The sequence below is a fragment of the Amphiprion ocellaris genome, chromosome 12, assembly GCF_022539595.1.
Source record: "Amphiprion ocellaris isolate individual 3 ecotype Okinawa chromosome 12, ASM2253959v1, whole genome shotgun sequence".
NCBI classification, from domain to species: Eukaryota; Metazoa; Chordata; class Actinopteri; family Pomacentridae; genus Amphiprion; species Amphiprion ocellaris.
In genome coordinates this window covers 18,780,297-18,902,192 of record NC_072777.1, presented here as the reverse complement: position 1 = coordinate 18,902,192, position 121,896 = coordinate 18,780,297, and the positions used below count along the sequence as shown (strand labels likewise).

Sequence of the window (121,896 nt, the reverse complement as noted above, 5' to 3'; positions counted from 1 at the left end):
TCAATCATTGTTGACTGAGAGAGGTTCTTATTTAGAAGTTTAAGCAAACAGATATGAAGCCACTAAATACTATTTGGCTGAAGGACAGTGGTCTGGGACATGGTAGAACATGACTGAACAGGTTAGAATATAACAGAACATACTTTGTTAATATCATCAATAACAGCTGTCTTGCTTTACCTTGAAGCTGCTGTAACATGCTGAAAGACCATACAAAATCAACATTGCTGATGGAGGCAGCCATGTTTGGAGTCCTGTCTCAGTTCAGTATCAATCAGCCAATCACCTGTTAGCAGGCACGTTCGGGCTGTGCTGGAGGGGGCTGAAGCACTTGCCCCTTTGACCTTGATGCCCAAAGTGCCCTTTTGTCAAAGTTGTTTTTTTAAATTATATTTAATTTTATTTAATTTAGTTTTTTTTATTTGTAAGTGTGTGTGTGTCTAAAAGTCTCTGAGGCCCAAAATAATAAATAAAACAAAAATAAAAATAAAAATAATTCAGAGCTACCCTCGGTCGGTCACATGATCCACGTAGACGTCCCTCACTGCTCTGAGGTGTCCAGACGCCCTGTAGCTCAGCGCTACTAGTCTAGAAACTGGAGACCCGAGGGAGGACTTCAACAACTGATGGTCCTGATGGTGAGGAGGTTTTGCAGCGGTATTCATTTGTGTAAGGTAGGGGTGGGCAATTAATTTTCATACAGGGCCACATGAGAAACTCTGATGGTTGTTAAGGGCCGGACCAGTACACTTAAAAGCTCTGCTCAATATATATCTCAATAAAAACAGTAAATGAAACAATACAATGATCTAATCAAAATGTGGAACACAGAACACAACTATTTAATGAAAGATTTAGTTTTTTCATTCAAACTATGACTGCTGCCTATTGAGTTGTAGATATTTACTATCATAAAGACATACTTAAAATGTGAAACTGATTTTCCAAGTGCTTTAATTACTTTTCAGCACTTTTTTTTTTTTTTTTTTTTTTTACAAACAAAGTAAGTAAGCCATCACTCAGAATTTATTCTAAAACAATATGATCATCAGTTGGCAGAGATTTGAAACTTTCCTTATCATGTCAGTTTTTGTTCATCATGAATGGTATGAGGTGTTGTCAGTTTTTCTAAATCTACATTAAGATGACTGTGAAGTAGGGCTGCCACAAACGACGCGTCGACCAATCGCCTGAGCACGATACGTCATCAAAAGCGGAAGTGAGCGCGCAATGCAACAGAAATCACCGTCCGAGTGGAGCGCGGAACACGCATGGACATCCGCGCTGTATCGTGCATATATAGTATATGCACGATGCGGCGCGGATGTCCGCGCTGTATTGTGCGTATATAATATATGCATATACTATATATGCACGATACAGCGCGGATGTCCATGCGTGTTCCGCTGGTGGATCCACCTCAAAACCCACCAGAAAATCGATTTTCATTAAAACAGATCGACATTAAGTACAAACTCGAATTAATCGATAAAATCGATTTATCGCCCAGCCCTACTGCAGCCTTTCTCACAGGAGTCTCCTACAAACAATCAGCAGTATGGCAGGTCACTAGGGTTGCCACCTTTCAAAAATTAAAATAAAGGACGCCCACCATGGCTCCTCGGTGTCACAAACACAGCTTAAGGCTGTGGGCTGTGGTAGTGCTTCCTCCTCCGGCCCTGCTCTCTCTCTCCTAGGTGTGTGTGGTGAAGCTGGCGGCAGGTGTGCTGCATCTTAATCAGCGGACGAGCTGCAGGTGGGAGCTGAGTGACTGGTCTCTGGGCGTCTCTATAAAAGCAGATGGCACCCGCCATTCGAAGCTGGACCGTTGTCTAATCTCCAGTTAGTGCTGGGAGTAGAACTGTCTTTGCCACCAGCCTGGAATTTCTAATAATTCTTTTTCTGTGTTTAGTAAGCTGATTCCTGCCTGCTGTGTTGCCTGGGTTCCTTTGTCTGCTGGTTTTCCGCTCTGCCATGGTTTCTGCTTTCTTCTCTGGAGGATTTCCACCTGTCGCCAGCTTAACCTGGAACATCGGCCTGCACCTGGAAAGAGGACCTACTCCGGAAAACATCTGCCACGACCAGGTTCAACAGAATCCAACTTACTAATCACATGGTGGACACCTGAAGGGAGAGTTCTGGATGAAGTTTAACCAAAGGACTGCTTCTCAGCTCATCAGCTAAGTCTCCAAGCCCTAGTATCACCAGACTATTTGTTATTAATATGTTGAATTGAATAATAATCGTTCCATATTTAACTTAATGTATTTAATGCATTGCATAAGATATTTTTAGTCTGGGGTTTCAGCTCATTATTACTGGTAGTCTAGGCTGGGTTAGTTTGGTGTTTTCAGTTGTTTCCTTACCTTGGTGTTACCATATGTGGGTTAACTTTAGTTTCAGTTTTTTCCATGTTCATGTAGTTATTCCTCTGTATCACTAGATGGGTTTGTTTTTTAGTTTCGGTAGTAGTTTAGTTTTTCTGTGTTGAAGATTCTAGTTCTGGTTCCTGTATAAGTCTCTTGTTGTGAATAAAGCATTGTTTAAACGTTTACGCTGGTGCTGTTTCATTTCCTGCTCCTGAGCCTCTTTTGAACCTGCCGTAACACTCGGGGCCACGGTTCAGTAAAGTTTGAAAGCTATTCCCAGATTTGGACGTCTGGCATCAATAACTCATTAAATATACTTTGTCAAAACATAAACAATGCCTCTTTTCCATCGTTGTGAGGTAGACGGTGTGCTACAAGCCCAGTTTCATCAAAAGTAGCTGTCTTTCAATTTCAAGCAATAACATTAGTGTCAACAGGAGCCAGTTGAAGGCTGCAGTGATTTTGGTGACACTATAGTGCATAAGAGTGAAGTTATCAAATATTTGTGTCTCTCTTTGCTGTGGTTTTGCAATTTGCAGACCGTACCTGTTCACAGGTGGCTGCTCATAGACACCAATGTTATTTCTGCAGCTTGAAATACAGCTAATTTTGATAAAACTGGGCTTGTAGCACAGTCTACTGTACAGCGAGGGGAAAGAGGCATCATTTATGTTTTGACAATCTATTTCTAATGAATTATTGATGCCAGAAATCCGAATCTGTGAATATCTTCCCAACTTTACCGAATTCGGGTCCACTACCACTCAAGGAGCGGTCCGTTTAATTCTGGGGAAAAAAAGCATTTAGCCATACTTAAAGCTTCAAGTGCTTTATTAACATGAAACTAAGAATTTTGTATTGTTTTTATGATCGCAGGTTCTGTCTGAAAAGAAGTGGCCTCATTTTAAACAGTGAAACCATACTAATATAATGTCATGACCAACCAGTGTACAATACTGGATTCTGTTAAAAACATAAACAACTAATACAGAATACTGTACAAAGAAATTCTGTATATACATTTTTTCCCATCTAAATCTTATCTTAAAACAATTAGTGTATTAACTTATTTATGTGTATGCATGTATTTATTGATTTAGTTGTTTAGTATTAGAATATCAGAGTTCTGAGTGAGGTTTTTCTTTAGATAGGCAAAGTCCATTTATTGATTACATATAGGCCATTAAATAAATGTTTATTAAAAACAAAAAGGCATAAAAAATAAACAACTTAGGCATTTACTGAGTCACTAAAATACTGTAGTCTATGGCCACAGCGTGATTATAAGCATCCTCTGGTAAATTCACAACCAATTCACTGCACTGACTCAAACTAATTCAAGATGTCATACATTAGTTTCATTTTGTCAAGATTCTAGAATTCCTAATAACACACTTTTCAACTATAGGTACAGTAGTCTCTGATGGCTGTCTAGTTATTTTTAATACCTGAATGATGATACATGATGCAATACCAGCTATCAGAGTTTCATCATTTAAAGGTTCGTCAGCACTTAAACCTGCCACACAAACACCAGTTGCTTGAGAGGGGAAAAGCCTCTGAATCTCTGAAAGGCTCATCCGATTCTGTTGCCAGAGCAACGCTCTCCTTCTCTCCTGTCGCCAGCAATCTGCCCGTTCGCTCATTTTTCACTGTCATATCGCGAGATTATATTTTCTTCTAAGCTGCGAACACGAATGCGTTGATTCACATCGCGAGAGTACAGTCTAGAGGAGTTCGGAGAGGCGGTGACCTCATCGTCGTCGCGAGGCGGAGCGAACCACTGCAACTTTGGATGAACTTCTGATTTGAACAAACCAAGAGGCGGTCGGTCGGCAGAGTGCACGGACAGCCACAGAAAGGAGGGCGAAGAGCCATAGAGGGTTTCTGCTGCCAACTCTTCACAGCCGCTTTGTTTTATACAGTTACGGTTTGTGTTTGCCGGTGACTGACCAGCGAAAGCGTTGTTTTTTTCCTCTAGAATAGACAGACAAGGTGGAAAAGATAAAAGGTAAGTGCGCTCTCTACTCTGTTGGTCTGCAATACTGACACACAGGCGATATCAACACCGTTAGTTGTAAGCTTAACTACAGGCGGCTTGCTAATGGTGCATTCTGTATGCTGTCCATTTTAGAATTTAGATGAACGTTCTGACAAAAAATGTATGCAATGCTTCAGGGGGGAAACTACGTTGAAAAGTTTAGCTAGCAGTCAGGTAACGTTGGCGTGTGGTGTGTCACGGCTCGTGCATTTTTCGCCAACATCTGATTTAGTTAGCTGTGTCTTCCCCGCCGGTCTATCAGTCATGTCGCAGCTAAACATTTCGTTTTCTGTAGCTCTGAGCCACCATTCAGTTAACGTTTCGTTCTCTGTGCCTCAACATTACAGACACTACGGTCAGAAATGCAGACATCGAATCACCGTTGTTCTCAAAGAAACAGGAAATATTGCAAAAAGACCATCAGATAAAGGTAATTGTTGTTTGCTTAAGTCCCTGCCTGACTGCTGCATAATTGGGATGACTGGTTTGCAGCCGCTCCACTGGGTTTCCTGTCTTTAACCATCTTTTACTTGCGCACGGTGCAACAATCATAATGACTTCAGTTATCATTGTAAGAGAAATCTCATATTTCTCGCGAGGCAGCTCTTTTCTTGGGAGTGCAGTCATCTTGGTAGTGCATTTTGTTGTCAGGCGTTGCTGTCGTCTAAAGGGGTTGTTTGGGCATGAGCATTACTTCACTAAAGCTCTGCAAAGTGTTGATTGGCATAGAAATCGGTAAAAGGTTGCGATCATTGTGTTTTTTTGTTCTTTTTTTACAGGTAAAGTTTCTAACTTGCTTCTCACACAACCAGGCTTCTAGGTTGTTGACTGTTATTAATCATGCATAATCTATTATTTAAGAGGGTAATGCACACATAGGAACTTGCATGAAACCCAGCGTCAAGTTCTTTCTATCCAGGGCTCTGTCAAGACCAGTCTCATTAATCAAAATGGCCGTCAGTGTAGTAGTCTAGTCAGATTGAATAATGATGTAACAGTGCAACATTTAAGTCATTTAGATGCTATGTAACCTTTGATCATTAGTCGATTCAACCAATGAACAAGTAATATCTTGAGCAAATTCTTGAATGTTTTTGTTTAATTAAGGCAAGTTTTAATGCTCCTTAAAGTTACCATATACTAAGTTTTATACTCCAGGCTTCTGTGTGGGGGTTCTCTCCGCCCTAATTACACTCTAGTAGGGATTTCTTTTGTAAGTGGACCCCCTCTAGATGCTCTCTCTTCTGTTGTTACGGCCATCTCCACCTGTGGAGTCTGCCCTCAGGCTGCCAGCCTCAGCCCTGCAGGGGGCTCACACACACAGGCACATGCACACATACACTCTACTTCCTCCTTTGACAAGTCCGAAATGGACCTGTCAAAGAGATCACATCCCTATTCATTAGGTGACAGGGACGGGTGTAATTTTCAACTTGAAACACAACAGCAGCATTAGAAATATCTCTCTTCCAAGACAGCATTTCAAGTGCTTTGTCCACTTTGCTTTGGCTGCTGCAGCTGCTGCGTCAAAAAAACAAACTCTCGTGTATTAGCAGTTAAGCATGTCATAGCATCAGCCCTCCCTCATCAGTGCTTGTGAATGCCAAGGCTGAGGAGATCTGGAGGCTGTGTCGCATTTACAATATTAAGTAGGCTATTGAAATTGAGTGTGTAGGTGGATGCGCACATGTTCTATCAAACGTAGCTGCTGAATTAAAAGGGAATGGGGGAAAAAAGGGAAGGAAATAAGAATGTCAGGGTTGCTGATGAACAGCTAAAACATGATTGAATGGCTTTGAGATGTTGAGCAGCTGAAACATTGCGACATGTCCCAGAATTAAGCATTTGAGTTGGCTTAAACTTTTCTTCAAAATGGCTTCAATGCTCTCCATTGTAAGCAGAGTAGAGGATCTTGTTTAGCGTTTCAAATGCAGAGTTTCCCAGGACGTTGAATACTGCTTGCAAGCAAAATTTTCAGGTGTAAATTTATATCAGATGCACTATGATCTGGATGTGGTCACTCTTTTAAAAAGCTTATGTGTTGTCTAGAATAAAGACATGAGATATATCTGGGACATGCATGTTTTTTTGCAGTGCACACAGAGGGAAAACTGGCAAATGCAAAGTCAGGACAAAGTGGACATTTAAATCTCGTAACTGGATAGCTTGCACTTTCACTATCTACATACATGCAATGCATCACTGACTGAAGATGATAATGAGGTCTCACTTGTTTACCACCTCCCACAATAGTCTCACTATGCCCCCCTCCTTTACATAGTTGCTCCCTCATCCTCCTCTTCTGTTTCAGTTCTGTTGCTACTTTTTTACTCTGCACCTCCCACGATTCCCTCATCCCTTCTTCCATCTCTGACAGTGTCTTTTCCTCTCCTCTTGCTTTCTTCCTGTTGTGAAAAGTATGCCAAGACTCTCTCACATTCTCATCATTTCTGTTCACATCCCTAGCCTTATCCTTCCATCTTGTTCTTTTCCCATTCCATGAATTTGCATGCCATTCTTTTTTTGGAGGGACCACAGTAATCTTTTCTGTTCTATTTCCAGTTTACAATATGCACTTTTTGTCTTCTTCCCTTTTTGCTCTTTTTGTCTCTTTGCATGTTGATAATGTGAGTTCCCTCTGTTTAAGGTATTTAAATGAGCTGTCTCTTGAGAAATAACAGAGCAAGAAATACTTGTTAACAGTGAATAGATGAGCAGAATTATTTAATAAAAGTACTTGGCTCTAGCAAATCAGTGTTTGTCCTGAATATAAAATTCAAAGGTGGCTTTACCCCTCAAATAGCGTGCAGATTTGTACCATAACCTAAAAATAATAGTACCCATTTCAAGAGGGAATTGTTAAATGCATCACTGCCAACTGTAATTGCAACAGGTGAATCACTCCAGGATAGCTGCAGGATAATCTGCTACCTAATCAGCTCTGCCCATTGTAAGCACAAATCACATTATATACAGGATGTCAAAAGACAGAAAAAAGAAGAAATGTTGGAGGGGAGACAGACACACAAGCTAAGCGAAATGGCTTAAGTGCCCTCTAAAGTTGTGCATTTTTTGTCAACTAATATATAGTTGCTTATAGGGAGATTGATGTTGAGAACAGGAAGATTAAAAACTCAGGGAAAATATACACCTAACGTAATGAGCTGTGGGCTCACAGGTAGACATCCGAACAGACAATGGAAACCTACACACTTGTAATTCTATGCGTTAATTCAACCTACATGGTCTCTAAAACAGTGCTGTCTTGAAGTGCTGACTGTCAGCCAAGCAGCCGACTAATTTATTAGAAACATTTTTGACTTCAATAAAGTACCTTGAATTAACAAGTTGTGATTAACAGTGCATGTGCATTTTACATCCAAAACAACTTCCTAGTCCACTGAGAGGGCACTGCCCCATAAAATGTATCTATGCATTCCATGAATGCTCATGACTGCTGAGCATGCACACTGTTGTCTTTGTAACTCGTCAGCTTGGACAGACATTCTGAGCTAAGCATGGACATCCGCATAAAGGATCTGCATGGACTCTCGCAGACCTGGGGAGATGACAAATTCTAGTTATGTGGACAATAGCGGACCCATGCAGAAAATGTATCATTGCCCTCAGATGGGCTGCATCGAAAAACACCAGAAAACAAAAGCAGCAACTTGACGATCGCTCAATAAGCAATAAAAAGTCCACCGAGAGCTCAGCATTTTCTGGATGTAGCGCACAGATGTTTATGGACTTACTAAATGAATGAATGAATTATACTTTATTATACTGTGCTTTTTACAGCAGAAGATGACTAGAAGCTGAGTTGATTCAATAGATTTACAGGATTTTAGTCATGGTATTCACGTTTTATTTTTAATCTAGTATCAAACCAATAGATAGGCTAGATAAGACGGGATTAAAAACATTCCTTCTTAAAATAACTTGTATTTTCACTGATTAACTTTAAATTTATGTTTCTAGTCAAGCAAGACATTTACCATAATTGTAGCATGTTTTGGTAAACCTTACAGTGAAGGTGGCAATTAATAAATTAAATAAATAAAGTCTAATGACTCTTCATTACAAAGGTTCTGATCAGTTAAGAGTAGGCGCAATTTAAATATTGATAGCTATTTATAGACTGTGTGGGCTAAAACACACAGGAGACCTAATTCTCCTTTACAGTAATTCACTACATGCTTAACAATTAGAAAGGCAATATTATTAAGATCCATGTATACGACACAGGAGTGATGTTAGAATAGGCCATAGGACACTAACTTCAGCTTGTCCTTAAAATTTTAAAATATACACATCCTGATTCTCTGCTTTCTTTTTAATTTAGTATTGAGTTGCACTATGGATGTGATTTTAAAAAGTCAGCATATGCAAGTTGAGACCAGATTATCATCTAAAGTTAATTAACGCGACTCACCAAGGTGCCAATCGCTGTCAGAGCAGGCATCATCAAACCACAATCAAACTGATTCTTTGATTGGCTATGCTAAAAAATTGCATGCAGTACAGAATTCAGAAATTACTTTTAAATAGTAAGCAGTGAACCAGTATCCCCAAAGACTTGAGTAGAGTGTTGCTAGAAATCCTAGGTCTGTGTGCTCTTGACACATTTAAAGGGCACGCCAGCATTTTGTTTCCACTCAACAAACAGGCCTTGCGGTGTTTTCTCTATGTGAAATTGCATATCTCTTTTGATCCATGGTCTTTTGCAGCGGATAAATCTGAAACCTTGTTGAAGCTTTGTCAAGGCCTTTCATAGCAGCCAGTGAAGGGAAGAGAGATCACAAGAGAAAACAGTTACTTTTAGCCATTGCACTTGGGGTAAGAGACTTTTTCTTGTAGTGGATCTCTTTCTCTTTCTCCATTTTCTCATCTGTGTGGTGAACAACTTCTTAATTAGGGCTGTAAGTGGATTATAGCACATGAAAGCAGCACGGATTATGAAAAAGCTTCAGATTTCAGTTGTGACAGATGAACAGAAAAAGTGTATAAAAACATCATGAAACAATGACCAGGCAGGCTAATCCATACAGAAATAAACAGACAGAACATACTGTTCAGGGATATTATTGGACCAACGCTTAAATACATAATTCTTACAATTGTACAAGCCTTGTAGGAACCTAAAGTTGTATGCAAATGTGAGAAAACTATGATCCTTGTGTGGATAGAACGCTGACCTATTAGGGATGCCTCAATTAAGTCTTTTCTCTCTTTTCCAAATCTGTTGCAGCACTGCAACTTGGTCAACCTAATGCTATTTTTTTGCCAAAATTTTGTCATTTCAGTAATACTGAAATGCAGTAGTTTATGTTGGAAAAATCTGTCTGATAAGGAGTAAGCGAAAATTAGTAGTACATTTGGATTGACTTAAACTCTAATCTAAAAATGACTTATATTAAAATTAAATACTTTACTAGTCTACTAAAGCCTACTAAGGAAATTTAACACCTATCCACTATCCAAGCAAAAGAAATTGATGTAGCTGAACCCTTGAGGTTTACTTTTCAAACATGTCAGATCCCAGGTTTGATCACCCTGCAACCAAGTGTTGTAGAATTACGTAATAAGTTTAATTTATAGCATTCTTACTACAGAACACTGACTCATGTATTTTATCTAATTTGTTTTGCTTTATCACCTTTGTCACCTTCTTTGGTCCCTTTTTATAGTGACCCAATAATCCACCATTATCATGTGTTTGAGATTTATGTGAATGGTAACAGACCATCTGTCTGTGTAAGTCTGCTCGTGGTTAGAAAAATAATGTAGGTCTGACACACAGACTGTATGTAAAAGATAGATGTAGCTTCAGCATCTAAAAAGTGAAACCAAGTGCCTTGAATCCTGTGCAACAGATGGGAGGTGGGGGGAGGGTTGGGGCACTCTGATTACTAAAAGAGTAAATAAAACAAAATTATGCCCCCATTTTGAGTAAAATAGGAGCTAAACCAGGGTATGCATTCTCCATTCCACTCTACGCTCCTTACATTCAGTTTCAAAGTAAATGCTGATAGCTTAATTCCAGTTAAGGCTTTACAATGGCATCCACCAACCAATGAAAGATATCCTGGTTGCTATGTCTATCCTTGATATAGTCTATGGTCTGATAGACGGAAATATACATAATAACTATTGCAAAACCTATTGATATCTATTTTCCATGATCTATACACCGCTTAATCCTCTGTAGAGTCGCGAGGGGCTGGAGACTATCCCAACTGACTTGTTTTATGCTTGATGCGTCTGCGAGGTCTGTGCGGCTCAATGCGGCCGAATTATGTCATTTTTGCAGCCACTCCCCCTCACACGGTCCTCAAGCGGAAAATTTCCATGTCGTGCACCTCCAAATTTTTCTAACAACATGGACGGAGACACGCGGAAAACTGGCGGAGGAACAGGTGCTCCTAGCAGCAGAAGTTCCGAAATACGGGCATTTATATGATCATCATCATGATAATTGAGTTATGAGCAATTCATGGTATGAAATTCGAACTAACTGCTGATATGCACCTATTCGGTAAAATGCCAGGTATGTGGTGTAAACAATGACAAACTTCTTCTACTCTAGTACTCAAGTAGACTAGGTAGATGTGTGTTGCGATATACTGCCCCTGCACTTTGGGAGCAGACGACGCATGGAGTATAAAGTCACACGTTCTCTCGAGCGGATTTCCAAGTGTCTCATTTCTGCACATCACGTTCGTGCAGAAAGCAAAACCCAGCCTCTAGGGCGAAGGCAGGGTTCACCCTGGATAGGTCACTTGTCTGTCACACGGTATTGGAGGAATATTATAACTTTTTTACAGGTATTGGTGTTAGATTCTAGCCCTCTAAATGTTTGCTCTAATTCACATATGACAACTGTATATTGTTAAATTCAGTTTTTTATGTTGTAGATATTTTCATGCAAAGCCAAATATGATTGTATGACTTTGTTTGTGGTCTGCATTAACTAGTTGCAGAACTGGTAGAACAACCACATGCTGATTATCTTGTATGAACAGCCAAGTGCAGGTGGAACATGTCTTCATTATTCAATGTTAAAATGAATTTTCGTGTGAAATTGATTATTCTCCCTGGATGTCCGCAACCATTCCTCTCTTTTGACTCCATGATGACACTGCATGAACGCAAACTGCAAATCTTATCCCCAAACATGCATGGGAGCATTGCTGAAATTCCTACCAACTGCCTTGCCATCTGTTTCCAAGCAGACAGAGCTCTCAAATTCTGTCTTGCTGGATGACTAGAAGGATGTTGCTACTGTTGGCTGCCTGGGCTGGTATTACTGATAGAAAAGCTTTTCTGACCCAGTTGGATTTCTTAATTGCTGGTGTCTCTCTTGTGCCATTTTGAGAAAGTAAGTGTGCGTGCATGCGTGCGTGTGTAAGTGTGTCTGTCTGTCTTTAAATTTAGGCAAGGTACTTGTTAGGAAATTGAGTAGCTATTTCAGCAGTCAAGATACGATTTCATTGTCAGTTGTGAACTACATTGAATTTCTTGTCCAACATGGTATTACCAGTGTCAGTAGAATTAATACCTGGCAACTTAAGCTTATTCTCCATCCTGGTAATTAAATCATTTAATGTTGCTAATAGCTCAGGGCTTGAGACTAATTTTTTTTACTAGTAGCACTGGTACGACCAAATTGGTCACACCAGCACATGATTTGTTCGCCTCTCTTTACCCTCACACTCTTATTTTATTATAGCATCGCCACAACTATTAATCCAACTTGTATGCTGATGAATAATAAAAACTTATATATTCATTTTATCAACACGCTATTTCTGATATCAGTCATATCAACTGGTCAGACTTTACGCTTCACTTGCTGAACATCTGATGATTGATAGATACTACTTTTTACCAATGTTTCCTAAATGCCAGGAATCAAGGCCGTGGTACCCGCTAGCCAGTAGTTCAGACAGTTGTGACACCAAAAATTTGTGGGAAAACAATGAAATAATGCATTCTACTGTTGGATTTGGCTGACTTGAAATGGTTTTATCATCATGAGCTGTTTTCTTTGAGTGGACTTTTATACAAGCAGCTAAAATATTAGCAAATATTAGCATATATTGAAATATATTCAGCCCTAGCTCTGTGTTTTCTGCATCATGATTGAGGGTAGTGAAGTATTTTTTCTGTTGAACTGACTCAGTGGAAATCTCCCTGCCTGCACCTGCGCTCTTTATCTTCAGGTGTGTGAGTTGCACCTGTATTTCTCCACATTTTGTATTTTGAAATGATGTGCTATAGATTGCCAATGAAGAAGAAAAAATACTGCTGTCAGCCGCAATAGTTAACACAGTAGCTACCTGTGACGGCTGGAGCGTCTCCAAATCAGTCTAATGATCATCATACACTCGCACAAATGCAGTCTGGAGCCCTGTAGTGTATGTTTCTATTCAGATGTAATCAGGTACATTATAGCGCAATTTGTTTTGAGTGGAGCTCAGCCTTTTGTTGTTTTGTTTAATATTTTTCAGGACTTGCAAATTGTTACACAGTGGTTAGACTATTTGTCTGAACACTGAATATATAACCTTGCTGGAATATACACTCAGTTGGCAGTTTATTAGGTGCACCTAACTAAAACAATGCAGTAGTCCTGCAACAAATACTCCCTTTGTTTAGATTTTAATGTTAAGTTTTTAAAAAAATGCTTTTAGAGAGGAATTCGTTCCACTGTGCAATCATTTTGGATAAAATAGTGTGTGCTGCAGTTAAATTGCATGATTTTACACTGACGGATCAATTTTTGTGTCCACCACATGTATTTCAATGACATTAATCTGAAACAGAAATACCTAAACTAATTTAACTTCACAATTGGACACAACAGAAGCAGCAATTCAAAGAGACAGGCGACACTCTTTATTTTTGCACCAATGTTCTAAAAGGGCACAGCATCACCTCGTGCAGTTTTCATATGTGTGAAGAGTTGTCTTGAGTCACTTCAGTGCTTCCTCTACACTCATTTAGGAGTGGCGGGCTGCCATTCCTAAATCCTAGCCACCGCTCCTTCAGATTTATTTATTTATTTTTTTAATTTTATTGTCGCAAATACACCACCGCCACATGTCTCCACCTTCACAGCAGAGTCCTGCACTGGATCCTGTACTTGCGAGTATTAACGGAAACTACAGATAACTATCTTGCTCACTATCTACTCTTTGATTAATTACTCGCAAGAGCGCGGCCTTGAAAGTGACGTCACGTCAAGCACCCAGGCACCAGGTCCGAGAGTCAGAGGAGTGTCATCTCTGAAAGGGGGAGCGATAGGGGAGCGACTTACCAGAGAAAAGCTATTAGCTTAAGATAACTCATAATAGATTTTACAAGTTAAATAGACATTTGCAAAATATTGCTGGCCACCTAACGTTGCGTAACATATCGGTAGCTTAAGTTAATTGGGCCTGGTGCCAACTCAGTGTCGCTAACATGAGTAAACTAATTGAGAGCATTAAGCTAATATCTACATGCCATGATGTCATTGCTGACTGCATTTTCAGATGAGCTTGTTCAAATATTTATTTATATATATATTTTTTTTACATTCAGCCTTTAAAACGCTATTTTCAACTGGCCATTCAAAAAATAGGTTGTACAAGTAAAATTTGCAGTCAAGTGTCATTTGTTTACGCTGCCACGCCTCCCCAGAGAGCCTGCTGTGGCTGCTGAAAAAAATCCTAGAGGAAACACTGCACTTTATGAAAAATGGTTGTTGGTGTTATAAAAACTTGGAAATTCCTGTTTAAAATCGAGTTCCCCGGTGATTTCCAATAGATGGAGGGATTATACAGTTTTGCTCTATGGTCACAGACACATCTGGATTATAATTGGCTGGTACACGTGGATTCATGACTAGCACCTAGACACATACTTGTTTTGCTTGAAGCTTTGGCAATTTGTGGGACCACCAACAATAGCTGAAAAAAGGTTAAATAGTTTCAGTGCCAGTCATGCAAATTTAATTTCAAATGTGTATTATATTTGCATTAGTCTGGAGTGAACCCAACAAAAGGAAGAGGAGAGAGGACTTGAATAGAAGACACCTTAGTCATGATGCAGCTGGTAGCTTGAGTCAGACGGACAGCTGTAAATAGAAATGAAGGGATGCAGACAAGTCTCAGGTGAGAGTGCGATAGAAGTGAGTAAGGGCATGGCATCTGTGTGTCTGTGAGAGAGGAAGGCTGTGTGTATGAGCGAGAGAAAGACTACATTATGTTAAAATATTCTCCACTCGACTGATAGTTTCAATATGTAGAAGACCACATTACAATTCTCTGTTCTGGATATTGACAACAATCAGTGAAAATTTCTACTTCCATGTTTTTAAAACATGCCAGGATTATAAAACCCTTGACTAGCTGTTTAGGTGGATGCTGCCTAATACTAGTTTTAGTTTCAATATGTGGCATTGTGTAGGCAAGTAGGATAATACCCATTGATGTTTATCTGGCCAGGATTGTAATGGAATGTATGAGTCCTATCTTTGAAGGCCAATTCATGCTTTTCACATCTGCAATATTATGTGTGACATAAATTTCGGCATTCATCTAAATCTGCAAGGGCCACTATGTGGATTGCTAGGTAAACAAGTGGTGCTTTAAACACATTTTTTAACTTATATCCAGATAGATGTCTTGTCTTATTTTAATATTTGTGCACCAATAATTCTGTATATAGTTTTGAATCCATCAGCTCTGTATGCCAAGCGAGTTTTGTGATGTCCAGTGGAAAAACTTAGTTACTTTGTTACCTGACTAGAATCCCATTTTCACCAATGAAAAAAGTAAACTGGAAAAAGTACATAATGGAAGCTCATACAACCATTTTTTAAATTAAAAATTTTATTTATTATTTTTTATAATTTAAGACCAGGGCTGTGTAACTCATTTTAATTCAGAGGCCACATACAGCACAATTTGAGCTGAAGTGGGCCGGACCAATAAAATAATAGCATAATAATCAATAAATAACGAGAACTCCTGATTTATCTCTTTGTTTTAGTGCAAAGAGTACAAATACATTATTAAGATGTTCACATATATTGAATTTTCCTTTTACAAACATCATATTATGAACAACCTGAAATTTGAGTTAAACACGTGCAGTTTCAACAATAGTATGTTCCAGTTTGATTTATACATGCACATTGCAACTTAAACATCACAGTGGATCTACAAAGAAAAAAATGTCACACTGGACATTATGACTAGAACAGCTTGGCAATATCTAGAAATTATTTGTAATATACATTAGGGCTGAAGCTATTCCTCGAGTTATTTGAGTAAATCGATTACTAAAATTCCTCGAGGCAGCATTCTCTGAATCGAGGATTCGTTTAATCCACTACATACTAGACCTCAGGTCACAAAGGTGCAAAGAATGTTGTTTTTTGTCCACTACTCTTACTGAAACAGTGCGCCCTCGGTGGACAAATAAAAAAAATAATGCAGTTAATGTCTTTCATAAATTCTTCTCATTTGGTAAATTCATACCCCGGGCCGGATTGGACTCTCTGGTGGGCCAATTCTGGCCCACAAGCCGTACGATTGACGCCCCTGTTTTAGACACTTTCTAGCATAATAAGGTGGTCTTGTAACACAAGGCTTAGACTTACCAAACTTAATGTTGTTAAACTTCGCAATTCTTCCAAATAGTATTCTGGAAATATGCTGTTTATTGCAAATCTTCTAATTTTTCACTGGTCTAACATTATGTCCAGTACCAAACAACAAGTGTAGCTAATGTTTTGTCACCCATAACCCCCTGGGACATTTGACCCATCCTCACGGGATATGGTTTTTATCCAAGCATTCTGATGGAATTATAACCCACTCAATTTGATGCTTAAATTACGCTGCTAAAAGTTCTAAAATTGGAGCATACTCGATTACATAATGCACACGGTTAAGTTTGCGAGTCCAAGCTGGCCAAAGAGGCTGCTTCAGTGCATTGATATCAAAGGAAAAGGAGGAAAGCACACCAAAATATGATCATTCTCTTGAATTACTAATGAATGTATTGATGCAGGATTAGTATAATCTGCCTTCCCCAGAGCTTCCTGATATGGAGAAAAATGTAGTTTGAAGTTTCACTTTTCAATTGGGTAACAATTAGATCCTGACAAGATTTGATTCTGGAAAATTACCTGATATCTAACTTTATGGCGTTCATTAGATCTAGTTAAATACTGATGTATGTAGAGGACACTTAAGATGCAAAATGTAATTTCCTTAAGTGACCCATGCTTTTCTCGTGTGCCATTGTAGCGAAGCCTCCATTGATGACAATCTCACAAGTAGGGGAAAGAGTGGTGCAGGATTAAAGGGAGACATATCCTGGTTATTGTTCTATACTGCAGGATGAAGTCACTTCTTTGAAGTAAGGGAAACTGTTAATACTTCAAGTTGGAAAAGTTGTCATCTGTTTGCATTAAGTTTTCTTTTTTGATCATGTGCAGTCTACACTACATGCAGTGTAGAATACTATCAATGAGCTTAGAACCAGCTGACAAATTTTTTATCGTGAAGAAGATATAAGGGATTTCATCATTTCTGTAGCATACCACACATTGCAGATGTGCGACAGCATGGAAAGGTGGTTCAGAGGGAAAAACCCCGCTTTAAAGTCAACTAGCTTTTGAGTTGTTTCCCAACATTAAAATTGATGCATTAAGTGTGCTGCAATTAACGGTCTCTGTGATTTCACAGTCAGTTTGAGTTATTGGCTGCAATACTCCACTGAACCTTAACAAACTAATCTGATAATCTTGTGGACATCTTGATGTTTCTGGTAAAATGACTTAGGAGCAGTTATGTTAAGATAAGATAAGATAAAGTTCTTTATTTCTCCCCACTCCAGGGGAAATTTACATTGTTACAGCAGCTTATGTAACAGTAGACGTAGTGATTGTTGAGCTACTGGAGAACATACCATTCAAAAAATATGAGGCTACCCAGACAATTTCATGTTTTCCATGAAAACTTACACTTTCATTCATGTGCTAACATAATTGTGCAAGGGTTTTCTAATCATCAGTTAACCTTTCAACACTTTTAGCTAACACAATGTACCATTAGAACACAGGCATAATAGTTGCTGGAATTGGACCTCTGTACCCCTATGTAGATATTCCATGAAAAATCAGCCATTTCCAGCTAGAATAGTTATTTACCACATTAGCAATGTATAGACTGATTTCTGGTTAATGTTATCTTCATTGAAAAACAACTGCTTTTCTTTCAAAAATAAGGACATTTCTAAGTGACCCCAAACTTTTGAACGGTACTTACATATTTCAGCCAGAGATATGGTTCACTACTCAAGATTAGGGCTGATCAATCTGGCAATCTTATATCTTGGACCATCATAATTTGGTTCGTGATTTGCTCTTCAGGAGAATTGTGTCGATCACATCATTAAGGGTTCTGTCCCTGTTGTGGTGGTCCTTGATGTCTTTTGGCTGTTGGTCCTCTGAGTCTTTTGTCACATGAAAGGACAAAGATACAACTGTGGTGCAGTCCAGACATAATAGGAATTATTATTTATTATTGTTGTTATTATAATTATTTATTTTATTTGTTTTTAATTTTTTGGTTTCTATCAAGTACAAAGGTGTTCAGTGAAGAGCTAGGTTTTTAGTCTTTTTTGAAGGACTGAGAGGGACTCTGGAGATGGACAGAATTTGGTAACTCGTTTCATCACTGGGGAACCACAGAGGAAAACAGTCTAGCTATTGACCAGCCCTGTTGTGGTGGTTGTATCAGGAGCTCTTTGTTGGCTGAGTGTAGTGAGCGGTAGGGAGTGTAGACCTGAATTACAAGGTTGAGGTAGGAGGGAGCCGTTTTCATTGTAGTTTTGAATGCAAGTGTCAGAGTTTTGAATTTTATGCGGGCAGCAACTGGAAGCCAGTGAAGCGATATGAACCGTAGGGTGACGTGCTGTTTTTGGCTGGTTGAAACCAGATGTGTTGCTGCATTCTGGATCATCTGCAGAGGTTTGTGCATGAAGAGAGGCCTGCCAGTAAGGAGTTGCAGTAGTCAATGTGTGATATTACGAGAGCCTTTATCAGGAATTGTGTTGCAGGTTTAGACAGGAAGGGTCTGATCTTCCTGATATTGTACAGGACAAATCAACATGACCGAGCAACAGAGGCCACATGAGCCTTGAAGGTTAGTTGGTCATTGATCATGACACCTAGATTTCTGGCAGACTTTATGGGTTTGAGTTGGGTTGATTCAAGCTGGATGTTGATTTCGTGTTGTGTAGAGGGACTGGCTGGGATGACAAGCTCAGTCTCAGAAAGATTGACTTGAAGGTGGTGTTTTCTTCATCCATGCTGTGATATCTGCAAGGCATGATGAAATCTGGGCAGTGACTGTGGTTGTCCAGTGGACACAGGAAGAGCTGGGTATTATCAACATAGCAATGGTATGAGAAACAACAGGAGTTGATTATTGCACCAAGTGAGGTTGTGTATATTGAGAAGAGGAGGGGACCGAGCCCTGACACTTGAGGAACACCTATGGATGGGCTGTGCACTTTGGACCCTTCTCTCCTCCAGGATACTATGAAGTATCTCCCTAGGTTGGAGGTAGGACATGAACCAGTGGAGGGCTGATCCTGAGATGCCAAGCTCAGTGAGTATGGAAAGGAGGATTTGGTGGATAACCTTGTCAAAATCATCTGACAGATCTAACAGTAATAGAACTGAAGACTGTCCAGCAGCTCTAGCAAAACACAGTGATTCTGTTACCGATAGGAGTGCAGTCTCGGTGGACTGACCCTGTTTAAAGCCAGATTGATTCAGGTCATACAGGTTGTTTTTACAGAGGAAAACAGAGACTTGGTTGAAGACAGTTCACTCAAGTATGTTAGACCAGAAGGGCAGGAGCGAAACTGGTCTGTAGTTTTCAACCTGGGCTGGTTCGAGTATAGGTTTTTTGAGTGTTGGCATGACTCGAGCTTGCTTCATTGTAGCGGGGAACACACCCATATCAAGTGAGGAGTTGGTGATGTGTGTTACTGTAGGGTTAAGCGATGGAGAAATGGTTCGTAAGAGGTCGGATGGTATTGGGTCCGGTCGACAGGTAGTGAGACGAGAGTCCAGCAATAGTTTAGAGACTTACTCCTCGGTCAGGGGAGAACGAGAAGAGTGTGGCCCTATTAGGTGGGGGGTGTACAGTGAGTTGGTCAGACTCAAAGAACTGGTTACTGATTGCAGAGACTTTGTGAAGAATAAGGTGAGCATGTCTGCAGTGAGCAGAGTGGAGGGTGGGGGGGGTGGAGTGGGTGGAGGAGTGGGTTAAAATATTTTTTGAGCATCTGATGTGCCACAGATCTTGTTCTGATAGAACCTGGTCTTAGCAGTTTTTAAACTGGAGGAGAAAAATGTGAGTAGATTTTGATCATCACTGAGGACGGTGGGCTCTCTGGATTTACACCATTTTCTCTCTGCTGCTCTGAGCCTTACCCTTTGTTTTCTGGTGACTTCAGTGAGCCATGGACAAGGGCGGAGATATGAGCAGGTTTTGATGTTACAGGGCAGATGGTTCAGGGAGGAACCTAGTGAGAAACAGAGAGTGTCTATGGCCTCGCCAACCAGGAGTGAGAAGAATATGTTATGAGGAGGCATGGAGGTCAAGACCTCATCAGAAAGCTGGGTCTGTGTGAGGGACCAAAGATTGTGGCGGAAGGAGACCACTTGCGGCAGAACAGGAAAGTCTTCCGGTTAAGGAGACAGGGAACTGAATAAAATAGTGGTCTATCAGATGAAGTGGGGTGATTTGTTGTGGAGCATTTTTGGCAGAAAACCAAGCCACATACAAAGTGTCCTGCTTTGTATGTGGGAGGGGTAGAGTTCTGCTTGAGGTGAAATGATATCATAACTGACATAAAGTTAGTTCTTTGGGCTTTGCCTGTGTGAATCTTCATGTCTCCTGTGAGAACAAGTGGTGTGTCATAGTCCTGAATGACAGAGAGTAACATGTCCAGTTAAATTACAAAGTTACCCAGGTGACACCATGGAGGGCAATACATGACAACAACAAATAGCTTAACCAGTGCAGTGACACTGATTACATGGTATTCAAATGTGGAGTTGTTGTTTGACAGAGAGAACTTAGTGAACTTGCATTTTTTGGAAGTGAGGACTCCTGTACCGCCTCCCCATCCAGCAGCACGGGGTGTGTGGGAGAAGATGGAGTCAGCAGAGAGAGCAACTGGTGTGGCAGTGTGTTCTGGATGGATCCAGGTTTCAGCCAGGGCTAGTACCTGGCTATCCAAAGAATTAACCAGTGTTTGTATTAATTCTGTTTTGTTTACAGCCGACTGGCAATTTTGTAGGCCAAGGTTGAAGGAGATACCAGTAGTAGTGGCTTTTGTGTAGGAGTGGAAGTTTGCAGGGTTGCGTTTTTTTGCAGCAGATGCCTTTTTTTTCCGAAAGCCTTGGATAAGAGGGATGATATTGTAGCACACTGTAGGAGAGACAGAATACATGTATAAATAGAAGGAAAAGACGATCCTGTCAGTGTTCTTGCTTGGTGGACTTGCACAGGTAGACTCGCAGGTCTTTACCCAATTCAGTAGTCAAATAATGAGGGCTGACGCTACAGTGTAGTATGTGTGTTTAAATACCAGGAAGTGTTATTGATGAACCCGCCCCTTTCAGATTTTCAGCCAGGTAGCAATAGAGTGAACGACCCACCTATTGAAACACAGAGTGAAACCAGGAAGTGCTCTCCGCAAACAAAGTCTGACTACTACCTGACATCAAGTTTTAATCAAAATCAACAACCAAAGTTCCAAAAACACTTACCAACTAACTGCTATCTCCTATGTTCTAGATCTCAGCTTGCTGTGTTGTACAAGCTACTTTTTGGATTAAGGATGCTTGGTGGTTTTATGTGCACGATACTTATCTATTCAGCAAACAGCCAAAACAAGACAGAGTAGAATAACATTATAGTCTTCCTTTGGAGTGTCTTCTGATGTGTGATGACGTTCTGGGGAAGACTGTAGACGTGGTTGAAACATGCCATCTTGAAACATGCCATCTTATAACCGACAACTCAGTTGTCGGTTATAAAATAACACTATTCTAAAGTAAGAAACAACAAAATGAACATAATCAATTTAAGACAAAGTAGATGTTGACTTGTAAATATCTGTATTTGGTAAATGATCAAAGGAAAACAATGCTACATCCATCTCTATATCAGTAGGAAAAGTAAATGAAGCTCCTCTACTGAGTCATTGTGCTATGAAGAAAAGAGCCCTATAATGAAATACATCTTGCAGATCTTTGCTGGTTCCAAGGAGGTCCTGGATTGTGTGCCAGGAGTGGTAAACACACAAATCCATCTTGATGTACTGAAAGCAGAAGCTTTTGGCTGAACCTTTTAACACTCTTCCTGCTTTACAGATCCATGTACGAAATTGCAGATGATGATGATAGTGGTGCATTCCTCACTGTCACTTGTTGGGAATTGGATGTGGTGACAGTTTTGTAGCAATTATATGTCAGGCTTCAACATACGATTATTTTCATTGTTTTGCTGTTTTGTTATCATTTGTCAATTATTTATTTTCTGATTCATTTTTTAGTCTGTAAAATGCTTTAAAAAAATACCGATTCCAAGTTACAAAGATGATATCCTAATGTGGCATGTTATATCTAGCCAAAAGCCATACACTCAAAAGCTCAACTCCAAAGAACAAATCGCATAGTGTGAGAAACAGGGCCAAGCTACTCTCTTGACTTTTTTGTTTTTTGTATCTTTTATTGTTTTAGTATATATATATATTTTTTTATTCCACTGCTTACTCCACAGGCAGACATAGAGTAAGGTAGAAGATTGGACTTGCTTAAGTGGACTTGCAGACAATTAACTTCTAATCTAGAAAAATAAGTCACAATGCACAGGCTTAGAGCATCTGGCTTGCAGGTGGTGGAAGCAAAAGCCAAAACAGGAAAGTAGCCTGTCATGATCTGTAGTGCTCATTGCAACCTCACAGATCACTTTGCTTATCCAAGAAAGGGAGTGTTTTGGTCTGTAAGGTGATTGCCTTGCAGGTCAGAATGAAGTTTCCATTCTTCAGCAGATAAATTTTAGCTTCATGGCTTTGTACAGAAAACTGTGGTTTAGTGGCATCATTCTTTTACTAGGTTCATCCATCACGAGTTTAGCAGAGACTTCTACCTACAATGGCACACAGAGAAATGTGTGAGAATGCTATGTGAACACAATAGGAATGACCTCATCGTTTCCAAAAAGCAATGAATCTGCATGTCCCACAACCCAGTGTATGCATGTTTTTATGTCTCTGTAACTGAGGTTGTATTTACCTTCCAGTTTACAAAAGTTCTTAAAATATTTACCCAGGGCTGAACTAGTTAATGATTATTTGGACAAGCGGGATTTGAAGTGTAGGGCTTCACACACTAGAGCGAGAGAAACCAGCTCCAATGGGCTTTGTTCCAAGTGTCATTTTGTAAATGCAGGCCTGACCTTGGTGACCCTCAGTAGGTTAAAGTGTGAACCTTTGCTCAGATTGTGAGTCTTTGGAAAGGAAAGCATAAATTACATTTTCTTTTAGTTTACAGACTGAGGAATGAGTGTGTTGTGATTCTTGTCTTTTGTTTAATGCTGTAAAGAGTATTTTGGGCTTCAGTGGATGGTACATGTCTTTGATTAATTTACATGAGAATTATGTTTCAGTCAGTTGTTTTGGGTAGACAGCATCAGGAAACTGTGTGAAAATACCCATGAAAATAAGCTTCAGCCCAAGATGAAATCATCAGATGTGTTTTTGTGTCCAGAGCAGAATATTTAATTCACTATAATGTCAAGAAAGAAAAGCAACAAATTCTCGGATTTGAGAGACTCAGGCCATCAAATTCAATTTTTCATAAATGATTGAAACAGTCCGTTGTCTTATCAGTCCAGTCATTTTTAAAGCAAAAGTGCAGAAGGTTCTCTGGTTCCAACATTTCAGATGTGAGGTTTTTCTCCTTTTTGACATACATGATATTAAATTTAATATACATTTAGTACGGTTGGATATTGAGAAGCAGTTCCAATTTAGAACCAGTTCTAATTTATTCTAAGTTAACCTACTTAACCATTGTTGAAATGCTTGTTTAGTAGATGTACAGCACAAATTGTGTGATGTTGCTACACTTGGCTTTACAGGGATGGGAGTGGACTCCACTACATTATCGTAAAACAGCTGAAGCAAACCCCGAAGTATCCCAGCAAACCCCAAAGGAACCACTGTCACGACAGTTATGATTACTTTATATAGCTTTGAGTTTCTGCTGACGTTCAGGATAAGTGATGTTTCACACCACTCTGCCATGAACGATGCAGAAAGACACCATAGTAAACTGTCACTGCGGCAACTTGCTGGTACTCTCACACACCAGGAGACTGTCACTTCACACAACAAACCCACTACTCTACGTCACCACCTTCTATAAAGAGGATGTGCATTCAGGCTGTGGCTGTGTAACCTCTCTTTTCAAACAACATAGTAACTATATTTATTTATATAGACCGAGATGTAAGTGGTGAAGGAAGTAGTCAGATTATTTACCTAAGTAAAAGTACTGATATCACAGTGTACTACTGGAAAATGCTATGGTTGTATGCTGTTTGTGTGTGAGTATATTCAGGAAAATGTTCTGTCCCATTAAAAATAATGGTAATGTTAAACAAATAGTCTGTTACTGTTACCAAATTATAGTATGTTATATCATTAGATCATTATTACTCATGCATTAATGTAAATCCAGGATTTTACTGTTGTAGTAACACTAACCACCTCAAAATATCAAAATCGCTGAAATACAACAGATACCCGATTCCATTAGCCAGACAAAACAAGCATTTTGAAGATGTCATCTTGCTCTCAAAGGTGTTGTGATTGGGCATTTTGTCATTTGTTTCTCTATAATGAACATGTCTAGGGTAATTTCTTTAATTTCCCCCGATTCTTATTTTTTTTCTTCAAACTTTCACCAAACCAGCTTTTTTTTTGTCTTTGAAGTACAGACCTCAGTAACTTTCTGTCATCCTTCAGTAATCCGGGAAATACTCCCGACTGAGGGAGCAAGTGATAGTAACCTTGTCTGCCAGAAAACCTGTCTAGCACAAACAGTACTTTACTCCTGTCACACTTTTCCTCTGCATCTCTCCTTTTCATCATAAGTGAATACCTTGTAACCCAGTCACTAAAATTGAGTGGGCTGCTCTATGGTGTTAGAGTGCTTTAAATGGTCATCGGAGGCAATTTACCACATACACACGGACAAAATTGTTGGTACCCCTCGGTTAATGAAAGAAAAACCCACAGTGGTCACAGAAATAATTTGAATCTGACAAAAGTAATAATAAATAAAAATTCTATGAAAATTAATCAATGAAAATCAGACATTGTTTTTGAACCGTGGTTCAACAATTATTTTAAAAAATAAACTCATGAAACAGGCCTGGACAAAAATGATGGTACCCCTAGAAAAGACTGAAAATAATGTGACCATAGAGACATGTTCAATCAAGGTGTGTCCTCTAATTAGCATCACAGGTGTCTACAAACTTGGAATCAGTCAGTCGGCCTATTTATAGGGTTACAAGTAGTCACTGTGCTGTTTGGTGACATGGTGTGTATCACACTAAACATGGACCAGAGGAAGCCAAGGAGAGAGTTGTCTCAGGAGATTAGAAGGAAAATTATAGAGAAGCATGTTAAAGGTAAAGGCTATAAGACCATCTCCAAGCAGCTTGATGTTCCTGTGACTACAGTTGCACATATTATTCAGAAATTTAAGATCCATGGGACTGTAGCCAACCTCCCTGGATGTGGCCGCAGGAGGAAAATTGATGACAAATGGAAGAGACAGATAATACGAATGTTTACAAAAGAGCCCAGAACAACCTCTAAAGACATTAAAGGTGAACTCCAAGGTCAAGGTACATCAGTGTCAGATTGCACCATCCATCATTGTTTGAGCCAAAGTGGACTTCATGGGAGACAACCAAGGAGGACACCATTGTTGAAAACAAATCATAAAAAAGCCAGACTGGAATTTGCCAAACTGCATGCTGACAAGCCACAAAGCTTCTGGGAGAATGTTCTATGGACAGATGAGACAAAACTGGAACTTTTTGGCAAGGCACATCAGCTCTATGTTCACAGATGCAAAAATGAAGCATATCAAGAAAAGAACACTGTCCCTACTGTGAAACATGGAGGAGGCTCTGTTATGTTGTGGGGCTGCTTTGCTGCATCTGGCACAGGGTGTCTGGAATCTGTGCAGGGTACAATGAAATCTCATGACTATCAAGGTATTCAAGAGAGAAATGTGCTGCCCAGTGTCAGAAAGCTTGGTCTCAGTCACAGGTCATGGGTCTTGCAACAGGATAATGACCCAAAACACACACAGCTAAAAACAGCCAAGAATGGCTAAGAGGAAAACACTGGACTATTCTGAAGTAGCCTTCTATGAGCCCTGATCTAAATCCTATTGAACATCTGTGGAAGGAGCTGAAACATGCCGTCTGGAGAAGGAACCTTCAAACCTGAGACAACTGGAGCAGTCTGCTCATGAGGAGTGGACCAAAATACCTGCTGAGAGGTGCAGAAGTCTCATTGACAGTTACAGAAATGGTTTGATTGCAGTGATTGCCTCAAAAGCTTGTGCAACAAGATATTAAGTTACAGGTACCATCATTTTTGTCCAGGCCTGTTTCATGAGTGTATTTTTTAAAACAGTTCTGTTGAACCACAGTTCAAAAGCAATGTCTAGTTTTCAGTGGTTAATTTTCATAAAATTTTTATTTATTATTACTTTTGTCAGATTCAAATTATTTCTGTGACCATTGTGGGTTTTTCTTTCATTAACCGAGGGGTACCAACAATTTTGTCCACGTGTGTAGTGCTTTGATCCATTCCAGTGACATTCTGGCAACTTGTAGCTAATGTCTCTGCTGGGCTCATCAGCTGTGAGGAGAAACGCTCGATCAGTGGTTTGTTGATGTGAGGCTGATGTTTTTCATTAACTAGCGTATCATAGAGTTGACTACCCTAGTGGTACTTTCTAATGATAGCAAGGCAGTTAGGAAGTACATCATCTTCAGTATGGGCCCACAGGGATGTATTTAATGAAATGACTGCTTGAATCCCCTGAATATCCCTTAAACTTTGGGGAAAATGGCTGCAGTTAAAGAAAAGAAATTAAATTAAAGATTTACTTCAGCCTGTCCTCTTTCTTAATAGTGTCCTTTTTCTGTCTGGGTTGTACATTGCGGCCAGTGAGTTCAACAGGATTTCACAAGATGATAAATGGACTACTGCTATTGCACTGCTGCTCTTTGAATTCAAATTTAAAGTTTGGACTTTTGTGTGGGATTGTATTGATGGTCGTGGGAAATCATGGGAAAGCTACAAATGACTATCAGCTGACTTGAGTAGCTTGATTGTAGTTGGACATCACAGTCTGTACCCAAGATGAGAAATGTATCTAGGGGTTTGTAGCTCAAAGCACCAGTGGTTCTCATTGCTTCCTTACATGAGACTCAGTAAGCTAATGTTGCCAGGCAACGGGTGCAGTTCCACTTTTGGCGAGTATTGCGTAGTATCAAAATTGGTTTCTAAGAAGTAAAGGCAGAATATGTCATGTAATCAACAATGAAATGTAATAATCTATTTTAGGAATTTAAAGCCAAATATGCAGTGCCACATAATGACAAATCTTTCATCTGTAACTGTAACTGTACAGAATCACACCTAAAGGGAGTATATACTCTGCGCAGGCAACCTTGTGTTTTGTTCAGCTAAATGAATTCAAAGATTCAAAATTGTACAAAAGATAATGAACACAGTAAGGCGTTTGCCTGATGTTGTCTGACTTGACTTTGGACAGTATTCTCTATGCACAAATTTCATCTTAAACATTTTGAGTTTTCCAAAGCCTTTCACAAACATCCCCACAAGCTGTGTCAGTACTGCAATGCTCGTCTCACTGTGCACCTATATTTCTGCAAATAGCCAATAGTACACTAGAGGGAGGTGGAGTAGGAGGAGAGGGGTGGTATGAACAAGGCCTGTGGGGGTGGTGCTGGGTTACATAATATCAGATGAACCCAGCTGTGTTATGTTGTTTAGCCCATGGATGAAGAAGTGCCAGCGGAGCTGACTGATGTGTCCACCTGCACACATCAGAGTATAGTCAAAATTAGAATACAGGTCAATGAACTGATTGACATTGAACACATAGATCACGTGTAGTCAGCATAGATCAAAGGCAAATTGAAATGGGCAAAACATGAAACTGCAACCAACATCTCTCTTTTCACACTGTTGCCATGGCAGCACAGTTGTTGTGTTGTCAGAAACCTTGGCGTGTAATGATAATGCAAGGTTCCAACAGCAATAATTAGAAGCCATTTTTCTTTCTTTTTTTTTTTTAAGCAAATAAAGCCTCTTCCTACAGCACCTTCTTATCCCTACAGCTGGTCTTCAGTGGAGTGATGCACTATTATGTAATATGCTTTCATTATGTTCTATAGAACGGGACAGTTGACATTAGTTAGTACCAATGCTCACAGTTTTCTTCCCTCGTGTTGGCAGTGTGTCACTGAATGATTGTGGACAAGAACTTATGTAAAAATCAAGTTAGTGTTAATTTCCCCAGTTGACTGATCTGTTTTTCTTAGTAGATTATGCAAGTAGCATAAAGCATGAAGAAAGACTGAATAATATGCCACAGGTGTCTTGCAGGAAGGGTCCTATCAACCTGCAAGCTCCATTTAAAAATTCTGTATCACAATCTGTCATTAAAAGCTCATCACATTGCCCACTTAGATCACTGCAATTAAAGTAAGAGACATCTATCTTTTAACTTGAATTCTGTATCTTGCATAACCAAATCACATCTAGACGTAAGGACAAACCAATGTTTCCTTGTCTGTACTATTTATTGGAAATGTATTTTGAAGAAAGAGTGGTTGACACCAGTGTTTCCTCTACATTCATTCAGCAGTGGTGGGCCGCCATTCCTAAATCCTAGCCGCCGCTCCTTCAAATTTCTTTTCTTTTTTTTTTTAATTGTCGCAAATACACCAACGCCGCATGTCTGCACTTCCACAGCAGAGTCCTGCACTGTGTCGGGTACTCGTGAGTACTAAGGTAAACTACAGATAACTATCTCGCTCGGTATCTACTCTGATACGTCGGGTTAATACGACGTTAATTAGTTGCGAGAGCGCGTCGCGTCAAGCGCCCAGACACCAGGTCAGAGAGTCAGAGGAGTTTCATCTTGGAAAATAGGGTAGCGACTTATGGGAGAAAAGTTATTAGCTTAAGATAACTCATAATAGATTTTTCAAGTTAAATAGACATTCACAAAATATTGATGGTCAGTTAATGTTCCGTAACATATCTAGCTTAAGTTAATTGGGCCCGGTACCAACTCAGTGTCAATAATGTGAGTAAACTAATTGATAGCATTAAGCTAATATCTACACGCCATGATGTAACTGCTGACTGCATTTTCAGATGAGCTTGTGCAAATGATTTGATTTATTTTATTTTTAATTTTTACATTCAGCCGTTAAAAAGCTATTTTCAACTGGCCAGTCAATAAATAAGTTGTAAAAGTAAAATCTGCAGTGAAATGTCATTTGTTTACACTGCCACGGCTCCCCAGAGAGCCTGCCGCCACTGCTGAAAAAAAATCCTAGAGGAAACACTGGTTGACACCCATACAAAACCACCTCACTCCTCTGTAGACATTAGTCATTAAAGGACTGTAACCTCTGAAATGCAAGCAGCTCTAACCGACTGTTCTTTATGTTGTAGTGCAGTTGGTGTTATGTTGTATCAAAATTTTCCAAAGTTAAAAAATAGGAAGTTCATGTCTTGATGATTAGTAGACATGATCGTCCTCTGTGAAAAATTTATGTATGTATCTCTGGCGTGTCTGTCATATTGATGATATTGTAACTGGAGAAATTAAAAGTGCTTGTAGGTTATCACATTTCTGTCATGCCAGTGTCAGTGCAAGATATTGGAATTTGAGAATAAACACACTAACACCTTTACCTTGAATGCACTACATATAAGAGAAAAAAAGTGAAGATCACCCAGACATTCCTGAGGCACTGCCTGAAAACACTCAACCATAACTCCTTTTCTGTAATTTTCCCTTCACTGAGGCTCATCCAACTTCTACCACTTTTGGCCCTTGTGACAAAGTTAGATGGGAGCATGTTGGAGATCAGCAGGCACTTTCTGGGTTTGTTGCGCAAATAGATAGCACGTTCCCTCTGGCACTGTGTGACTGCACCCAAAGCCTTCCTTGCATTTCTGTCTCACCTCTCAAATGTGTATGATAAATAGAAAGCTGAACAGAAAAGGAAAATGGAGATGCACACTAGGGCTCCCACAAACGACGAATCGACGAATCACCTGAGCACAATACGTCATCAAAAGCGGAAGTGAGCGCGCAATGCAACAGAAATCACCGTCTGAGTGGAACGCGGAACACGCATGGACTTCCGCACTGTATCGTGCATATAGTATATACACATGATACAGCGCGGATGTCCGTGTGTGTTCCGCGCTCTGCTCGGATGGTGATTTCTGTTGCATTGCGCGCTCACTTCTGCTTTTGATGACGTATCGTGCTCAGGCGATTCTTCGATTCGTTGTTTGTGGCAGCCCTAATGCACACCAAAGGTTTACAAAAAACCCCATCAGGGGAAGGTGAGAAATTGACAGCACCAAGACATGGTACATATATGGCAGGATGGTAGAGACTGGGAGGGATAGGAAGAATCATATGAGAAAATTGTGAATTTACGTAGGGAAATGTGAAAAAGGAAAGGAAAATATATTTGATCTCTAGAAGGGATAAAAGTAGAGACAAAATACTAGTAGAGCAGTGCCTGCACTTAAATGTTTTGTTTTGCCATGAAAAGCCCCAGATGCCTGTAGTCAAGCAACGGCCTGACCCTTTCTTTGGTTTTGAGCTGTGGGGCTGAGGGCAATGCACAGAAAGCTTAGTGGTCGGCCTATTATTCTAAGGCCTTTTCTCTGTTGTACTGCTTTGGGAGGTGCCAAACCTCACATCTGTCAAAGTGTCACAGGACTTGCTGTCTGCAGCCTTATCCTCCTCTCTTACTTTCGCTTATAACTATTACCAAAGAACCCCTGGACACCGTTTCTCACGGCCATTAAACATGCACTTGTCAATCTGGCTCATCGCCTTGTGACCGATGGCCTCACAGGCACTTTCTTCTCAGCTGGCTAAGCCTCACTGATATAAGCCTGCCATTGTGTCTTGTTGAAAGGAACAAATTGTGCATAAATACATAGATGGGGATCACTACTGTGTGGCTATCAGACAGAATTGTTGTGATACGTGATAAAAATCCACCTGTTAGTAAGTACGTGACATCACTGTACTTTAGTTATCTGTTAAAAGTTGTCTTTTTATATTGTTCATATGTAAGGCGAAAAACATGTTTTTTTTTGCATATGCTAGATGATGATTATTTAAGATGTTGATTTTGTTTCACACTAAAATTCACTTTTAGATACCTTTTGGAATTAGACATTGCGTTTATGCAATATATGCCGATCAGGCATAACATTATGACCACTGACAGGTGAAGTGAATAACACTGATTATCTCTTCATCATGGCATCTGTGTGGAAATGTTAGGCAGCAAGTGAACATTTTGTCCTAGAAGTTGATGTGAAGCAGGAAAAATGAGCAAGCATAAGGATTTGAGCCAGTTTGACAAGGGCCAAATTGTGATGGCTAGAGGACTGGGTCAGAGCATCTCCAAAACTGCAGCTCTTGTGGGGTGTTCCTGGTCTGCAGTGGTCAGTATCTATCAAAAGTGGTCCAAGGAAGGCACAGTGGTGAACCGGCGACAGGATCATAAGCGGCCAAGGCTCATTGATGTGTGTGGGGAGTGAAGGCTGGCCTGTGTGGTCCGATTCAACAGAACAGTGACTGTTGCTCAAATTGCTGAAAAAAATTATGCAGGTTTTGATAGAAATGTGTCAGAATACACAGTGCACTGCAGTCAGGCCTGACCAGTTAGAGTGCCCATGCTGACCCCTGTGCACCGCCGAAAGCACCAACAATGGACACGTGAGCATCAGAACTGGACCACAGAGCAGTGAAAGAAGGTGGCCTGGCCTGATGAATCACATTTTCTTTTACATCACGTGGATGGGCAGATGCATGTGCGTCGCTTACCTGGGGAACACATGGCACCAGGATGCACTATGGGAAGAATGCCAGCCAGTGGAGGCAGTGTGATGCTTTGGGCAATGTTCTGCTGGGAAACCTTGGATCCTGCTATCCATATGGATCTTACTTTGACACGTACCACCTACCCAAAGCATTGTTGCAGACCATGTACACCCTTTCAAGCAAACGGTATTCCCTGACGGCTGTGGTCTCTTTCAGCAGGACAGTGCCGTGCCACAAAGCAAAAATGGTTTGAGGAGCACATCAACGAGTTTGAGGTGTTGACTTGGCCTCCAAATTCCCCAGATCTCAATCCAGTCGAGCATCTGTGGGACATGCTGGGCAAACAAGTCCAATCCATGGAGGCCCCACCTCGCAACTTCCAGGACTTAAAGGATCTGCTGCTAACATCTTGGTGCCAGATACCACGGCACACCTTCAGGAGTCTAGTGGAGTCCATGCCTCAATGGGTCAGGGCTGTTTTGGCAGCAAAAGAGGGACCAACACAGTATTAAGCTGATGGTCATAATGTTATTCCTGATCGGTGTATAGATGGATTTAAAAAATAATGTGAAGTTTTATAGGGCCCCCAGTAAAGAAGTATGAAGTGTACTACTATTGACAGAATTAGATTCATAATTAGCAATAAATTCATTTTTTCTGTTAAAAATGAATGAAGGAAAATTGGCTTGAATTTATTTAGTTGACTGCTGCTTTTGGAATGTTTAGTTATTCACTACCAAGAATTTAAGTGTAGCACTATTTATTTATGCTTTCATTTACAGTTGACTACTCTCCCGTTTTAGACTGATCAGTTAATTTAAGCTATCCTCCAACACCCAAAGACCTTGTCAGACAATGTTTTTGATTTTGCCTGTATTGATGCTACCTGTCTTTTTGTTTGGTGCTTTCAGATTGCCCAGAGTATCAGCACCACAAAGAGAAGAGAGAGAGAGAGAGAACAAGACTCGGTGCTAATTGCTGTAAGTACTGGGGTTGAGTCTTCCGATGTCAGGTTTAAAAGTGTTAGTGTACACTGTCTTTTCTCTCTCTTTTTTATTTTATTTACCTTAATGTTAGAGCTGCATTTTTCTAAGCTTTGTTTAGGAGATTTTATGTGTCTGATTGGTAAACTTCCATATAGCAGACTAACACTAACCATATGGGCAAGAGCCTTTATGGTGACTTGGCTTCCATGGCTACCCTGCTGTTGTTTATGCTGGAAACACAAGTATATACAAGAAAAGATCGAAGGAAATAACACAGAAAACAGCATGATTTTACTGTCTGGCTTTTGTGGGCTGGAGTTTTATGAGCTTTGAGGTTGGGGATGTGGTAGCGGTTTATAGCTTTCATTATCAGTGTTTTACCACACTGTTGGATCCCAATAGGCACCACACAGACCTACACACACTTACACTTAACTGTAGAAGCTTGTAATTTACCACATTGTGGTTAAGCAGAGGCACTGAACAGTTAGTTTTTTAAAGTACAGCTTTTACCATAAGAATTTAACATTAAGACTTCCATGCTCTGCATCAGTCACAGCTGGCTTTTTGAGACACAGAAAGCACTCGGACACAACGATCTGAAGATGGGGGTAAGTAGAGAGAAGGAAAATGGTTTTACAGTTGCACTTGTGAACTCATGTTGGGACTTTGGAACATTTGCTTTTTTGTTTCACTTTGTCTTTTTATATTTTTATCTGTGTAGAACTCAGTTTGGCCTTAAACCTATCTTTGTACTCTGATTTAGCCTGTTTTTTTTAATAACACTTTTCTTGCCTTACCCTCTCCACTTTGCTTTGCTCACCATCTCTCCTGCTTATAGACTTCAGCCCTGGTGTGATTTACAATAGTAACAGCAGATCTGCTACTTTGGTCATGCTTTTCTTTCTCGCCACATTTTCTCAATTCTCCACTGTGCAGATAATTCCCAGATACTTTCAAACAGACACAGTTGCTTCTTTTTCTTTTCTTTTCCTCCTTTGTGTTTTTCACAGTGACATTTAGCCAAAAAACAATCACATTGCTGCCATAACACTTCACTGTTGTCTCCTCAATACTCTTGTGATTAATTTTAATTTTCTCTTAAGTTTCTCGTCCTTCATTTTCTTACCTGTCATCGGTTATAAGCACACACTTTTGAGGACCATAATGATTATAAATCAGAAGCATTTGTGACCTTTGGGTGAACTCCTGGCAAGTGAGGAGCTTCATGAAAACTTGTCCCATCAAACCTCGCTGGAAGTCAGTGCAAGCAAACATGCACACCAGGTTTGCTGAGTAGCAATAGCTAATCCAGCCTCCACTCTGAGGAAGGTTAAACTGACAAATGGATTTGATACAGAGACTCTGCCAGCCGGTCTCCCAGTTTTCCAAATGGTTGGAGAGTGTGGGAGAGGAAAACCGAGGCTTATGTCCCGACTGAGGAATGTGAAAAGCAGGCAGCTGAGACTTGATAGAGAGCTGTGGCCAAAACAGTAAAGATAGGGTTAGAGTGAGCAGAAAGTGAGGATAGGTGGCAAAGGAACAAAGCAGCTTATGCAGGCTTGTAGTGACTTTGAAATGTCTTTGGAAAATCGGCAGAGAATTTGTTACACTGAGTTTCTGCAAGTACACTTAAACTGTGTGTTTCTTCCTTCTATCTACCAAGGCCTACCCCACACTTATTTGTCTAACTCAGTAATGTGGGGCATTCACTTAGTGTGGTGTATGAGGTTGCTATTTTTTTATGAGCTATTAAAAAGGTGTCGCTTGTACATCAATGTGTTGCAGATTTTCTTTTCACAATGTTAGTATTTGTAAATCATTGCCAGCTGAAAATTATAGCCAAGGCAAAGGTAGAGAAGGTTACATGAGAACTACTTAACAGGTGTTAATTACTCTTCCAGGTTCAATGCTTCTTCTCAAGTAGACAAGAAGTGAGAGCCTAATAGCACACGTGGCAACACTTGAATTTGTGTCTTAATAGGTGTAAGTTATGGGTTACAGTACAATTTTTTTGCAAGATATTTTGGTCCAGCCTGATTTATATCACATTAATTCTTTTGTGAAAGAATACAAAAGGCAGCAGTCAGAATCATAAATTTCCTCTTGTCTTTATTGTAGCAGGCGCAGAATTTCATCAGGCTTAATGATTAGACCAGACCAACAAAAAGTATCTTATTGTGAGAATTGTTATTTTCAATCTTTCATGTCATCTGAGTCCTTCAAAATCTTTTGAAGAAGCTGCTATAGTAAAATTATGATGCTGAACTCCTGGCAAGTGAGGAGCCTCATGAAAGCTCAATCTTTCCACCATCTTTGTAAAAAATGCAGAATTTAAAGATGGTTATGCTAAAGTCTCTTAATGTCTGGTTAAATAGACCATCAAAAATAGTGAATGTTTGATAAAAACATGTCTTGAAATATTCACATGGCTCAAATATTTTCAGTTGTGTATCAAAAAATTCCATGAAAAGACCTATATTGATTTTTTAAAATTGATATAGAAAAGCCTAATGTAGCTTTCCGGTCAGTGCCATAGGTCTACATATTTGTCCAAAGCTATTTAAACAGATGAGCCCCAACACTGCAAGGTTTTCATTCCTCTCTAAGAGGACCTATTACCATTAGTAGCTGACAGGGAAGAGAACTCCTTAAATCCTCTTCTGCGTTCTGGTGCATCTTGCCAGACATCTGGACATTGTCTATTTTATGACCTGCAACTTGAGCTAAGGCTTTGTCTGAATCCAGTATCCCACAGCATGATTTGTATTGTGAAGCTGTCTCCTAAAAGAATCTCACCTAAGTACACATTTTTCTCAATCACTGGCTCTTTTTGTTATATTGGGTTTTGTTTTATGGCCAAGCCTAATGACTGTAACATGCCTTTTATCTACAATAAGAATGCCTTATAAAAGGGAAATCAGTAGTTGGTCTTGCGAGGTTTACGTTTTTGGAATGTTTTGAACATTCAAACAATATCTGCCATTGAAATTTACAGAAAAGAAAGATCTCCTCTCCTTAACACATGGGTTCACAGTATCTGAAAAGGTAGCCTTGACCTAAGACTGATTTACCATTCAAGACTAGATCCTTAGCACCTCTGACTTGTTTTGCCTTTGTCTTTATCTTCCTTTCACTTTTTCTCTGTTCTCTAAAAAGGAAATCTTCCTCCTAGTTCTGTCATCTGTATACCCAGTCTTTGAAACACTTTTAATTTCACATATCTAACTTGCCCTCTCAGCATTCAGCAGCTTTTAGAACATGTTATGTTCTGTGTCACTATGATGCAGCCAAAACATTGGCATTCAGTTGGTCAGTTACAGCTCCCTGTAATTTCCCATGTTAACCTTAACAGATTGTTCTCATCTTAACTGATTACGAACTGATTTCTTATGAACTCTGAAAAACAGATGTCAAAACTAGATTCTTCAGTTTTTAATCTAACTCTCCTGTGTCATGTGAAGTCACAGACATATGCACCACTTTCTAACTGTGTTTAAACTAGACTCACAATCATTAACTAACAATACTAACAGAGCATGACTAATGGCACGTTCCTGAGTGTAGCCTGGCCCACACAATTTAAGTTGAGCCATTGTTGTACTCACTGATGCGTTGGAACAAAAGGCTGTTTACATAGTTACTGTATGTCTCTTTCACGACTGCATACTCCTTTCCCTCGCATATTTTTCAGGTATCTCTTAAAAATATGGAATATGGAACTGTGTAAACTGCCAATCATGTTCTGAACATTTGTCAGATTCAGCCAGAAAACAACAGCAGACAATATTTAGTGATGGGAAACCGTTTCTCTTTCTGTGACTTCCTAAGCTTGTCACTTGTCACACTGCATTGATTGGGTGCAGACAGTTGTCCTGAAAGGTGAACTTTGTAGCAAGGCTGAATACAGACTATAGTAGCCCACCTTAATATTCACAGATATATGATGTCTGTCTAGCAAGCAAAGATAAGTAGACAATGTGTGACACAATATGATCAATGACGGGCAAGTTTGATAAATAGTTGACTCATGCATGGGCTATGCTTGTACTTTTATCAGCCAAACAGCAGTAGATAGTTGTAGAAAGAGTGAGTGTGTACTAAGCAACTGTGTACATGTGTTCCAGTTTACATAGAGTAGAAAGTTTCCCTAAGATTGACATTAGGGGACCATTATTAAGCCTCATTAGGCTTAACGCTTGCCAGCAGAAAAAGTTGATGTAGAGGTCCAAGGTCCAGGTCAATAGTCTGTACTAATGGCCTGGCCTATGGTGAGCTGACAGTGAAGATGAGACTACCTTTGGCTCCAAAGATTCAAATGGGTTTGGGGACTAAATGTAACTAAATTTGGGGTTTAGGATTAGAATATAACAATGACTTTGTAGTTTATTTAAATGGAAAATAAAGAATAGAAGAGATGCAGTTTTCTCAGTCCTAAGCACTGCTTGTTTAGGAGTAAATTAAATTAAATTATTGACAAAAATTTTAAAACCGCCCACACCTAAGACCATCCATATTTACATCTGAAGAAATACTACACTACAAACTATAACATCAACCTTCAAGGAAAAGGGTAAAAAGACTGTGTAACACAGTAAATGCAAGTAATATAATAGTGGCTCAGAAAAGTGCTTATCCTTCAATGAGTGAAGTGATCACAGGGTAAGATGTGTTGCTACTTGTGGTTTGGCTAGATGACTGTAAATTATCAAATGTGTGTTTACATTGATTGCCACCTCTGTAAACAATTGTGCATGCATGTGGTACCGACAGTGGAGTGGAGGCTGGCTGAAAGACTCCTGGTGGTAGAGTGGGTTGCCCATTAATCATAAGGTTGGCGGTTCAATCCCTATCTCCTCTGCACTGCAAAATCTCCTTGGGAAAGACTGAAACTGAAATTGCTCAAAATGGGAGGCAAGCACCTTGCATGGCAACTCTGCTGCCTTTGTTGTGTGAGAATGGGTAAATGAGAGACATTGTAAAGTGCTCTAGCCACTTAGGGTTTGGAGAGTACTATATAACTGCTGATCATTTACCATTGACCATTTTTGTAAAATGAAAGTTTATGCAGAAAGTTTTCCTCAGAATTAAAATCCTATATGTGAATGTATCTAATTTGTGAGACAGTCAAGGCAATATGCATCATAGTATACTGAGTTTCAAATCCTCCATCAGGGAGATGCAAGACTACAGAGCTTTGCTGCTGTCTTGCTCCTATTATCATGTGGACGGGTCATTTTTTTTATATACATTTATCAGCCACAACGTTAAAGCCACCTGCCCAATACTGTGAAAGCTCCCCTTTGTGCTGCCAAAACAACAGCTCTGACCCATCAGGGCAGAAAAACCAGACTTCTATGGTTTTGCAGTGGTATCTGGCAATGGGACATTGTAAACAGTTCCTTTGGATCCTGTGGAGTGGAGGCTCTGAATTTGTGGCTTTGTGGCCTGTTATGGCGCATCCTGTGGATACTCAATAAGATTGGGATCTGGAGAGTTTGGAGGCTGGGTCAAAGCCGTGGGCTCTTTTTTTGTTCCATTGGTGTAGTGTTGAGGTGCTGCTTTCAGGGTGCTGTTGAAAACATCACCTGTCAGCTAATGTTTTCATGATTTGTGCATTTGTGAGTTAGTCTTTGGTAGTCCTGTTTCGATAAAGCTTTCACACGTGAAGTCCAAACCATACAGATTGCCTTTGTCACATCTGTCAAACCATTGCGCCTTGAGTTAGGGCTATCTAAATAGGTGATATTTAGAGGGAAGCAGAATGGTATTGTTGGGAGTCATGAACACTTATCAAGAATAGAGTCAAATAATATGAATTCATAGGACCACACAAATAGAACTTGTATCAAGTGTTTCTGTGTTGCCTTGGTTCTCCAGGAAACCCAGCAACTGTGCAATTTAAAATACTGGGGCGATATCTAATGTTTTGGGACAATGTCGAATTGTGATTATTGGGGACAGATGTTGCTATTAGATTACTTTTTTAAAGTCAAGGTTCAGTTCAATGGAACATGATGGAGCATTATCACAGGAGATAAAAACAAGACTCACTAGAGGATGGCATTAATTTATAAAACCACTGACACAATAGTTAAAATCTTGGGTAAGTTGCATTGAATAACATGTATCCTAAACTGCAGCCTTTGCAGTTTGCTAATTCCATTGTTTCAAATTAGGATTAGAATGATTATTTTTTTGGGCCTAGTTTCAAGCATGTTTTTGGATATTTTTTGCACCCTCTTTGGTGTCCATCTACAAAAGTTGGTGATGAGCATTACACATGTTGATCAGTTGAGCTACTCCAATGGATGTCATTCATTAGATGGTGTCAATTAAGGCTTGTGCTTCATTACAGATGTGATGATTTTTAGAGTCTTGTTATTGTGTCTGTTGGTCCTTTAACTGGGATTACCACAACCATTTTGGGATACTCCATTAAAATAATATTGTAAATTTTCCCCGGAGGCTTTTGAAGCTGATAATAACAAGCTATGAGATTTTTGTGTCACTAAGAAGAGTATAAGGACTGCACATTTTTTATTTGTTGCTTTGTCAATAAAATATTCAGTAATGGTCAGGAAAGATCTTAAACAGCATCAGATAATACTACTACTACTACTAACAACAACAACAACAAGAAAAGCACTCAGAGAGCGCAGTACTCCGTCAAGGCTGCTCAGTGGACGTATCATTTCCGATGGATGAAATCTTTAATAAAAAATGACCTTGCGCTGAGCACAGGCATGTGTTTTGAATGTGCATGTTATGTATGGATACCGAACTGCGTGTAAATTACTCTTATAAAGGTGTGTTGATCAGTTCATCACTTTTGGCAAGCCTTTATTTTGCTAGTGTTGAAATAACCGTTCCCTCCATGCTTTTATTTTGAAGGCGTATTTTTAATCTTACGGGCTTTTATTTTGTCACCATTCCAGTGGCACAGGAAATGTGTATCTAAGGAGTGGTTTCTTGACATGATGAAGACGCTGTCAAAAAGTCCGAAAATTCACCTAAAGATGAAAGAAAATGGTTACATGCTGTTGCTCTCTAGGAAAGGATATGTAGAAACTTCTAAGCACCTAGCTGGAATGGGGACAAGCTATTACAGTGTTTCCTGAAGAAAGAAGTGAAGGACAGAAAGGTGAATATGTGTTTCAAAATAAGGCTGACGGCTGAACGTAAATAAAGGCTTTGTGAAACACCAGGCGCTTCACCATTGTCTGGCTGGGGTTTGCTACATTGCACAAACTAAATATGTAGTGGGCAGCAGGAATTGACTGGCCTCAGAAACACCCCACAGTTTAATCATTTGTTCCTTGTATGATTTCCAACTGATAAATCATGGTCATTTTGTAGTAGGATCTCAATCATGTGATTGTCAGCAGGTAACGGACACAGTGTTCATGTCATGGTTACAGCGACGCTGTGCTGGCAGCTATATCTGGCAATGGGAAATCTTTAACAAAGCCGTGGATCCAGACTATAAGCCGCATCACTGCCAAAATCTAATCACTTGGTCCTTGTGTCATTTCTGATCTTCCCTGAAAATTTCATCCAAATCCATTAGTCCGTTTTTGAGAAATGTTAGACAGACTGATTTACAGATAGACAGACTGATTTACAGACAGACAGACTGCTTTACAGACAAACGTACGCCGATCATCATATAACTCTGCTGTTCCTTGGCAGAGTAATAATAGTAATAATAAAAATTATTATAATTATAGTTATTATTATTATTATTATTATGCTAGAGTGTTTTATGGCGCTTTAAATGCAACATTTGATTTCTCTTTTTTAATCGTTGATACAGTCACTATGTGTACATCATTGTTAATTTGAAACCGTATGTCCTTCTGTTTCAGGTTTACTATAAAACTTTCAGGTTGTGTCATCTGCACTTCACTGGCCTTAATGAGATATATGACTCATCAGTGAGTATCCCATTTTCTCCATTGAATTTGAGGGTCTGCTGCTGTTAATCTAGAGTTAAATTCATCACACGTCAATACATGTGTTGTGGAAGTTAATGTTCTTCTGCAGTGTATATTCTTTTCAAAAAAAAATTTCGGCAGTTTAAAAAAAAAAAAAAAATTAACCTTACTATTATTCTAGTCTTGTTTTGCCAGGCAATTCTGTTGAAATAACAGTGTAGCTGCACCTCACTGTCATTGTGCTATGTGGGTAAAAATGTTCTGGCTCATTTATATTTCTTGAAATAAATCAGTCATTGTGGGCGAAACTTACATACTGAATGTAAGTCTGTCTACAGGGTGTAAGTTGCAGGTCAGACTACCATTATACAAATGATCAGCTATTTTTTGATTTCATGGCATTTCTTACTCAAAACACTGAATTTATTTACTTGATATTATTTTCCCTCAAACTATCAGTGGTTATGTCTACTGTTGCAATTACAAATACATTTTAAAGGTGGTACCATTGTAATACCTATGAGTCTATGACCGAGAGATGCAGTCTGTGGCAAAAGTAGAGATCTGATGTCCCTCATTGAGGTCTCATGCAGCCAACATTCTGTCATTACTGATACAGTGTTGGTGCTTGCTATTGCTTTCAAACAGCGACTTTTCAGTTGTAATTCCTCGGTAATAAAGGAGACAATAAGACTTATATTAATGAACAAAAGTTTACATATACTTGTAAAGACCATGCATATCATGGCACTATTGAGTTTCCAGTGACTCCTAGAACCCTTAATTTTCTGATGGAGTGATTGAAGATATCAGCTATCTTTGCCACAAGAAACAGTCATGCAGTTGGTTTCTTTCATAGATTTTTTTATAGGCCTTCTGGAAATATGATAAAATGTGTTTGGTCAAAAATGTACATTCAGTGACTTGAATTATCTGTTTTGGTGATGTAGATTACCTTTTTGTGAGTTATTACAGTTGACTACAGACGGAGAATCCTTTGAGTAAATTTAAATAGGATCCATCTGATACACTCATTAGACTCAGCCACTAACACTACAATGGGAAAGTCTGAGGAGATGAGTGCAGTTCTGAAGATACAAATCATTGACTTGAACAAGTCATGAAAATCACTTGGAGCATTTTAGAGATGTTTTGGAAATCAATAGTGCAGACCATTGTAAGTATAAAGTGTATAGTGTAGTTGTCACTGCCACAATCAGGAAGAAAATACAAATTATCACCTGCTGCTGAGCAATTGGTCACGATGGTCAAGAATGACCCAAGAATCACTAAAAAGCAGGTCTGCAATGAATTAGAAGCTGCTGGAACACGTGACAGTGTCCACAGTAAAGCATATTTTACATTCCCATGGGCTGAGAGGTTGCGGTGCAAGACAGAAGCCCTTTCTCCAGAAACAGCACCTTAAAGCTGAACTGAAGTTTGCTGCTGTTCATATGGACCAAGAAAAGCCCTTCTGGATCAAAGTTTTATGGATGAAACAAAAATTTAGCTATTTCACCACAATGACCAGAAACATGAGAGGAGGTGAACCCTGTGGAGAGAACATGTGGATAGTGCTGAAGAAAGAAATCTGAGCCAGAAGCACCTAGCTGAGGTGACAATGACCAAGAGACATTTAACCAGATATTCAAATTGCTGTAGGTATATTTTTGATCTCGCAAATTTTGTCATATTATGAGAAGACTTTAATAAGTCTGAAAGAACCAAAATGCATGATATATGAGCTTAAAGAATTGCAAGACACTGCTGACACATTACTTGTTTAAGGTCAGCAACATCCTTTCTGTAACTGAAATTTTTGTCTTAGTAGTTATGAGAGTAGAGTATTAATTCTAATGATATTATTTTTTTTACCATCCATCCATCCATCCATCCACACACCACCTCAATGGGGTCACGGCGGGGCTGGAGTCTATCCCAGCTGACTTAGGGTGTGGCAGGGGACACCCTGGACAGGTCAGCAGTCTATCACAGGGTTACACATAGAGACAACCAAGTACACTCACATTCACACTTATGGACAATTTAGAATCACCAATTAACCTCAGCATATTTTTGGACTGTGGGGGGAAGCCGGAGAACCCAGAGAAAACCCACAACCCACACATGCAGAAGGAGAGCATCATCATCATCAACAATACCAATGATGATTGGTATTATTATTAATATAATGTAAAAACTAGGCGACCCTCATCTATGAGTTTGAAACTATTTTGTTCCAATAAATGCTTCATTTTTCTCTCTGTGTATTTCTTTTTCCCTCTCACCTTTTTTTCTCTCTGTCTCACCTCCTCCTCCAGCCAGCAATGCTGTTCTTCTCCCTTCACGCACGCACAACTACTACATTTACCCAAGTATGAAGGAGGAGAGAAAGACAGAAAAGAATGAGAAATGGTGGGGAGAGTGAAAGAAAAACCCTAGGGACAAATGACAATTGATAATGCAAGAAAGCATTAAAACGAAATGTAAAGAGATCAAACAACGAGCATGTGAAAAAAGTTGTTTGAATATTTTTATCTATGGTTACCAGGATCCAAAGTAACAGCCTTGGTCAATAAAGTCACTTTCTGTCTTATAATTTACAACCCTGGATGTCACTCAGACTGTTGAAAGAAAGAAAAATAAATAAATAAAAAATTGAAATGCAAATCTGAGACATGTCTCAAAGGAAATCCAGAAAGCATTCTCTTGTATAACAAATACAAATAAGATCTTAATTTTAATACTAAAGCAGTGAAGCACAAATACCACTATAATGATCAGTTTTTTTTCTGTTTCTCTAGATGTACAGTATAGTTTGTCTCAGATGGTAATGGTTTTTTTTTTTCCTTTAACAAAAATGAATGCTTTTGTACCTGATTTCATGTTGTTTTCTCCTGTGTTGTACTTTCAGTTTCAAGAAAGACTGTTAAAGAAAGGATATATTTTGCTGCATGTAGCTCCATTCCTTGTACTGTGGGATTATCTGAACAACCACGCCCACCAGTGTGCAACATTGATTATGTAAGGATGTATGATCATACTAGAATCTGAAGGATGTACAGTAGCTATCTGCACACAGTCACAGTGAGATTGCTGAGTCCTCATCGGCCCTTTAAATTTTGCGTGAATGGAGATAGGCAGACTTTGATCGGAACACTTCCTTTCCGGCATATGTTTGTTCTGGTTTTTCAGGTTTTGTTCTTTTTCTAGAAAATGCCACACAACCCTGACAATGTGTTAGTGGTTGTTTCATGGGCTGATATGTGTTTGTAATGCAGTGCTGCCTTAGTGTCGCCTTTGTCAGCTGTGTGCCCACGAGTGCAATAGGGATTGGATGGGTGTATGGAAAGAAAAGAGTGAGAGGATAGTTGACTTGATGGACTGACTATTCACTTACTTTCTGCATCCATCTCTTTCCCACTTTCAGTCTCAGCATCTCATCTCCTCCCACATGCTCTCACATTGTGTGAGGAATCAATCCTTCTCACTTCCATTATCTCTCCCCATCTATCTCTATCGCTCTCTGCCACTTCATACTGGCCATTCTGTACCAATCGAATACGCCTGCAGTGGGCACAAATGAGTCCCACAGCAGTCATACCACGTCCTCATTAGGCTTATTCTAGCGATCCACCTTCTTCTGCTTCATCCTTTTCCCCCTATAATTGGGAGAAAACCTCTGCCTACCTGTCAGCAGCAGCCCCAGTACAAATGCTGCAATTTATTCTTTACTGCCACTGCCATTCTTTACTATTAGCAGTGTGTGGGTTTTGACAATAGCCTCAGAGTAACTGTGGGTCTATCCTGTCCAGTGTCAGTTTCAGCAAATGGGTGTGTCCTGGGGAACCAGATCTTAGTCAGACTGCCACCACCTTTGTATCCTTATAGATAATGACTATGGTGCAGACAGAAAGGGGCAGCTATGGAAATGAACTGTATGCTGTTTCTGTTCAGATTTTCTAGGTCTAAGTAGGTGGCTTTTAAGCTCATTATTGCTGGGGATGTGTATTGAAATCCACATTAAACATTCCCCAAGAGTAAATGATTTAAAGACTGGAGGATTGATGAGCTCCAACATTATAGAGTCTACTTCCTGTACTGGAGAAATTAGGATAAGAGATTTGTTATTATTTTAATTTCCGAGAGTGTTCTCTATGTTGGTCTGTGTGTGGAGGGGTGGGCTCAGCTCTCTCACACGCTGCAGCACTGTGTAACAAACAAACACACACAGACCCTAGTAGTGACAGTGACAGTGGCAGAGAATTAAATGTTTATAAATCTGGTTACACTTTATACACAACAATGCTTGTTGCCACAAGTGCTACAAATCTTCTGCATCTAACAGCAAAAACACGATCAATCTGTGGAAACTTCCAGTAAAAATGCCTCACAAACGGGGAGAATTGCAGTTTTTGATTGCCTGCCTCATAGTTCATCTCTCGTTTCCCCAGTTTGTTATATATGCTAGCAGCCTACAGCCCACACACTGAGTTAATTAAATTATACAAACATAGGTTAATGGTTGAAAGTAGCCATTAGCCAGTTGATTGTTTAGCTGTGGGTGCTTTCATAAATTCAGTCAGGAATGGTCAGAGCATCATTTGAGCTGTTGTTTAGAAATTTCAGTTTCAGAGTGCTCATTTGCAGGGAATTAGTTATTTAGGGGCTTAAGGCAAACTGTATCTCACTTTATTTTCAATCTTTATCTAACATTTGTTGGTTTTGGCAGTGGTAGAAGAAGTGCTTTTTAAGTAAAACTAGGAAATGACACACAATAAAAATGCTGTCAATGAAAAAAGTTCTGCATTCAGTATTTTACATAAAAGTAAAGAGTGAAAGAGAGGAAATTTAACAAAGAGAAATTAAAGGAGTTCTTTTTAAGTGTGTTTTGTGTCTCTGTATGGTAGACATTGCACTCTTGTTGACCCTCACCAACTGTAAAAATTGAATTTTAGTTTGATTTGGAGAAATTATCTAATTAGGATATTTCCTAATATTGAGATTTTTAATATACTTTTTGATTTTTGTTTTGGATAAATTCATTGTTATATTAATCAAGCAATAAATATTGATTAAATAATTTATTAATAGTTACAGTAATTTACTAACCAAAAAACAATTAGGTTGTTATTAGATTAATCACTGAAAAAGTAATGATTTGGTGCAGCCCTATATTCAGAGCCACGTGCAGTAACGGCTAAGCCTCTATCTTAAGGATGCTGGTTATACACAGTTTTAATATTAAGGTTATGCACAGTTTTTATATTAATATTTTAATAACCCTGCGCATCACAGTTGAGTGCAAAGTAGTTTGGATGAGTGGTTGGTTGGTGATATTAAGAAAGCTGCGAGCAGTAATACTTAGCCCATTTTGAGCAGGCACGTTTTTAACAGTCACAGCACTTGTTATTGCAGATGTCGACAAGTGCTTCACAGTGAAAAGCAGAAGCTGGAGATATAAAAGTATGCCCAGTATAAAAATATTGGTAACTGCTAGTCAAGACGTACATTGACTATCATGTATGCTTTGATTCAAGGCATACATGCTTGCCCTAATGTAAATAGACCATGTGTTACAGACACGGCAATGCAGTGTTAGCATACCTTAACACTAAAGAGGTAATCTGCTGTTTATTGGGGTATTGCAGAACCAGTTTATAAGTGGTTTTATTTTTTTCTTGGAAAATCATACTCGCCCAGACTGGAGTGTTGAGTGCGACTGGCTCACCCACTCCCTACGCGACCTGTCACTTCCTCAGGGGAAGCAGGAAGTGGCTGAGATGTGTTTCCTGTTGGAATGTGAGACAGCTGGCACAGCCCTGAGTCTGAAAGCAACAGGAAGGAGCACAGTTTCCTTACTATATGTTCACTACATATTACAGCCACCTGTATTCAACTTTGAATCTACACCTTATTAAAAGGCATGAACAGACACTTTGCTGACAGATGTTTTTCAAGACTTTGATCAAAGTGTGTTTTTCTGATTTACTTTTGGTGATCATTTTCTTATGTACTTAAGTAATGTACTCTGCAAATAGCAGAAGGAACACAAACCCTTTTCAGAAATGCGCCATGTTTTGGTAATCTGATGGCAATTTAATGTGTTAGCTGCATGTCTGAATGAGCACACTAGTTACATTTCTGCAAAAGTTGAACTAGCAATCTTACTTGGTTGGACCTAACAACAGTTCCCTGTCACTTTCACATGGCTCAAGCCTGAACTGAACTGTCACATCAACAGATAGACACATACTAGCAGCAAAGTTGTGTGAACTGATTTAGGGACAGATTATTTCCCATTTCAGCATCAGTACTGGCCCAAAAACATCACAGAAATGGTATATCAAAATCACAGCACACCTTTCTCATTCACCTTGCTTCACGATTCCAAATGTATTAGTGTACAAAATTAAATGTCCATTAAAAAAAACCTGACTGCAATAAAAACACAAGATGATTTTGATACCTGCATCATCAGACAATAGTTTGATTCATATGTGCATCTCCAGAAAGAAAGAGTTATGCCGATTTGCGAAAGTGGAACAGCAGCACCAGCAACATTAAATTCTTATAATTAGAATCTGAGAAAGCATGGCGAGTGGATCATTCCATGTCAGGAGCCGTTGGCTGTGTAGGTCTACAATAGCAATTTAGTTTCTGCCATTCATTCAGGTATCCCCAAAGAGAAAGAGTGGTGTGCATGTGCACAGGGAGCAACAGCAGTAACTTCATTAATTAGTTTTAATTATAAATTATCCCCAACATGGAGACAAGATTGATCGTAATCTAACAGCAGGTCACACTGTGGACCTTCCTTCATCTTAGACAGATGAGTTGTTACACAGTGTGAGTTTATTAGCTGCAGTTAGATATTTTGTCATATTGTTGCCATCCTCAGCTCAGTCCTGAGCTTACATTTCAAGTAATCAGAAATAAACTGTGCTGTTAATTATTTGGGCAGTTTGATGAGCTGCTATTTGTTTAGATTCACTCTACTATATTAGACATCACTTTGTATATTGTCTAATCTGACATGAATGGTGAACATCAGGTTTGTACTATGGCTCTCTTCGGGAATATGGGGAAGGGTCACTCTTACTATTTATTATTTCACAAGCACAAATGTGCAATGCGCACATGAATCAAGATAATTTTATTAATATCCTCATGATATGAGGTGCCAAATTCAGAGACACAAATTCATACTAATCTAGTGAAACTTTATTTTGTACACTCACCCTGTTACTTAAAAAATATTTGGGCAAACCATAAATAAACCCATCTAAAATTAATCTAAGATTGTTTGAAGCTATTCCTACTTTTTGTCTAAATATAACTCTGACACCCACAACAGTGCTGCAGCTTTAAGAATTTTTTTTAGGGAAAACACTGCTGTCCCTTACAGAAAACATCACTGGTCAGAAATATTAACCAATTCTAAGCTTACAATCAGAATATTTAACCAAAATCACATTATTTTACATGTCTCTAGGGGTGTAATGTACACCAAAATCTATGCATTGTTTTTTGGGTTATGCTTTTTTTTTCAGTTTTGTGAAAACAAGAAATACAAAACATTAAGCTGCTTCTAAGCACTGGTTTACCTAACTGACTAGTGATGTGTGTCTCTAAAAACAATTTGTCAGTACTGCTACAGCTAGCTGCAACCTCCTAATTACAAAAAGAAAATTGAGAACGGTAAAGCAGAATACATATTCTCCTAAATTAATAAAATAATAGTAAAAACAATATTTATGAAATTGCAGCATTTAGAAAACAAACTACACTGTACAACACAAATATGCTCCAAAATAAAGGTTGTTATCTAAAGGTAGCTTACATGCAATGGGGTGCTGGGTTTGCACTGTGCTCTTTTTTTAAAAAACTTAAAACACTGATGTTTACATTCTGGTGAACATCATTGAGTAGGTTTGACTGTTCAACCAGCTATATGCCTCACGGCACATTTGAGCAATGCTGGCAAATAGATTTGGTCCGGTCCACCTGTCTTTGTCCATCGCATTGCAGTCAACTACAAAGCTGTAGTGCTATAGCAGACTTAAATGACAGTAGAGGGTCTCCAAGCTCCTGTTGGTCTGTGGTCACCATAGCAACGAGGCTGCGCTGTGCACGTAGTCTTTTGCTAAGGTTGCTAAGGGAGAAATGCAGGGGGGAAAACTCAAATTGAGTTTCGCACACACAAAAATGTTCACACATGCAAATGACTGCAATCGCTCAGTATACACGCACACTGAACTGAAAGGCCAATAGTGAAAGTTTACCAATTCACCTCTACATGTCTTCTAAGAAAATTGCCAAAAATAAACTGTCTGCTCCTAATTTGTAATTAAAAAAACTTGGATCGGTATAACTTTGATTTACTGCACAGAAAATATTTTGAATACTCTTTATTTCCTCCCATGCTTGTGCTGTTTTCATAGATAGAAAGATGAAAGGTTTCAAATTTAACCAACAAAATGTGGATGTACTCTAAATGTGACCGTTCAGATTGGAATCTGTAGATTTTATCTGTCTTCATTAATATTTACTATTGTTATTTGCCATTTTTCATTCCTGTCATTTTTCACCTGCTATCCATGTTTCTATCTTTCTTTTTCTTCTTACATAGATACCACACATAACAAGTACTGAAGAGTGAACTGATTTTGTTCTCAGTCATACTCACTCCCCTCTTACTGCAGTGCTGTTCCAGCTCACTGTTGCCCACGCAGAGCTGTGCCATTTTGGAAATCTGCAGTTCATTTTTGATGGCTGTAATCCATGGTTTTCTCTCGGTGGCTAAAGAAATCACCGGTGCTGTGAGGCAACAGATAATAAGACATCTTAGTGGATGGATTGTTTCATATGAAATGAATGAAATTGTACATGTTACCAGTTTGAAAGGTGTCTTGGAATGTTCAGATGCACTTGCTGCTTGGAAACATTTTGTTATCATCCACATTTCTGTTTTTGTCCCTTCCTGTCTCCCTCCATTTCTGAACTATTGTGTACCAGTATTTTGTGAAACATCAGTGGATATTTTTGTTGAGCAGCAACTGAGATTTTTTGATTTGAAATGGGATTTTTAGGTTTTTTGTTTTACATGTATTTGGTGATTTGTATATACTGTGGGATTGTCCTTGGATCAAGTCAAACAATTTGAGTAACTGTTCCTGTCAGTTTCCAGGATTTAATTTCCTTTTCAGTTGTAATCACAGGGCTGTAGTTAGATATACTCTAACTTAATCTGTTTGTCTGTTGCATTTGTGTCCCTGTTTTCATTTCCTTTAAGATTTTCCTCTCTACAGCTTTCCACTCCATAATTCATTTAATTTCTCATCTTTTCCTTGCATATCACTTTTCTATCCTCTTATCACAAAGCTCTCCCTTCACTTCCTTTCTTTATCTCTCTACAGTACATCAGCCCCCAGCCACCATGTTAATTACACCACAGTTCTTTTTCTCTATTATTCACCACTCTGCTATTTCTGTCACCCTCACTGCTGTGCCTGCTTTTGCTACGTTGCCAGCATTTTGCTAGGGTCTGCAGTGCATGTTGAAATGAGGAGGGGGCGTGTGCTGGTGCCCAATTCAACAACAAATGGTTGTTTAGCGTCATCTGATTGGCACAGATTAGAGGGCTCTTGGTGGTGGTGCGGAGGTGGCTCTTGCAGAAGACCACGCGGCTTCACTGTTGCTGTCTGAGCACTGCAGACTTAGTTATTTTCCTAGAATCTGTCTTACTGTTTTATTGCATTTTGCACTATTATAAACGTAATTGCATAGTCGAAAATAAGTTAGAGGGCCCACAGAAGGCCAGGTTAACCTGATTAATGTTTTTGTTTTTAACAGTGTGACTTTACTGTTGAAATCAGACTAACCTACAGACAAGTAGGAGTGCATAGAGACATTCTTAAATGCAAAGCAATTCTTTCCTGAGCATTTATGCACAAAACTTAATTGGAATTGTTAATTACAATTACTTGATTATTAATTCTTAATTGTAACTCACAGAGATTATTGAGGTGTCAGCCACCATTATAATAGATGATCACATGCCTCTCAGTGGCTTTATACATATCTTAGGATATTTCTGTGAAAGAGTAACTACTAGCTCTATGTGGTTAATGTGATATACTCTATTATTCTACTTGATTTTGTTCAAATGTAGTGTAATTCACTAGTCTTGACAACTTTTTTTGAAAATATATAATTTCTTGCTAGTGTTGCACTCATATTGATACTACCAACCTAGCACATCACTAACATGCACATACACACAACACGCTACTCCTGCCAAATCCCACTGAATCTGAGGAGCCTGAACAGTATCCTTCAAACATGATGCCTGCAGCTTGGTTAGTTTCAGTAGCTTATTTTTAGTCACTGAAGGGATATGGTAAATGGATTGGAACCTCTCAGATAGGACATTCATTCAGTCTGTGTGTGTCTGAGTGCATCCATGTGTTCTTCACTGTTTACTTATTTATTGTCTTATGTAGCCTCCCAAGAGTGAACAAGGTGTGACAGCATGCATTTTGCAGTAAATGTGTCAGCTAGTGCCAAGAAATTTCACAGAAAGAAACAGCTGCTTCCCAGGCATGTGATGCAGAGATTCTTAGCGAAAGCTAACTGTTGCTCAAATTAGCCCATTTGCTCTTATGTTGTCACTCTTGTTTCCCAGTTAAGTTATGATTAGGTGTTGAAGTTTAAACAGGTATGATAATCAGTTATAACTTAATTTTTAAATATCTGTAGTGGTACACTAAATGACTGGGGTTTTTTTTGTTATATGTACTACAACAAGATTAAAGATCGGAAATGTGTAACAACATTAATGGTGGGTACATGCCTTGCATGCACTGCATGATTCTTATCATGAATGAGATCTTTCATTCTCAGTTAAGATTGAACAGATAGAGTGACAGCAATTACCTATTTTTACAATATTTCTTTTTTTAATTAAGTGAACCTATTAGGCTAGTTGGCCCAATAGGGCCAAGTAGATGTTGCAAGATGTTGTATGTCAACAGGATGTGTAGTACAGGAACAGTTCGAACTTAAATTGTGCCTCCATCTGGGGTGAAATGGTAATGCCAGTTTTAACTAGATTCAAAAGAACTTCTTCGGTGAAAAAGTTTGTTACAAATCTGACCAGTGAAATTCTTCATTTTCATGTCAGCCAGTGCAGTCAGCACAAATGTTGAGCTATCTGTAGTGGTTTTGTCCAGTAATATTGGGAAGCGCAGTGGGAGCACTGTTTTTAACTAATTTAAGACATACTTGCAGTCCTTTATACGAATAGCCAACTATAAAAAGTGGCATCTAAGATGTGCATAAGTCAAAGATTGGAAAGCAGTGATAGTTCAGATTTTGAGGCAACGCAATTATATCACCATTATTAGCTTAGAAATTACAGATGAACCTCACTCTACCCATCTCCCAAACAACTATCCCTCACCTTCCCAAAATACCCTCTACTTGCATAAATAATGGATTAGCTTGTCACAGGGGCAATTGGCTGTGCGGACCTGATTCATCAGAGCTCATACATCCCAGATTCTGTACAATGCAAGTGGCTTAAAGGCAATATGATGGGGAAGAGCATAGTTGTTTACACTTTTGGTTTTGCTTGGTATTGATCACCAGTACTTGAAGTTTAGCTGTAGGAGCAATACAAACATGCACACACATGCTTGCATGCAGGGGATTTAGGAAGGCCATGGCTATTTGTGGCATTGGTATATAGTGTACTCCTAAAACACTAAGTGGCACTTATCCTTAGGCCATCTCCTCAAAATTCATATCTATTTTTCGCCTTTATTTCCTATCACCAGTATCTCTTCTTTTTCCCATAGATAGAGACATCGTCTCTATCACACATACACAACTTTATTAACATGTGGCACTTAAAGCATTGAAACCTGTATACTTTCAATGAATAACCTTGTAAGAAAATGGTTAATTTCAATATTTTAAAGGTACAAAGATTTACACAGTAATTCTTGTACCTGGAGCCAGAGGGAAATTGATAAATTCCACCATTAAGCAATAACCATTTACTTTAAATGCTGTTACCCCCCCCCCCCCCCCCCCACACACACACACACACACACACACCAACACACACACACACACACACACACAGAGCCCTCTTGCTTTGCTCAAATCGCTGTGCTCATCTCCTCCCACCATTCTCTGGTAGCTGGGGATAGGGAAGTACCATAGAACACAATTTGAACAATTTCACATTCAAGAGAAAAAGACAACAGCAGACTTCAGAGCACTCAAAAAAGCCCCTTTTACATTACGAGCTAGAGAGGAGACCCCACCCCACTGCCTGTCTCTGCAGAGGGAGAGAAAAACAGCAAACCAGGTTTATCTTTCCACACAATTACAGTTTCACTTTGTAAGGCTCTGAGCTGAAACCCCAACACTTTGGACTGCCTGCTGCCTGGCAGCTTTCAAAGAGAATAATGTTTGATTTATTTGTTCTTGCTTTATCTTCCCTCTGTATCTTGGCCCGCCATTTCCTCATTTATGCTTATACAAGCTGAGATGAAAAGCTGTTTGTCTTTCAAATGGCTGTATAGCATTTAAGATCACTAGGCCATGACTGTTAAATTTTGACACACAAGAAGTTTGATGTACCAGCATTTCATTAGAATTTTTGTATTGGTGCTGAACACTTGCTGCTGGTGTGTTCAATTTGTGAGAGCACTTAAAACTATTTTTACAACTTAGAGTTTTTCTGCATGTACTTGATATTCAATGAGGTTCGAAAATGGTTTCCCACCTACACAGACAAAAACTTTAAACCAACTGAAAACTGTGATCCATTAATGTCACCGAGTCTGGGAAGGATTACAAGGGTGAGAAAAAATAATGTGATTTCTCATCATCTGGGTCCTTTGTTTTTGTAATGTGTATGTGAGACAGAGAGAGACACTTGTAGGTACACATTAAATGTCTGACTCATAATCGGGTTCTTTTCTATGTACTTTTGGTCCAAGGTCTCTTTGTATAAACAGCACTGGCTTTATACCCACTTGTAAATGTATTGTTTATGCTCACACCAATGCCCGGCAGTATTTTGGCAGCTGGTGGCCAAGAAGACATGCTGTCAAAGTTTGAGTCAGTGTATCTCTCTTTCTGTTTTTTTGTAACTGACATTTTCCCATCCAAGGCTTGTATTGCAGCAAGAGTTTTTGAATTTTGCTAAACAGGGTTCTTGTATTATTTTTGTATGTCTGAAAGGCTGAAAGTTCATCTGACTTGTCTCCTTAAACAGCTTGCAGCTTGGGCTGGGTCAGGAACAGTTTCTGTTCTCAACCTGTGAAACTCATTGAGACATTACATAGTATGTGTTATAAGGATTTACAACAACATGACAGGACTTGACTTGACTCACCAGTTGTTCAAGTAGTAATGTCTGTTGGGTGAAGCAGGTGTATAATAGTCGAAGATTGAGTAACATAAAAAAACGGCCAAAAATGTCTTAGAACTTTTGATTTCTTCTTTAATTTAGTAGTTTTTGTTGTTTTCGTTCCTCCCTTGCCTCTATACTTGTCATCAAGTATCACCTCTGTGATAGAAATGTGATGATCTTTTCTAAGTACAATCTTCAGAAAACCGTCCATTTTCTACAACACAATACAAGCTGATTAATGAACACAGAACAATAATTAACATTGCAGTTGTCTAAAAATAGCAACTGGTTACTGTATTTCAAAGAATGGAGAAAATAAATTAATGATATAGTTTCAGGCTCTGTACCTGAGTTACTACACTCACATATGCACATTTCTATTTACACACAAACAGACACACACACCACACTGGTTGGTGCAGTCATGGAACATTTTGCTCAACTTTCTGTGCCCTCTCTTTGCAGAAGCCTTTTTATGTCCGTCTCCTTTCATTTTGCAAGACTAGCCTCTGTCACTCAGTCATCTGCTCTGTAATTTTCAGCTGTGCATGAGTCACTATGCACTAGAGCAGTTTCACAGTCACACAGCTATAGGCTGTGCTGCTTGACAGCACTTGTGGCTCACCTGTGCTGCTTGACAACAGCATTAGGCTCTGGCAGTCAGAAACAAATTAAAAGCAGTGCTGCTACAGTCAGGTCCATAAATATTTGGACATTGACACAATTTTCAGCATTTGTACACCACCACAGTGGATTTGAAATGAAACAATCAAGATGCAGATTTTCAGCTTTAATTTAGAGTATTTATTATTATTTACACCCAAATCAGATGAATGGTGTAGGAATTAACACATTTTATGTGTCCTCCACCTTTTTAACGATGCTCTGTTCTCCCACTGGTGGACCTCAGATGGATGAACCAAATTAGCAATGAGGTTTTGCTATTTAATCAATCAACCTATTACAAGCAAAAGTGGCAGCATTTTTAATTGCCAGAGTTTAATGAAATGTTTTGCGAACAGTTACAGGAATGTCAGATTAAATTTGTGTTAAAAACAGGCACCTGCGCAAACAGCACGTAGCAATCAGTAACCAGGATGCTAGTCTTTGTGTATGTGGATAAGAATAACAAGATTTCTATGCGCTTCATGTAAACACCATATCCAGAATATGATAAAAGCAGGGATGAGCCTCAGAACTGGGACACTGGTGTGTATGTAAGAACAATCACTGCTTAAATGTCCATATGCACAGAAGAGTTACTGTCCACTGCAATGACTCCTTCTTCCAAACTGACTGAGATGATCCCTCAGCTTGACTCCGATGTTCTACATACATTTTGCACAAAATTTGACCTGCAAGGAACTGACTCTTTAACTCACTCTCCTATAAATTTCCAGAGTTGTTCTGTAAAATCAAAAAGACTTTTACAAAAGCCTTTTCATTGTGTGGTAATGTTGTGCTTGCAATCCTAGCCAAAATCATCGACAGCTTCTAGTCAGCTAGGCCAGCAGGCAGCCTTGGTAGCAATTTACTACATTGAGCAGTGATCCTACATATTTACCTCAGGAATCAACCTCATTTAGACAGTGCTAAAGGTTGCTGAGTATCTGTCAGTGTAATTGGTCCTCTGTGACTGCAGAGGCATGCAATGCTTTGTTTCAATTCCCAGTCTCCCAACCTAACATACAGTTTAATTCTATCCTCATTCACTCTGTTCTCTAACTTTCAGTGTTTTTCTTATTCTCTCCAACTCTCATTAAAAGAGTGCTAACCAGTCTGCAGCAGAATAAGAAAATAGCAGTCTGCAGGTAGTTATTTGACATATGCTTTTTGAGTGTGATTTCAGAGGCATCATTTGCCCGTAGTGGAACACAGCACTGTGTTGCTACTTTATGGCATTATTTAATTATTATTATTTAATTATATATTTATTACATTATTAATTATTTATATTGGTTAACCAGTTGTTCTCTTGCTTGCATCATTTATAAAGAAAATAGTTTCATTTTGTACTTATTTAGTAAAATAGGACACTTATGATCAGCAGAGTTAGTAGCATTATCAGTGCACAAGTATGCACATTCTTTTGTTATGAGTTTTCAGATTGGCTGTTGTAAGTGAGCTTCCCACTAGTGCAAGGACTATGATCAGTCAAATAGTTGGGCTCTTCTCTTTAGCTTTAGTATTGAAACACAGGTAAAGAAATGCAGGCTTTACTGTACCCTATATATACAGTAAATAGCTGAATGTTTAACCAAAGAACCAAAATCTGTCTGACACTGGTCTACACTTGGTTGGAGAAAAAACAGCGTTTCACTATTTTTTGATGCTGACTATGAAGTAAAAAGTTCAACAAACTGGAATGAAAGTTCTTGAGCTTTAAAATCATTTATAGCATGTTTTATATCTTTCTATCTCTAAGAGGCCTTTTCATGATTTCAAAACTGTTTCCTTAATAGAAGCCTATTCAGTATGTGTGTCTGCCAGTAGACTTACCAACACCTTGCTATGAAACAGAAAAGACTTTGAATTTTAATATTTGCATTCTTGCCTGTTATACATCAGTAACTTTAGTGCTAAAAGCCAAACTGAATCCCAGACTAGAATGCCATGTTGCAGACCCATTTAAAAAAGTTAGCACTGTTGCCTCTCAGCTGGAAGATCTTTGGTTCATGTCCTGTCCTGGGATCTTTCCGTGTGGAGTTTGCATGTTCTCCGTGTGCAGCATGGGTTCTCACCGGGTTCTCCAGCTTAATTCCATAATCCAAAAACATACTGAAGTTAACCGATGACTCTAAATTTTCTGTAGGAGTAAATGCGAGTGTGCTTGATTTTTTTTTTTGTCTCTATATGTAGCCCTGTGCTAGACTGGTGACCTGTCCAGGGACCAGGGTGTCCCTTGCCTTTGCTCTGAGTTGGCTGGGATAGGCCTCTCTCTCTCTCTCTCTCTCTCTCTCTCTCTCTCTCTCTCTCTCTCTCTCTCTCTCTCTCTCTCTCTCTCTCTCTCTCTCTCTCTCTCTCTCTCTCTCTCTCTCTCTCTGTCTCTCTGTCTCTCTGTCTCTCTCTCTCTCTCTCTCTATCTCTCTATCTCTCTCTCTCTCTCTCTCTCTCTCTTGCTCACACACACATAGACACACACACACTTGGAAACATGCACTGTACAAGACTCCTTATTTCCATAGTGATACAAAATGTGGTCTGGAGGCTATAGTTGATTCATCATTATGGACAAACCAGTACACAAGTACATGCTCATGCAAACTGGAGTCCTTCCTCAGCTCTTTTATCAGTGGTTGTGCAAGGCAATAATTGTCATATTCAGTGGTCACATTCAGTGCTGCATTGCCACTCTTGACTTTTAGATCCTTGCATATATCAAGGTTGACAACCACTGGCTTCTAAAGGTTTCTGATGTGGCTTCTCATTTCTTTTTGGTCGACCCTTACTGCCTGTTAAATGGCCATGCCCAAGTTCTCTAAAAAGCCAGAGCAGACATCATTCTCAATTTTACAGACTGTACAGGACTTCCTGTTACTAGCAAACTGATCTTAATGTGAGAATTCAGGGGTCTAATCTGTGACAGTGCAGCAAAACTGGATGGTCTCTCTAATCTCCTGACTACAATGGATCTCAGATACAGCTTCGTTTTGATTGTTGGGTTTCCTTTTTTTGTCTGTGTTTTAAGATCACAAGCCTCATTTTTCTGTTGTGTTTCTGTAATTTACTGTAATTTCTAGTTTATTTTATCATTTTAGCTGAAGTGTCTGAAATTTTGTACAATTTACAACTTTCTAGCATGTGAAGCTAGAAATAACTTGATATGTCCTAATTCCTCTTCTGTTATCTTTTGCCTTTGCTTTCTATCTATCCTCTTTCTCTCTGTGCTATTCTCAGCTGCTGGGCTCCAGAGTGAACATACTCAGTTCTGCTCTAGCATGTTTCCAATACAGACTGCCTTTTAGAGTCTTCAACTGTGAAACTTAACCATCAAGACATTTCTTCTCATTAAACTTCAGCTCTGTAAAGGTATAGTATGTTTTTTTTTGTTTTTTTTTTAAATTGAAAAAAAAAAACAAATTTAATGCCTTGGGCTGCTCACACTTTTCACGTTCAATATCCAACCTTTTCAAAATTTCGTATTTGGTTCATAAAAGTTCAAAGCAAGCCGTCTTTGTAACTGTTCATAAGCTATAAGCTTTTGGTAAAACTGTGCATACTTGCTGTAATTGTTACCAATATTTTTATTGGCTATGACTGTTTCACCATCTTTTGTTCACTATTGATTACTTGACATTGAGCTGAATTCATGTTTTTTTCTTTTCTCTTTTTGCAGCTCCAAATGTATCCGTGAGTCTCTCTCATCACTTCACTTAGTGGGTATTATGTTGACCCAAATCTAAACTAATTGGGACCCCATCCTTACCTTTCCCTCCCATCTCCCCTCCCCACGCCCTTTCCCATCTCCGTCATGACCAGTCTGAAGCGTTCTCAGACAGAGCGCTCAGTTGGTGGCTCGGTGCCAGCTACTGATGAGTTCTATACCCGCCGCCTGCGACTTCCCAATGGAGGAGCACCACCACCTCGCAGCGAGAGTGCCCATATCTCGTCTTCCTCAACCACTGGCACCAATCCTGGTGTCCCCAAGATGGGGGTTCGGGCTCGTGTGGCTGACTGGCCCCCAAGGAAAGATGGGGGAGGAGGGGGTGTTTGGCATATCACTGTGGAAACAGACTCACCCAGCTCTACCAACACTACCAGCTCTTCAGGGTCAGGAAGTGGTGATAGAGAAAGACTTGGAGGTGGAGGAGGAGGAATTGGTGGTAGTGGTGGTAGTGGAGGAGGAGGGGTGTCGGCTGTCACAGCCCACAGCAATCTGTCAGCCAAGCTGGGCCACCTGATAAGCCCACAGGACTCCTCAATGCTGCGCAACATCCACAACACACTAAAGAGCAAGATGCAAAGCAAGGGAAAGGACAATCGTTTTCTGTCACCGGATGGCTATCTGGGTTCACCTCGCAAAGGCATGAGACGCATCCGGCAGCGCAGTAACAGTGACATAACTATCAGTGAGTTGGATGGGGATGGCAATGAGGGCTGGTCATTCTCTGGGTGGACACCCATGCATCGTGAGTATGGCAGCACTTCATCCATAGACAAACATGGAGTGTCAGGAGAGAGCTTCTTTGACATGCTAAAGGGATACCAGTCCTCTGAGGCTCCTGATCAGCGAAGCCCAGCTCCAGAGAAGTTAACAGAACTTCTTACTGTGGCTCCCATTAAACAGACTGCCCTGGACCTGCCAGATGGACCTTTAGGTCCAGCCAGAGGTAGTCCTGCTAGTCGGCTGAAGGAACGAGAGAAGCACTTAAAAAGAAGGTCAAAATCGGAAACAGGTGGCGAGTCAATATTCCGTAAGCTCCGCAGTGTGAAGGTGGAAGGTGACACATCAAGGGCTGGCTCAGATGTTGAAGATGGGGGAAAAGGGGATGAAAGCGGTCCATCTCCCAAACCATGGGTGTGCCAAAAAGGTTTTGCTCATTTTGATGTCCAGTCTCTACTATTTGACCTCAACGAGGCAGTCCAAAGTCGGCAATCTGGGGGCAAGCGCAAAAACACTACTACTGGTGCCTCAGCTGCTGCGGCCGCCTCTGCTTCAGCCTCATCTTCCCTTTCCTCCAATCAGAGTGGAGTATATGGGTCACCTTGTGGCTCACAAGAAGAGCTAAGCAAGGAGGGGACAGGAGGAGGACACAGCGCCAACCCTGCCTTGGACCCTGGTGATGACAAGAGCAATGATTTGGTTCTCAGCTGCCCTTGTTTCAGGAATGAGATTGGTGGAGAGGGTGAGAGGAACATCTCTGCTGTGAAACAGGTAGGTTTTGTGCAAGAACAGTGTAATTAGATTTTCTAAAAATATATGTGGCTTTTAATTTTGAGTTGCAGTCCGCACAGGTAATGTCTGATCATTTGCATTTTGAAAACACCAAGAATAAAAATCATGAAAAACGTAGTACAGCAGAGTGAAGATGTGCTGAAGACTAAAATTGATGATACGTCTGACAATTTGCTTGCTTCACTTTTCCTTGTTATCTATTCTCTAGCAGGGCAGCATAGGGAGTGGTGGGAGCTCAAACAATTCCTCTGGCAGTACAGAGGAGGGACCTTTGGATACTACTCTTACTACCCATTTTACCAATGCTGGTGTAGCTGTGTTGGAGGCTCCCAAGGATGGGCCAAGCCAACATGCTGACAGGTCTAAACGATACATTGTGGAACATGTTGACCTTGGTGCTTATTACTACCGAAAGTACTTCTATCTCAGAGGTAAGAAATTTGGATATTTAGAACTTTTTAGATGTGTAGTTCTTGACCTTTTTTAAATGTTTTTTTTCTATCTGCCATGTAGAAATTGTCTGTCTTAAAGGAAAAGCTGTTGTCTGTACTGACAGAGAAAATGTTACTGATATTCAAATGTTTTATTCAATTTACACAGTATTTGGAATTAATGCAAATACTGCATTCTTCATGTCATAAGTAATAGGAAAATTTGGCAAGCATTGAAGCAAGCATTAGTAAAGTTTTCTTACTTTCAAGTGTCAGGTTTTTACATGTTCTCCACATTATATTACCATATATACCTATATATCATTTCCTAAATTCCCTTCATTTCTGTAGTTTTTCTCCTTATTATTCTGTCATTTTATGCCGATCCTTGCTTCAAATGACTTTTCTCTTCACCCCTAGAACACTGGAACTATCTGGGAGTAGACGAGAACCTGGGCCCAGTGGCAGTGAGTCTGAGGAGGGAGAAATTGGAGGAACACAAAGAGCATGGCCAGCAGTACAACTACAGGGTCATCTTCAGAACAAGTGAGGTCAGTGTTTCCTCTAGGATTTTTTTCAGCAGTGGGGGTAGGTTCTCTGGGGAGCCGTGGCGGCGTAAACAAATGACATTTGACTGCAGATTTTACTTTTACAACCTATTATTGAATGGCCTGTTGAAAATGGCCTTTTAAAGGCCGACTGTAAAAATAAATAATAAATAAAACAATAAAATTAAATAAAAAATAAAAACAATAAATAATAATTTCTTGATGGGGCTGTAGAATCAGTGGCAAAGTTTGCACCCAGGCTTAGAACAATGAATTTTTCTGGGTTTTTTATAGAAGAGCGCTAAGGCTCTGTTATATGGAAAATCACAGCCTGATAACCTGGGCTTCCCTTTAGGTTTCTCTTCTCTACTCTCATCTCTCTCTTTTGCACCATCACTTTGCTCTCCTGCTCCTTCACTCTGCTCTCCTTCACTTTGCTCCACTGCTTCTCCCTGTCTAATGTTACTTGTCTTATATGATTACATAAAACATTAACATTAGATAATTTACACTCACATCACATCTGATTACAAATGTAAACATAATTTCTTACCTAACATAATCATTTATGAGTCAGTAAAAGGCTAATGACACCAGACTATCTTCATCAAGTGTCTTTCTCTTCCTATAGAATTATTTGAACAAGCTCATCTGAAAATGCAGTCAGCAGTTACATCATGGTGTTTAGATATTAGCTTAATGCTATCAATTAGTTTACTCACGTTAGCGACACTGAGTTTGCAATTAACTTACGCTACCGATATGTTACATAAAGTTGCTGGCCATCAATATTTTGCAAATGTCTATTTAATTTGTAGAATATATTATGAGTTAACTTAAGCTAATAACTTTTCTCCAGTAAGTCGCTGTCCCATTTTCCAAGACAACACTCCTCTGACTCTCTGACCTGGTGCCTGGGTGCCTGACGTGATGCCACTTTAAAGGCCACGCTCTCGCGAGTGATTAACATCGTATTAACCTGACGTATCAAAGAGTAGATACTGAGCAAAATAGTTATCTGCAATTTACCTTAGTACTCGCGAGTACCTGACCCAATGCAGGACTCTGCTGTGAAGGTGGAGACATGCGGCGGCGGTGTATTTGTGACAATTTAAAAAAAAAAAGAAAAGAAATTTGAAGGAGCGGCGGCTAGGATTTAGGAATGGCAGCCCACCACGCCTAAATGAATGTATAGGAAACACTGGAGGTAAATTGAAACGAATATCTTACACATTATATACTGAAATATATTGTGTTTTGTTAGCCTGATTTGTAGATTATTGTATTATAGGATTCATTTTAATGGATCCGTCTGTTCATTTAGAATAGCATATTTGTAGATCTTCCGTCTATGAATGTGTATGTTCAAAAATGTGTCAGTATTAAGTACACTCCATATGGAGTGATGTTACTGTGAAGCTATTATGAGTTCAAATTGTATATAGGATCTGCACCAAGCCCTGCATATTGAAAAAGTCATTTGGGGGCAGATATTATTAAAGCTTCAGCTCCAGGTTGTCAGATATAGCTCAAGATGCTGCCGCCTCCACACTTTGACACCACCTCAAATTATTGCACGTTTGATCTCATTTTTAATGTATTCTCTCAATGCTCAACATGCGGTTTGCAGTGAGAGGAAATCTTCTGTGAATCCCTCTTTTCCAATAGAAACACTAGAGCCAGAGATCTATGTCCTCATTCCCTGAGCTGAACACCCACCCACCATTTTGTCAGCCTTCATCTGTGAAGGACTGAGCTGTGCCATTTTACAGCTAAACAAGACTAAAATAGCACCAAAGGTATTTGAGAGAAGAAGGTAAAGCGTTGCTCTTGTATTAAAGCACAACATGAGTAATAGCTCTTTCAATCTCTTGGGATGACGCACGATCTACTGTGCTATGTTTTCCACCATTTTCTTTACCTGTCTTGCCTCCCTGTCTGCCCCCAATTGCTATTTTCAAAGCAGGTAGCTTTGTAGTTATAGATATATGTGTGTGTCTATGTCAGAGTTGAGTGGGATGTACTGATGTCAAACATAAAAGTTCAGCGTCCACTGATGACTATTGTCCTTCACTGCTGTCCTCCCTTGCATTAAGACTGTTTCTGTTCTTCAGTTTCTTTAACGTTGACTGTACTGGCATCAGTACTGGACCTACTGTACACAATATGAACACAAAACGCAGACACTTAGAAGTACCCAGGGACCACTACCAGCTGTGTTTATTTCCTCATAATAGATATTCAGGTCCTGGACTTTATACAGTGCTCTTGATTTATTTATGGATGTCCTCCTTGAGCTTTTTTTTTTATTTTATTTTTTTTTTATAACCCTTAAGCCTAGTAGTCTTCATACTGGAACATACAGCAGCAAAACCTACCGCTGTTATTTTTTTTCCCCTTTTTTTCTCCATGTACCAGCAACACTTTGTTTGTGAAATCCCTGCTTTAGACTACATGTTGTTAAAAAGGGTCAGTTTCTTAAATCATCCTGAGTCCAAATTGTAGCATTGGCTTCTTTTCCTCCTGAAATAGACCTACTAGTCCTGGACAACTAGTAATGCTGTAAGAAATGTTTAGCACTAGGGAACAATTATCTAAGCAGCAAACGTCAACTTAACTTTACTAGATGTGGTTCTGTTGTTGTGAAAACACTTTCAAGTACTGTAGTGTCATATGGTCTACAGTTGAAGACAAAATTATTAGCCCTCCTATGAAATTTTTGTTGGTTTTTTTCTTTCCAAAAAATTCCAAGTGCTGTTAAACAGATCAAGGAATTTTTAACACATCTTTTCCAAACATCCTAGTTTTATTTTGGATTTTTTTTTTTTTATTATCCCTTATTAATTCCACGAGGGAAAATTCAGATTTTCGCATATCCCTCCAAATGGGGGGGTCAGAGCGCAGGGTCAGCTGCGGTACAGCACCCCTGGAGCAGGAAGGGTTAAGGGCCTCGCTCAAGGGCCCAACAGTGGCCGCATCGGGGTTTGAACCTCTGAACTTCCGATTAGTAGTCTAGAGATTTAACCGTTGCGCCACCACTGCCCCGATACCCCACTGAGTACATTGTTTTACTTTGCACACAGAAACAAAATTATTTAACAAAAACAAAAACTACCAGGGTCAAAGTTATTAGCCCCTTTAAAAACTGACCTTTTTATTGAGCTAAAGCACAAACCACTGTCATGCAATCATGTGCTTTAACTATGTAATGTTCACAGCTTGTGATCAATCAAGTTAAAACTGAGGGTTGTCCTACACTTTACACATAGTATAAAAACTTCATTAAGGATTTGAACTGTCACTTGAGAAAGCACCATGCCAAAAACAAAAGAAATCAGTTTAGACTTGAGAAAAAGTTGTTGATGCTTGCAAAGCAGGAGAAGGGTATACAATTCAATTCAATTTTCAATTTTATTTATATAGCGCCAATTACAGTCAAATTGTCTCAAGACGCTTTACAGAACCCATATGCCTGACCCCCAGAGCAAGTCAAAAGGTGACAGTGGCAAGGAAAACACCCTTTTAACAGGGAAAAAAACCTCGAGCAGAACCCGGCTCTAATGTGGGGGGACCCATCTGCCTGCTGGCCGGGCGGGTTGAGAGAGACAGAAGAGGGAGAGAGGTGTGGGGGTGGGGGGGCAAGGACCATAAAACACACAACTTGATACATGCATGATAAGACAGATGATACATGCAAAGTACAACTGACATGGAAACTAATTATAGTTTACTGCTATGGTATATGGCTCTGACATTAAATATACTACATGTATAGCTGGTGGTAAATTCAAAAATATGTAGATGAGCAAATCAAGTATAGTGAGGGCAATGCAGAGTAGATTGGTGGAAATGGGCAGCTGGAAGCAGTGGGTTGGAGGAAGGTCAGCAGCAGCATCCCACAGATGGAGACTAGGCCAGTTGGTGTGAGAACAACCACAGATCTGAAGTATCCAGCTCTGGGACCAGGGATACAAAGTTATCACAATGTTTCAAAGTGTCGAGAAGTCTAATCAAGAAATTCAAAGAGAGCCACACAGTGCAGAACCAGTCTGGCAGAACTAGGAAGCAAAATATTTCAAAGACTCTGGAAAGAAAATTTGTTAGAGATGTGTCTAAAGATGGCCGAACAACCACCACAACACTAGTTAATGACTTAGCCATGTTAGGAATTGTAGTGTCAAAGAAGACAGTCACTAGAGCCCTGCACAGAAATGGACTGTGAGGATGCAAGACAAGAACAACTTCACTTCAACAGAAGACACACCTTCAAGCCAGACTGAAATGTGCTAAGGACAACCTTGAGAAAGATTATGAATATGAGTCTTTGACCATATAGATATTGCTTATGTTTGGAGAAAGAAGGGAGAGGCGTATAGCCCAGAGAACACCATCCCCGCAGTTAAACATGGTGGTGACAGTATTATGCTGTGGGGATGCTTCAGTACATCTGGAACTAGGAATCTTGTCAATGTTGAGGAAATCATGAAAAAAGAAAGATACATGAAGACTGTGAAAGAAACCTCAAGCAGTCAGTTGCAAAACTGGGTCTGGGCCATCACTTTGTCTTCCAACATGACAACAACCCAGAACATACGTCGCCCCTGGTGAAAAATTACCTCCAGAAGACCAAAGTGAACATGACTGACTGGCCCTGACTTGAATCCCATTGAAAATCTGTGAGGTCAACTGAAGACCAGGGTCCATGCCAGAAGATCATCAGATCTGGAGGAGCTTGTGAGATTTGCCAAAGAAGCTGGGAGTCCTCAGGAGATGTGTCAGAGACTTATTACAAACTACAACAAACAACTGCAAGCTGTTGCCCAGCAAAAAATATACACAGCTGACTATTGGCATCAATGGGCTAATAATTTTGACCCTGGTAGTTTTTTGTTAAATTATTTTGTTTCTGTGTAGAAAGTAAAGTTAAAGAATACAAAATAAAACTAGAATGTCTGTAAAAGCTGTTAAAAATTCCTTGATCTGTTTAACATCATTTAAGATTTTTTTGAAAAAAAAAAAAACAACTAAAATTTCATAGGAGGCTAATAATTTTGGCTTCAACTGTACATATGGAGGATTTGGAAGCAGAATGGTCTAACCCACTTTCTGAAGTTTTTGAGAAAATGGGTTCAAAATTTTATGTTTTCAAGAATGGTATAACATTCAAAACACCACTGTAACACTATATTTGGGTTGTGGGTTAGACCACTTTGCCACTAATATCCATATATATATTATCCATAAAATATTATAGATATTATATAAAATTCAGTTCATATTTTTTGTGGGTTAGATCACTCTGCTTCTGACCCCTTTATACATAGTCATTCTCAAGTGTTTCAGAATGTTCGCCATTTTGTAGTTGTGATAAAGAAACAATGTTCTTTTCCACTGATCAAAGGAGAGAAACTTTAAAATTGTTGTGGTTTTGCAATATTTTTAACAGTTATATAGAATAATATCTCCATTTAACAAACAAGTTTGTTACATTCTAGTGTATTTTCACTGTAAGGCTATTTGTATGATTTTAATAATTCACCACAGGTCCAGGCAAATGCCATAAAGAACTGCTTTCAAACTATCATTCCAAAACAGTGCAGGTCACCAAAAATATAATGAACTCTTGAGGAGTGAACAGTATATGGTGTAAATGTTTAATTATTGGTTAATATTGTATTGTATTCAGTTGGTCAAATCATTTTTACTGTCAGGATTTTACTAAAATGAGAATTTGAATGACGCATTTGATAGATCATTTATACTTGCATTGTGGTTATTGTTTTTGTAGTTATTACTCTGATCATTGCAATTCCTATTTTGTTTTCTTACTGAATGGACCATCTCCAGCTGAATACCTTGCGTGGTTCCATCCTGGAAGATGCAGTTCCTTCTACATCCAAGCATGGTCTAGGTCGAGGTTTGCCTCTAAAGGAAGTACTGGAGTACCTTGTGCCCGAGCTCAATGTTCACTGCTTGCGCTTGGCACTCAACACACCTAAGGTCACTGAGCAGCTGATGAAGCTGGATGAGCAAGGGGTAAGGAAGCATAGTGAGTTTGATTGTACACATTTGATTACTGCTGTCCTTGTAGTAAAAAAAGACACAATTATTATTCAAATTTAATGTCTTCATTATAATTCTAAAAAAAATATTATCCATCCAGACCTTTTCATCATTGTTTGAACTGAAGACATAAGTTTGCCAGCCTCTGCCTGCAGCTGTACCCAAGCAGTTTCCACTTAGCACCTTCAGAATTATTATACATGTGCTTTTCCATAAAGCTGTCTTACTGTGGGATGGAATACATTTTTTTTTTGCTTATTTTTACTTTATTAACTCCCACAGAATGTTCTGTGAAATTTATGTATAGTCATTGTGCCTATACATAGTGGGTCATAAACACACACACACAAGCAGAAAACAAGCTCTTTGATACTCATGCTCTCAGATGCAATCATCAAAACCTGAACCTCTGAAAATGTCAGCATGATTTCTTGGGAACATGGCACCACGATTACTACAGAACCACCAAGGTTATTCTTAAAATGCCAACAGGGGTTCTCCCTAAAATGTCATCATGGTAACTCTAACATGACACCTACACAGTAATATATTTATGTCTCCCTGTTTCATTGGAAGAATATGTGTTCTCCCTTCAGCTAAGTTTCCAGCGTAAGGTGGGGGTGATGTACTGCATGGCAGGCCAGAGCAGTGAAGAGGAAATGTACAACAACGAAGCAGCTGGTCCTGCACTGGAGGAGTTCCTCCATCTGCTCGGCGAGAGAGTTAGACTCAAAGGCTTCACCAAATATCGAGCTCAACTGGACACCAAGAGTGTGTACTTAAGTAGAAATTTAAGCAAATCTCACAAGTGTAGTATAAACCTTCAAATGTTGTTATGCTCACAATTAATATCTAATCCACCACAGCAGGAATGATCCAGATTGACACACACTAAGCAGAAGTTCTCATTGATTGAAAGAGGTCTGAGTTCAGTTGCTCAGCAAGCATTTAATGGATTTTAAACATGTCACCCTTTTGTCATAATGTGTGTACACATCGACACATCGTGTTCAAGGCCTAAATCTGCAATGTAATATTTATCAGAAGAGTTGCTGACTGTGCTGGACTGATATTAGAAAGATATTTACTGTTACACTGAAATGTAACATCTAGGCAGAATGTCACAGCAGCAGTAATTACTGCCAACTCGAAGGAAGAGGAATTGGTAAAATCATCAAGTACATGCCAGTGTTTTTACAGTCCCAGATCTAGCACAGTCTAACCAGATAGATAGTCATCTCCTTTCTGGTGTACAATATTAGGATTTAATACATGCTGTCCTTAACTAAAATCCCTGTATATACCAGGTTTTTTTTTTATCTGTATAAGGCTGTGTAGTGTGAGGACCAATATGAGACAACAAATTGAAATAAATTGTGTAAAGACAGTTGTCAGGGAATTTAGCTTTATTTCATCACTTTGCCTTCAGCACTTGTAATCCTCAGTCTTGGAGATGGAATATGTAATACCTTGTCTTTGCAGACTGCTGCTCTTTTCTACCCCTCTTTAAACACCAGTTTTAGTCCACTTACATACCACTGGCTTTCTTGATTTACTTTTAATGATTAAGTTTCCTCAAAATTTTCTTTAATTTCAGACATGTGACAAACGGAGGAACATGGAGAAACATAAAGATGATCATTGCTAATAATTGTTCATAGCATGTAACTGTTGCAAGTAATGAATAATTGCAATGTGTTGTTTTTTGTTCATTGAATTTTTAAAGGTTTTTATTCTAAATTAGTGTTTATAGGTCACTGTAAAACTAAAATTTCAAGATACTTTGGTATCAATAGTTTCATCAAATATTCTTTTTAAATTCTTTTGTATATTATATGATAAATTAAAAAACATCCGTAAATCCATCTGAGGACAGTGTCCCGTTGCAGGATTTTGCTATGATAAAAGATACTGTATTTTTATTTTTCATATTTGAAAACCTGAGAAACTTACATGCATTTGTATGCTCTACAGCTGACTCGACAGGTACCCACTCCTTGTATACCACTTACAAGGATTATGAGCTCATGTTTCATGTGTCCACCATGTTGCCCTACACACCCAACAATAAGCAGCAGGTATGTTAATTAAAGGGGTCATAGTTTCAACACACTGAAGTCTTTTTGTTCACAAGCAGGCTCCACTTGTTTTTTACAATAAAATAGCCATTTACATTACACTCACGGAAAAAAAGGATGTTTTACATGATCCTATGATAATTTTGTACATTTTTAATGTCACAGCAATTCTCTAGCTAATACAGTAGATAAAGCACTGATTTTAATTTCTAAATGTTCATGAAGTTTTAAAAATATTTAACTTTTTTTTTTTTTTTTTTTTTTTTGCATTTTCTGGATGTCTTATTTAATATCTCATAATCTAACAGTACTTTCTGCTGATCTTGAATTTTTCCAGTTACTGAGGAAACGTCATATTGGGAACGATATCGTCACAATTGTGTTCCAGGAACCTGGGGCACTTCCCTTCACCCCCAAGAACATTCGCTCACACTTCCAGCATGTCTTTGTGATTGTGCGTGCACATAACCCTTGTTCTGACAGCAGCTCCTACAGGTGAGATTCAGCAACACTGAATTTTGCTCTTGTGGTGAATTTAAGCTTTCTGTAAATGTGTCTACATGCTATATAGTGACATGAAATTCCTGAATTTGCATCCAAAATGGAATCCAAGCATTCATTCATAATATCCAACACAGCCACCATCATTGTCAAGCATGAAAGAGGCAAAAAGAAAGGTAAGATGAATTTTTACTTTACAAATTCTGCACAGATTTGCACAGAAGATCACAGCCTCCACAATTATTACAAATTAGTACAGGTCCCCAGGTAATACTAGTCCTGTGTGAAAAGAGTTTGTTAAATTCTGCATTTAAGACTTTTATTATATCTATGCTATGCACATGACTTAGGGGTTCGGACAAACCCATCCGTCATTACTGAAACAATAACGGTCTTAACTGTTGGCTCAAGCAGTTGTACAACTTTCATTTCCTTTGAAGTTCCATCATTCCATCATGGAGTAGGCAGTAAGTGTTGAGAACCCTCTCCGCAGCTCACAATTTATAACTACATTGTCAGAGATGTGTAACATAAAATGTACAATGTACCAGCCTGAAGTAATTTTTATGAAATAATTAACATTCTGCTTTTCCTCTATTTCTTCTTTAAAACTCTTCAGCTGTGAAGGACATTTAATTCAGTTTATTTCTGCCTCTATCTTGTTATCTAGTTTTCTGTCCTTCTGCCTTATCTTGCTCTCTATGGCTCTTCCTCCCTCTCCCACTAATGGCTGTTTTAATTGCTGTCTGAGCACATTGTGCGAGGTCTTAATTGTCCCCCATGGGGCTACTTCGTTACTGAGCAACAACGCATACACCACCACACACACGTGAGCAAAGGGCTCTGTAACAGAGCAAATATTGAGCAAATACTATTTCCATGTGCCTTCTGTGATTCACAAATATGAATTAAGTTTTCTGAAGTGAAAGATAATTTTACACGCACTGCATCGAGGTGCAACATCAGTTTTTAGAAGGAAATTATGATTCATAGTCACCATAGGAAATTTAACTGTCATAATGTTACGAATAAAGATGACCTAAATGCTTTGAAACTTTGAGTTGCTTCCTCTGTTTCTGAGCACATGCAAGGAACAAAAATGCATTTCATTATTCTGTTAAGCTCTGCTCACAAAATGTTTTTGCTTTTGGTGGCAACCTGTACCTGTTTAATGGTGCATACATTCTTCTGGATTCACTTGGGCTTTCACCTGTTTTGAAGATCAAGGGATGAACTGTTCATCACTGATAGGCTATTATAGTCACTTGATCTGACTGAAAATACAATAAGATAAGATTAATTGAGAGTTCCATTACTGAATTTCTTGGTGGATACAAAGAAGCACATGCACTGTAAAATGAGTTTGGCGTTTTGTGAATGAATTTTGGCTCACTGGTGTATTTTTGTGTGTGTGTGTGTATTATTCCCCCTTGTAGGGTGTAACAAACCATGCTGTGTATTTTCTGGTTTTAACACCTCTAATGCTGAAGAATCTCATATAGTTAAATGTAATTGCCCGTTTATTCCAACTACTGTGAAAACCACTTCCATATAATATTTTGATTGCAGTCTAAACTCATTTTGATATGAGAACTAGTGAACTTAGTGAAGTACATTACAGTCCTGCTGAAAGAAATATTTTGTGATTGATTATACTTAGTATAAAACTGATGATGTTTTCCTTTTAAAAGAATACAGCTGCTTTTTCAATCTAATGAAAAACCAAAGTAATTAAGAGGTAATTTCCCGAAATGCAAATAATGCAACAATTTACAAATGCGTTCAGGACTATACTTGCATGTATGAACTGCTAGCTGTGACAAACATGCATCACATAATATGAGGTAGTAGTGACTGTATAACTTTGCCGAACCTGACATGTTTTGAATAATCGTCAGATTATACATTGTGTATGATATGTTCATGTAACGTCTTTGGGATAATCATTCATCTTCTCTGTGCAGTCTAATGTAAGTTACTAGAATTGTTAGAATTACAGAGTAGTACCATTACAGCATTTTGTCATTCCCGAATTCTGTCACTAGTAGCCTCACAAATTCTTAACCCTAGTCTTTACTTAAAAGGAAAGATTTTCCTTTATATTAATTTTATGATGTTGTGCTTCTGCCATTGTCTGTAACACATCTTTCCATGTGTCTTAGCATAACTTTAAATATTGCTAGATAGCTTCTACTTTGAAAACTAGTTGTGACAAGTACACAAAAACATAGTATATGTACTTTCCCCACATCCCCCCAAACACACACACACACACACACACACACACACACACACACACACACACACACACACACACACACACACACACACACACACACACACACACACACACACGCACACCTCCCACTCCATCAGGTATTGACATGTTCTTTTTCTTGGCCTGGCTCAGTGGGCAGCAGGTCGTGGATACTGGAAGAGCAGAGCTGCCCACGCACTAGATATTTATAAGACCACAAATCACTGAAACCGCAGGAATGTGCTCTTTCATTTCTACTGCCAAACCACCTGCCACAAAGATCACAGCAGCCACCTAGTCCAGCAATCCCCACTGTACTACATTTTTCTTTTCGTCTCTCACTTTCTGTTTTTCTCACCCTCATCCACTTTTCTCATTTGTTCTGTCATTTTTTCTCATTCAGTTTTTTATTCTCTCTGTCTTGCTTTCATACCTCTACCTACATCTCTCCATCACTTTCCTATGTCCTGCATGAGTCACAGGTCTTTGGCTGACTGACTCACAGGTGTTTGAGATCAGAACAAGCGCTTTTACAGCTCCACTGTAATGCATTGAGTGACGTTTGTAGTGATTGAGAAGAATAAGAATAAAAGGTTACGCTTTATTTTAATAATTTGTTCTGCCGGCTGATAACCACTTCAGCTGCACCACTCCATAAAACACTTGATGATTCATTTCAAATCTACAGATATACTGGCAAATATAGCTAAGTTTGTTTGTGAGTTGTCAGTCACAAGGAAGATTTTTAGGACTGATGATATGCTTGTGATGGTTCTAATAATAGTGCGGCAAATTGGACTTCTTTGATGTATTGTTTTAAGAGCTTGTAGTTTTCAGGGAGAGATGTTTCAGTACAATCAACTTGGCCCAATAAATACAATCAAAAGAACTGCAAAGGAAGAGCATTCATGTCATCTTCCCCATGCAATCACAAGAGAAACATATGGAGTTTTGCAGAGCTCACTTGGACTATTTGTACTCATTACGTGTAGTTCCTCGTGCTTGTAATGCTCAATTTTACATCTTCATATACAAAAATTCAGGAGCATAATACTTTGCTATGTTTCTTTCATTTTCATTTTCATTTTAAATCATGGCAAAATATGACAAAATGCGGAGATGGTAATTAGGTTAAACTGACCTAGCAGTGTGATGTCATCTTTCTTCCACTGTAGGGGCTGATGTGACTGACCTGCTTTTACAGCAAATATTATATGTCCTTAGTTAAAATGGCTGCGCATTGTTAATTTTGACAAATGATCGATTGATTGACTACATGTTTGGCTACTGATTAGGAAAATTGTCGAAAACTTGCAACTTTCACAATGAAATTAGTGCAAAAACATCCATCCATCCATTGTCTTCCGCTTATAAGGGGCTGAGTCGCAGAGGCAGCAAGCGTAGCAGGTCATTCCAGACATCCCTCCCCCCAGCGATGGTTTCCAGCTCTTCCTGGGGGATACCGAGGCATTCCCAGACCAGATGAGAGACCAGGTCTGCCCCGGGGTCTCCTCCCAGGCGGACATCTTCGGAAAACCTCCAGAGGAAGTCTCCGCGGAGGCATCCGAATCAGATGGCCAAACCACCTCAACTGTCTCCTTTCAACGCGAAGGAGCAGCGGCTCTACTCCGAGCTCCCTCTAGAAGCTTCTCACCCTCTCTCTAAGGCTGAGCCCAGCCACTCTGCAGAGGAAGCTCATTTCAGCCGCTTGTATCCGCAATCTTGTTCTTTCAGTCACTACCCAGATTTCGTGACCATAGGGGAGGGTTGGGATGTAGATGGACTGGTAAATTGAGAGCTTCGCCTTACGGCTCAGCTCCCTCTTCACCACGACAGTTCAATACAATGCCCGTATTACTGCTCGTGCTGCACCAATCCGCCTGTCCATCTCACGCTCCATTTTCCCATCACTCGTGAACAAGATCCCGAGATACTTGAACTCCTTTGCTTGGGGAAGCAACTCTTCCCCAACCCCAGAGCAATCCCGGTCTGCTACTCCACAGGTACCGTACCTGATACCCATGCGACATTGTAAAGACGTGTCAGCCAAGACAGTCCAACAATGTCCAGAGCCTTCAGCATCTCAGGGCGGATCTCGTCCACACGTGGCGCCTTGCCATCAAGGAGCTTCTTAACTACCTCAGTGACCGCTACCACGGATATGGACAAAGATTCCCACGAGTCTTCAGGCTCTGCGTCCCCCACAGAGGATGTGTTTACCGGGTTTAGGAGTTCCTCGAAGTGCTCTTTCCACTGCCCGACAATATCCTCAGTACGGGTCAACAGTTCTCCACCCCGACTGTACACAGCCTGAGCAAAGCCCTGCCCTCCCCTTCCTGAGGCGTCGGACGGTTTGCCAGAACCTCCCTGAGGGCAACCGAAGGTCCTTCTCCATAGCCTCTCCGAACTCCTCCCACACCTGAGTTTTTGCTTCCGTGACTGCCGCAGCTGCCACCCTTTTGGCCAACCGGTACCCGTTGGCTGCTTCAGGAGACCCCCGAGCCAACCTGGCCCAAAAAGCCTCCTTCTTCAGCCTGACGGCTTCCCTCACCGCTGGTGTCCACCGGCAGGTTCTTGGGTTGCCACCGCGACAGGCACAGGTGACCTTCAGGCCACAGCTCCTAACAGCTGTCTCTGCAATGGAGGCTTTGAACATGGCCCACTCAGATTCCATGTCACCAACCTCCCCCAGGATGCAGGAGAAGCTCTTCCGGAGGTGGGAATTGAAAACCCCACGGACAGGGTCCTCCACCAGACGTTTCCAGTTCACTCTCACTACACGTTTGGGATTACCAGGTCTGTCTGACAGCCTTCCCCGCCATCGGATCCAACTCATCACAAGTTGGTGATCAGTTGACAGCTCTGCACCTCTGTTCACCCGAGTGTCCAAGACATATGGCCGCAGGTCTGATGATACGACTATGAAGTTGATCATTGACCTTTGACCTAAGGTGGTCTGGTACCAGGTACACTTATGAGCAACCTTATGTTTGAACATGGTGTTTGTTATGGCCAGTCTATGACTAGCACAGAAGTCCAATAACAGAACACCGGTCGGGTTCAGATCGGGCAGGCCCTTCCTCCCAATCGGCCCACTCCAGGTTTCTCCGTTATTGCCCACGTGAACGTTGAAGTCCCCCAGGAGAACTATGGAGTCCCCAGGCGGTACAACTTCCAGGACACCACCCAGAGACTTCAAGAAGGCCGAATACTTCGAATTGCTATTCGGTGCATAAGCACAAACAACAGTCAGAGTTTCCCCCCCTGCAACACAAAGTCGCAGAGAGGCAACCCTCTCGTTCTCCGGGGAGAACTCCAACAAAGCGGTGCTCGGCCGGGGGCTCATGAGTATCCCCACACCTGCCTGGCACCTCTCATCCTGGTCAACTCCGGCAAAGGAGAGAGTCCAATCCCTCTCCAGGATTTTGGTTCCAGAACCCTTGCTGTGCGTGGAGGTGAGCCCAACTATATCTAGCCGGTATCGCTCCACCTCCTGCACGAGCTCAGGTTATTTCCCTGCCAGTGAGGTGACATTCCACATCCCCAAGGCTAGTCTATGCCACCAGGAGGCGATGCGCCTAGACGCCTGCTCCTGTCTGCTGCCTGGTTGGCATAGCACCCGACACTGATTTCCTGCCCGGTGGGTGGTAGGCCCACCGGGTGGCGACTTACCGTGTAACACGGTGGGCCGTGTTACTTTTTCGGGCTGTGGCCGACTGAGCCCGATGGGGCCCCAAGGCTTAGCCACCAGGGCGAGGTGGTGGCTTTCCTTTTGAGTGATGACATCAAGGTTTTCTGAATCACTCTTTGTCTGGTCCCTCCCCCAGGACAAATTTGCCTTGGGAGAAAAAGTGTTTTCTCTCTTACCTCAGTCTGTCACAAATAAGGAAAGGTGGGAAATGAGGTGTCAACAATTTGACAGTTTGTATAATTGAACACCGTATGTCTCCAGTGAGGACAGGTTGTCTCTGAGGTATGTTTAGAAATATGTGGGCGACATAGATATTGCTTATTAGACAAAGCGATTACGCCTGAGGTCAACATGTATACTGATGCATGTCAGCAGGGAACTGTGTGGGATAAGGCCTCCAACTTCCAGTGCTACTTTTGTCAGCTGGCAATTATCACCTGTGAAAGGATCTGTGATTGAGCTCATTTAGTCATAAAGAGGTTGAGACTTGGACAGGTGACCCATGTACAAACATATACCTCTTTAGAGTATGTAAATGGCTATTTCAGGGCACTGTTAGTTATGTTTTAATCAGCGATTTCAGACTTGAACATTTAATGTTGTAAGGCTGTGTTGCATTAGAATTTTTTTTTTCACCCAGGAAGTAATCATTTCCCTATCTTTTCAGTCTCTAACACAGTCTTCCTTCCTCGGCTTCATTTTCCATTTTTCCTCACTCTGGGTTTTGTGGGGCTTTTGCCCAGAGAGTTGGAATAGCAGTTTCCCCTCATCCTCTCCGTCTTTCCTTGCTCTTAGTGACTGCTCAGCTGAGTTCCTGACATACCAGACAGGGCAGAAAGCCTTGGATGGCCATTCCAGGGACTTAATAAAAGGAAAAAGGATGAGGAGAGGAGGGGGTGAAGAGTAGAGAAAACAGTAAGGAAAAGGCAGCAAGTGCACGTTGCCCCTATGTAAATTTAAATGAAACCATAATTCTTGCATTTAGACATGTAACTCTGTTAAGGTAATAAAACCAGCAATAATTTATTTAAGATAGATAACATAGAAACCAAAGCTTATTTTAGCGATAGGCAAAAGATTTGAGTGGAACTAGTTCTGCCTCCTTTAACACTTCTCTATAAGGTTTCTGCTTTGTCTTGAGTTACAGTGGTACAATCACAAATTTAGTATTTTTTCTATGTTGCCAAACTTGAGTGAACAACAGCATAAAGCTTCATATCATTGACTTTATATCTGTATATTAGCTCTACTCCCACATACACTACCGTTCAAAAGTTTGGGGTCACCCAGACAATTTCATGTTTTCCATGAAAACTCACACTTTTATTCATGTGCTAACATAATTGCACAAGGGTTTTCTAATCATCAGTTACCCTTTCAACACTATTATCTAACACAATGTACCATTACAACACAGGAGTGATGGTTGCTGGAAATGTTCCTCCGTACCCTTATGTAGATATTCCATTAAAAATCTGCCATTTCCAGCTAGAATAGTCATTTACCACATTAACAATGTCTAGACTGTATTTCTGATTCATTTAATGTCATCCTCATTGAAATAAAACTGCTTTTATTTCAAAAATAAGGACATTTCTAAGTGACGCCAAACTTTTGAATGGCAGTTTATGTCAACTCTTAAAAGAAAATGAAATCATAGTAAGATTAACACTTCAAGTAGGGATCGATGGATTATCGGTCCAGTATATGCTGATATTTGGTGTTTTTATCTTACTGGTATCATTATGTTTATTGGTCGATAATCGCAAAACAAACAAATATGCTCCATTGGCTCTGATTCAGCTGGCTTTCTCTCTCTGTATTCACTCTGTGGTCTCAAGCAATGTCCCACCCACATTACTATCTGATTGGCTGTTACACATCATGATCAACAGCCAATTACAATTATTGTTTACACAGCAAGAGGGAGAAAGAAAGAAACACATAGCTCATCTGAGTGCATTTACAAAGCAGTGAAGCTCCAATGAATAGGTGGAGTTGTATTTGGAATGTGAGGCAGCAGATATTGCTGAAGGTAAACACTACGGTCTTCCACAAGCCTTCCTAATTTTACCCGGAAAGACCTCAGTAATTCACTTGTATGTGTTAACAGGTGGTGCAGCTGAAAGATACTTTGCTTATAGTTGTAAGTGCTTAATAAAGAAGCCTAGCTATAAATTACAGGCTCCCTGCAATCACGCGTTAATATACAATATTTGATGTACGTATGTATAAATTCAGTAATAATAATCCTTTTAAATGAAGTAGTCTTGCTATGAAGTATAGATTCCCTGCTATCACAAGCTTATAATATATAGCACTTAATGTATGCACGTATAAATTCAGTAGTTTTAGTCCTTATTGATCAACAAACCCAGTTTCATATGACAGGTTTCCTGCTATCATTTGCTGTTTATGTATAATGCGAAATGTATATCATTTCCAAATACTGGTTATTGGCCTTTCTCTATTACCAATAATCGATACTGACATCGGCCCTTAAAAAAAAAAAACAAACAGACACAAACCTGTTGGTTGATCTCAAACTTCAAGCTTTGGCTATGATATTTTGTGCTGATTTACTGTACAATAATACCACTGGATTTAAGCCACATAATCAGTTCCATTGGAACAAATACCCACATCAAACTGACAACACTGTGAACTATATTGTTGACTATACTAGAACAGTTAACTTGTTAACCATCAGTTCTTTTCTTCTTTTTCTTCTCCCATTTTTTATCTCCATTCCTCCTTCTCTTCTTATTCCTTCCCTTGCAGCGTGGCGGTTACCCGTTCCAAAGATGTGCCCTCTTTTGGCCCTCCTATCCCAGAAGGTGTGACATTCCCAAAGTCATCTGTGTTCCGGGACTTCTTGCTGGCCAAAGTCATCAATGCAGAAAATGCCGCCCACAAATCGCACAAGTTCCGGGCCATGGCCACCCGAACTCGGCAGGAGTATCTGCGTGATCTGGCTGAGCGCCACACCACCAGCACACCAATTGACCCCTCTGGAAAGTTTCCTTTCATCTCACTTGCCCACAAGAAGAAAGAGAAGAGTCGGCCTTATGGAGGGGCCGAGCTGCGCAGTCATGGGGCGGTGACCTGGCCAGTTCATGCAGAGGATCATGGGAATGGGGGAGAACTGGAGGCCCTTCTGTCCATTTCCAATGACTTTCTCATCCTGTTGGACCAGGAGGCCAAGGCTGTGGTGTTCAACTGTGCCACTAAGGATGTGATTGGCTGGACACCCAGCAGTCCTGCGTCTTTAAGGATTTTCTATGAGCGGGGAGAGAATGTGTCTCTGAGGAGTATCAGTAATAACACAGAAGATTTCAAAGAGGTGGTGAAACGTCTAGAGGTTAGAGGACATACACATCAATACACTACATATGGGATAAGACTGATGGTTGTGGGTTCAACATGCTAAGAAATCTAAGGCTTTAGTGAAATTCCCAATCTGTTCTGCCTTGTAGGAAATTTACATTACACCAGTCATCGACATTTGCTGGTGTTCTGGTCTACTGTCATTTCTGTGGGCATGGCAACTCCATGTTCAAGATCATATTTCACTTGGTGATTATTTTTTTGGCCAAAAGAATTGTGTTTCATTGATTTAAAAACAAAAATGACATAACTTCATTCACATATAGATCAGAATCATACTGAGAAACCAAATCAATGGGAAATGCTGTGGCAGCCATTAATTATTTACCTGGCCTACACACAGTCTCTCCTACTATTCAGTGTTAGCTGTCTGTCTGCCAGAATGACAGCATTTTTGTGTCTACATGCCAAAGCTGCTGTCTCATTACTGGTCTCCGCTTATTGAGGGAGTTTTAAAAACACCTCTGGACAACATACTCCTAATGGCTCATACACCTACACATACAGTGAAGTGATGTTAGTTCGTCCTTAGCTGTTTCCATGGAAACTGGCTGGAAAAAAGGTGTTTTCTTATATAATCATCAGGGCTTTAGAATGCATTCATTTCACCAGCCTCTCCCTACGTTCAAACAGTGTGTGTGTGCAAATGTGTATGTGATGGTTTTGATCATGAATTTATGTAACCTGGATTGATTCCACTATCTTTTTTTGCACACATACATGTACATATATTTGAGCACGCACACGTTGCAATTTGGCTCAGGACTCAGAAGCTAATGGCATGTTGCATTTCATACATCTGGCATTAATCTTAAGTTGTTTGGACTGCCTCAGTGATAGAGGGAAAAAGGGAAGTGTCCTTGGGCCACCCACCTTTTGAAGCTAGTCTCTCTTAGGCTCCCACTGTTTATCTGTCTCTCTTTTTCACTCAAATCCCCCACCCCCCCACCCCCCTTTTTTTTTCCTTTTTCTTGCAGTCTCTTCAGTCCCTGTACATATTCGGAAACATAAGAGCACACAATAATAATTTACATCAGGTTCCAGTTTGCAGCATACAGTCACATCAGTAGACACATAGAGAGATTGATGGGTTTTGATCAATCAACAAAGTTTCATACTTTAAAATTTAATAGTTTTACCAGATAATTAAAAAAATCATTGGTTGCTGCTTGCAGTTTGATGTGTAATCCAGGCTGTTTCTCTTTCAAAGTGTATCTATTTTTTAACTTTTCCTCCTCACTCTGTGTGAAATGGAAGTATGACTGCTTTACAGCACTGCTCCACTCTGCCTGAATGCTAAGAGTCTCATGCTTCTATGAAAAAAAGACTAAGTTCAAAAACATTTCTTCTAAGCAAACAGCTTTGTGTTGACACAGACCCAAGTGTCACAGCAAGAGAGAAACCTAATTTCATTTCTATCTTATGTTGAGTGAATGTGAATGTACTCCCAGTCATCTAGTGAGAGGCTTACTACTGATTCTGAAGCACCAATTCATCTTCTTTTATGCCTATAAGTTTTTTAGGGATGGCTTAAATTGTTTACACAATTTCCTCTCCAGCTCATGAATATGCATATGTTCGCTCTGCACCGAAAATGTTCACACATACAGATATTTGCAAACTAACATAATTCCATTAATATTTCAATTCCAGTATCCTGTTAAGTAACAGATTCTGTTCATAAAGAGACATTGACCTGTTGAGTTTTTTTCACTGTTTGTCTTTGATGTTACTCTATCTCTCAACTGTACTTTGTGCATCTCTCCATCCTCCATATGTCCAGTTCCTCACTAAAGGATGTGAGACATCAGAGATGACGCTTCGTCGAAATGGCTTGGGTCAGCTCGGCTTCCATGTGAATTATGAAGGCATCGTGGCTGAGGTATCCGTCTATACGTAACTTAAATATATGGGGTAGTTACATAACAAATTAAGACCTGTTCAGTAGGAAACAAAGGCAAAAATAATTTGCCGAACAATATAGTGTCTTGTTGCTGTATACATTTTTTATTTTTTTTTAAATTCATTTTGAAAAACTTGAGGTTACAATGCATCTGTTTTTCCAGTGAAAACAATCATATTAGTAAAATGATGATGCATCACAAAGTAGTATTATTGACACTGATATGCACATCACATTATCTGTTATTGCTCTGCCTTGATTACAACAAATTGTAGTATGTGCAACCACTCCCTTTCAGGCTTGTAGGAAACAACCCTGCAAACTCATTTTAGACATGTGACCCAATCATAGAAAAAAATAGCCAGACAGTGTCAATGATATGTTTGTATGCTATGTTCTGCATAATCTCAGCACATGTGACAGTGACTCGATGCCAATTTGTGAAATGTGAAGTTGTTACTAATTTCTTAATTTGTTGTATTTTTTTTCCAAATGAAAAACTGCATTTAACATAACCACAAAAAACTTCAAGTCTTTGCTTTGGGTTTGTAGGTGAATATTTTTAACCATTGGACAATATGATGAAACTTTTTAATTCCAGGTGGAGCCATATGGCTACGCCTGGCAGGCAGGACTGCGACAAGGAAGCCGTTTGGTAGAAATCTGCAAAGTTGCCGTAGCAACTCTGACTCATGAGCAGATGATTGACCTCCTGCGGACATCAGTAACAGTGCGTGTTGTTATCATCCCACCGCACGATGATGCTACTCCACGCAGGTATGTACAAAGGGAAATTGTGTGCACATGTTTTACTTGAGTGTCAACACTAGCAGTTTGCTTATTTGGTTATTAAAGACACAGTAAACAGAGTAACTGTTTTGCATGATGGTTAGTAATGCATTAGAAATCACATTAATATAAGAAGCCAAATTAAATGCTTGTGCACATACCTAAAAAAAAGAGCAGATATGCTCTTTGTTTTATTTGTTTAAAATGTCACAAATCCCTTTTTTTCAATCCCAGTCAAACAAACTGCAAAGTATATAACCACTCATTGACATACACATTAAACATTTTCCTTTTTCTCCTGTCTGTACAGGGGCTGTTCAGAGCTTTATCGAGTGCCTGTGTCAGAGTACAAGGGCAGCAGCAGCGATAGCGGCTCTTTTGAGTACAAGTTCCCCTTCCGCAGCAACAATAACAAGTGGCAGAGGACGTCGAGTAGCCCTCAGCAGTCACTGACTGCTTCGCCACAGCCTCACACTCCCAACAGGGCCATCAGCCTGGGCAGCTCAGTGGGAAAGACCCTGTCAGCTGAGAGGCTGGAGAGGGGTGCTGTCATCCCACGCAGTGTTAGCAGTGATGGCAGACCGTTAGACACCAAAAGGTTAGAGCCTCTTAAATTTTTAAATATGGATCATTGGAATATTGCATTGAAATATCACAAATATATTTTTGAAAGAAACCTGGCAACACCTACTGTATTTAGTCAAAAGTCTATTCATGTCACCAAATACATATTTGTTTTATTAGCTGTATAGTTGAGATATCTTTATGTAATGCCAATTAGCTTTGCTGGCTAATGTAATTCAATGCATGAATGTCTACAGATGTGAACAAAAGTTTAAATACACTTGTATAAACCATGCATATCATGGCAGTTTTGAGTTTCCAATGACTCCTATAACGCTTTTTTTCTTTCATGTGTATTACAGGTTTTAGGTAACAGGAAATATGACAACATTTCCTGTCTCACAAATATACTTGCAGTAATGCTACTATTTTGTTAAATGTTCCTAGGCCATTGTTACCTCAACTATCTGTCCACAAGCTTCTGGTTATATATTTGACCATTCATCTTGGCAGAATTTGTGGCATTCAACTAAATTTGTTGGTTTTCTGACAGATTTTTTTGTTTTTGTATAGTCCACATATTCTTGATGGGGTTTTAAGTCTGGACTTCGAGAAGGCCAGTCTAAAACCTTAATTCTAGCCTGATTTAGCCATTGTTGGGGGTCATTGTCTTGTTTAAACACCCAACTGTGTTCAAGATCCAACCTTCTGGCTGATTGTTTCAGGTTTCCTGAAGAATGTGGAGGTCATACATCTTTATTCTTCCATTTACTTTGTGTAAAGCACCACTTCCACTGGCAGCCCCAAATCATAATACAGCAACAGCTAGGTGGTAGAGCGGGTGGTGTGGTCTCCACAGGCAACAGCCTCTACATAGTATAGCACAAACTCTAGGAAATATCTTAAAGCTGAAAACTGTAACCGTATCACTGTGCATGCTGTTTGTTAGCGTGGAAATAAACATCTGTCATACACAAATGTTCATCCGATCACTTAATGTTGATTGGCAGGTCGTTCCTATTGCCAGCTTATTTCCGTTTCAGGACAAGCTGTCAACACATAGACACACTGTCTCACTGTTTTGTAAAATTCATTTTGATGTTTTCTAAATGCCTTTTTAATGTTTATTTAGTTTAAGAAACTCTACAGAAATAGTTGGGTACTGCACCTATGCATTTTTTATGGTAGGGAAAACCCTGTATAATGAAAGTTTGTGATATTTATTTCTCGTTTAGATTTTCACATTGAACACTCGTGATTGAAACCAAAAATCTCTGCAGATTATGAAAGCTAGTGTGTCAACAAAGTGAATAAAACAGAGCCAATAGTTATGCAGCTGATTTTTAAGCAGAGACTTTTAAGTATTCATGACATTTTTTTCATCCTACCTGTGTGAGAAACTGGAACCACAAAGTAGCAATCAATTAAATTTCATCAGAAAATTTAACATTTAGCTTCTATAAGGCAATGCTTTGTTTATTAAATTTTTTTGTTTTCTGTTCCATATGCAGATAAATTCTCACAATTTCTCTGTGTGCGTGTGTGTGCGTGCGTGCGTGCGTGTATGCTTGTGTGTGTTTTGTTTGTACACCAGGATGTCTCCTGGCAGTGAAAGCTATAGCCTGGCCTCCTCCCTGGCATTAGGTAGATCCCCTCACAACCGCAGTTCTCCCAGCAACCTTTCCTGTTCCAGTGATGCATCTGGAAGCTCTGCTCACTGGAGACAGAAGTCCATGCCTGAGCAGTAAGAAACAGAGGGATTGTCACTAACAAAGTTTTATACTACTCTGAAGCACTTACTTTGTCATTCTTTTTTTTACAAATATTTTTCATCTTATGTTTTTATTCATGGTAGAGAAGCCATTGGGGATTCATAGTCAGAAGTGTTGTGATCAAGTATCTATCAGTTTATTAACTCTGTCAAGTAAAAAGCAATATGTTGTCAGACTATTTTATGCCCCCATTTGCATTTAAGAGGATGATTATGCATTTCATCTCAGTGACTTAAATCGCTTACCTTTGTATTTTGCTTTTTGCAATATATTAAAAATTGGTTTGAAATATATACATTTAACAATTGTAACAGTGTATGGCTCTAGTGTAGAAGTACGAGATGTTAACATTTGTGTCTTTGTGTCTGATAATACTTCTGACAATGGGGTTCTTTCATCGCTCTGTGGGAAGAAATATTAAATTTTAAACTCTCTTTTTCTGTCCATTCTAGATATGCATTTTTGATCAGTAAAATCACACATCCAACTGATTAAAAGGAAAAAAGTTCCTTCTGATTATGTTTGCTCTTTCACCAGGTTTGCCAGCAACCGCCATTCTCCAATGTCTGCAGAGAGGCGAGAGGTTGGAGAGGGGGGATCCAGTGGAAAATCCACTCCCAATTGGTCGAGAATGGAGGAAGGGGCGGGAGCTGACCGAGGGCCAACAGGTATATCCTGCAGGGTTTCCTCTACATTCATTCTGCAGCGGTGGCTCGCCGCTGCTAAAATCCCAGCGCCGCTTTTTTTTAATCGGCGCAAATACACCGCCGCATGTCTCCACCTTCACAGCAGTCTTGCGCTGTGTCGGGTACTCGCGAGTACTAAGGTAGACTACAGGTAACTGCGTTGCTCTCAGTATCTACTCTTTTTGTGTGTGCGTGCGTGCGTGCGTGCGTGTGTGTGTGTGTGTGTGTGTGTGTGTGTGTGTGTGTGTGTGTGTGTGTGTGTGTGTGTGTGTGCGCGTGCGTGCGTGCATGCGTGTGTGTGTGTGTGGGGGGGCGGAGCAGGAGCAGAGCAGCGCCGCTGCTGGGAAAAAATCCTAGAGGAAACACTGTACTATATACTGTATGTAGTCAATAATGTCTCTTGTTAAGAAATAGTGGTAATATTAAGCCTTGTTTTTACTCCCGTGCAGACACAACCACAGACAAGGGTGAACACCCATGCATTTGACAAAATTTACACTACATTTACCCTTGTGTACTTACAGATACAGACAGTATAACACCTCTTTGCCGCATAATTCTGTGTATGTATGCAAATCAATAAGAAGTCTATGTGAGCATCCATTATCTAGACTATTCAGTTGCTTGACTATGTTGACTATAAAACTGTGTATATGTATAATTAGAAAAAAAAACTTGTTTAGGTAGTTTAACATGCCAGCTATTTAACATACAGAGTGTACATGTACTGTAGTCGTTCATACATCCTGTAACAAAATATTTCACAAAACGAGCTCCATTTGTTGCATGCTCCATGAACATATTCCATAAAATTGGACAGTGAAAACTAATAAGGTTAGCCTCTCTCTCATTGCTGCGGTAAACTTTTCATCCATCCGTAATGAAATGCTTTGAATACTGGGAGGCATAGTCCATATTATATACAGAAATATGGACACCAAACTGTGTGGAAACAAGGCATAACACTGACCATACAGTATAACTGTTTTAAAGCCTGGTCAGCAGTCTACATATATTTACCCTTACTGGTTTTGTACACAAAAATGTTTTCTTTTATGTCCATGCAAATGGTGTGTTTTTGTATATGCGAAGAATGTGAGGGCAGTAGACGTTTAAATAGCAAGTGAGGGAGGGACAGCACAGGAAAGAAATCATCCATATTTATCTGTGTTGCTGAATCTTTTAATATGCCCGCTATCTTGAAAAGTGTCTGAATGATGTTTGTGTGTACCTTCTCGTTGACAGTGACATTTTTTGCAGCAGCTTTTCTCAGTGTTAATACCTAACTCTGACAGCTCTGCCTTTAACAGCGCTTCCTTTCCACTTCTCCCTCCTCTCCTCGTCTTCCACCTCATCAAGCTGGGAATTCCATTGCCTTCACAGAGGTCTTAATGTCCCTGCAAACAAAGTGATAGGGGGAGAAGACAAACATGAAAGGAAAGAGAGAATTATTGAATGGGGTAAATGGAGGTGTTCACACGGTGATCTCTTACAGTAGATGCTTTTTTGTAACTTTCCTTTTTCTTCTGTAAGGTTTAATAAAGGAGAAGGAAGAGAAAGGCGAAAAATTCCTTTCTTTCCTGTCAGCACAGTTTGGCCAACCAAGTCATTGTGTGTCTTTCCTTCCCTCCCTACAGTCTGTTCCTCATATTCCACTGCTGCCTATGTTTGCCTGTTGTTCATCTTTTCATTCTCTTGTACATTCCCTCTCATTTAATTGCAGTTATCCTCCATTGCACTGTTTTTTAGGAGCTTTCTTCTTGAATTCAAGTTTGGTCTCAGAAAACCACAAAGGCTGCATTTTCCTTGACCACTCTGATTCCCAGCAGGATGTTGCTCTGGTTGATTGTTGACCAGCCTAGTTTCAGCCATGTCCTCAACCTGTTCCCCACTGCCACAATCACAGTTAAAGACCTTAGTCTTTCATTTTGCGGTTGTTTGTAGCATTTATGTCGTTATTGGTCAGGATGGAACAATGTAGACTGGGCCAGCTCAGCTGAAGTCAGCCAAGTGTCCAGCCCTACACCATCCACTCCTCCATGTCTGTGGCTTAGGGTTCTGTCCTTCCCTCTTCCTCCCATTTTTACCCCTTGACCTGCTAGTTTTCAGCAATGATAATGTGGCCAGGCTCTGTCCCAAAATAACATAAGTCACACAGAGGCCAGAGTCGTCACTTCTGCTCATACTTTTTGTCTCTTGAATTCTGTCACACACAAATGGTCCTTTAACACACCCGTTAGTCATAATAAGATTTTATGTTGCTCATTATTTGATTAATTCATGCAGAAAATTGCTTTGTGTCATGACTTATCTCTTCTTTCTTTGTATTTAGCCCAACAAAACCTGCAGGCTGTACAGACCAAGACAGCTGGTTTATCTCAGCTATAATAACTTTCATACAACCAATATGTAGTGATTTATACTGCATGCGTATGCACAAGAACTGAGACAAGCAGGCATGCACACATGCAACCATCTCTAATTAGTACAGAGAGCCCCGTGGGCCACAGTGAAACTATGCAGAGTAATGAATATTCTCAGTGAGATAGAAGAATTTATAGATTCGCCCCAGCAGATGTTATGATACCTCCCTTAGCCGTCCCTCTCATGGTGCTGTGGTCATTAGCTGCCTACTCTGTATGTCTTGTTGCATAACATCTAGACAATTACACAATAGTCCCATTTATACCCTGAGTTTTGCTTAAGGACACATACGCACACACTCTCATGCGGCAGAGCTTGCCCAGAACAAACAAAGTCAGCAGGGACCGTCTGGAGAAAAATTTCTATTTGATGTGAATTGCTTTTTTAAAATTTATGACAAGTGATCTGAGTCTGTGTTCATGGACATGGCAGATGCAGGATGAAAACAATGTCAGTGATGTGAGTCTCCTAGAAGCATGATAGCTGTAGAAACAAAATACACATAAATGATCACTTCTCTCTTGAATTATCAACAACTCATCTGTGCACAGGGTTTGTTTACGTGTTTGTCACCAACCCTAGCTGCCTGTATTGGTCTGTTTATTGCAGATGGCCCAGTGTCTAAGTCTGGTCAAGGCTACTCAGGAGCTCCCCGCATCCAGAGGCAGGAACAAGTCATCCACCTATCCCCAAAGAAGGGCAGCCAGGTATGCCTTTACACCTGTCTTGTGAAATTTACTTACTTACTGTCAGTAATTCCTGACAATACAGTTTGAATACTCTCTAAACACCATTGGATCACTCTGTTAGCATTTGTTTTTAACTCATCCTCAAAGTATATTAAATAATATATCTTCGAATAATTTGGTCCCCAGATTACGTTATTAGCAACATAATTTAGATTTTTCTAACATAAACCTCCCTTAATTCTCATTTCGTCTTCTGTTTTCTATTTATTCTGGTAGTCGGACGGCCCTTACTCTGGTCATTCTAGCAGCAACACTCTATCCAGCACAGCTTCTAGTGGAGGCCACAGTGACAGCGACAAATGGTACGAACTGGGGGCAGGTGGAGGCTCCAGTGGTGACCAGGGTGACACAGAGCCCAATGGCCTGGGAGGAGGAGGCTACCTTCAGGGAGCGTCGGCCGACAGTGGCATTGACACCAGCTCTTATGGAGCCCCTCACCATGTCCACCCCCACTCTCATCATGGCAGCACCACCTCGCTGTTGGCCCCCAGTGGAGGCAGAGACAGCAGGGAGCGTTCAGCATCTCCATGGCATAGTCCAACTGAGGGAGGCCGCAGGATTCTTGAGAGGTCACCTGCTGCTGCTGAGTCTCCTGGCCCTCCAGGGGAAAGGAGCCTGGAAGGGACAGGTCGAAGTCCACCTACTCATCTTCTCGTCAGAGACAGCAGCACCTACAGTCTGAGTGATGCTGGATCACACTCGAGGTCTGTCTGTGTGTATTTGTGATAAGTGTTTGTGGGAAGAGTGAGTGGGAAGAGAAGGTAGTATATCTGTGTAAAATTTTACTTTATTCTTTAAGGCAGTGGTACCACACTTGAGGGTGGTATCACCTAAGATGTCACAAGAAAATTGTGGAACGGTGATATGATTAACAAGGCAGGACAGAAGAAGATAAATATTTTTGCTATGTGTATCTTTCAACTTTTGTCAGAGCTGTGCTTAGTTTTTTTGGAAAATGCTTGATTGTCAAAGCTTTTAACAATTTGAGAAAAAACAAATCTGAGAATAAATTCCCTCTTTGGTTGAACTGCTCATAAACAGCAATGACCTGGAATGAATTCAGTGTTTCTCAACAACATGCAGAGTGTGTGTCCTTGAGGCCAAGGAAATGTAAACCTATCAAAGGTAGTGATCAAAGCATTAATTTTAAAGAAGTATTTGAGGCTGAAGGAGCCGGCATTTGAAGCAGAAACACAGTCAGTGTGTGATGTATTTCCATATATATATATATATATATATATATATATATATATATATATATATATATATATATATATATATATATATATATATATATATATATATACAGGTTTCCAATTCTCATTTCTCAAGCCAGTGTTTCTGCACCCAAGAAGAAACCACACTAGACAACCTTTCTCTCAACAAGGCTTCTCTACGTTGAAACCAAGCAAAAAGTTACTTTTAACTCCCTCTTATCTTTCCACATTAGGCCTCCGGAAATGTGGAACACATGTCTAACTCTTCATAGCTGAACTGGTGTCTAGAGCTCAGAGAATTCCAGTGGCTTGCTCTTCCTGTTGAAACAAATCTTAATTCATCGGTTCAGATTAAGTTACAGTTCATGACCTGGACATCATCTGTCCAGCATTTAAGCTACATTTGTATTCTGTCAGAAGGAAATACAAAGAGTATTAAAGCAAACTCGCCAAGATTGGCTTGACTGCAGGTACTTTGATATAGTTTTCCCTAACTGACTTATGCATACATCCTTCCTGGAAATTCCTTGATGAAAGAGTGAAACATTTTTAACCTTGTTAAATACTTTACCCCAGACCAAAATTGATTTCTTAAGGGGTAACAACATTTTTAGTGTCTGCTCTAAATAATACAAAGATCTGGGGAGGCATTAAACAATCTGGCATTACTTTAAAATAGTTTATTTATCTTGGATTATGATTCAGCTGGGGTATATTTCAAATAATTAGAAATTATTGAAATAAAGTTCATTTTTTAAACTTTCATATATGCTGTTTATATTTAATTGTATTATAATCAAGTATTAAATTTCTAGTTTGAGTTAATCACTATTCAAGTACTATTTTGCATTTCATTTGGAAGGGACCTGGAGGCACAAAATCCAGAGTGTTTGTAGTCCCAAGTAAAGCTTCCACAGTCTGTGATGACTTGGGGTACCATGTCATCTCCTGGCAATAGTCCACTGATTTTATCAAGTCCAAAGTTAACACACTTCTACCGGGAGATTTTAGGGCATTTCCTGTTTCTGTTGACAAGCTTTATGGAGATGCCGATCTCCTTTTCCAGTAGAACATCTTACCTGCCCACAGAGCCAAAACTTACTACTAGCCATGATTTTACTGTGTTTGATTGGCAAGCCAACTCACCTGACCTGAACCCCATAGATCCTCATTCAGGGTTTTGCTAAAAGGAAGACAAAAACACCCAACACAAAATACAGATGAGGTAAAGGCTTCTATTAAAGCAACATGGGCTTCATTAACATCTCAACAGTACCACAGGCTGATTGCCTCCATACCACACCACAGTGATGCAGTAATTTGTGGTAAAGGTGACTCAATTAAGAATTCAGTATATAAATAGACATAATTTTTAGAAATTGGACACTTCCGTATTGTGAATCCTTTTTTTTGATCGATTTTGGGAAATATTCTAACAGTTTCAGATACCGAATTTCAAATTTTCATGAGCTGTAAGTCATAATTGTTAAAATAGTAATAAAATCTTGAAATGTTTTCACATTTAATGAATCAAGAACATATGAAAGTTTACCTTTTTGAATTAATAAGAAAATGTAACATCTTCACAATATTTAATATATTTGACACGTACCTGTATATCTTTCATCAGTATATTCCTCCTCTCTGTGTTTCTCTCCTCTCTTTCTCAGTGCTAGGCACTCAGGCCACAGCTCTCCCAGAGAGGAGTCATCCTCTTCAGCCACCTCACCTTCATCCCAGTCCTCAGCGTCCCCTGGACCCAAGAGCTTCTACCCCCGCCAGGGTGCTCAGTCCAAGTACTTGATTGGCTGGAGGAAGCCCGGCTCCACCATCAATTCTGTGGACTTTGGAGACACACGCAAGTATGGATAACATTTTTCAGGGTGCTGTTATGTTTGGCTTATGAAAAGGCTGCAAACTGAAGTTCACAGTCTTTACATATAAGCAGCACGGTCATTTATCACTGCATTTGTGGACATAAGGAATAACTGAACCAATGACCTACTGGAATAAGGACTACTTTTTAAAAAACCTAGCAGTTTATACAGGGACTGGACAAATTATTGCAACGACTAGTACAATACAGTATAATTGAATATGTTCACATTTACAAAAGAACACAAGAAATAATTTTGTGAAAGTTAATGATACTTTAATTTGATGCAATAATGTGCTTTTTTCTGCATCTCTGTATTATATTGGAGTGATCAAATTAAGATTTAGGATGATTCACTGCAGGACTGCCATATGAGACTGCATTTTATCCTCTTTCTTGTCTCTTTTTTTGGTTGCTGTTAATGTTGTTAACATTGATACTACATGATTACCCCCTTGTGGCTGAAGAGAGTATTGCCCCCCAAAACTGTAATGTAATGTCACTTAATGTAATTTGCCAATAGAAAGCTTTATAAATGAAGCTAAATGACCACATATCTATTATTTTTCAGTGTTTTTTGGACATAGGGACAACACATCAATAATACAACATGCATTATTTGCCTCACGTCTGTGGTTGCTTTATATGGCTGCATGTGTGTTTTAGGAAATCTCCAGGAGAAAGTGGAGTAGATGTGGTTCCAACCCCAGCTGCCAGGCCATCCCTTAGAGACATGCACTCACCCCAATCTCATGCAAAATCTACAGTGGAGGAAGATGTGAAGAGACATAATGCTCCAGATAGTCCACCACCACCACGCAAACATAAGGAAAAGGTACTTCTGTGGGCATGTTCATGTATTTTGTTACAGAGACATCTAAAAAATCATATTAGGGATTTTTGCAGTAATTATCAGCTTCTTTAGTAGGTGGTTCTGGTGAGTAGAGCTGCACTAGTCTATTTCTAAAAAGTTGTATCTGTTATAGGTTCACATGTAAACATCTGTGTGCAGCCCATGTTTGTTCAGTCCATCGTATATTCTATTCATTTTTTTATTCTTTGTTGTAAATTGCATTAGCAAATATTTGTTATAAAATGTAAGCATTAATTAACATCTGTGAATGGGTCATTCAACTTCAACAGCTTCAGTTTGTTAACGAAATATATTTTATATTCAGTACATTTTTTTCTTTGGTAACGTCTGACGTCTCGCCCTGCACCTACCATTCTGGTAACAGCATGGCCAGAAGTCACCACCAAGCCAGCCTCTCAGTCGCCGGCGCTCACTCCATCGTACCCTATCAGATGAGAGCATTTATCGTGGCCAGCGCCTTCCCCCCCTGAGCGACTCAGTTCCTGAACCAACACTCGGTGCTGATGTTCTCTTTAGCTGCTCCACCCTTCCACGCTCACCCACCACCCGTGGTGTGCCCCTGAGACGGCCTTCCTATAAACTAGGAGTCAAACTCCACGGTAAGGATAAGGAGTGGGGTAATTCTCTTGAAGTACTAAAGGCATGTTTCACTGCTGAAGTCTATTAAATTTAAACTTGGCATTCCAGTACAATACATGAGCAAATTAGTGTTATAGACTCTTACAGCCATAAACAAAAGTTTTCATACTCTTGTACAGACCATATGCATCATGGCATGGCAAGAATGTGGAAGTAATCATCCATCCTTAATATTTAATCTACATTTTTAAAGCACCAGTTGGACTAGTAGCAGAACAACAACTGTACCATACACTGTATACTTACAAACAATAGTTTCCACAGATGATTTTGGGATCTGTGGCTGCTTTGAAATGCCTCCAAGTGACTTTCCTAATTGTTCAACTCAATAATTTGCTTTTTTAGATTTGTGCTGAGCCGCTCAGGCTTTCCCATTGTAGTGGTTTTGGCAGAGTCTATTGGGTGTATCAAATGGGCCTTAATAAATTGCCTTTAAAGGAATCACCAGCTGTCGTCACTCATAATCACTCACAAAGAGTTAAGAGGATGTGCCACTAAGAACATTTGATTAGCATAGCTTTCTCCATCAGCAAAAATGCTAATTCAAGTTGCTGTGTGTATATTTTACACCCAGCAGATTTTGTCATATTTCTAGAAGACCTATAATAAATCTATGAAAGAACCAAAATTCATGGTTGTTTTTTTGTTTCAGTGATTCCATCATAGAAAATTGAGGATTATAGGAGTCACTGGAAACTTAAGATTTTCCTGATATACATGGTCTTAACCATTGTATGGAAACTATTGTTTGTTTATGTGTCTGGGTGTAGTTTAGTGTGCTCGGAGTACCTGGATTGTTTAGAGGTGAAGCACCTCATATTTTTTTCTACACAATTGTTGAATCTTTAGACACACTTATCTGTTAGTAAAAAAAACAAATATGGTTATCATAGCTCTAAATGTTGTGTGTTAATGATATCCATGGAATCAGAATAGTGCAGGACAAGTAGGATAATCCATTCCTGCTAGTTATGTGATACGGAAGGCTGTGTGTTAGATCCAATTTTACTGTTACAGATGTATATCTGCTGCCATCTTTTGATTGGAAATGCACAGTGGTCAAAGATGTATTTAATTTTGTGTTAATTTCTTTCCACAACTTTAATTAACAGGTGACCTTTCAGCATCTGACACATCGCTGGTGGATTTGGTGGAGCGTCATCGTGGACCTCTACCTCAGGAACTGATGCCCCTTCCATCTTCAGAGAGGGACAGTCCACTGGAATGGACACACCTGGTGGATGTGGCCAACACATTTGAGAATGAGAGAAACACACAATATGGTATAGTTTGTCTATTCATATCATTACTACATACAAATAAATGCACACGCCTCTTTATGGTATGACCTTTATTTTCACTTTTGTACTTTTATGTCACTTTCCAGTCCAGAGGAGTTATGTATTTGGGGATGCAAACCACCGAAGCAGTGGTGCCTCTAGCCCCCAACAACCCCACATAGAACTGCAGCCTGTTCCAATGTCACGGCCGTCATCAAGGTAACACTATGCGTTTACAGCATTCTCTACTTTAGCATTTTGCATTTGCATTACACCCCATTAAAACAAGAAAGGTAAACACAGGTGGCCACAGGACTGCAACTTGTCATTTTTTGAAGTGAACTGAATCTGTTGCTTTGATTTTTTAAGGATGTCATATAGTTCAGTATCTTAATTAAAGCAAAGGATAGCAATTTACTGATGAAAAGATAAACAAATTTCATTTAATTTAATTACATATTTAATTATATATCCATGTCCTTTGCGTTCAAAATAAATTTGATTTGGTTAGGACCCATTTTGATGTTATTGACAGTAATATAAGAAAGTTTAGCAACTAACCACAAAATACAAGCATTATTGAGTATTTATGGATTTAAGTAGATCACTAAGTGTACAGAGTAAGCAGGGCAGTACCTGATTTCCTTTGTTTCAATAAAATTTCACTTCCATTGCTTTTCGTAAGATGCTCCACAAGTACCAAAAATTCAAGAGAATCACTGGTGTAAACAGTGTTTACAAGTTTTGAGGTCAAGATTGAAAGTTTTTAAATATAGTTCTCTACTCTCTATGACCGAAAGTATTAACAAGACCTACCTATTGTATGTGATTCTTTTCGTTCCACAGTGAGGGTCACATAGGGCTGGAGAGGAAGGTGACCAAGCTAGAGGCCATGGTGAAGATGCTCCAGGAGGACCTGAAAAAGGTGAGACAGAACACATAATCATAACATATATGCATACATGTGTGTATAAGGTACAAACACACACAGTTCCAGTCGATTTGCATGTAGTGTACAAGGATATTTATCTGCATGTATACCACAGGATTATTTTCTGGTTACTCTTTTCTGTTCACGTGTCAGTAAGGATGAAAAATAAAGGAATTTGGCTGCTTTGCATACAATAGAACAGGGAGCGGGAGGTCTAAATAAATATCTCGTCTGCAATAGAAAATACTCAGTCAGCAGTTGAGCGTTGCTATTGTTGTTTTGAGTTTGACTCTGCTGCTCATTGTTGTTGACTGCTGACTCAGATGTCACTGCAATCACTCAAACAATAATGCTGAAATCATGTGGAAGAAGACTAACGATTTTTTTTCCTTAGTCTATATTACTGAAATAGTTTTCCTGCTCTCTCCACTCTTTCCTAGTTCATGTCTACATTTAAAGTACTGCAGTTGTGTCCTAAAAAGCTCAAATAACTTAAAGGGTGCAAGGTTTGTTATAAGTGATCTAACAGACTCTTCAGTGTCAGACAATTTTAGCAGGTTTACTGAAAACATATTATAATGAAATGAAAACATGCTAAAATGTAACTGATTGATTGGCAAAAAAACATATTAGCTACAGTTCTTAGGTTTTATATTTTTTTATTTTTAGGCTATAATGTCACATTTCAGTGGTCCCAACTCGTTCATGGGAAATTTGGTGATTTACTTTGTTGTGAATATCTTTAGATTTTACACTGCTGATTAGACAACACAAGTCAAAAAAAGGCATCACTTGGGGCTCTGAGAAAGCTGTTGTACAAATTTTTTACTGCTTTCTGAGATTTTATAGATGAAATTGTTAATTTGCTGTGAAGAAAATTTGCAACAACAGCTTATGCAAGAGCCAAGTGTGTGCCAACAAACATTCCTCATGGTTTTATATTATCTGTCACCTCGTTCATAGTTGTGGAAGCCTAGTAGGTCCCCTGCTGCTGTAGTCCTGTGTTCCTTTTGAAGGTCTGACTTACTTTGAGCTGCTAGTTGCTTACTTTGTAGCCTACCTAATGAGTTTAACCTGTTAACAGTGAAAAGTTTTTCCCTCTGTAACTGCAGTAGTTTGATGTGATTCATGTCTTCTGCAGTTCTTGGTAAATTTTCAGCTCTGAAATGTTGGAAATTTTTTAAGATGGCAGTAGATCAGTTTGACATTGAGAAAACTAATATGCTTTACTTTCACGTCCTTGCACCACCCCCGAGCCTGTCGAAATGAGTGCAACCGACTGACAGCATGAAGCAACTCCCTCCAGTTTAATTCAGTTTCTTATAGTGTTTTTTGTAACTGGCTAGTTTGACCATCAATATTCATGCTTTTAAGTCTTTGTCATCCATCGTTTTTTTCCTGTGTCAAGTGCTTAGTAACATCCAACCTTTCTCTATCTTTTACAGGAGCGAGAAGAAAAGCTGCGGCTTCAGACTCAGATCAAGAGGCTGTGGGAGGATAACCAGAGACTGCAGGAGGAGTCCCAAACCTCGGCTGCTAAGCTCAAGAAGTTTACCGAGTGGGTCTTCAACACCATTGACATGAACTGACTCCCACCTGCACATTTTAACTTGCACACATACATACACAATACATCAGCACACAGTCTAGACAAATATACAGAGGAGGGTCGACACTAACAAGAAACTTGTGTAGAAAATGGAGACTTGTTGAACTTTCTTAGCCTCATGCTGAACTGGTCAACCATATTCCATTGGATTCAAACATGAGTAAGTAAAACTGTCGATCAGGCTCAGCCTCCACAGACCCTCTGTTAAACTTCTGAGGATAAAAATGGATGTCACTCATCTAATCATAAAGGATTGACCTCTACTGTCCTGTGGGGCCGTGAGAGTTGTTGAATTGATCTTTTCCTCGTGACAAAATCTTTTCTGCAAAATTGCCAACTAGGAGGAAGCTCCTCTCCTCCCTTCACTTTCTGAAGAAGTCAACTTTGCCTCTTGCAGTTATTCCAGAGGCGAACATAAATACTCCCCCTTCCTGCCATCTTTCCTCAGTGGATGTGCTTCTCTTTTTAGGACAATGTTTCGTCTTTTGCATTTCTTTATTGTTTGTTTTTCACCTACGTTTTTCAAATGAAGCCCAGCTGCTCTGAAAGTCCTTTGTGCCAAATCAAACCTACTGCAGCAGGGAGTTGCAGAGACACCCAGGAGACCTAAAAGAAGAGATCTCTGAAATGCCACGCAAAGTCAGACCGGTACGCAATCAAACCTGGTCCAGCCAGTATGCGTTTGCTGGAACACAAGCAAACACACAATAAATCTGAAGCCACAGCACCAGGGGACATGGGAGGTTTTCATTTTCTTCTCATGTAAATGGAGTAAAGAATTTCATCACCTGTGTTTTCTCTTCTCAAAAGCTGAAACCACTGAACAATCACAGTGGCTGTTTGACCCACAGCCACCAATATGGTTGAAACCGGGATTTGTACAGTTTTTTTTTTTTCTTTCCCCCACCTTGTGTCTCTCAGATGTGGATTACAAGGTTCTTTCTACAGCACAAACCTTACGGAGGAGTATATTTAAAAGCCATTGGCAAGTGGTGCCATAGAACAGGACTGATCCAGAGTGCTTTGGTCTATCCTAATTTTATGTGTCTTATAAGCAATAGAAAGAAGTCAGGACTCCTGTCTTTCTAAAAAAAAAAAAAAAAAGGGAAAGTTTTCTCTGGGAAGAAGCTTGAAGAGGGAGAAGATGATTAAGAGGGTAAACTTACCACAAATCTCTGCTGCACAAGAGCCTGCATCCTTCTCCACTGCACATCATGCTGTGGTGACAAAGGAGAGTGAGGACTCCGCTCATCATCCCACTGCCTGGAACACAGAGAGCCAGCTGATAATACACGACAGAGACTTTTGCGTGAGGGAACAGTTGGAGAGTCTTTTTTTCCAATAGGTTAATTTATTTCCTTGTATTATAATTCCAATAAATAAGTTGTTCTATTCGTACAGTACAACTGACATCAGTGTTTAGTTCCTCAAAACAGTCACTAGCTATATTATTTAAATGGTTTTTGTTCTTAATTCTGACTAAAGCCTGACTATATGCTTTTTATTCTGTATTATGTTGTATTTTGTGGTGCCCAAGCCTGCTGTTGTGTTGCTTTCAGTGCCCTCTAGTGGTGACCAGTGGAAATGTCATGATTTGTAAATGTGCTGCCAGTCACGATGTATTTTTCCAATTCCTCTTCAGCAATCTGACAGACATCAACCGTGAGGCCACACAAGCATACAGAACAACAAGAATGATCAGAAGCCAGCTTTGACAGACAATCAAAGGTTGATTTTTGATTAAAGGAGCAGATGTACCATGTACTTGTATGTGTGTGTGAGTGGGTGTTGCCTGTTCATCGAACATCTCTAGTTTTCCTCAGGTTCAGCTTTTGTTGGGAACATTAGGATATTTTAACAAAAAAAAAATGGAACGGGTTCTTTAAAAACCAAACCCATGATGATGAGAGGGAGCTACAGTACCAGTGGCAGTGTGTTTGTTGTCATTGTGTGAATGTACATCAGTCTATCCAGCTGTGCCTACAGTCACTTATTTTGGTCATTTACTCCCAGGCAGAGCAGGGACGTGCCTTTGAAACAGCACCTGGGAAACAGATAAAAGGGAAAGGCTCTTCTTCTTCATCCTGAAAGATAAGCACACCTGGTTCAGTAACAAGCACACACTCACCTGACACACTTCTTTTTAATCAAGCTCATACTCACAGTTGTTGACTCGGCTGCATTAATGTTTATCCGTGGAAACTGCTGCGAGGCCTCAGCCTTTCTCTTGTCCAGATGCATATTTTTACTGAATACAATCAGGCAGGCCAGCCTCTCCATGCAGGGACGAGAGTGTGAGAAGTGTATGGAAATAGTTTGTGTGTGCGCCTTTGCTTTCAGTTACATACATATATATTAGAGGGACTGGCTGCTGTAATACAAGAGTGCTTGAAGATGATTTTCCCCAAGTTACAATGCAACATCCAACACAAGCAAACCACAGAGTTATTTTCTCAACCAGGTATTTGACATGACAATGACAAAGGGTTGGGGTTCATATAGGTCACTTTAAAACTTTTATATGGGTGTAAGCCTTAATTCTATGTCTTTTGCCATCCAAGCCTTTTGATGACAAAAGACTTCCAGGTTTTAAATTACTTTAAATTGAATTTGCATCATAAATTGAGGGAATTAAAACCCTGCAGCATATGGCAAAAATCATCACCCAGGTCTGAATGTAAAGATGCGCCTAAAGCAGTTGTGATGTTTACTATAACTGACATTTTCATTCAGCTCTGTGGTTGTGCAGAAAAATGAATGTAGTCTTCATGAAAGTATTGGTTCTGTTTTAAGAATCTCTTGTCGGTTTGTTTCGATCGCAGTGACACCAACTGACAGTGTGTAACTGATTTGAGTGTTTTAGCAGTTTTACAAGTTGGCCAGTTGTGAAAATTAGTCCAGTAGTCATCCAGTAATATGACATTCTTCAAATATTCACAAAAGACGAGCCATCAATACACAAGTGTTCCAGATCTATAAAGTTTTGACTGTAAATTGTTAATTATAAACACTGGTTTCCTGTCCATAAGTAAGTTGATGCTTAACTGATGACTAAATTTCCTAAGGCAGTGTTTCATATTTTATTGTACATGGAAAGTGCTCTAGGTTTTGTATTTCGAATTAAGTATGACCAGATGATAAAGCGTGTAGTGCAGATGTTTTGGTCGCATCTTTAAAAGTGTTCATCAACGTGGATGTTAGATTCAGTTGTCAACTTTTCTTCAAAGACAGAAACACACGTATGCCAGTCCAGTCTTTCAGCTGTGAATGTTGCGTTATTTTACAGTGCATATAAGTTTTCTTTCCTTGGCTTTGTTTTGGTTGCTTGACCGAAGAATATTGGAAATGGGAATGTTCAGATGTTCAAATGTTCCATTTTGTAATATCTTATTTTTGAGATCTTTTGCACAATGTTTTATATAAAGGATTGCGTTTACAGGTTTGGGGTAGAAGACAGGTGAATTGTTCCTTTCCTGTGCAATCTTGTCTAGATATTGCTCCATAATTTTCTTGCCAGTGCAGCTCCTGACAAACAGAGGAAGGTGCTTGACTTTATTCACTTCAAAAAATATGACGCCTGTTTTTCGTTAAGCATCACTGATCAAACAAGAGCAGACTGGATGGAGTTTACACCGTAGGGATGCTGGTTTTCAGTCACGCACAACTTGCGAGGTCAGTGATTGCAACAAGGGAGGAAGGTTTCACAAAGCTCAGAGATGCAGCCTGCACTGCTGTGTCCTGATCCGTTTTTTTTTCCCCTCCTGTGGGAAGAACAAACTAAACAGGAAGGTGATCAACTCTGACCGGAGATAAAGCTCACAATTCGAAGAGGACCATACATTCTACAGAATTGAAAGTACTGTTTACATCCCAGATCCATTGTCTTTGTAAAATGTAAAGGTATGAAAAAGACATTTGCAGTGATCACAGTATTAAAGTTTCTGAAATAAATAAATGCCATATTGAGTTGTGATGCTGTCTTTCTGTTCCTGCACTGTACTGTCTTAAATATCTGGATCTCTGGCTTGCTTTTTAAAGAGTAAGATAATTTGTCATGTGTTCCTCAGTGGCTCAAACACTAATATCAGCTTACTTTGAGTCAGAGGGGGAGTGAATTTGTTTTTAGGGTTAGGGTTTAAACTTTATTGAAGAAGCAGCGCTGTCCTGCTATACTGGAGCTATACAGTAAATACACTCACTCATGTCCTTATTTTTGAAAGAAAAGCATTTTTTCCCCCAATGAAGATAACATTAAATCAATCAGAAATCCAGTCTAGACATTGTTATTGTGGTAAATGACTATTCTAGCTGGAAACGGCTGATTTTGAATGGAATATCTACATAGGGGTACAGAGGAACATTTCCAGCAACCATCACTCCTGTGTTCTAATGCTACATTGTGTTAGCTAAAGATGTTGAAAGGTTAATTGATAATTATAAAAACCCTTGTGCAATTGTGCTCGCACATGAATAAAAGTGTGAGTTTTCATGGAAAACATGAAATTGCCTGGGTGACCCCAAGCTTTTGAACGGTAGTGTAAGTGAGTACCTCCTGTGCTATATCACTGAAATGATTCCTAAATGGGAAATACTGTAAAGCACTTTGTGTACCAGTGAGGTAGAAAAACACTATACAAGTGCAGACCGTTTACCATTTAAACTGCTGCTACTGTTTAACTGAGAAGCAAGCAACTAAGGTCTAACAATTTAGAATCATTGATATTTAAATAATACACACATGGACAAAATTGTTGGTACCCCTCAGTTAATGAAAGAAAAACCCAGAATGGTCACAGAAATAATTTGAATCTGACAAAAGTAATGATAAAATTCTATGAAAATTAAGCAATGAAATCAGACATTGCTTTTGAACCGTGGTTCAACAGATTTCTTTTAAAAAATAAACTCATGAAACAGGCCTGGACAAAAATGATGGTACCCCTAGAAAAGACTGAAAATAATGTGACCATAGAGACATGTTCAATCAAGGTGTGTCCTCTAATTAGCATCACAGGTGTCTACAAACTTGGAATCAGTCAGTCGGCCTATTTATAGGGTTACAAGTAGTCACTGTGCTGTTTGGTGACATGGTGTGTACCACACTAAACATGGACCAGAGGAAGTGAAGGAGAGAGTTGTCTCAGGAGATTAGAAAGAAAATTATAGACCAGCATGTTAAAGGTAAAGGCTATAAGACCATCTCCAAGCAGCTTGATGTTCCTGTGACTACAGTTGCACATATTATTCAGAAATTTAAGATCCATGGGACTGTAGCCAACCTTCCTGGATGTGGCCGCAGGAGGAAAATTGATGACAAATGGAAGAGACAGATAATACGAATGTTTACAAAAGAGCCCAGAACAACCTCTAAAGACATTAAAGGTGAACTCCAAGGTCAAGGTACATCAGTGTCAGATCACACCATCCGTCATTGTTTGAGCCAAAGTGGACTTCATGGGAGACGACCAAGGAGGACACCATTGTTGAAAACAAATCATAAAAAAGCCTGACTGGAATTTGCTAAACTGCATGTTGACAAGCCACAAAGCTTCTGGGAGAATATCCTATGGAGAGATGAGACAAAACTGGAACTTTTTGGCAAGGCATCAGCTCTATGTTCACAGATGCAAAAATGAAGCATAGGAAGAAAAGAACACTGTCCCTACTGTGAAACATGGAGGAGGTTCTGTTATGTTGTGGGGCTGCTTTGCTGCATCTGGCACAGGGTGTCTTGTATCTGTGCAGGGTACAATGAAATCTCATGACTATCAAGGTATTCTAGAGAGAAATGTGCTGCCCAGTGTCAGAAAGCTTGGTCTCAGTCACAGGTCATGGGTCTTGCAACAGGATAATGAGCCAAAACACACAGCTAAAAACAGCCAAGAATGTCTAAGAGGAAAACACTGGACTATTGTGAAGTAGCCTTCTATGAGCCCTGATCTAAATCCTATTGAACATCTGTGGAAGGAGCTGAAACATGCTGTCTGGAGAAGGAATCCTTCAAACCTGAGACAACTGGAGCAGTCTGCTCATGAGGAGTGGACCAGAATACCTGCTGAGAGGTGCAGAAGTCTCATTGACAGTTACAGAAATCTTTTGATTGCAGTGATTGCCTCAAAAGGTTGTGCAACAAAATATTAAGTTAAGGGTACCATCATTTTTGTCCAGGCCTGTTTTATGAGTTTATTTTTTAAATAATTCTGTTAAACCACAGTTCAAAAGCAATGTCTGATTTTCATTGGTTAATTTTCATAGAATTTTTATTTACTATTACTTTTGTAAGATTCAGATTATCTCTGTGACTATTGTGGGTTTTTCTTTCATTAACCGAGGGGTACCAACAATTTTGTCCATGTGTGTAATGCACAAAGATGTGTTCCCTTCTGGTGTGTACTGTATGTTAATGGACTGGTGCACCACAGTTTCACAAGAGACAAAGTATGATTTCTGGAGCTTTAATATTAGAAAATTGTGGTCAATTTGAACTATTCTGTCTGAATTTTGATCCAATAAATGGATCAGCTGCTGCAAAAAAAGTTTTTCCAAAACAATGAAGCATGTTTATCTGTTTTCAGCATGCCTGATAGCCGTTACTGCAATAAAGCCCCCTTTGACAATCTAGCAAAAGAATCTAAAGAAATGTCCTAGTAGTCACAAAAAACATTCTCATCAAAATGTCTATTTGGAGCTATGATTAAAATTATTTGTGTTTTCATTTAGTTCAGTTTTACATCAATCTCAGTCTCCCAAATCTCCAAAATAGTTAAACTTGTGTTGAAATTGGTCTCGCAGGAAGGCAGGTCACAGACTTGACTTGACAGAAACACTTGATCTTGAAGCATAACATGAGATTATTTGAGGTTGTTAGAAGCAGAGTGGTCTAATCTTCAACAAATCCAAACAGTATTTTATATAATTTCTCTAATATTTTATGGTCTAGATCAGGGCTCAGCAACCTTAAACACTCAAAGAGCCATTGGGATCTGTTTCCCACAGAAAAGCAAACACTGGGAGTCATGAAACCTTTTTGGCATTCAAAATGAAGATAACACTGCATATATTGTTTTGTTTTGTTTTTTATCCTTTATGCTATGAATAATAAATAAATAAATAATATGTTGTATTTCTGAAATCAGTCAACACAGAGAGAACATTAACTCTAACCTTATGAATATATGCAAAATAATAGGCAGTTAAAATATTTAATCATACTTGGTTAATGTGATTTTTGCTCATGAACCTAAACGCACAGCGTCTGCACATCAGGGCTGTAAGACGTCACCTTCATCTTCACACAGGGCTGTAAGCTGTCGTCTGTGAGGTGTGAGCGATGTTTGTTTATCAAACTAAAATAAAGTTGAATTAAATACTCATTATTTATTTTCCAAAGCCACAGGGAGTCACAACAGAGGGATGAAAGAGCCACATGCAGCTCCAGAGCTGCGGGTTGCTGACCTTTGGTCTAGATTTTTATGCCAAAGTGGTTTAACCCACAACCCAAAATATATTTGGGTTCAAAAGCAATATATTTGGGTTGTGGTTTGGACCACAACTGTTGAATGTGGAGTTTCGAATGTTAGACCATTCTTGAAAACATAAAACTTTCAACCTATTTTTCTCAAAAACTACAGAAAGTGCGTTAAACCACTGTGCTTCAGAACCCTTCATTTATCTTGGATAGTAATAAATGTAGGTGTAATTGCCCTTAATTAACATATTAGTGGTGTCTTCCAGGAAAGAGCTCATCAGAAAGTATGTGTCTGTTAGCAACATTACTCAAAATCGGATCTGGATGAAATTTTCAGGGAAGGTCAGAAATGACACAAGGACCAAGTGATTAGATTTTGGCAGTGATGCAGAAAATAGTCTGGATCCACAAATTTTTTACAGATTTTTGTATCATTGATAGCGGCACAGTGTCACTATAACACAAGCGTACACTACGTCAGCTGCCTGCTGACGATCACATGATTGCGATCCTACTACAAATCCACCACTGCGGACTTACTGGGATTTATCCATCAGAAATGATAAAAGGAATGTGCAGTGCAGAGTACTGTGCTCTCTGAGTGCTTTTCTACTTATTTCACCTAGGAACATGGTGGAGTTATGTAACGATCAGCGTTAGTTTGTCTGTCTGTCTGTTAGCAACATCACTCAAAAACTGACGGATTTGGATGAAATTTTCAGGGAATGTCAAAAATGACACAAAGAAGTGATTAAATTTTGGCAGTGATGCACCTAATAGTCTGGATCTAAGGATTCCTTAAAGATTCTGTATCATTGCGAGATAGCAGCACGGCGTCACTGTAACTATGACAAAAAGTGAACACTACGTCAGCTGCCTGCTGACGATCACATGATTGCGATCCTAATACAAATCGACTGCTGTGGACCACGGATTTTTTTAAAGATTTCATCCATCGGAAATCATACAATGACTGAACCAGCCTTGGCAGAGTACTGCACTGTCTGAGTGCTTTTCTTGTCATCTCAGTGATGATATAGTCTTGTCTGAATACTGATGGTTTGCAAACAGATGCAGGGACATTAGGCTTTGCACACTCCCCCGAACTAAAGTTTTTTGCGGTGTTCAAGTGCAAGTAAAAAAAAATTGTGCAAAACAAATAACAGAGCAAAGAGAACGATAAAGAGACTTGATGCCTGTCACCTCTGGACCAGTGTGTCTGTTTCCATCAGTCCTCCTGCAGAGATGCTGAGGGCTATTTGAGACCAGCGCAGCAGTGTCAGTGCAGAGCAGAGGAGGAGGGGTGTAATGTGGAGGCAGCCACAGATTAGTCATCTTTGGCACAGGTGAAATGTGTGGGGGATGAATCACCTGGGGTTCCTTTCAAGGATTTGTTATATAGAGAAGTGTACTGAAGTCTGATCAGGAGGAACTACTGCCTGCTGTGTTTTTGTGCATACTAGAGTTAATTTTAAAAGAGTTTTAGGATAATTCAGGATCTCCAAGATTCAGATTTCCCCAGTCAGGTTAGAGAGGAAAACTAATAAGCTTTTTAAAACAACTGATCTGGTATATAAAATGGCAACAGGTTTAAATTGCTCCAGCCAAATAATATTTTCTGTAGTCATCAGTTAAAAGAATTTTTGAGGGCAACTGACACCATATGCCTTAGTAGTTTAAAATAAACTTAAAATCGAAACACTACAGGTGCATAGGGTAAATATTTACAATGATCTCACCATTAAACTTTTCCAGTTGATTACTTACATTAAGGCAAATATTTTTTTTCTTCTTTTTATAATAAGTTTTGAGAAATATGCTAAAGTATACCTCATTAGCATACTTTAAATATACTGATGTGGTATTGTGTTGTGTCTGATGGAGAGAAAACAATTCACCAGTGCCTGAAAAAAAGTTTTTGCCTATATTGTCACACCTTAACAATTACTATTATTTTCACATGAACACATAATCACTACAGTTCACATTTCTATGTATCAGATAATATATATATATATATATATATATATATATATATATATATATATTTCCAGTATTAGGTAATAATAATTACTAGGTAATTGACATTATTAGTTAACTATTATTATTTCAGTAAGTGGACACACTGAAGACCTATTTGAAAATTGAATTCTATCTCATGCTAATCCATCCATCATCTACACACTGCTTAATCCTCACTAGGGTTGTAGGGGGCTGGAGTCTATCCCAGCTGACTTAAGATGAAGGCAGAGGAAACCCTGGACAGGTCACTATTCTATCACAGAGCTACACATAGAGACAATCACACTCACATTGACACATATGGACAACTTAGAACCACCAATTAACCTCAGCATATTTTTGGACTGTGGGAGGAAGCCGGAGAACCCGGAGAAAATCCACACATGCACAGGGAGAACATGCAAACTCCATGCAGAAAGATCCCAGGCCCAGGTCGGCATGTGAATCAGGGATCTTCTGGCTGTGAGGGGATGGTGGTAACCATAAATCCCCTGTGCAGCCCTATTTTATAATATTCACAATGAATTGTAAAATCATTCCCCAGACTTAAAAATAAGAATGAACTCTAATTTTACTATTGTTGCATCTTTATTTCTTTTCTGTTGCAATTAAACCTGAAAAGAAGAATGAACCATGTGTGGTTAATGGCAGCATGAGGCTATCTCCTGACTTGTCCTCTTGTGTCGTGTACAGACCCTTAATGCTTTTCTCCCACACACTCCTGCAGCCAGCCCACATAACCCCTTCATGTCTCCGTACAGCTCTCAGCTCTTATCAAGCACTCAAGGAGACAGACAAAGTAGAAGTGTTATGTTCTTCAGAGGAAGAGCTTTGCTGTTTGCTGTCATGCAAGATGCGAGCAGTCCCTCTGTGGTTTTAAGGCAGTCTGTGGATTTATCCAGTACCTGTCAGTCTACGTCACTCTCTGTGATGGCTGTGGATATTTAGCAGACTGTCTCACACACAAAAACATCTTTAACATTTGCACTATTTCTCTTGTGCATCTCAGACATGCAGCAGTGTGAGGCACTGATTAACAAAGTTAAACTACCTACTAAAGAACAAATTTGGGAATTCAAAATGTATTAATACATGTTAGTCCCGCATTTTTGGTGCATATACTAAGATGTTTCAAATAGACATCACTCCAATCCCATGTGTGCATTATTTGGCTATAGCAAAGAGATTTCTTTACTTAAATAAAATGCTAATGTAGTAATAGCATTTACCTCCTTAATAGCCAGGCGTGTCATACTTCTTTCCTGGAAAGAGCAGGCACCTCCCAGCTTCACTAGATGGATTAGAGTCACCATGCATTTTCTATAATTTGGAAAAATAGAATACACCCTGAAAGGCTCAATTTTAGTAAGACTTGGACCAACTTTTTAGAATATGACAACAGCTTACAAGTCCCACTGAACAGAGATGAATAAATAATAGCTGAGTAGAAATAGGATGGATGAGTGCTGCTACTTTGCATGAGCACAGAGTCAGTTAAGATGCTTTTCCTGTTGGATTAGACACCCTCAGATGCCTGTGGAGGTTTTCCAGGCACAACTGGAAGGAGACCCTGGGGCAGACCCACAACACACTGGGAGATTATATATCCCATCTGGCCTTAAAACGCCCTGGGATCTCCTAGAGGGAGCTCAAGGAAGCAGCCAGGGAGGAGGGCATCTTGCCTACTTTTCTCAATCTGCTACCTCTCTGGCCCAGACCCAATTCAGCCTTCAACAAATGTCTGAATGAATTCTGAGTGCTTTTAGAAGTTATTTGTTGTCATATAAATGCTGTCATGTTCAGCTAGTGGCTTTTTGAAACGGTGTCAAGCAGCTGTGTTCTGGACAGAGCCACATTGCTAAATCACATTTGTGTTGTTGTAACTCTTGGTCGAGTGAAAACAATTTACTGTTGTGAATTGCATCACCATGTGGCTTATACACTTTGATGAACTGTTTTATTTATTTAGCAATCAGGGGTTGATGTCAGGCAGCAAGTGAACAGTTAGTTCTTGAAGTTTATGTTATAAAAGCAAAAGACAATGGTCAGTGTGAGGATCTGAACCGAACCGTGAAGCAAAAGAAGCAGATGGCCTGGTCTGATGAATCATGTTTTATTTTCCATTATGTGGTACAGCTGGGTGCGTGTCTATCATATGTGTGAGGAAATGGACTGTTTGTTCCGCTTCCCTCTGGCAAACGGCACAGGAGCATAAAAACTCTGACCTCCAGACTGAAAAATAGTTTTTTTGTCCAAGAGCTGTGCAGTCCATTTCCCCCCTACACACACATTAGAAACACTACGTGCAATAAAGAACTGAGTCTTGCACTGGACTGCACTTTACGCTCATCCTACTGCTCACGTGCACTAACTCTGTTTACATATTTGTATCTTTTCAGTATTTTTAACAAAATGAGGGAGTAGAACTCTGTCTGTGTCATTATTATAGTAAGATGTCCTCTACAGCTCAGACTTTGTTCTGGCCATCGGTCTTCCTGTATCCTTTTTCAAGTTTGTGAAGTTTCACAATAAGCTTTTCCAGTTCTTGTCATAATTCTTCCGCATGCTGGAACATGATACAGACATGGAGAAAGACACAGTTCAAAGGTCTCATTTTATAGCCATGTTCATGCAGTTACACGTATTGGAAGTTGTAGGTGCACTTGTTGCACTGAGTTTCTACTCTGGGGTCTGTATTTTCACCAGTCTTTCTAAAGTTTTGATTGTAAGGAATGACAGGAAATACTCTACTGTTCAGCTTAGGATAAATATGATTAAGAGGTGATATAATTTTAAATCATTTGACATTTAGTGATATTACACAGTAGTGAACTCACTTCTGTTGTGGACTGTAACATAAGGTCTTCATTGGGGATGTTCCGGTCTTGTTTCATTGCTCCCAATACAGTTCAGTTAGTGTTTGAGAATTTTCCTTGATAGTACACACCTAAAGTATATTAAAGTTAGTAAAATCAATCCAGTGTATATGCTTGAGAACTTAGTAGCTCTGCAAAGCATGAAAAGTAAACCAAAACATGCATGGATTCTGCATCCAAGCTGTTTCTTGATGTTATGTAAGTAGGCACAAGCTTTGATGTAAAGCTCCAGTCTTATACTGTCCGAACTTTGAGGGTAGCGCGACGCATATGTCCGAAACATTACAAAGCCCGTATTCACTAGATGCATTTCAGAACCACAGGTTATACAGTCTATGGTCAGAACATGTATTGTAGATTAGCTGTAGTACTTGGTTGTTCCACCAGGTGGAGCCTCTTACTGTTGAATACTGAAAAAAGAGAACTTGGGAAATTCGATGTTGGCAAGCAAAGAGCATTGTAGGGATTTACCTAGCAATGGGTGCTGTGATATAGGCTTCTATGAATGTGTTTTATGCTAACTGTATCATAACTTGTGTTCACCTGCTCTGACACCTATGGGATAGTGGACTTAAATAATTGCATTTAGATTGGTCCCAATTCTAATCAGTTAGTTTACATTTTGTCGCCAAAGTGACCATACACACAGTTGTAACTAGAGAAGCCCTCAGAGAGTGCAGTACTCTGCCAAGGCTGTTCATTCCCCATACGGTCAGAAATGAAGCTTTATTTAAAAAAAAAAAAAAAAAATGCAGAATTTGTTTCTTAGTTACTGATGATCAGAAATCATGGTACATAGAATGTGGCCATTTGATATCAATGTACCCACAAACAAAATGACCTCGTGCTGAGCATAGATGTGTGTTATGCATGTATATGTTATGTATGGATACCGAATCACGTGATCTAAATATGTTACGGGGGGAGGGAATTGATGGGACTCAGAAACATCCCCACAATTTAATCAGTTGTTCCTTGTATCATTTCCAATGTATAAGTCCCGATAAGTCCTCAGTCTTTGAGCTGTCGTAGGATCGCAATCATATGATCGTCAGCAGGCAGTTGACGTAGCGTTCACTTGTTGTCATAGTTACAGTGACGCCATGCCACTATCTCGCAATGATACAGAAATGTTTAACAAATCCTTAGATCCAGACTATATGCTGTATCACTGCCAAAATATAATCACTTGGTCCTGGTCTCATTTCTGACCTTCCCTGAAAATCTCATCCAAATCCATTACTTTGTTTTTGAGCAATGTTGCTGACAGACAGACAGACAGACAGACAGACAGACAGACAGACGGCGATCGTCACATAACTCTGCTGCATTCCTTTGCGGAGTAATAAATTTGCCCCATGTTTTAATATTGTTTTGTACTTTATATAGTCAGATGCTCTTCTCCTCAGTTGGGACAATGACTGCTAATCCACAGATACACATTTTCAATTACATTCCCACTCCTCTAGCCCACTTTGGTTGATTCTCAAAATACCTAATTTTATGTTTAGAGCTAGAATTAGGTTTAGCTCAGTGTGGATCCCAGCAACTAACAGCTGCATCAAGATGTGTGTATGTCAAGAGACATGTATGGTAGCAATAAAAGAGAACCAAATATGGGACATCGCTCACACAGCCAGTTGCAAAATTACACACACACACACGCACACATGCACACACAAGTACACACATATATTCCAGTGGGATCTTCTCTTCCTGTTTACTGATGCTCAATAATTCAGTTGGTCCAGAGTGGAGGCTACAGTTTCCACCCATGAGTAGAGTGTGCGTATCTGCATGGACAGAGTGGTCCATTAGTATCAATGTTGTTTTTGACGACAGTTACCTTGTAAGTGCATGTATTGATTTGTGAGCTTACTGACGTCCATATTTCCATTTGCTCAGTAAACAACAGATGAAAGTGAGAAAGCAAGATGAGAAAAGCGACTTGCTTTTGAAGTATGCTGTCCCTTCACTCCCTGTCCCAGTAACAGCTCAATGAATTAGGGCACCAAATATTTTTAGTTGCTTCCACCAACAGGGAGAAACTGCTGCCCGACTCACTGTAAACATGCTGTCTGTTGACACGCTTACTGTGAGACTGGTTACACACAAACACACACACACACACACAGAAAAAAAGTGATAACCTCTGCTGACTAGAGTAAGCATCTAGTTTCCTCTCTTAGCCTATCATTGCATCAGATACTTTGATGTGCCTCAGTGCTTGGCCAAAAGTCCCCACCAGTTAAGAGTTTATATGCTGGGCTTGCAGCTCCGTGGTTTAGAGCTGTTAGCCCTGCACGTGTTCAAGATGAGAAATTAGAAGAGATTGCATTCAGAGAGGAAGAAGAGGGAGGGTAAGTGCTGGGAAGGTTTCAGAACTTTCAACATTTAGCAGATGTAAAGCTTATAGGTGCATTTCTCTCAGCAACACTATCTACAGTATTATTATTCTATTATGCATTTGAGACACTTAAGCACAAAAGTACAGAAGCTGAGAAGCATTATGAATATATTCATCCTGGTATCACAAGATTATGCATTATCTCTCAGGATAACAAAGTTATTGTCCCATGATAACAAGTTAAATTGTTATCTCAACAAAACATCTTTCTTTTATCCTTGAGCTAATTGATTAATTAATTTTGTTTTCCTGAGATATTTAACTCCAGAGCATGTTGTTGTACGCTTTAAAACTAAGTATTGCAAAAATATGTTTTTCATTCTGGAGTGCAATAGATTTATTAGTTGACTGATACTATCTATCACAGTTATATCAGTATTGGCATATATTCTGCCTGATGTGCACAAAAAACTTTTTGTTCACCAAAACAAAATGCAGAAAATGATGCAGTCTCTCACTCCATAGTCTACAAAACTGTCATTACTGTCTGCAGTACATGCAGCAGAGTATGTGTTCCAGCTGAGCAGAGGGTGGTGCAGAGCTACGCAGCATCTCCATGGTAGTTAACTATTTTGTGAAATACACTGCTGGAGAATTAAGAAACAATATTCCCATTGTTTTCCACTTGCAATACACAGCACACAACAAAAGTGAGTACACCATTGTCAAATGAATCTAAACTGTAAATATTACAGTAATTGCATTACTTTTAAGTTGAACAGAAATAACATTCCCTCCTATGTCAAACTGGTTTGGATTTACAGTGAGGTTTATGTTTTTAAGATGCAGACTGACCAACACTGAGAGTATGTCTACCATGTTTTAGTATATCCACGGACATTCAGGGTGTCTTCTATAAATGTCATCCCCTTAGCACCTTTTACACTCATACAGCTTCATATCATCATACTCCCACCTCTGTGCTTCACTGTCAGGACTATGCATTCACCATGGTATCCTGATCAGGTTCACCACAAACATGCTGAATCTCATTTAAGCCGAACAAATATATCATAGTCTCATCTGACCAAAGACTGTGCTTCGACAATACATCAGGTTTCTTCACAAGCCATTTTGTAAAGATTAACCTTGGACTTTGGTACCAAAGAGAAAGCAAAGGTTTTTCTTTGAAGGATGCCATCTATAAAGGTTCAAATTATGCAGTGTCCCTTATACCATCTGAGCTGTGACAGAAATTCTGATTTCCAGAGATAACTCCTGTGCCAAGTTGTCTGTCTGTTTATCCAAGCTAGACTGTGAAAGTAGCACACTGCCGTTTGGGTCATTTTAAGAGAATGGCCATTGTGGTACTATTGTATTTGTTTTTGACCATTCATAAGAGAAAATACATAATTGTTCAAAATAGAAATAATGCAAGAGATAAAACTTGAATTCCTTTGACATTTAAGTGATTTTGCACACCGATATATTGATATTTTTAGTTTTTATTCCCTAAAGCCCCATTGGCTGACCTTCTACTTAATGTGTAATAATAAAAGGCGGTGTTTTTGCACTGGTTGTTTTCCCTGGGTATGTACCTGTAACTGCACCCACCTCTAATATCACAAGATCCTCTAGTGCACCATTACAGCAAGGTCAAAAGTTAAGCCACAGGCAGTCAGCAAAAGCATTTCAACGGATGGAATCTGTTTGTCTATTTTGTGTTGGAAAAAAGTGAATTCACCAACTTCTTTAGTGTCACTTAGTTCTTCTGTAAACCTGTTCGCCTGGAGAGCGAGGACACTAATTAGTTTCTATCGGGAAAGAAACAAGTTAACAAGAATGAAAGAGCTGTTTTACTTGGCCAAGGAACACGGCGGAGTTATGTGACGATCGGCGTTTGTTTGTCTGTCTGTTCGCAACATTACTCGAAAACTGACGAACAGATTGGAATGAAATTTTCAGGGAAGGTCAGAAATGTCATAAGGAGCAATTAATTAGATTTTGTCAGTGATGCAGATTATAGTCTGGAGCCACAAATTTGTTAAAGACTTCTGTATCATTGCAAGATAGCGGCACAGCGGCACTGTAACTATGACTACAAGTGAACGCTACGTCAGCTGCCTGCTGATGATCACATGATTGTGTTCCAACTACAGATTGACTACTGCGAACCTTTCAGGACTTATCCGTTGGAAAAGATACAGGGAACAATTGATTAAACTGTGGGGGTGTTTCCGAGTCCCATCAATTCCCGCCGCACGCTACATATTTAGGTCACGTGATTCGGTACACATGCATAACACATGCCTGTGCTTAGCACAAGGTCATTTTGTTTGTGGGTACATCTATAGTAAATGTTGCCATGATTTTTGATCAGTAACCAATAAATAAATAAATGCTGCATGTCTAAAAAATAAATGCTGCATTTCAGACAATGCCATACGAGGGAATGAACAACCTTGGTGGAGTACTGCGCTCTCTGAGTGCTTTTCTAGTTTTATAAAGTACTTGAATTCACCCCATTATTTACACAGCTTAACAGGGCCAAAGTTTGATAAATAGCAGCCAAATGAAAATCCTGCTAGATGAGCCATAGACGTGTACCTTGATACTGGTGGCAGCAGGGTGATGGAGGGACATAAGCTGTGATGACAGCTGAGACAGAAAAATGTGTACGATGATTGAAATGTTATTTGGCTAAAAAGACCAGTGAATGATCGATAAGTAATCAAAGTTCAAATAATCAGTAAATGGTAATAAGGAAGTGCAGAGTGATGATGAAATAGCATGAAAATATCCCTCCTGCTTGAACTTGTGCTAAAAGCTACATTTGGAAAACATCATTCAGAACTCAAATCCACCGACAATGTAAAAAGAAAATGATCTTTTTGGCAGTGTTAAATCCTCCATTTACATGATTTGTTGAAGTCCACCGGGGCTCTTTAATCCATCTTTAAATGTTGATGCGGTTACCTTCCATTTCCATGTGGAGCCACTAGAGTGTTAAGTTATTTATTAATGCTTGTAAGATTATGTAAATGATGTACAAAGGAAATACCAAGCTGAAGGTATATTCTTTGGTTAAAAAAAAAAAATCCAAACGACAAAAAAAATACGCTGTTGCACAATCCTCAATATTCACTTTTCATCACCATAGGCTGAGAAATTATAGACAGTCTGATGCTGCCTGTGTTGTTATAACTGAGCATGGGAGCTTTTCTTTAGGCAGACAGACAAGATGAGAGTTTAATATTGAAAATCTGTACTATCTGCTGCTACCTAAGAGAAAATACAGTTAGTAATACGGTGTTTGCCTCAGGGCTGCTAGGAAAATCAGACACTAGCATTTAAGATAAATGACTAATCTAATGAGCAGTAGGAACCATTACATTTCAACCCCTAAATATCCTGAGGCAAGGGCCAAAACATGATGAAAAAATATAGTTAGTTAATTTTCTGTAAGCTCAGCTGATGTTTGGTAAAGGGAGAAAAGAGATAAGTAACATTACAAATTGAACACCTGAGAATGATATTTTAACAGAAGGGAACACAGTGATAAAGGTCATAGAAAGCACTTGAACACACTCAGACTCTTCTGGTGGCTTCATTGCTTGAGCAGCAGGTTTATGGTTGAAGATATGTCAAATAAATCCGGTAAACTTCAGACAACAGTTCAGGGCAGCTCATAAGCTTAATATAGCAGAGATGGAAAAGTATGCCTTCGCTAGACAAATTAAGGCCAAGATATGTTTTCAGAACCCAGCCCTGCTTCAACACAAAAAAACAGCTTGCAATATTAACTTTTATGTAGAATCATACAAAACCACACCACTGATACCAAAGTAACATTGCAGTGTTATTCAGAGTTTTGGTTTGTGACACACCATAAAATAATGAAGATCTATCCACCCATTATCTACACACCACATAATCTTCATTAGGGTCGCTGTAGGCTGGAGTCCATCCCAGCTGACTTAGAGTGAAGGCAGGGGACACCCTGGACAGGTTACCAGTCTATCATAGGGCTACATATACAAACAATCACACTCACGTACACACCTACAGACAATTTAGAATCACCAATTAACCTCAGCATGTTTTTGGACTGTAGGAGGAAGCTGGAGAAAACTCACACATGCACTATGCAGAAAGGTCCTAGGAAGGCCAGGACGTGAACCAGAGATCTTCTAGCTGCAAGGCGAAAGTGCTAACCACCAAGCCCCTGTGCAGCCATCATAATGAAGATCATGAAAGTAGAAGTATACTGTATAAGTATTACAAGATAGCAAAACCTTTGCAAAATCTCCAATTCTTATGTTGTGACTATTTAGACCTAATTTTAATACAATTATTTAGAAAATAAAATAATTTATGATCTACACAAATCCACAATTATGGCACAATCAATAGATTAATCAATTATAGAATGAAACCAAACAAATTCATATAGTCCCTTTAAACAGCTCTTTGGCAACAGTGGGAAGAAAACTTTATTTATTCTTTAACAAGAATAAACTAGAAAAGCACAGAGAGTGCAGTACTCCACCAACGCTGCTCATCCCTTGTATCAGTTTCAACGGATAAGTCCCGATAAGTCCGCAGTGGCTGATTTGTAGTAGGATAGCAATCATGTGATTGTCAGCAGGCAGCTGACAAAGTGTTCAATTGTAGTCATATTTACAGTGATGCCATGCTGTTATCAATTATACAGAAATTGTGGATCCAGACTATAATCCACATCACTGCCAAAATCTAATCAATTGGTCCTTGTGTCATTTCTGACCTTCAGACAGACAAACGCTGATCATTACACAACTCCACCATGTTCCTTGGCAGAGTAACAAGAATAGCAAAGAGGAATGAGAGGAACCACACATTAGAGAACAATTCAAACTGGGGTTGTTGGTGAGGACAGTGACTGCAGATCGGTTACTTGTAGCTCCACAACCTGAACACCTGCAGACAGAACAAAACACCAGCTACTGGAAAGAAGACACAAAGTTAGTGACATGCAGTGGCAACACAAAAATGCATTGATGGTGAAGGAGAAGAGAGAAAAGAAGAGATGCTCAGTGCATCATGGGATGTCCCCACCTGAACAGCCCAAATTACAAGCTTATACCTACATTCATCTCTCTCACACACATGTTCTCATGTGAACTTTTCTTTATGACCAAGTGATTAGATTTTCTGGATCCACACATTTGTTAAAGATTTCTGTATCAATAGATTTCTGCTGCATTTCTATAAAAAATGCTGTAAACACTGTAGTACAGCAGTTGGCACTGTCGCCTCACGGCAAAAACATTCTCAGTCAGAACATGCAGGACCTTTGTGTTTGTATGTTGTCCCTGTGTGTGCGTAGGCTTTCTCCAGGTACTCCGGCTTCCTCCTGCAGTCCAAACACATGTATAGTGTGTTAATTACTGATTCTGAATTTGCTGTAGGCACATGTGTGAGCCCATATTGTTCTTTATATTCTTGTGTTGGACAGGATAAAGTGAGTATAGCTAATGGATGGATGGATACGGGTGACAGAACTTGACATTTCATTAACTCACACTGTGGGGACTTGACAGAACCTTAACCATAACCGTGATCTCAACATTTCTAAATTCAAGCCATCCAAAAAATCAGAACGCAACCTCAAAGTTCAATGGTTTGCCAGCTTTAAGGGACCAGCTTTAAGGGACTAGCTTTAAATGGTAGGTGAGCAAAAGTCTGTATTAACAACCATGAGCAATGGGAAAATGGAGCCCTACGTCAAGGGCAGCCTCCAAAGTCCCAAGTTCATGATTGCAGGGATGTAAGTTTGGAAATTAGCACAGATGAACAAAAACAACTGAGGTTGGCTTTGAGTTGTTCCTTCATCTACTGGTTTCTGCTTTTGGAGGACTCTTGTGTAAAACTATATAGACATCCAGCATGTTAAATGTGCGCATCTATTTAGAATTTTGTTGTAGTACATGCTGAACTCACGTACTATTAAATTCAGTGGACTTTAGGGACCTAAACAGATTGATGTGACCAGGTGAGTCCCCATAATGTGACTGTGTGAGTTCTGTCCTCACAGTGTCGCTAATGCCAGAACAAACACATCCACATCCACAAACCTGGAGACTGGGCTTGTATGAGAAACCTGCAGCTGATTCTCAGCCCCCTCCTCCTCTCTCTCTCTGTCAGTGCGCGGTGGTTTGTTGGGTTGGTCAAGCCTCTTCTTAGCTCCGGAGCTTCGAGCGAGAGACAAGCCGACTGAGGTAAGGAGGCGGGATGGAGGGGCAGGAGATGGGCTGCTAGAGGAAGGGATCGGGCATGAATGTATGGAGAGTAGGGTTATCCGACCGAGACAGTTAAACGAGACTGAATTGTTGCTGCACAGTGCGCTTAAACGCTTCTCGGTGTCTCTTCTCGGAGTGATGCGCTCAGGTTGGTTTCAGTGGTGTATATTTCGTAGGTGTGTGTGCGCGCACCGCGGAGGAGAGCCCACTGATTGGCGGGACCTCAGCTGCTCAGTGAAGTGACACTCCAAGTACACAAGTGTACCTTTGAAAGAAATTCGTATGTGTTAATGCCTACTGGTCTTCGGCGCAGCAGCACATATGTGTGAGAGACTGGGAGGTGTGGTGTGTACCTTCACTGCTTCTCTCTTCACTGACAGTGAGCGTCAGGGAGCATACATGAGGCTGCTGGCTCTGTCCTGACAGGATCCGCACACCACAGACAGCCGTGAGAGAGACAGATCTATGTCAGTATTCTTATGTATCATTCACATCACACCTGAACTCCCCAAACTTATATTGTGTTTGAAATTGGAACCTCACTGCTGGGTCAGGCAGCATACTGATGTCTCATGTTATTATGACAGCATTTGTGTGGGATCAGATGATATTGGACAGTAATATATGGCTGTCATGCCTTGGTGTGCCTGATTAGACTTGGACTTTCTAGCCGGATTTCTGTACTTTTGATCTGGGTTGGCCTTTCACACTCTGAGCTTGGATAGTCTGATTCACTGAATGTAGTCCTGGGATTTAAGCCTGCAGTTTCTGCTGGACATTTCAAGTGTCTTTCTACTCCCTTATCACAACCCGTGTGCTACTGTTTTCTAAATCTCCTTCACTACCTCCAAACAGCAACCTACACTGAAAATGACAAATTTCTGCAGAAGATTTAGATTGTGTGCTGTACAGTCGCTTGGTGGTTAGCACAGTCGCCTTGCAGCTAGAAGATCGCTGGATCCCGCCCCCGTCAGGGCCTGGGGTCTTTCTGCATGGAGCTTGCATGTTCTTCCTGTGCATGCGTGGGTTTTCTCTCACAGAAAAAACATGCTGAGGTTAATTGGTGATTCTAAATTGTCCGTAGGTGTGAATGTGAGTGTGATTGTCTCTATATGTAGCCCTGTGATAGACTGGTGACCTGTCCAGGGTGTCCCCTGCCTTCACCCTAAGTCAGCTGGGATAGACTCCAGGCCCCCGCAACCCTAATTAAGCAGTGTATAGATAATGGATGGATGATTTATATTGTGCATTAAAGCTGGTCTATTTGCTTCTTTTGATGAAAGGTTTCAGCTCCTTGCATGCAAACATTCCACCAAACAATCCCCATATTGTTATTTTGCAGGTGCACCATCGCTAAACCATGGGCTTTGCACTGCCCAGGACAGCCTGATCATTTGTCAGCTCTGACACAATGCTGTAGAGGTAGGTCTTCCTATGGCCATTGGAACTTAGCTCTAGTCACAGCTATAATGGGCAGAAATCTGTAAAAGGCAAATAAAAGAAAAAAACATAAACAGCCTTCTTCTCATTAGATTAGACATATGCATGTGCTTCACATGAACGCATAAAGCAAGCTTTGGTACTTAGTAACTACTCCACACAGGTAGCTATATGAATTTGCCTACAAGTCTTTTATTTCAATCATCCTAACTGCGATTGTGGTCCTTGTGCCATTATCTTGTGGAAATCTGAGGATTACCATTCTGGTTTCTATGCAAACTTCTGGCCCTGTGAAGTCATTTGAGATGACAGCAGACATGACAGTCTGAACAGTTCTCTCCATCTCTGAAACACATTACTGATATTCACGTTTTTTGTTGCGTTTAATGCCAGACTCTCTTTATTATAAGATTAGACAGTTGTTCACTGTGCTGCAATAGCAACTTTTACTGCAAGATTTTGTGTTACTTAATCAGACATCGTAATTCTGAAGTCAACAGTTTAAGCGAGACACTTTCCTATTTAAATGCGACTGTGTCACTGTGGAATCCCCAGAGAAATGTCTTTTTTGTGTGTTTTGGTGTCAAAGCACTGGACAGAACTGTATAGATCCCTGACCACATCTCCATCCAGCACCACTGGGATAAACTGAGGCAGTTGTGCTTGCTTGGCTTTTATCACCCAGTACCAGTATCTGATCTCTATAAAGCTCTGGGGGCTGACTGTGTCAAAATTTTTAAAACCCAGCTTCTTAAATTTTTTTGGAGAGTCAGAAAGCAAAAGAGCAGAGCTCTGCGACTTCACAATATTAATGTCTATAGTTTTGGACCAAGATGTTCACACTTTACATATGATGCCAAGGTATTCATACACTTTATGCTCCATGTGTAAAAAGATCTTGTATTCATGAAACCTCCAGTCACAATTTATTTGATTGTTATTGACACCAGGACCTCTTTACAGCGTGAAAGGAGTTTAAGTTTTCCAGCATATTGATCTTTAAGAGCAAGATAATCCATTTATCTTGAGTTACCAAATAGATTTTTTTTTTAATAATTTTTTTTTTTTACCTTTGTGGCTTTATTTGATAGGTCAGTGAAGACAGACAGGAAAGTGGGGAGAAGAATGGGGAAGATATGCAATGAAGGACCATGAGCAGCAATTGAACCCAGACCACTGCATTGGGAACTGTAGTCCCTGTTTATGGGTTGCCCGCTCAACCAGTTGAGCTATACAGGTGCTTTATAAAATACATCTTTGATTTCATTTGGTGAATAATAGAGTAAGTTTGCTTTATTTATTCAGGTTTCTTTGCAGTTAATCGTGTAACATAGTTTAAATCTGATAAGTTAGACAAAATCAGTGGAGCACATCAGAGTTACAAATTTATTCAATTGCTCTTTTTATTGCAGAACCTTTATCATCACATTTCTGCATAAAGATGGCTTCTGTGTTGATAGTGTGCTTGATTTATAGCTGTCTCTCAGTGCAAAAAGGCTAGACATCCAGTCTTGCCTGGAGGGTGGTGGTGATGGGCAGGTGATGAGGAAACTGTTGAGTGTGTGTTGCTGTGGAGGGTCCAGAGGGAAAACAATAGCACATACTTTAGAAATCTCACGCTGCATCCTCTCCCTGTCATCACAGCATGTGTTGAGAAATGAAGGGCAGATAAAGAAGTGTTCACCTCCAAATGTAGACATGCAGTAGAATAAATGTCTCGTTTTTCACTTTATTTCCTGACACTTGCCATCTGTTTTTCAATGCAGTGTAATGAAGCATTTTTCATTGTTACTCCACCAAGAAATGAGGTGGAGTTATGTGACACTCGGAGTTGGTTTGTCTGTCTGTCTGTCTGTCTGTTTGTCTGTTACCAACATTACTCAAAAACGGATTAACAGATTTGGATGAAATTTTCAGGGAAGGTCAGAAATGACACAAGGCCCAAATGATTAGAATTTGGCTGTGATGTGGATTATAGTCTGGATCCATGGATTTGTTAAAGATTTCTGAATCATTGCGAGATAGTGGCACTGCGTCACTGTAACTATGACAACAAGTGAATGCTACATCAACTGCCTGCTGATGGTCAAATCAACTGCTGCGGACTTGTCAGGACTTATTTGTTGGAAATGATACAAGAAACAATTCATTAAATTGTGGAGATGTTTCTGAGTCCCATCAATTCCTGTCGCCCACTACGTGATTCAGTATCCGTACATAACGTACAAATGCATTACATACACACCTGTGCTCAGCACAAGGTCATTTTGTTTGAGGGTACATCTATATTAAATGGCCATATTCTATGTTGCCGTGATTTCTGATCATCAATAACTAATAAACAAATTTATTTAAAAAAATCCTGGATTTCTGACAATACCATATGGGAGAGTGAACAGCCTTGGTGGAGTACTGCGCTCTCTGAGTGCTTTTCTAGTTTACCTTTTGTGTCCATACCAGCTAAATTTCAGTTCAAAGTTAACTGGTTGGATTTCATAGTAAAGAAAAGCTCACTGTTGCTGTTCTTATTATTTTGTAATGTTGAATAGTATCAAGTAGAAATTTTTTTTTAATTAATTTTTTTATTATTTTAGTGGAGAGAGAGAGGCAATGTGGGGAGAAGAGTGGGGGAAGGACCTGCAGCAAATAGCTGTGCTTACGGGGCTATAGCCCCTGTTTATGGGTCTCCTGTTCAACCAGTTGAGCTACAAGTGTTTTGACTGATTCATTTCACATTGTACATTGTCCTGTAATCATTTCTGTGTGTTTCTATGACAGTGCTTCATTTAATGTAAGAGTGCGCACTCAGCAGTTCTTACCAGTTTTAAAAGCTGAAGTGTTATAATGTCTTAGCTGAACACTGGTGAATGCATTTGCTTAAATGTTTGTCCTAGTTAGTCTTTTGAATTTCAAAAGAATAAATTCATGACAGTAAAAATGAACTTAAAAGTAAAAAATCCTCAATTTCACATATGTGTGGAACGTGTTTTATCATTGTTACCATAAGCACTGAACAAAGACAGAAGAGTGACACCTAGCCACTAAGGCGAGTCAGCATAGTGATTGAAAGTGCATAAACACCATGAAAAGAAGGATTTAATTTTTTTTTTTTTTTTACTGAATGACAAAGGAAAATATGCTGACACACTATTATGCAATAGACCCTCAGGTCAAGTAGAGGATACTGTATCAGTGTCACGTTGTGTTTCTCCTTCACATGAACTA

At 39.6% G+C, this 121,896-nt stretch overlaps 2 protein-coding genes across 8 annotated transcripts in view; both read left to right on the top strand.

Moving 5' to 3' along the window:
• The first annotated feature begins 4,175 nt into the window (after positions 1 to 4,175).
• sipa1l1 (signal-induced proliferation-associated 1 like 1) lies at positions 4,176 to 100,203 on the top strand. Of its 6 annotated transcripts, none has more exons than XM_035948824.2 (27): positions 4,176 to 4,380; positions 4,758 to 4,840; positions 32,629 to 32,697; positions 40,572 to 40,640; positions 57,970 to 58,101; positions 58,409 to 59,947; positions 60,180 to 60,399; positions 60,820 to 60,950; positions 66,795 to 66,983; positions 67,607 to 67,781; positions 68,985 to 69,088; positions 69,426 to 69,583; positions 78,319 to 78,898; positions 80,708 to 80,806; positions 81,429 to 81,604; positions 81,927 to 82,214; positions 83,775 to 83,924; positions 84,490 to 84,620; positions 87,672 to 87,769; positions 88,028 to 88,515; positions 90,699 to 90,890; positions 91,571 to 91,739; positions 92,143 to 92,377; positions 93,530 to 93,700; positions 93,805 to 93,916; positions 94,544 to 94,622; positions 96,074 to 100,203. In XM_035948824.2, exons 6-27 carry the CDS (start codon positions 58,544 to 58,546, stop codon positions 96,215 to 96,217), a joined length of 5,493 nt encoding a protein of 1,830 aa, XP_035804717.2. In that variant the 5' UTR covers positions 4,176 to 4,380; positions 4,758 to 4,840; positions 32,629 to 32,697; positions 40,572 to 40,640; positions 57,970 to 58,101; positions 58,409 to 58,543; the 3' UTR covers positions 96,218 to 100,203. The 6 variants fall into 6 exon arrangements, with proteins under 6 accessions (XP_035804717.2, XP_035804713.2, XP_035804714.2 ...); XM_035948820.2 differs by having other exon boundaries at positions 60,177 to 60,399; XM_035948821.2 differs by lacking the exon at positions 4,758 to 4,840 and having other exon boundaries at positions 60,177 to 60,399.
• A 16,886-nt stretch (positions 100,204 to 117,089) lies between these two features.
• Positions 117,090 to 121,896, top strand: part of rgs6 (regulator of G protein signaling 6) — a 136,168-nt gene continuing 131,361 nt past the window's right edge. The window contains exon 1 of one of the 2 annotated variants that reach the window (XM_023271747.3): positions 117,090 to 117,210. The gene's annotated coding sequence lies outside the window, so the exon portion shown is untranslated. Of the gene's footprint in view, positions 117,211 to 118,571; positions 118,654 to 121,896 lie in introns of those variants that run through there. The other variant, XM_055016155.1, reaches the window with a different exon arrangement.

Bases quoted from the DNA above. Each gene is read 5' to 3' on its own strand.
- sipa1l1 (XM_035948823.2), top strand. From the start codon at position 58,544: ATGACCAGTCTGAAGCGTTCTCAGACAGAGCGCTCAGTTGGTGGCTCG. The intron at 67,782-68,984 runs GTGTGTACTTAA...TATGCTCTACAG, and splicing joins AGCTCAACTGGACACCAAGA to CTGACTCGACAGGTACCCAC. The intron at 88,516-90,698 runs GTCTGTCTGTGT...TCTCTTTCTCAG, and splicing joins GATGCTGGATCACACTCGAG to TGCTAGGCACTCAGGCCACA.